The sequence below is a fragment of the Hypomesus transpacificus genome, chromosome 26 (genome assembly GCF_021917145.1).
Source record: "Hypomesus transpacificus isolate Combined female chromosome 26, fHypTra1, whole genome shotgun sequence".
NCBI classification, from domain to species: domain Eukaryota; kingdom Metazoa; phylum Chordata; class Actinopteri; order Osmeriformes; family Osmeridae; genus Hypomesus; species Hypomesus transpacificus.
Window position 1 is genome coordinate 4,799,963 of NC_061085.1, and position 144,179 is coordinate 4,944,141.

The following is a 144,179-nucleotide window of genomic DNA, read 5'->3' on the forward strand; positions in this document are numbered from 1 at the left end:
TTACTTTGATTTCCATTATGTCAGAGTGGTTGTGTAAAAAACTACCTGAGTTTAAAAGTGACATAAAAATAAACGGTACTGTAGATAAATAGAACATATTTGGGCATTTTTGAGACCCCCCTAAAATTGTATTTTGAGTTTTTAAGGGGGTCCCCGCTGTCAATTAGAGACCCCCTGTATTTGGCACACTGCTGTTTGTGCAGGATGGGTGAACGACACCAAGATATGTTATCTGGAGACCAAAAATATGTATGTGATCACAGGTCATGTAATTAAAACAGCGATTATCAACCGTGTTATTTTAGTGGTGGTTAAGGACCACAGCTCCCCAGGACCGCATCTCCCTAGGACCGCAGTTCCAGTGTGCATCATTGTCCAATAATGTTGTCTTCCACCAACAGAGGACGCTCTCAAGATCCAAATGTTTCTGATTCCCTTGCGTTGTGTTCTCGGATTTGTTTCCTCGACTGTAGCATCTGCAAGCAATCCCTCTCTACTAAACCAAACCTCCAGCAATCAAGTTTATGTTTGGTCGGATTCATAAAGGCATATCACAACCGATATTTCAGTCTTTGAAGAAAGCTTACTTATTGAGGATATCCCGTACTAGTACTTCGAAAATGTCTGTCCCCTTCCAGTACCCTCAAGTCTACCGTGACGAGGCAGTTGTAAGTAGTTGCTAGTTATCTAGCTAACTATATAGCTAAAGTTAGCCATCCCCCGCCTGCCTAATGGCATTTTTGCAGGGATGCTCATCATCTTGTCGCTAGCGAATTAGCTAGCTAGACAGCTAGCTCTCAGTTAGCTATCTGATTTGAATGGGCCAGTTAACATGTTCCAGTGATATCTAGCTATAAATTTGAGATCAGAGACATTGGAGTTGACATTTCGAAAAACATCCAATGATCGGGTATTGTTGATCAACAGTCCTGTCTAGTGTAGCTTGCTACTACAGTAATTAACGTTAGAAATCCAAACCTAGCGCACTGGCACAGTCAATGAATGGGTTAGCCAGGTTAGCATCTACTAGCTAACTTTAGCTTTAGCTAACAAGCCCAATTTCTCATTGTTGCTTTTGTTTTCATTCTAGCTAGCTCTTGCTCACTCACTACCATCGGCTAAGCTAGCCCCCTGATGTCACTGGTACTGCACCCATCATTTCTGCCACCCAATCTTAAATATCATCCGGCACATTTCTCGCAGGTGGATGACTACCACGGTAACAAGATCCCTGACCCATACAGCTGGTTGGAGGACCCCGACAGTGAAAAGACTCAGGTAGGTAGAGTCGACTAACGCTACTGTAGTTGGCTAGTTAGCTGCCGATTAGCCTTATTATTTACCAGTCTCAGCTGCCTGTGACAACACTTACTATTTAAATCTTTTTTTTAATAGCATTTAGCTGGGGTGTAACTATATATTGTGGAACAATTGTATATCGCAATACAAAATGTTTACAATATGTATCATAGTTATGGCAATATTTTTACAATATGACGTCGGTCTGATCCTATTGGTTGAGCTACCAGCACGCGACCTACTGCATTCACAGAATTTGCTTGAACTGGGGTAACTAAATTGTATGTACAACAAAGATTTTTTTTGAAAATGTTTAATGTTTTGGAAATAAATCTGTTAATTGAATTTCAGTCTAATAAAAAATGTATTGTATTGTGTACATCCAGTATTGTGATAGCCTACGTACAGTGGCGGTTCTAGACACATTTTACTGGGGGGGCCAGTGTTTAATCAGGGGGGCACATTAAAAACAAACAAATGATAGACATTAAATACTTAAATTTTGCTTTACATTAAAATCATACAAACGGCTCTGGCTCTCCCTCTTCCAGCTCTTCAGCTCTCTCAATACCTTGATATGCTTCTCTAACTTTTGTATTTACTGGGGCAAAAAATGCTGCAATGTCCCTTTCTCATTTCATGATGACTACTGGAAGAAGAAAAACTTTTTTTTTTGTGACTTTTTGACTTTTCTTTTCTGATTTTTTTTTTTTACAGTCAGCTCAGGGGGGCCACAGGGGGGGCCAGGGACATTTTTACAGGGGCCCTGGCCCCTGTAGTCCCCCGTGTAGAACCGCCCCTGCCTACGTATCGAATTGTAAGCTGAGTGCATCGTTACACCCCTAGTATTTAGCTTGTAATGCGTTAATCTTTTTGGTCATATGCCCCCCAAAAATTAGCTACACGGGTAGTAACTCTCTAGAAGTTGTAGAATTGCACTCCTTTCGATTTGTATACAAGCGTCTGGTTAATGAATAAAATATGAAAATGCTATATCTCAAATTCTGCAATTGTCGCCAACTAGTGGCCAAACGCGATCAGTGCTATGATATAGATCCATCTTTGTTCCAGGCGTTTGTCAATGCCCAGAACAAGTTGACTTTGCCTTTTCTGGAACGCTGTGAGGTGCGAGACCTGTTCAAGGAGCGCATGACTGAGCTGTACGACTACCCCAAATACAGCTGCCCATTCAAAAGAGGGAGCCGGTGAGTAGGGAAATGGGAATGTTAGTTGAAGTTGATTGGCTGGTCCATAGAGTTTCACACAAACTAAAATACCACAGCTTTTGAGAGTTGCATGCTGATTTTAGAACCATGCACTACAACTTCCACACTTGGTTATTCTTTTCTTACTTATTTGGAACTTTTGTAGTGATTTAAACACCAGAATTTTCCTCGGCGTGTCCTTCAGGTATTTCCACTTCTACAACACGGGCCTTCAGAACCAGAGTGTCATGTATGTTCAGGAGAGTCTGGATGCAGAGCCCACCATTTTCCTGGACCCGAATACCTTCTCTGAGGATGGAACTGTGGCACTACGAGGTGAGGCGCTCTCCCCCGGGTGCGTGCAGTCTACTTTTGATAAAGACCGAGTTTAAAGGAGGCCTGTTTGTCTATAAATATACTGCTGCTATTCTTAGAATAATAGTGTCACGAGCAGTGCGGATTAACGGATACATAAACCAAAAAAGTTGCCTTTTTAAGGGTAAAAAGGGGAATCTCTGAAATTTTCCAACAGGATGGAACCAATCTTTAGTCTTTCACCCACAGCTGCCGCGGTTATCATCCCCGTCCTCTCCTGTTCAAGTCCGTGTGTTGACACTCACCTTCCGTTTCTCCAGGCTACGCCTTCTCAGAGGACGGCGAGTACCTTGCCTACGGCACCAGTGCTAGCGGCTCGGACTGGGTGGAGATCCGCTTCCTGCGGGTGGAGGGTGCCGTGACCCTGGAGGACCGGCTGGAGCGGGTCAAGTTCAGCTGCATGTCCTGGACCCACGACGGCAAGGGCCTGTTCTACAACTCCTACCCCGTGCAGGAGGGCAAGAGCGACGGTATGAGCTCCGACTATTGGAAAGGATTTCTGTCCTCGTACTTGGATGCTTTCCTCTTTTATAGAGAATCCCGGGTTTTCTGTGCAAAAAAACATTAGATAACAACTTCCTCCCATGGACATTAGGGCGTATAAATGAGCTCCTGTCTGTGTCTCTCCTCATAGGTACGGAGACATCCACCAACCTGCACCAGAAGCTCTACTTTCATGTGCTTGGGACCCCCCAGTCCAAGGACTGCCTGTGTGCCGAGTTTCCTGAGCACCCCAAGTGGATGAGCGGGGCCGAGGTATTCTTCTCTTTAAATAGCCAAACTGTTGGATTATTCAAAAGAAAGGGGGGGGTATTTAATGTAGTTATTTAATATAATTATTAGTTTATTTGTTAGTTATTTAATATTTACGTTTTTGTGTGTGGTGTTAGGTTTCAGATGACGGGCGCTATGTACTCCTGTCTATCAGGGAGGGCTGTGACCCTGTCAACCGGCTGTGGTACTGTGACCTCCACACCACTCCTCAGGGCATTACAGGTACGCACAACACACACATTCACACACAAGGATATCCAACGAAGACATGTTTTGCATTTTCATTGTCTCCCTACTTTGCAACTCCCCCTCCCTCCTCCACCCCTTCCCAGGGATGTTGCCGTGGGTGAAGCTGATTGACAACTTCGAGGCCGAGTACGAGTACGTGACCAACGAGGGCACGCTGTTCACATTCAAGACCAACCTGGAAGCGCCGCGTTACCGCCTCATCAACATCGACTTTGCCTTGCCGGACGCTAGCAACTGGAGAGAGCTCATTGGCCAACACGACAAAGACGTCATCGGTGAGAGTGCCCTAATGGGCCTGTAAGGCATGCCGCGGTTTATTATGACGGATGCTGGTTGTATCAACTACAAATTCAATACGGCTAACCGTGTGCCCCCTTTTGCTGTCCCCCCCTCCCGTTCACCCGTCAGTGTTTGCCACCTGCACGTACAACAGCTTCCTGTTCGTATGCTTCCTGCACGATGTGAAGAACGTGCTGAAGATGTACCTGCTCAGCTCGGGAGAGGAGCTGAGGACCTTCGCCCTGGACGTGGGCTCCGTGGTGGGCTTCACCGGCCGCAAGAGGGACTCAGAGATCTTCTACTACTTCACCTCCTTCCTCTCGCCAGGTCAGCCTCCCGCGGCCTCAGGGGGAATTCTGAAAACTTTGTTTCTTCCGCAATTCCCCACCCCCACCCCCACCCCTGCTGTTTATCCGTGATTTAGATGTTCAGTTTTAGACTCTTTCGTCTGAATATCTCTCCATTTACTCCCTTGCTATTTGGCTTTTTGTTTTTCTTGGCGCTTGTCCTCACATTCGCACACTTCTCTGCTTCCCAGCGTTTTGCTTTGGCACTCCCTCAGACACACAGGGGTGCTCTCTCTCTATAGTCTCACTTTACTCTATCTGGAGGCATATCCAGAAATTTGACATGGGGGGTGAACCAACTGGGTTATAGTACAGCCGTGGCCAAAAGCATTGGGAGCGACATACATTTTGTGTTTGCAAAGCTTGCTGGGCCTGGGCATAAAATGACTGCTAACATTATTTTTGTTAGTCATATCATCAGCACAGAGGAAAGTGTGAACTCGTTCTAGCGAGGTGAAATCACTCTTTCATTCTGATTGGATTTTAAGAGCAGATTGACTGCTGTAAAAGAGGGGACTATTTGCATATATTGAACATTTTCGCCCCCAAAAAGCTTTAAAAATATATGAAATGTGCCTTATTGTATTTTATAGAAACATGTGAAAACATTTTCCTCAAATACTGAAACAGCAAACTTTGCAAAACACAACATTTGTCATTGCCAAAACTTACGGCCACGTCTGTAGGTATTTTAGGGTGGCCAATTTTGGGGCCTAATCACCACCCCCCCGCCTTTCCCTTTGCTGCCTATAAACTTCAGGTAAGAACTGATCACATACAGCCAACCTTATTGACTTTCTTGCCTGTCCCCATCCCTCCTCCAGCCATCATCTATCACTGTGACCTGACCCAGGAGCCCCTGCAGCCCCACGTGTTCAGAGAGGTCACCGTGAAGGGCTTTGAGCCCTCCGACTACCAGACCACACAGGTGACATACACCTGCAGATGTTCTAAAAGTCTTACTCTGCTGAACCGTTGGTTAAGTTGAAGCTGGTAAAGTTATACTTTTTAAGGAATGCATTATGGGACTGTATTATTTAGGCCTTCTTAATAACAGTGACAAGTTCCGGAAGTGTTAGTTATTCATTTATTTATTCATTTCAAGGTTTCCCGCAGCACTTTTCAACACACGCCTGCCGCTTTAACTAGATGTTTTTTGTAGTTTTTTTTTTTCCGATATCTGCCGTTGTCATGTTTTCTCCCTTCCATTCCAAACCGTGACCAACGCCAGTCTCGCTTCTCTGCAGAACGCATTAGTCTATCGCACAAACCCGCAGCACCCCCCCCCCCCTCCTTCCCCCCACCCCCGGTCTGACGGCAAACCCCACCCTACCACCTTAACTAACAAATTTTCTGCGGGAAACCCTGCATTTATGTCCCCATAAGGCAATTGGTTCTGCAGCAAGACCAGCATACAGACATAATTATTTATGGCATGCATCAAAAATCACCATTAAAAAATACCATACGAAACAAAACAACACAACAACTGCCTGTACTTTGGTCATGTGTGTGTTCCTCCAGGTGTTCTACCCCAGCAAAGACGGCACCCAGATTCCCATGTTCATAGTCCACAAGAAGGGCATCACGCTGGACGGCTCTCACCCAGCCTTCCTCTACGGCTATGGCGGCTTCAACATCTCCATCACGCCTAGCTACAGGTGTGGCACTTTTAAGCAAGGAACTTATCCCCTGTTCCACTCACTCACTCACTCACTCATGCATCTGCTACTACTAACACGACCCACTCCAGTGTTGCCCCTTGGGGGGGTAGACCAAAATGTTGCCTCCCCGTTACGTGACATGCCCTGCAAATCAGTGTGAGCATCAGTGAGTGAACCATATTCTATGCGTTTATTAGGTCATTTGTGATGAGCAACGTCCGTATGCTGCCAGTCAAAATGAAATTAGCTAGCGTAACACAGGTAGCACAGTATATGCAAGGAAGTAAATGCTATTCCCAGCACCACTTCCTAGCTGCAACGAGCAAGAAGCGAATTGCCTATATGTGTGAACAGCCTTGTCTCGCGCATTCTTTTTTTGGAATATAGGGTCGCCCCTCCAAAACAATGGTAGGGGTAACAATCCTCATCTTGTCTGCATAATGTATACAATGATACGGCTTTTGAGTGGACGTAGGTTTAGCCAGTAACAGTGCATCAGGGTCATGAGGTTTGTGTTTGTTTCCCCAGTGTGTCTCGGCTCATCTTTGTGAGACACATGGGCGGAGTTCTGGCCGTGGCCAATATCAGAGGTGGAGGGGAGTATGGAGAGACTTGGCACAAAGGTGACGCATGCAAAATATTCACAATATTATCGAAACGTGAAGTTCTTCCTTTTGTGTCATAAATACTCATAATCCTCTGTTGTTGGGGTCTGTCTGTTTGTTTTACTCCCTGTCTCCTTTTCCTTTCTCTCTCTTCCTCCCTACATTGGTTATTTCACTCGTTTCTCTCTCCCTCACCCTTTTCTTCTCTTTCCCTGTCTCTTTCATCCGTCTCCGTATTTTCTTTCTCTCTTTCCCTCCTTGTCAATTTTCTCTCCCTCCTCCCCTGTCTCTTCTCTCTCCACCCTCTCCCCCCCTCTCTCTCTCCCCCATCTCTTCTTTCCCCCCGTCTGTCCCTCCACCCTCTCTTCTCTCCTAATTTTCTCTCCCTCCCTCCGTTTCTTCTGTCTTCTCTCTCTTTAGCGGGCATGCTGGCCAACAAGCAGAACTGCTTCACAGACTTCCAGTGTGCAGCAGAGTACCTCATCAAGGAGGGCTACTCCTCTCCGTCCAAGCTCACCATCAACGGGGGTTCCAACGGGGGCCTGCTCGTAGGTACGGTGCACACTGATGACCACAGCTCATCCCTGTTGTGTAGATACAGAGCAATCTACCGAAGAATCCGGACACCAGACAGCTATCGAAAGACTGCCATAAAAATAAAACGTCTACATTTGTGTTGATTACCTTTCAAACCTCGATGTTCACATGTACCGTGTCTGTGTGCCTGCGTAGCGGCCTGTGTGAACCAGCGGCCAGAGCTGTTTGGCTGTGCCGTGGCCCAGGTGGGAGTCATGGACATGCTCAAGTTCCACAAGTTCACCATTGGACACGCCTGGACCACCGACTTTGGCTGCTCCGAGATCAAAGAGCAGTTTGAGTGGCTCATAAAGTAGGTTTCTCACTTACCTGGCAACATCACCATAATTATACTATACAGACCATCATTTAGGTAATATATGGATATGTAGGTGTAGATATAAGTGGACAAAATGCATTTTATCGTCCATATTATACATCTTATTTGATGTTTTGTAGTACATACAAATGCACCACTAATCGTGATTTTTATTGACTTTTGTGGGGAGGGGGGGTGAATGGGAACCCTTTCAACCCAGATGCTATGTGGACAGATCTGCCTTTTTTATTCACTTGTATACATGCATACATCACTTTACAACAAATACTCGTAGTCTAGATGGGTAGGTTTGTATTTTAAGAAGAACAGTGTTTGTAATGCCCCTTCCCACCCCTCAGATACTCCCCCCTCCACAACATCCGCATCCCAGAGGGGGAGGGCGTCCAGTACCCCTCGGTGCTCCTGCTCACGGGCGACCACGACGACCGCGTGGTCCCGCTCCATTCGCTCAAGTACATTGCCACCCTGCAGCACGTGGTGGGCCGCTGGGCCAAGCAGACCAACCCCCTGTTCATCCACGTGGACACCAAGTCGGGCCACGGCGCCGGCAAGCCCACCAGCAAGGTCATCCAGGAGGTGGCCGACACCTACGCCTTCATAGCTCGCTGCCTTAAAATCTCCTGGGTCAAGTGAGGTACCCGTAACCCCCACCTCCCCACTCCCCCCCCCACCACCCTCTGTTTAAGGGGCATTATTTTCCGTTATGTCGCTGAGTTTTACTACTTGCTTTGTGGAGGTTCTAACCCAAGTCATTTAACGTGTTTAGCGCGTTTAGTAAACGAACTGTCACCGCTGACGTGACACTGCAGGACTTGGAAGTCAGTATCAGAGAGGTCTCTCCTTCGATGGGTGCTCCCCCCCCCCCCCCAGCCCCCCCTCCATCTCCCATCCACCACAGGCAGACTATTTATTTATCATTGGACAGGGTTGTACACCTGTAATGATTTCAGCATGTAGAATTTTTTTTAAGACTCACAGTATTAGTATCAATGATACTGTATGGTTTAAGCGACTTTGTTTTCAAGAGGACTGTCACAAGAGTGCCAGTCTCCTTTTGCTGTGTGTGTGTGTGCTTGTGAGTGAGTGAGTGTGTGTGCACACATGGGCGTGTATAAATGTTCACATATTGTCAGATTAACATTGATTTCTACCTCCTGGAAATGTGGGAAATAAACAACAATTCCACCATTTCAATAAACAATTTTTGAACAGAGCTCACTTGTCTTGGACTGTTTTGTTTGCGTGCACATTAATAACACATGGATAGATTTTTATTTATTTAGTGCAGTTACATTCTAACATTCAATATATACAAAAGCCCTCTTTTAACTCTTAAAGGGGCAATTGACTGTTTTTTGGGGGTATTTCACACTGTTCCTTAAGGTCTCCGAATAGGGTATGTAACATTGGTTGGGTTGAAAATGGCCCGGGTGCTGTTCTATGCCCTCTTACAGATCGTTTGAAATGTTCCCGGGAAAAAACACTAGCTTTTCTCCTTTTATGGTATGCTCATTAATATTTAGATAAGCTGCGCGCTGATTGGTTGGTTATCAACGAGTGAAGCTGGGAGCAAAAACGCAACACGGCCAACAGCAGCACTCGCTGAAACACTGAAGTTGGAGACTTGAAATAAAAACGCGCAAATAAATCTATTGTGTCTACACAACACTGTTTTCAACAGATTGACTATATAACATTTCAAATGATAACATTACTTGTTTCCACTTCTGTTGTTGAAGCAAACTGGATTGACTTAGGTGGGTAGAACATTAGGCTACAGCTTAGCAACCAAACGTTGTTGCAATCGTGATTCTACTCGGCTTCAGTTAGCTAGCTAGGCTAGCTCTAGATATCTTGCTGTAAAATAACATGACAAAGATCTGGACAAACATGCATCGTGAATTGTAGATTTTCATTACACAGGTTATTTATTTGAATGAAACACAGTCAGGAACATGAATCAACGTTAGCCCCATTGCCAATAAACTAGGCTAAATTATCACACATTCTATGCTCTTGCGTTAACTAGCAAGCTAAACTTGTTTACATGCCTACAGTCTAGGTGTTACTAGTAACAGTTACTAGCAATGCTAATGTATCCTGTATCTAAAACCTGCCTTTCTCCAGTTCTTTCAAATAGATTATCTAGACAGGCGTTAGCAATAAGCCAGACTGCAGTTCGTTTTCTGGCTATTTTTCGGAAGCTTCCCTTCTAATGCCGACTACAGCTAGTCTAGCTAGAGTCATTTGATGTGTGTAGAAACGTATTTAGCATTCTACCTGGTATGCTATATACAGGAAACGTTAGCATTGCTAATAACTGTTAGCACAACATCTTACTGTCCTTATAGCTTGCGGTTGCAATGAGCATACGGTTGGAACAGCACCTCTTTCCAGGTTCAGCTTCCTAGCATATCCTGCTTGAAATTGTCCAAGGTTGTCAAAACTGTCTTGGGTGAAATGTTCAGAGCAAATGAATAATTGAGTGTCGAACTTCGCCTGGATCTTCTCATAGACAACAGCAGCCATGCCTGTTGAATGTTTGGCTCCTTGGGAAGACTGTAAGTGTTAGCCTTCCCTGTACAGCCTGGAACACAGCATTTACGACCGTGGTCCATAATCAATATCCTTGTTATAATTCAAAACGTTCTTCTTTGTAATTCCTTATAAGTAGCCTACACAGAGCAGCGCGCAGCTAAACTAGTATCGGAGATAGACGCTACCTCTGGCTGGTCTGGATGTAAATTCTGGGGCGTGACAAAGATACAGACCAGAGCCAATAAGAGGGCGATCACCGGTCCTACGTAGGACCGGTGGCTTTGTTGAAAAGCTAGCGTTTTACAGCCAATTTTTTTCTTTTTGAGATTTGAATAGGAAAGAGGTGTCAATAGACTTTGATATTCACGGTATGTTCAGTTTACCCTCCGAACTGTCGTTTTTCAACAATGACAAGGTAAAATCGGTTTTGCAGTCAATTGCCCCTTTAATGCTAACCATCAGTCCCTGAAGAATAACAGAGACAGCACTAAAAGTTGGTCAGTATATTCATTATATGATACGTTAAACTATAGGAAAACAGACTTCGGGTAGCTTATTATGATGCAATAACAAAGTTATTCAAGGAACCCAAATTGCATATTGCGAGTTAAATGTTTGTGGCTGCAGTAGTTAATACTTTTTGTGCTGTTTTAAGAAATGTTATACTAGTCAGTACTCCAAGCAGTGGACACATTGGTACTGTTGCATTTTTGTAACACACTGGACAGTATATATAATGATTTTCTTTTTGTATGCTTTTGTATGCAATTTCAGCCATGACTTAGTGAAAAGCATTACCTACGAAATACAATTAATTATTTTGAATGCATCTTTGACGGAGACAAATGTAGGGCAGGTGCGTGATGCCAACATTTTTTTGTCAATTATGGCCTTACAGAAATAAGCATAGTTAGAATTTTGCTTTGGACAGCATTGCATGGCTTGCATGGTGTGTCTGTGGCTCGATAATCTTGCAAACCGGGCACTGTAAGGAATTGAAAACTGGTAGGTGTATGGCTCACGACCCAAGGACATGCAGTGTTGCGTGTGAAGTTGTCTGTATGACCACTTTGTGAAAAGCACTAAACAATGGTCCCACAAATCTCATGAGAACGGGCACTATACTAGAATGCGCCGCCAGGGCATAGGCACTCACAGACCTATTTGACCAAGCTGTTAAAACTAGGTGTACCGTTACTTTATATGGAAAGTGCATAGTGGCCATTGAGGCTCGCAAAATCGAGATAGGGGAAAGCACTATGTTGAACTTCGGGTTTGTCCGTAGTAGAGTGGCTTGCCCTGCTCCTGGCCTCATAAGGTCAATGTCGCCTTTGATATAACAAAAAGAATGGGGCTTTCCCCATTTGGGATTTGTTTAAAACGTATTGGTTTTCAGAAAGAAAAAAGCATAATTTGTGGCCAGGTCTGACAACAGAATACAAAAATATTGACTAAGACAGTATTTTAAATAATTTGACTGGAGTTAATACAACTAGTGCACAGTGTGTATTTGTGTGTTTCACTGACATCTTAATCACAGACTCTTGGACACTGTGCACTAGTAGTGCATAGTGCCTGTGATAACATTGGTGCCACACACACAGATTTGTGGAATTATAGATGCCTGTGATGCAGTTGGTGATAGTTCTTCTCAGTGGTTTTGTTACCCATATTTTTCAGATCACAATCGGAATTCTGTCATCTCTGAAGTACTTGTTCAACCTCCACATCTATTTTTGTCATAGTTCCAATGCTGTGTTAGCCTATATTCAGGCAAATGATTATGTTGCCTTAATTCTTCTGCTGTTCTCAACGTTATACAATATGTCATGTTGTTGTTATCTCTGTTGTCTTACCACCACAAACATCATGTTAGCAGATGGGACATGAGCCAAACCAAAAATGTAAAGACAGGGTAGGCAATGTTGTTGCGAAGCACTTTTTGTCATATCTGCCGAAAGTAACTACACGTCTTGATAGCAACCCATATTTCCAGAGGTTTGACGGTAATATGAAATAATTCCGACATCTGTGTACATTGCAATACTGTATTAAACACGACCAATCATTAAGGGGTATCTTGACTATTGATTGGACTGCTACCTGTCTGTCTCCCAACAGACCAATTATCACCCTACGTCACACAACTGTCAAGCAGGCTCAACTGCGCATGTGGGTTGCAAAAGACTTCTCCCCGTTCTATTACTCTTGGAGTGTCGTTCAGGTCAGCATATATCTCTGGCCACTGGATTGCAGGGCTTGATATTAACTTTTTGAGGCTCTTGGCCTTTGGACAAATACATTTACGTTTACTTGTCTATGCACAAAAGTCACTTGACCCCGATACCCTTAAATAGCCTGTCCAAGTGATTGGGCAAAACTAGCCTGGCTAACGGAGGTCGCTTTCTCAGCCAAATGAAGAATGAAACAGACAGGTTAAAGAAATCCGAGATTCTGTCTATCTTCACCAGACTCGTATCTACATTAGGCAGTCCTCCCTGACGTTTCTGGTGTAGAATGGAGTGAAATACAACATTGTGCACACTGCCAGTGAGCAAGTCTGACTGAGGCTAACGTCAAAACAGTGTAACTGGGATGTAGTCTCACTCAGATTGCCAGTTTAAACAAATCAGAAAAATAATCGGACCAGCTGACTAAAAGCAGAATTACCATATCTCTTGAAAGCTGCCCTGCTCGACTTTTTAAATGTAGAATTGACTGTAAAAGTGTAAAATTGTGAACTTTGTGACATGACGTGAAGACATGGTTGCCGCTCGACTATGTGGTCCGTACCGGGCGACATTCTCACTCAAATTTCAAGACTTTCGTGACCCAAATCAAAATTCTGATGCGACAGATCATTGGGTAATCGCTTTCTCTCCTATAGGCATGTCCTCCTCGACGCTTTTGGTCTTTTTAAATCTAACTATTTGTGTTATCTGTGTGGTCCTTTTGCCATTTAAAATGATATCCTTTCCCGGTTTTCTGCAGCCACATTGCGCGCGCATCCCGATTGTTTACAAACAAATAATTGGTCTATAGACATAAGGTGTGTTCGACTTCATGCAGCGCCGGCTTCAGCCGTCTGTCGGCGCCGCCGGTGCTGCATGAAGTCGAATGCACTTAATAGGTGCGTTCGACATGGACTGCAGCTGCCTGAAACGACCGGCGAGAGTAGCCGCTTGCAGGCGGGGAGGAGTTGAAAACGGCTCTGTGAAGTCGGACATTCCAGCTTCTCGTGGTTTGCTGCGTTGATGTCAGTCATGGCCGATCAAGCGCTGTTTGCTTACTTTACTTTATTTACAATTTAACTTAGTCTTTCCGGAAGTGAGAAGGCTGACTAAAACCCTTTCTTCAACACATTTTTAATTCAATTAAACTTTTTTGACCGTTGGCGAAACTGAAGGTGTCCGAATATTACAAAACACGCGTCAAAGTTGTCGTGTGTGAGTCTGGCCAATCATGAAATAGCTGTGTCGTCACTTGAACCCATGCAGTTGCTCTTGAGAAAATGCGCTCGGCTACACAGCCGGTAGTTCTCGAATCGATCTCACGGGACTTTGATGGCGACGTCACAGTGACGTGTCCTCGGCGCCGTCTCAAGTCGGACAAAAAGTCTACCCAGAATTCACTGTTTCAAGTCAGCCGCCTGCAGCCGGCTAGCCTGGCTGCCAGCCCAACTTCTCCCCGACCAAAAAAAATTTGGTCGGGAAGTTGGGTCTGGAGGGTCTCGTATTGGGGACCAACTACAGAAAACCAGAATCTGGGCGAACCAATTAAATTGCCAGGGCGGGCTTTATACGATGATGGACAGATGATCAAGAGTAACGTAATCACCCACGTCACAAAAGAGCGCTTAAGTTGAATTCGTTTTGAACAAACATGGCTACCGCTGGAGATCTGGGATGTTATGATTCTGCCATCGAGTCTGTTTTAGAAAACATTGACAGCGCATTAATTTTGAAAGAGGAACAGAGAGACGCAATCAAGGCATTTGTCGATGGAAAATATGTTTTTGCCGTCCTTCCTACGGGATTCGGTAAAGGTTTAATTTATCAGCTGGCCCCGATGGAGTTTTAATACTAAACGTTAAAAATATTAAACTAAACTTGTTCGTATATGCATTTCCCTTTATTGTTTCGCTCAAAAAGGTTGACCGTGTGAACAAGTACTCTCCCTACCCTTAAATTAATTTTACAACACCGGCAAAAATCGTTTGTATTCAAGCATACTTCAAGTCTGCTTGTAGTTTAGTTCTGTTGACAACAACTATGCGGTGCATAACATACGTCACACACTCTGTTGCTCTGATTGGTTGTAGATCTATCCAATTGAGCGAAGAGGCATTTGTTTTCCAGGCTCGTTTGAAACACGCCCTGTAGTCAAAGCCCAACGGAGAGTTATCAGACTCATATTCTGACTAGAATTATGAGTATGACAACGTCAGGCTAGCAGCCGGCTGCGGCGCCGCATGAAGTCGGGTCATGTCGAACGCACCTAATGTCTATGGGTGCCTGCCTTGAAGCTGAGAATGCCATTGGCTACTTCAAGTCAGCCGGGCTGCAGGCGGTTGCAAGCAACGCCGGGTTAGACTTAATGGTAGCCCATAATAGAACTGTAGGCTTGATCGTGTGTATTATAGGCTACTCTTGTTGGTTTGTCTAAGAAATGCCAAACTCCAAGAGCTAGGCCACTGATTAATGCTGATTTTCCTGCATAATCACATGCTGGCTTAAAGAACAAGCGAAGCAGGTTCATGCAGGGGGACGCGAGACCTAGCGCGACTAGCAAATCGTCATCACGCGTCAGGCACACCCTCCTAATAGGGCGGGGTATATAGCAGGGATCCCAGCTCCAGCATTGCTAGTGCGACTTAAACTTTCTCGGCCTCCTGCGGCCTTCACCTCCCCGGCCTCCACCCTTTTGGCTGGTTTTATTTTTCTTCTTTCTCAGGGGGAAATGCTGTTGCTGCTCTCTGCCCGGATGTCGAGACAGTGTCTCAGGAGACGGTGTCTTCGTTGGGTGCGGCAGGGAGCCGCGGCGAGCGCAACCATACGCCAAATCAAATATTACAATGATGTATTGTATGATGTGGAATAAAGTATAGGTCAACAAAACTACTCAGTCCTCCTGCCTGAACCATCAGCATTTGGACTCCTTCATACACTTTCCTATTATCTGATCCTATCTGCGGTATGACAACCCATTTTCTGATTGTGATTTTATGAATGTAGATGCTGACATTGTGATTGAGTTAGGCCGAGGTAGCCTAGGCCTACTTACAGACTCAGTCAACCTTTTTCCTTGCCATTCTGTAATTTCTTTCTCCAGATAGTTTTAAAACTCAGTCTTGATGTGATGTTCACTGTGATGTGTTGTTAAATATGCAGGGTAAACCTTTTGAGAAACTTACGGTTTACTTTTTCAGTCGGGATGACAAATATGCTATAGCCCTATAATCTAAGCCTATAAAACATATAGGCCAATGTACAATTAATATAATATATTAATTGTACAATTAGGCAGAATAGGGTGGACAATTAACATATCAGAAAGGATGACCCAGGTGTAGAAAATGTAAATCCTATTTAAGTAGGCCAAATTAATTTCTGTAAAACCATCTTCCACATTAGACAAACGTTGCGAATTTTAGCCTACAAAATACAACAGCTAAGCTAAATGAAGCCAGTAGCGAAATTGACCTGACACATTTAATCGCGACTGGAGAAACTAAATATCAAGATCTCAAACAAATAAGCACGCAACATGGTTTTAATGTAGGCTAATAGATGTCAAAATTTACTTCACAATAAAGATGTACTCTACATTCAGCAAAGCCTACCATGCAATCCCCCGAGCAGCACTGGGTCACTCAGACCACGCCATGGTCCACCTGATTCCTGCATACAGGCAGAAGCTTAAACGCTGTAAGCCTGCTGTGAGGACATCAAAACAGTGGACTAGTGAGGAAATGGAGGATCTGCGGGCGTGCTGGACTGCACTGACTGGGATATGTTCATGACTGCCTCCAATAGTCTGGATGAGCTCACGGAGGCTGTGACCTCATATCTGAGCTGCGTTGAGGACTGCTGTATACCAAGGTGAGCTACAACAACGACAAACCCTGGTTTACTGCTAAACTCAGAAGGTTGAGGTCAGAGAAAAAGGCCGCTTTTAGAGGTGGGGACAGGGACAGATTCAAGGAGTCAAAGAACAGGTTTAGCAAGACGGTGAGAGAGGCTAAACCACTGTACTCGGAGAGACTAGAACATCAATTCTCTGCAAACTACTCTGCTTCTGTCTGGAGAGGGCTCAGGCAGATCAACAACTTCAAGCTCAAAGCCCCCCACTCCACTAACGACTCCCGCCTGGCCAACGACCTGAATGAGTTCTACTGTAGATTTGAAAGACAATTGGACAGTCCTCAATTACCCCTTTCCACCCATGAGGCTTCCCCCTCCCTCCCTTTACAGTGACAACTCTATCCATTCAGGTGAGAGAAGTGAACAAACTGTTCAAGAGTCAGAACCCCCGCAAAGCATCTGGGCCAGACTCTGTCTCTCCAGCCACCCTAAAGAACTGCGCTGACCAGCTGTCTCCGGTGTTTACCTACATCTTTAACACCTCCCTGGAGACATGCCATGTACCAGCCTGTCTCAAGTCCTCCACCATCATCCCTGTGCCAAAAAAGCCCAGGCCAACAGGACTTAATGACTAAAGACCCGTCACCCTGACCTCTGTGGCAGGGCCGGCCCAAGCCTTTATGGGGCCTTAAGCATAATTTATTTGGGGGTCCCTCATTTATTCAATTAAACTTCAATTTGTTACACATTGTTAATTTGTGGTGCGCCGTTTATTCAAGGGCAGCGTTTATTTGAGGGCAATGTTTAATCGAAGAAATACGGTATTATAGGCTAGCTGCGCTAGCATTACTGCATCACCGATTTAGCAACGAGCAAATGTGAATGTTAGTTAGACTAGCTCGCTCTATCTCATCTGCTTTTTATTAACGCTGATTTGCAAGGAGTGAACAGCTAGATAGCGAAAACACCTAGACTACCTACCGTAACCTGTTAACTAGTTTAGTTTGCCAACGCAAGAGCACCTGCTTCTTTAGTTCTTTCAATAGATCTAGACAGGTGTTAGCAATAAACTAGACTGCTATTCATTTTCTGGCTATTTTTTCGTAAGCTTCCCTTCCCGACTATGCCAACTAACAGCTAGTCTCTAGCTAGCTTGAATAATTTGCTAATAAGTTATGTTGATATAATATTTGAAACGTATTTAGCCAACGTATTTAGCCTAGTGCAACACAACAGAATGTTCATTGAAATTACATGCTGCTACTCGGTATTTCAGGACCGGCTACCCCTACCGTATTTCTGGGGCGGAGTTCAATACTCAATGTTCATTTTTGGTGCGGCGTTTAAATGAGAGCAGCGTTTAATTGAAGAAACACGGTACATTAAACTGTAATTTCAAGTGCTCTTGGGGGCCCTTTGGTGCCCACGGGGGCCCTAAGCAGCCGCTTAGTTCGCTTATGCCTTGGGCCGGCCCTGCTCTGTGGTAATGAAGTCTTTCGAGCGCCTGGTGCTGGCACACCTTAAATCCATCACTGACCCTCTACTGGACCCCCTGCAGTTTGCCTACAGAACCAACAGGTCTGTGGACGATGCAGTTAACATCGCCCCTCCACTTCACCCTACAGCACCTGGACTCCCCAGCATCCTATGCCAGGATCCTGTTTGTGGACTTCAGCTCTGTCTTCAATACCATCATCCCCGCCCTACTTCAGGACAACCTCTCCCAGCTGAATGTGCCTGATTCCACCTGCAGGTGGATCACAGACTTCCTGTCTGACAGGAAGCAGTGTGTTAAGCTGGGAACACAAGTCTCTGACTCCCGGTCTATCAGCACCGGATCTCCTCAGGGCTGCGTCCTTTCTCCCCTGCTCTTCTCCCTGTACACCAACGGCTGCACCTCGAGTCATCCATCCGGCGTCCGTCAACTCCTGAAGTTTGCGGACAACACCACCCTCATTGGGCTCATCTCTGGTGGAGACGAGTCTGATAATAGGTGGGAAGTGGACAACCTGGTGACCTGGTGCAGCCAGAACAACCTTGAGCTCAATGCTCTCAAGACAGTGGAGATGGTTGTGGACTTCAGGAAGAATACAGCCCTGCTCACCCCCATCACCCTGTGTGACTCCCCAGTCAACACTGTGAAGTCCTTCCGCTTCCTAGGCACTATCCTTTCCCAGGACCTCAAGTGGAAACTGAACATCAGCTCCCTCACCAAGAAAGCAAAACAGAGGATGTACTTCCTACGGCAGCTGAAGAAATTCAACCTGCCAAAGACATTAATGGTGCACTTCTACACAGCCATCATTGAGTCCATCCTCACGTCCTCCATTACCATCTGGTACGCTGCTGCCACTGCCAAGGACAAGAGCAGGCTGCAGCGTATCATCCGCACTGCGGAGAAGGTGATTAGCTGCAATCTGCCTTCCCTCAATACCTGCATACCTCGAGGACCCTGAGGCGAGCGAGGAAGATTGTGGCCGACTCCTCCCACCCTGGACACTCCCTGTTTCAGTCAATCTCCTCCGGCAGAAGGCTGCGGTCCATCAGGACCAATACCACATGCCACAATAACAGTTTCTCCCCTTCCGCTGTTGGCCTCCTCAACAAGGCCAGAGTTCACACTGACTTTAATGACTTCATGTCTAGAACACACTTTGCTTTTTGCACTACATTACAAAACTGTATCTGTACCATTTGTATCTTCTGTAATATTTGTATTTTTATATAGTAAATTATGGCAACTTATATTTAATTTTATTGTATATTTTATTTTAATTGTAATTCCACTTAGGATTGCTAGTTTATGTTCCTTTAGTATAGTTAGACCACATATTTAAATGTAAGATTAATATATGTTTATTGTCAAAGCAAATTCCTTGTCTGTGCAAACTTACATTGCGAATAAATCCCTTTCTGAGTCTGATTTCTGATTCTGAAAAGTAAAAGTTACCATACAGCCGATCTAATATTGATATGTAGCCTAAACATGACATAGGCCTAGATAGCCGAGGCCTACACATTTCGAAACGGATTATGATTAAACAAACCCGGTACACGATAGGCTTAATGTAAAGAGCTAACAGTATTTTAAGCATTCCGAATAGGCTTTTTTGTTATTCTTATAGCCTTTTTTTTACCACGAGATGGCAACTTTGAGTTATTTTTCTTGTTCTCGTGTGGGCTATGGTTTAAGGGTTAAATGTGGTAAATGTCGGAGACATTATAATGTAATAAAACACCGTGCTAATTTAAATAATAGATTATAAAGAACACTCACATGTTCAGAATCTTTCTTAGCCTATCCATGAGGACCAGCGCTGCGCATGACACAATCGGGCGATGTCACAAGCTCAAAGAGAAAATGCGGCTGCAGGCTATACCCTTTGAAATTATAATATGGCAGATAGATTCACATCAATTCGTTCATGGAAAATGCAATACGAACGATACTCAGTCTGAACCATGTTTGACCGGGTAATCACCATCAAAAGGTAAGAAGGTGCGCCGATTGCCTCCGCAGTGGGGTCAAGGCAATATTGCGAAATAAACGTGACGCGCCCACTAAGGTGATGTGTTCAAAACGAGACTATTTGCCTTTCTAAACCATTAAGGCAGATGGTCAGACTCAATCAGTCGATTTTCTAGAAATCGTCATTAATCAAGAAGCTTATAGGCAAACTTTCTCATCTCATGCTCATGCAACTCTTGGCTTAACGGCACTGACAACTGGTATTCACTGACTGGTTGAGGTTATTGAAGGAATGTTGAAGGTAGGCTAGTGGTACCAGTCGCCTTAAACATACGGCGACAGACTCATAGAGCAGGCCTACATTATTTTGCATTGAACATGCATGTTGCTCAATTCACATCCCGATGCGCCAGCAAGTGGCGCTATATTCTTTCCATCTGATGTCATGAAGGGTCAGTAGTGTGGGCTTGTGGGAAGTGATGTGTAAAAAATTGGTCCAAGGTCAGTTTTGTGGTCTAGTTTATGAAACGCAGTAAATGAGAATTCGATAGCCGATTCCAAATCAGTGGTAATCAAAGGTTGTAATGAATCGGCCTGGTTCAGTGGCCATGAGTCAGAAAGTTTAGTTCAATAACAAGTAGGCCAACTCAATTATATTGTAGGCTACTTGATCAAAACCTCAACAGTGTAGTGTGTGAGGGTTGGATTTGTTAAGTTAAAAACCTATGTAGTAATATTTAAGCCTATCATTAACGCCTATATAAACGTTAAGATGAGACTCTGAGATGGGTGGGGGAGGTGTGCAATGGAGGTAAAAGGAGAGATAGGGAGTTGAACTGTGAGCTGAATCGAGAAGCTGGAGATCATGGAGATAACTGGGAAGAGATTACTATAAATACATTTACATGGGCTATATATGTGTTAAACAGTGGATTCTTATTCATGTAGACAGTTCAGAGGTTTCAAGTTGTGCTATAAGATAGTATTTAATTTGATCAGCCAGTTCATTCGTTGAGCTTCACGTGTGATTTGCTTATGCCACTAATATATGCATATATCATTAAAAAAGGATTTTGTTTCTCTGCCTCAACAGATAAGTGCACATTTTAAAGCTTAGGCTACGACTGACTTGGATAGTTAGTTTTGTGAATTTGGATAGTTAGTTTTGTGAAATATTAAATTATGTGAAAGGTAGGAACTAGTTTAGGGCAACAATTCAATTTTCACTTCATTGAGTTTATGAGGTGAAAAGACACTATAAGATAGGCCTATTGTTTTAAAACTAGATCACTGCTGTTACCACTCAGCAATCCGTCTGTCATATGTAACAGATTCAAACCAATTTGCCCGACTTGTTCCGCACGCAAGTCCGCTTAAGTTACAGTGTCACTATTAAATATTCATCGGTGGAAAATCTCCTCTAACCTACCCAATGAGAAGGCGTATACCGATAATAGACTGACAATGCAAAATAAACGAAACTAAACTTAAATGACGGTACTGTAACTGGTTGAGCGATAACATTCACTCTTAGATAGGCTACTTTCACGGGTTAATTACGTGTCTATAAATAGCATAAAGGGGGTGTCTCGAATTGTATCATCTGTTACATTACCTTGTCAACAGGTCTGAAAGCAGAGTAAGAAGATGACGATGGCTCTTCCTTTAATAGGTAAGTGAATACCGTTGTGATTGTTGACAATACAACTACTGCTAATACAAATTATGACAACACTTCAGACAGATCGCATCTAAGACAACAGTGAGAGTTTATTGTTCTTCTTTTTGGGGATATTAATTCACACAGTCATATGATATTAGATCCATATTTTGATGAATTGCTCAATGCTTAGACATACAAAATCAAGTTAAAGCTTTTGGAATCAAAGCATGTTAGTCCAGCAAAAGTAAGTTGTAAACATTTACACAAACCATGTACGCCTAAATATTTAAGATATTTCTTATTGTCAACATAAAAGAATATGATGGCAAAAATGAAAAGGAAACGTTTTACTACAGACCATAAAAAAACGTGGCTACTGACCAGATAGAAGTACAGCATTATCCTGTAAATTGTCCAGAATTCTTGAAGGAAAAGAAACCCTTTTGTGCGTCAAATGTGTGTCCAAGCAGTGGTAGTTGCATCGTTTGCTTTGTGAATCACCGCGTCTTGTCGGGACAAGGGCGCTTGCCTCCCTCTGACGTCACTGATGTTTCACTCTGAGTATTTGGCTCCGTTTTCTCATTTTGGACGTCTGTAGTCGAAGAAACAAAACAATTAATTTTGGTTATTTAATGATAACAACTAAAAACAGGCAACAATCGATAGAAGGCCCCCAATAGTAGGCTATTTCTTTTTACATATATAGCTATATATAGCTTACTGGAATGATTTTGCAATCACATTTCTTTTAGATCGCATATCATAAATGTAATGAGAATAGTCAAAACAGGAACACATGATTGTTCAAATCGTACAAAAATTGATCAGAACTTATAAGACTTTCTGTGTGCTCTAATCATTTTACACATGCTATAATGACAAAATGTAGTGCTAAACTAAACATTTCCTTTAAAATAAGTAGGCATAGAAATTATACGTTTTAGCTACTAACCCTACATTAGAACGAAAAAAAGATTTCCCATCTGAACTGAAAGTTTACTACTTTGCATAATCAAACACAGCACACGATTGTTTTAATGTGCTTGTTACATGCTTTTCACAACACTTTTTTCGTTCATTCGAAATGTTTCCAAACGAATGCTGCAACTTTAGAAATTGACAAAGTGACTTTCTGACAGAAAACCGGTTTAACATAAACACGTGATTAATTTGTGCTTTCAAATAACACTAAATGGATTATGATACTATTACAAATTGTATTAAGAGAATTGGTTGCCTTTCCTTTCATTTTTGATGATTGAATGCACTATTTTACTATTTTCCACAGATAGAGGTTGGAAAATCCTTACAAACATAATATCTTCAACTTATAGGATAACATTTGACTTTGTCAACAATGTTTAGACTTTCTCAGCAAAGAAAATAAAAAGTGAGGAATTTGCTGGCATGAATGCATGCACAAAAGAAGAAATGAACCCCCACACTTTACGGAAAGAGAAAAAGAGAGACGAACCCTATGAACCCTTTGAACTCAATTGACAGCAATACAGGGTAAAGGCACATTTCCTCTGGGAGCCTAGAGATGGGGGTTGGGTAAGGTTGCCTAGGGTGAAGCAATCAAATTTCTGTGTTCTACTGCTTTGCAGCCTTTCCCTAGCCTAATTTACACGCCATCAAAAAGCCACCGTGACTCGTTTCCTGGCTTTATCATATAATAAAATATCATACATGCAATAGTGTGTCTGTTATGAGCCTAGTCAGTCATTAATTAAGCATGCCATTATAGAACGCTACTTGGTCCATTTGCATCCCACAGCCTACACGTCTAATTGGTTTGTTTTCTCGATCAGAAAAAGTTTTCTTAAGATATAGTGAGGCGATAACATCTGACACCAGTGGCCAACCCTGTGACCCAAACCGTAATGCTTTGGTCATTGCTGCGAGGCTGCTGCGCAGCATCTTCAAAAACAGAATTTGCTTGGGGGTTGGGCTGGGCTGGGCCGTGCTGGGCTGGGGGTAGGGGTAAGCTCATGAATTCCGGAGGGTGGACTCTTTGAGGTAGGGGGTGGGGGGGATTGTTGATTCATTCCTCAAACGTGTTTTTCCTCTTCTTCACACCCCCTCGGTACCCAGGGACGTGCCTCAAATTATGTTAAACCTAGACGATTTACTGCCATGTTATTGGTCTGTCAATGAGGATTTTGAGATCTAGATTGTTCAGTTTGTAGTCATCTGATCAGTGAAAAACGCTGGAAAGTTTTGCAATCCCCTTTGCTAATCTGTTCTAAAACACTGTAGGCATTCGATTTTTTTTCTTTCAAATCCTGTATTGAACAGGTGAGAGGTTTAAGTGGTATGTTGTGTTCCATAATTTACAGTATGTTAATTCCTTTACCTTGCCCATGATACTGTAGCTGGGAATTTCTTTTAAGTAAACAGCATCATGCAGTTTTAAGTCGATCCAGGGTTTTTGAAAGTCAAGGCTTCAAAATGTGTAAGATTTACTGAAGAGATGACCAAAGACATATAATAATCCTTTATAGAACAGTAAATTACATATTTCTTAATTAATATAATAATACATGGAGCAAATAGCCTAAAAAATAGCCGACTGTGTATAATCCTAAATGTTTACGAATATCTAACTGCAGGGTATTTGATATGTTTTAAGTTTAGGACATTCAAGTTATTGTCCAACAACCCTGTGACTGATTTAGTGTTATTTCTAGCAAATACATATGTTGAGATTTTATTACAATGTTCCAGCATACAATAACAAACTGAAACATGACTGACAATTTGAAATAACTGCTGCTCACAAGAACCTTGTTTGAATTGCACATCATTCGCGAGATAAAGATCATTATAAGCAATGCGCTGGTAGACTACTGGGACCTACTTGTCGGTTCCGAGTCCGTTTCCCTCGTTCCACTCCCCTCCCTGGATTCGTAGTGAAATTAGTAGCAAGAAAGCATGTAATTGACAAAGTCACGTGTTCAAAACGGGCACGGGCAGAGGCACCGCCAGCGAACGAGCGAATGAGAGAAGAAGAGGGAAAGAGAGAGAGATACAGCGATAGAAGTGGTTTGAGAGGAAGGGATTGAGGGAGACAGAGACATGACAAAATCTCAAAAGAGAGAAAGCACGCTGTACCATGCGAGCTAAATTTGTGACCGCTGGAATAGAGGATGTCGGATTAATGGTGACTATCACAACCCGTTTGCGCAGAGGAAGCTTTTCTATTGGAACTTTGGAACAGAGGGTCCGCGGGGAAACATGGCCGAAGGTTATTCTGCAATTATTTCAATTTTTTGGTCTCACTTTTTCATTTGATGCTATTGAAGGGGACTGCACTTCGCTAATGCTGTAGCCTTTACCTTATGTGTTATGCACCGCCTCCGATTATTGCCTTGTGAATAGATGTCTTGGGGTATTGTTAGAGTTGTTTATCTATGATAGAGTGCGTTTTGAGCTCAACAAGGCAACCATGTGTACACCTGCACTAAATACTGCACACTACGTTATATGTGCCCCCCCAAAATGTTCCAAGTTACACACGTTGTGAATGCATGTGTTGGGGCAAGCATTTCGCCTCGCAGCCATGAGTGAAGGCAACAACTAACTTTACAGCGATTTGCGATGTATAGACTAAGAATCATTCAACCATGCGCCACTTAACGCTTGAGTGATCGCGAAAATCGTTTCGAATGAGAGTTATAACGACAATGAATATTTCCTATGGGCCAGTGGCGGGGCTTCCCCCGTTTTCACCAAAAGAGGCTCCATTAAAGATGTGTACAAACCATAAGAGTGCTCGGGTTAATACTTAATCCCTCCTACGTCTATTAGATCATACTGTAACGTAACTACTTTCATTTGTCTTTTAGGAGGGGCGGGTAAAGGTGGCGGAGAAGACCCCGCCAAGTCAACCGAGCACGATGAGCGAACTCGGGTCCAGGTTCTGTCAGGGACAGGCCACTGTAAATGGTTTAATGTTCGGATGGGGTTCGGATTTATATCAATGACCAGCAGTGAGGGAAGCTCCGTTGAACCACCCCTGGATGTGTTCGTTCATCAAGTAAGTTCATACAAAGTATTAAAACATCTGCAATGAAGTTCTTATCTCGCCTGAACCGTGGATTTAAAAAATAAGGTTTTCTTAAGAGTTTGGTTATGTATTTTAGGAAGAATTATGGTTATTTTGATTCTGGTCATATTTAGAGTCTGCCCTTTCATAAGGCGAATGTCACTTGAAACAACTAGACTATAAGTCAGTCAATTTCCTCACAGAATGTTGTGGCAAGAATAATTATACAAATCAAAGATTATACTGCTATGGTTTACCGCAAATCCTTTACTTAATAAATTACGTCCTACTAAACATAGGGCTGAAAAATAAGTTGGGCTTCCTTAAAGCGACACGAACCCTCTCCCCTCCCTTACTTCCCCTTGAACTATGGAGGGAGACATTCGAGGGCTATGACAGAGTTTGTAGTTTTCTTTTGCCTCATGGACAAGAGAACATGTTGAAATCCTACCAACATGTCGGAAACTTTGTGCAAACACATCACTAATGTGTGGAATTATGAACGATATCTAAAAGTTTTAGCCTTGAGACCAGAGATGACAAATCATTGCTTGTTTCAGGTTAATGTTTACAATAAGCACAGAACACTAGTATGATCACGTTTCAAGCCCCCGATTAAAGTAAATAGGCTAAGGATAGCTTGTGTATTATAATATATTTATATAGATCTTAGACATATTGTCTTTCTATAACGACCATTTATGTAAAACACCATTGTTTTGTTCATTTCACCTCTCAGTAAAGGTGTAATTTTAATCTAAATCTACATCAACAAAACAACGTTTTTCCCTCGCGCTTTGAACCCTCTCTCTCTCTATCTCTCTCTCCCCCCCCCCCCCCCCCCCCCCCCCCCCCCCCTCTCTCTCTCTCTCTCTCTCTCTCTCTCTCTCTCTCTCTCTCTCTCTCTCTCTCTGCCGTTAAATCGTCTTTTAACGGTCCCATAAAGTTGCTTTAAAGACTCGAGAAGGAACGAAAGGGGATGAGGAGAGTCATTTTCACCATTTCATTTTCGCACCCGTTCAGTGTGGTGCTTTTATTGTGGACCCACGGGAAGTTATTTTAAACTAGAGGACATTATGGTTCAAATGTAGCACCCGACAGAAAGGCTTTGGAAAACATCTGTCGTGCATGAGTGAAACATCGTGCCCGATGCTGCTGTGCTAGACCAGCTACTGTTGAACATGATGTGCAGATGTCCAAATGTTATGCATTGCCTCTTCATGCCTTATCCAATAATGTTCCAACTGTGTTGCTATGACTGAACATTTATACTTTATAATCTTGTGTTTTTTAGTTTTCCATCACGTATTGACAAACTGTCACTGACATCAAATATTGTTGATTGCATAGACCCACAACACAACTAAACATATTATGCACTGATTTGGGGGGATTGAGTAATAACTTAATTGTGTGCATCAGATGTGAATGTGTGTGATCTACATACAGTCCTGATCACAAAGGGGAATACTATGAAATACATAAAAACAAACACCTTGATAACTCTGCAAAACTCTGCAAAAACTAGCTTTGGTTGATTGAGTAAAGCTACTGAAATACTGGGAGTCCTATTGTTTTATTCTTAAATCTAGTGTACAAAGATGTCTTGTTGGTTAACTGTTAATCTGAGTATTAATCTAAATGTCATAAATCTGATACAAGATAAATTGTAATAGGCCATGGATAGGCATTGATCATGACAAATCAGTTCAAGAATGGTATTTGGATTGAATAGATGTTGAATGTAACGTTACCTGGCTAAAGTTGTAGTCCATATTCTATGAGTTGATAGCACTCCTTGTTCGTGGAGGAGCTGGATGCCATACTTGTTTTCCACTGCCAAGACACTTGCCTTGCTGACCTAAGAATGCTCTAGACACATGCATATATTGACGTATTTATCGATGTAAGGATGTGTCCCATGATTAATGGTACTCATTTGAAAACGCTAAAAGGGCCTGTTCTGAGTGGTTTAGTTGAAGATAGTGAGAGTAAAAAGGAAACAGTGTGAGATAGTGTGTGTTTAGGTGTATGTGCAGGGGGGGTGAAAGTCAAAGAAAGGAGAAACATTTGGGGAAGTAGGTTGAGAAGGAGACAGGGTGGCTGAGAGGAACTGGACATATGAAGACTTGAGGACAGGAGTAGTGCTCCTAGGTTGTGAGGCAGTGGGAGGGGGAGAGGAGGAGTTGGAGTTGGTGAGGGGAAATGGGTAAGGAGATAGAGAACCAAGAGAGATGGTCAACACGGGAGAGGTAGAAGAGGAACAAATGGAAGGAGAAGGCATGGAAGAAGTAGCACAGGGAGAGAGAGAGGGGGAGGAGAAAGAAAGGAGTGAGGTAATGAGTACTTGTTCCGATCTTGACCACATTGAGCTCTTCCTGGGGGGCCCATGCATCCGTGGGAGCTGCGATCTTTTCCTATCTGGAGCGGTGTGTGAGAAACAAGAGAAAAACACAGAGAGAGAGATGGAAGGTTGAAGAGAGAGAGTGTGAATTTACCTATCATCTATTACTGGGAACTTCCTATAGTGTTATGAAAATTATCATTAGACCACTGCGCTTTGAGCACATGCAGCTTGAAGCCATGGCTGTTCGGTAAAGCACAGCATAGATGAAGCTAACATGTATTTGGATTTTGCTTTAGCCAATCAACACTGGTCTAGATAGCCATGACCTCTAAGTCCTATTGTACATGGTTAGTATCCCTGTGTGTGTGTCTGGTGAGTGTGCGTGGGGTTGAGATCTGGGGATTGCTCTCTCCTGAGACAGTCTTTTAAAATAGGAATTTTTCTATTTTTTCTCTCTCAAAAAGAGACATAAAAGGCCAGAGGGGTGGGTTTTCTCTGTCAGTTGATTATCAAGTCAAAACACTGCACCGTGTGCTGTGCTGTAGCTACTCATTTAGTCTTAAAGAGTGTATTTGCTTGTGTGTGAAGGAGATTGAGTGTGTGTGTGTTTGTGCTTCTTTTCTTTTTTATAAAGTGTCTACCAGGTCTTTAGTATGACATTTTTGGTTGTGTGTGCGTGTGAGAGCATGTGGACATACGTAAGTGTGTGTGTGTGCGTGTGTTTTTTTGCATAGCGAGGTTAAAGTGGGCCCCTAGTGAGATTAACCTCTGGTCCGTGTCACTGTTTGGCATGCAGGCCCCACCCCTCTCTGCCTCTAGATAGCCAGTATCAGGCTTTGTCTCTCCTGCAACACCACCCCCTCTCCCTCTCCACTACCAGCCCCTTCCACCCCACCCCTTTTTACTTCAACGCTTCAAAAAAAGCAAAAAAAAACGTGACTTCCTTCCGAAGAGTCAGCCATATACGGCAGAACATGATTAGTAATTGGGTAGGTGGTGGACATGCAGAGTGGTGCTAAAAACCGAGTGCAGCCATTAACATGGACCACAGACATGCTGTAAAACAGCATATTCCTGTTTGGTGGGTGATCGGAGGTGGTGGTTTCTCCACACAAAATCTCTGGTTTGGTTTGCCTTTGTGTGTAATTATTTGATTATTAGTGTCATTTTTTTATCAAATATTGCAAAAAAAGACGATAAGAAATGAGAGGAAATCCAAAGTTTTACTTTCGTTGTTGATACGACACAACGTTTTTTTTTTGTCTCAAGGAATAATTTATGATTTATTAATCACTCAATTAATAATTATACAGTAGTAGTCTTGGAACGACAGTCCGCCTAGTTATGAATTGAGAAGAACATTCGTTTTTTGACATGTTTTCTTAAGATTGTTGATACTGTATCAACATATCAGATTTTACCATTTATCGAACCAGACAAAACTACATCTTTATGAAATTGTTTTGAAACAAATGAAACAATAAAAGCCAAACCTAGTGAGTTGATTTTAATCTCAATCGATATGGAGGAAATGAGACAGATTTGTTGTTGTTTAAAGAAAGAATGACTCAATAATTACAGAATAATATTAAACGTGAAGGAAACCCCACTATATAAACTGTTTTGAAAAATCAATAAACGTATTTTCTTAATTTGTTTTTGAATTTACGTTTTAAGTTCAAGAACAGTTTAAATTATTTAACTTGAGAGATTAAAGACATGGAATAAAGATAACTTGACACAACTGAGTCAGTCATGTATTATATTCAAATGATGACTACCCATAATTCAACAGGATCCATCCATCCATACTATCCATCTAGGAGAAGTTTTGATCTTTTCAAACCCACACTGAGTGTTTTTGAGACATCTATGAACCACAAAACAAAAACAAGGTAACCATGCCAAAACCCAGGCTTGCATTTAGCACCTTAAGTGACCTACACGTCCATTTTTTGGAGCCTGTTCAGTTTATTCATCAGAGTCCATCACTACACCTTGCTTACATTTTCGCCTCCTCACTAGACTCAAAGGAACGACACACATCATGTATCGGTTCGTGGTCATAATCAGGGGTGTTGCATGTTGTTAATTTGGTGCAGGGGAAACGTGAACGTTCTAAAGTGTTTGATGGGGGCTGGGCGGGGGTCATGGGTCAGGACCACTAATGAAAAGGTGTAGAGGAGAGCTGGGGTGTCAGCGCAGGCTATGAGGGCTTTGTTGGAGGTTAGCAATTTTTTTTCTTATTCTACTTTCTTTTCTTCCATGTTCTCTTCTTCTTTGGTTTATATGCATCCTGTTGGTGGGTCACGTCCATCTGGGGCAATCCGGGCCAGCTTTGTCCACTTAGTATTTCCTGTGTGTAAAAAGCTACTTAATGGCACTGCACCACATGGTGGACGACGCCATCCCCTCCTCTTGCTCTCCCCCTCCTCACACACACACACACTGTATTTCCACTAGGCGGCTCTGGTCAGGCTGGCCTGAGTTTTTTCTGGCATCCCATAATGACCTACCACACAGCCTGCTGTCGCCATGAAGAGATTGGAGGAGAGTTCATCCCCCTCCCTCTCTTCTTCCCATCCCCTCATGTTACACTTCCTATATTGATTGCTCTGGTTGGCGATGACGATGGCTAGTGTGATGAAAAGGAGAGCTATTTTGATCCCGGATGTAAGATCTGTATTGATCACTCTCTCCTTCCGACACTCCCTCACACACACTCTCACACACTGACGCACACATACACACAAACACACACAGCCACACACACTGTTACACATGCAAATACACTGATACATAAATATTTACAAGTGTACTGACTGATACCCTCCTGATCTATAGGTGTGCTTGCTTGAGTTGGTAGTAATTATTGGGCCGTGGATGTGTGTTGTGGGATGGGTGGGGGGTTGGGGGGCTCTTAAGGGTCCCCTTAAGGCGGATGGGGTGGGGTTGGTGGGGGTATTGCTACCCCTGACCCACAGATTTCTGCCGCTGACCTGCGGGGCTCTTGATCAAGTGGGGGTTTTGTTCTCGGGGGCTCCTCAGCTCAGGCGCTGATCAGGAGTTGCTCCTCCATTGGAGCTGAACAGAATGCGCTGGAGGCATTTCCACAGGCCTACCCCCACCCCCACCGGCCACAGTCCCCTCCCCCCTTCTCTCTCTCTTCTCTTCTCATCCAACCCAAGCCCCTAACCGTACACCCACCACCTCTGCGCCCAGCCACTCCTCCATTTTGTTCTCCCTCTTCCTTTGCGCTTTCCCTACATCTCTGTTGCATCTCTCTCTCTCTCCCCTTGCTCTCTGTCTCTTGGCCATGCCCTGCCCTGACCTCTGTGTGTAAACTGAAACCAGACAGGACACCCGCCAGGTCACTCAAGAGGAGGGGACTCCCATTACAGGTTTTGATCGTTGAGATTCACACACGCACATGCATATGTATGTGTTGGCGTGAATGCAAGCTCTCTCTCTGTCTCAGATAAGCAGACACGTTCACATTTACACAAATGCACACACAAAGGAATTTTTGTTTCTCAGACCAGTATATATACAGTATTAAGGTGTCCTATAAACAAATGATAATTCCTCATTGTTCTCAATGTATTTTCACAAAACAAGTATAAATCTTGCATTCATAAGCTACCCAATTATGATTACACTAGAAACAGACTGTCTTTTTAAAATATTCATAATGTGATTTTTTTGTAAACTCATGTTTACATATTTCTGGTGAACTAGAGGAGTTGTGTGGTTTCCTCACTATTGCAGTGTTTTGAGGGTTAGAGGGGGTTGGGGTGCCGAGCAAGCCAGTGAACTTTGACCTGGTAAGACAAGCTGCATTCATTGGTCGGTGACAGGAGAGGAAGAGGCTCATTGATTACTGCAGACCACTCGTCAATGGTTATTCACCAGCACTTAAAGGAGAGGATACATCTGCGCATTTCTCTTCGTATAATACAAAAGATTCTATGAATTCAAGTCCTTTTAAGTTTTAACTAGAAGTAGCTGCAGAGGTATCCTACCTCTATCAAACTATGTGAAACAGAGAATAGAAAATTAACTGTGGTCCTCCGAATTCGATTTATTGAATGATACCATTGGCTGGCTTGTCTCATATATTTTCGTTTAGTCATACAGACACACTGTTCTTTTCATATTTTTTCTCTTATTTCACTCCCCACTCTCCTTCTGTCATCCCCTGTTGTGAGTGAGTGCCCCTTTGAATGGAAGTGTGGAATCATTGCTCTCCTTCACTCCCCATCACTAATCCTTTCCTTTTCCTCTCTCCCACATCTTCTACCAAAACATCCAAAATGGCTTCCCTTTGCAAGCAACAGTAGTGAGCTCAAGTGACCTTACCACACAACCTATCTGCTAACCAGACAGAGAAGCAAAGAGAAAGTGGCACAAATGAATGTGTAAATGGATGTAGTGGATGACTATAGGTGTGCACTCAACCTCTACACTCAGCATTAAAATAGTTGTGTTCAGCTTGTTAGCACAGTTTTACTAGTCCTTATGGGAAGTACGTAATTTAAAAAAAAAATGTAATACTTTGTCACAAAGTCCAGTTAGGGGATTGTACCAGCTAATGATTACAATTGTTGATTTTGTTAATGTAGTGATTATAACTATCTCAACTAAACTGTTAAATTGATTAGCTTCAGACCTCAGATGAGAAGTAAAAAAATTGGTCTTAAAAAATGTAACAAGATAAAAATCTTAATTGGATTGACAAAAATATATGTATTCAAATGTTTAAGTATTGTATTTTTGTATTTATTTTTATAGTCACTTGAATTAGTATGTGCAATGGAGTTGGAATATAATAATGACAATTATTTGTATGTATTGTATTTAATTTACAGCCATTAACTTAATATTTTACTTTTTAACTTTTGAAAACCAGAAGTTACCTAATCTGAATGGATGCAATAACTCCCTTAGCCATGAATTTGTTTAATAAATATTTTAGCTGCAGACAGATTTAATAAATTCTGGACAATTAATAATTCGATTTTGAGGTGAGATTATACAGTACATTTTAAACTACTCAAAGTTGAATGGATTACAACAATTGACCGATAGTAAAATTGAAAGGCTGTTGAAATGACACAGCAAGTTAAAAGGGATTGCTTTCCTTCAGTGTCAGAGTAAATTTATATTACTCTATTATATATATTTATATAGAATATACACATATAACTATAAGTATTTATCGTGTTTAGTTGTTTAGCTTATGAGCTGTTAACTTGCCAAGTTACCAAGTTAAAAAGTTAAAAAGTTGGATCACATTGGTAAGTTTATTAATAGATAATTACATTTGTATGTATATGTTAACAATCAGAAACATTGTTATGTCAGAGAGAGAAAGTAAAAAACTGGTTTTGTTTATTCCTACCATCCTTTTTTGTACATGTAATTGTACAGGTACAGCACAAGTTTGAAAATATTTTACCGGTCAAGTTAGATTTATGAAGCATATTTTGAACATACCTTTAATAACTTAAACTGCAGTTTAAACTTCAAAACTCATGTAAACCTTTTTATTCGTTTGTATTTTAGAATGTAACTTTAATTGAATATACTTTCTATTATATATATATATAAATGTATATTTATTTATTTTTCAATAACTCTCTTCCACCTTTAGTTTTGTTGCTCTTTTTGTGTTTTATTTTGTCCCTCTTTCTCATGTATGAATCATTTCACAGTACATTCTCACTTCTTATTCCCTTAACATCTCATGAGACATTTTGTTTCTCTTGTGAAGCAATACAGAGAGAGTTATTTATATGGCTGAGAACAGTATAGGTTTGCACCAAGTTATATGTTCCTTGCGTGGGTGTGTATTTACTATGAGTTGGCCTCAGGACAATTAATAGAGGTCATCAATGACAGCCATTCTGCACTGTGCAACTCACTATTATAAATCAAAACCAACATGTGTAGGGTAGTGTATGTGTCGTCAAGCAATTAATCATTTAGATTAATGAATGACTTTGAAAGTCAAATATTCATTTTTTGGGGAGGAGGAACTGACAGCATTGTGTGGAGGATAACAGAGTATTCCTTCCTCCGCCTGCAGAAGGAAATGGTGTCTTAGCGATAACCAGATATGGGGAGGAAAGGATGCAACCTCCACTCAGATAAGCACCTTGCAGCTATAACGCCATGAAAGTTCGTTTTCAGATCGTTAATGTTCTTTCCAGTTAGTGTGGCACAATTCTCTGTTCGTTTTTACTGTCGTAAATGAACATAAAAACATATTGAAACCTTTAAAAATTAGGTAATGAAATTCCTTCTGTGGTTGGGATTATTAGAAAAAAAATGTATATTGGTTACTTAAAGGGGTGGACTTTTGTTTTGTCACTGACAGAGCAAGCTGGTCATGGAGGGCTTCCGCAGCCTGAAGGAGGGGGAGCAGGTGGAGTTCACCTTTAAGAAGTCCTCCAAGGGCCTGGAGTCCCTGCGGGTAACAGGTCCGGGTGGGGGACCCTGTGCTGGCAGCGAGAGGAGACCTAAAGGGAAGGCCCCACCCCTGAAACGCAAACCAAAGGGTGACCGGTGAGTATTTGATTTTGGCAAGATCCCAGCAATATCCCTTTGGACTCTCTGCATCAGAATCCAAAGATTAATGTATGTCAAGATAAAGAATGTTATTGTTATGGGAAGATATTTGTTAATGTTCTAGTTTTCAGAATTTTATGAACATAATTAACAATTATGTTGATTATGTATTCATGAACATAATAACATGGTTATTTGAACAATTTTATATAATTTCAACCATTCAACTTGTGTGACAAGTCAAACCTTCATGGTGACAACATCTGAGAGAGTCGGATTTCTAAGGTTGTAAAGGAGTGCATATCTATTTTTTGGAATGTTATAAATGTTTTTCTGTTCCATTGTCAGGGCATTTCTCGGCGTGTTGAGATTATGGATTCAATCTATTCGGTCTAGCCAAGTACATGCCTGTTGCCATGGTTATGCTGCTCCATGATAAGACGTTGAATAGGGTACTTTGGCTGCTATTTAAAGTCAATTTGCCAGCCTCTACATTAGAGGGGACTGCATTAAGAGTTCAAAACCGATTCATGTGCATTTCAATGCACTTAGCCACCCCCAAGCATTCAATCAAAAGAAATGAAATTCACAAAGGGGATGTTTACCAATATCTTCAAAATGTGGCATCTATGACACTGTATGATGCCCATGTGTGAATTAACCTTCTCCTATAAGGTTATGTTCTCTTCCTCGCACAATTCAAATGACTGGTCTTTGCCTGTGTATAACATCACCTGCTGAGGTAGCAAACAGAAACAGATGTACAGTATATGGTGCCTTTTGTAGGTGGGTACTTGAACATGATGGCTACCTTATATTACTATTTCTAAGGCTAGGAATTGCTTATGCAATTCCCTTTGTGAGCTGCAAGGGTAGAGACAGTAGGTGTTTGGCTAACCCTCCCCCTAGCTAAAGGATCCTTTGTCTCAATGTGAGAAAATAAATCTGTTGTTTACCAAATGGAAAACCCTATCTGCATAGAGGGTTCCCTGATTGCTTTACACCTCTGAATTATTCATTTTATTTGGGATAATTCCCCCTATGGTTGCTGTACGTGAGTGTGTGCACAAGGCTATTTGAGATTGGCAGGAACTTGTGGCTTCATTTGTAAACTGGTGGGATGCAGACAAGCGGCCGTGGCCGCTTCGCTACTCTGCCCCCTTCTGGTTCTACCTCCACATGGCGACGTTAATTCTGTGAATGGTAGAATCCAGGGTTGACAGAATGTCTGTAACCAACAGATGTCATCTCCATGGCAAAGGAGCGCTTTAGCTCTCAACTTACATTAAACTAAAACACAGAATTTGATTTGATGGCAGATAAACCTTATAAAACCACACTAATTGTTTGACGTTATTTCGGACAATAGCTAAAATGCTAACTGTGTGACTGTAGTACTTATGGACACCAAGCTGCCTGATTCTATCTTCAAAGAAACACATTTCAATTGTATTAATGATATGCAAGTTAAATACAAGTTCCCACAATTATCAAGTTATCAAGAGCCATATGCAACAGATCTTTGGTATGCATGTGGCCTGTAGACTAATATGTAAGACACTTATAAATGTACTTTTGTGCAAGCTTCTTCTTCAGAATTGACTAACGATCAAAAAGCAAGTCTAAAACCATATACAATAAGAATGTCTGCTTAAAAAATGTGAACATAGAACAATCTGAACTAGATTTCAACATAAATAAATAATTTGGAGAACATTTCAGAAGTGTCTCATTATAGAATTTCTACAAACATAAGATGCTTCTCTTCATTCCATCATGGGACAAAAAAAAAGAAGCTTTTAGCACTAACATTATTATTTTTTTTTTTTATTGACTTCTGTTGTCTGTAGGCCGATATTGCCGCTACGGATAGGATGCCAATCATTAAACGTATCACTATCTAATCTAAAATCAGAGTATTTCCCAATATGCCATCAAGCTCATCAAAAAGGTTCTGAGTTTCACACAAAGTAACGAAACTGAATCAGAACAGTTGAACTGCACTTTCATATTTAAACCTGCCGCAACATTTAGTTATAATGCTTCAGTACCAATTTAAAGCCTTTAGGAACATCTGTAGATATGAATGTTTCTTTATATTTAATCTGAAATCAACACATTTTTTATTACCATATTCTAACAGACGGTAGGTAGGTAGCTGTAGTACTCTTCAAAGCAGGTGGCAAAAATGTGTGCTGCAAAACATTAGAGAATAAGCATTAAAATTGTATTTTTTTTTAATGTTAGCTGAAATGGTTACATAAAGTTACATATCTGCTAATCTGTTATGAAATGACAATGCTATACAGTATGCTTAGATCCTATACGTCCACCAAAAAGGAAGATTTTACATTTATGTCTCAAACTGTATTAACATTTTTAGATATTGAGTAAACTGCCTTCCATACACTTTAAATTAGCATAAGTCAGAATCAGAATCAGAAGGGATTTTATTCACCATGAATGTTTGCACAAACAAGGAATTTACTTTGGCAGGGAGGTGCATATATTAAACATAAAGGAATATTGAAACTTAAATATGTGGACTAACTATACAAAAGGAGCAAAGTCTAGCTAATACTAAGGGGGGACTAGCTAATACTAAGGGGAATAAAAAATAAAATATAAGTAGCCAGAATGTCAAGTAAATTGTTTCTTAACATTTACATTACATTTACATTTATTCATTGAGCAGACTCTTTTATCCAAAGCGACTTCCAAGAGAGAGCTTTACAAAAGTGCATAGGTCACTGATCATAACACCGAGATATCCCCAAACATTGCGGGTAGCCAAACATGAAACATACATTGTGAAAAAAACTATGCCAAAGGGAAGAACCATAAGAGAATGTAGTTAAACAAGTTACAATTAAAGAACATGAACCTCAAAAAAGTGTACCTGTAGAAAAGCAAGCAACAGTAAAAATATTTCAGTGAGTACAATAATTTGTTATCATTTACAGCTAACCAACAAGAGAAACACGTCTCTAAGTTAGAGTCATTGTGATCCTGGAGGAAACTAACATCATGTCCAGCAAATAATTCCTAGGTACCGTTGTATCCGTTGTAACATTCGTCCAAAGTTTCACTCGCAACAGTTGAGAATAGTCAGATGCAGATATTTATATTGTTACTGTTCGGCTAGCAACATTCTTCCACAGGCCTCCCTGTAACCCTGCAGTTCCTTGGTAACACAAAAGGTCTGTCTAAACTCTTTATTGAACCTGATCTATTCGTCTCTCTGGTTCTGCAAAAGACACCCAGTTAATTAGCCATGTACAGATCTGTACACAAAAAGCACACAAAAGGATGAAGCCTGGGTCACTCTCATTTGACAGTGTCTGTTTCGGTAATGAAAGTGGATGTTAATAGTAAATAAGATAAAGACTATTTACTCACATATCATTGCCTCTATTCATCACATATTTCCAAGCAATTAAGGGGGAATCGAAATGGACTTGAACTTGTGCTCTGTGCTTTTTTCTTTCTGGGTGTTTTGTTGATTCCTACATTTTGTGGGTGAGGAGAGCTTCCCAAGGTTGCTCATCTGAGAACATGGAATTCTCTTGCCATGAGAGAGATGTCAATTGTTTAATGGCCTTCAGTGCCTGCTTCTTTATAATCATAAAACATTAACAGCAGCAGCCAAATGTCTTTCTCCTCAAACCTGGCATTTTCTTCAAAAATATAAAGCAATCGATTTTTTTTACAATTAGTTTATTTCTTTATATGAATTTAAATTAATGTGCTTTCCTGACTATAAGTTATATGAAGAGTGGACAGGCTTTACAGTAGTCACGTTACCAATGTAACAATTTGTCCAGCATCTGTGAGATTCATATAATGTTGTAGACATGCATATTGCTTCATAATATAACCAGACCTTCCCCAGATGGAAACCTGTGTTATACTCCCACCTAGTGGTGGAGGAAAGTAAAAGCTGAACTTTAATTGCAGCAGGTTGACCAAATACATATTCTACATATTCACATGAAAATGATCAGTGACTAACCTATAGCTATTGCTCTCCCCTCTCTGCCCTCCCTCTGTCTCTGTCTTTTACGTCTCTCTCTGTCTGCTACAGCTGTTATAACTGTGGAGGTTTGGACCACCACGCTAAGGAATGTGACCTGCCCCCCCAGCCAAAGAAATGCCACTACTGCCAGAGCATCACGCACATGGTGGCCCAGTGTCCACACAAGGCGCTGGTGCCCCCTGCAGGTTCTCAGGACCCCCACGCCTCTACCTCAGGGCCTCCCGGGACCTACCTCTACCTACCGGAGGAGGAGGAGCAGTCGGGCTCCTCCCCGCCAGAGGGCCCCTTGTCCTCCCCAGAGGAGCCCCAGACGCACCGAGATGCCCAAAAGTGGAGGAAACCCTGAACGTTCCAGTGACATGGGGGGAGGGAGGGGGCGGGCAGCCGTGAGGCATCAGCTCCGCCCCTGCCTACCCCGCCACCCTCCTCTGTCACCCCAAGAACCCCCCCGCCTCATCTACCTCACGCTTGTGAAAAAAAGGGGGGGGAGGGTTTGTAATCTTTCGACCAGTGCAGCTATGGCAACGATCGTCGTCCTTGAGGGTACGGGCACGTGTGAATGTGTGTGACTGACTGTGTGTGCTGTCATCGGGTGCAGCTATGGCAACGATCGCTGGGTTACCGGCTCGTGGGTGTTACTGACTATGTAATGCATGCGTTTAAACAGTGCAGCTGTAGGTTGAAATGAGAAAAGACATGGCGTGTCAGTCTTGGTTGGATGACTGTTGGGTTGAATGAGGTTTGATGTTTTTACCAGGACCCAGCAGTTGCTCACCCATAATGCTTTGTCTAAAAGCGTTCTGAATATAGGATTGTATTTCTTTTTTACTATACACCATTGACCTCAATACCAAATAATCATATTACATACTGATTCTAAGAGTCGTTCAGGCATATTGTAGATATTGATGGAAATGTCACAAAGCGGAGATTGACAAAATGTTTCAGTCTATCAGAAAAATTTCACGTGGCTCGTTCTTTGCAGGGGCGTTGGCCAGTCAACCGTGGTGAAGGGTTTGATTAAGTTCCTGCATGTCACTGACCCTGCTGGCAAAGCACAACTCACCTGCACCCAGCATCCTTTTGTCTTACCGAATATGAATTGCACCAACTGACTGTTGGTTTGAAGTGTGTGTGTGTTTGTACGTGGCTAGTTTTTGAGAGAGAGAGAGAGAGAGAGAGAGAGAGAGAGAGAGAGCGAGCGAAAGAGAGAGAGAAGCTGAGACTTTTTGTTCAGTGGTACTAACGTTGGACTAAAGATTGCTGGTGTCAGAGGCAGGCAAGGTTGATAGATGCATGTGTGCATTCTTGCTTTTGTGTGTGTGGATGAGTGTGCACGGAAGACAAAGTGACAGAGAGATTGTTCTTTTTGGATATGTAACAGTGAGGTGGAATTGAGAAACAGATCTAGGCTTTGAAATTAGGGCCCTCTGTTGTCCACTTGATATTACCAGATATATTTTCTATAATCATATATAGATATGCCTTAGATAAAAAAAAAAAAATATATATATATATATATTATCCCGCTAGTGTATTAGATTAGTTCCATAGACACATTCACCAGTATTTAAGTGGACTCCAGTGTTTCCCACAGATTAGAAACCTAATTGTGGCGGGGAGGGGTGGGGGTTGTCAGACGGGGGGGGGGGGGGGGGGGGGGGGGGGGGGTCGTAATAATTCCTTCGTTAATAATTCTTTACAGTTAATTTGTTAGTAATTTGTTACATTAAATATTAATCCAAAATGATTCACACCTTCACAAAATTAACAACAACTAACATATTATTTCTGCATTATGCATGTAGCAACCCTAGTGCTAAACAACTATTTAACTGGTTGGCTCCATGACGCCGGGTAAGCTAGCTCTTGAGACTTCTCACCAAAAGAACGAAGGGGAAACTTCGAGTACTGTAATTAGCTCTGGATAAGAGCGTCTGCTAAATGACTAAATGTAAATGTGAGTAAGGTACCTCGCGAAAAGTAGCCTCAACTTTTCTCGACTTTTAGCTACGGCACTAATGCTGAAGGCTCGCTGATATAGCTGTCGGTCTTACTAGAACGGCATATGTATGCGTTGTTGTTGCTAACGTGTGCTGACGTTGTGACTGTGCATATGTGAGAAAGACGCATGAGTGACAGAGAGACGGAGGGAGAGCAGGGGAAAGGAAATGCAGCTGAACGAATACGCTGCGTGTTTTAACCTAAATAGCGATAAAAACAAATATTTTACGAAACGCAATGTGTGGCGGCCGGTGTTGATTCTGTGGCGCACCGCCACAAATTAGTCTATGTGTGGGAAACACTGGACTCTGTCTAGATTTTGGTTGTTGGCTAATTAGTTGAGGATAGTGTCACAGTTTCAGTCACAAAACAAGTCATTAATATATGTATAAGAATATAGGATACTATTGAAAAGCTATTAACTTTAAATCATGAGTATATATGGTAACAAGTCATTCCTGACATAGTTGGAAGAAAGCCCTGTCTTCTGCATAAGATTCAATGTTGTTCGCTTCACCTCTCTTTGACCATGACATCACTTGTTTGGCTGTATGACATCACTTGTTTGGCTTTATGACATTTTTCATCTAGTTGTATGACATCACTCATTTAGCTTTATGACATCAATCATTAACCATTATTACTCATTTATCTGTATAGTCACTCATCAACCAGTACGACATCACTCATTTAGCTGCATGACATCACTTGTAGGACATCTTCCGTTTGTTTCTCTTTTAGTATGAAGTAAATCTGTATATTTAACTTTTTTTTTACCTCAATCTCGCTGTAAGTCAATTTGAATTTCCTCACATCTGCTTCCATTGTTTGAACACCAGTCCCTCATATTTGTTGAGTTGTGTTGGCCTAAGTCTGACTTCTAACACCTTTCACTGTATCTACCCGACATCCTGATCTGTACCTGACATCACTTTCCCTGTCATGCGGACCCCAGTCTCTTCTCTTCTTTGTCCCAGCATCATCTGTTTAGGGACAACATCCTTCTATAACTGTGGCATCCTTTCCAAGGCCACCAAACACTGCTGCTTGTGTTTTTAAACAATCCACAGATTGACTGAGAAAGCAAGAGATAATGGAAGGAGGGAAAGGAAGAGAGGAGTGCTGCTTTTTTCTAATGACTTTAATCCTGGGCGGGCACAGATGTCAGTGGCACTTACTAATGACGTGACAACTCTTATCTGACCATATTGAATGTGAAAAGAGCTTATCTGAAGTGATTCTTCACAAAGTTCAAGTCGGGTCACTTTGGAAGCGTTTCTTAAATGTGCTGACAAATCAATGATGATATCGAACTAGCTTGTGTGTGTTATTTTTTTTTTAAAGCTCTAAAATAAGTTGGTTGACAACCAGCTTTCATTGGTATATATTTCTATACCAAAGAATTTGGTATAGAGCTTTATATTTGAAGGCATTTTAAAGTAGGAATAAAGTAGGAAGTATGGCGTTTCCTGGTCTCTTCGGGTGTGTTGCTGAAAGTGGAACACTGAGGTTAACCCTTTTACAGCTTTTATAAATGTGAGTGCATGAAATACAACCTGACAATGTACCATAACAGAATAAAAAAAGATAAAAGAGAATGACCAAACACGATGAGCACACCCCTCAACTCAGCCCTCTTCTGGAAATGACATTTTTGTACAATGTATTTTTACATTTCTTTTTACCCACAATTCCTCTCAGGATGATGAACTGTTCTCAGGGAATTAACCAAAAAAAAAAGTTTATTTCATTCTTTTGGGAATCATCTAGTGAGTGCTCAAGCAACTCTAAACAGTGATGTTAAGGACTTGTGTTCTCTAACCTATTCATGTACTGACTGTAGTATCTACCTCCTGCGTTCTACATAGTTGTGCATTTCATTTTTTTTTGTATATAAATAACATTGTTTGATGGACTGTAATGTACTGAGGCCCAAGTGTTCCCACAGACTCCATGGTCTCACTTACCAGATTTTGAGTTCGTATTTTTTCTTCTTACGACCATACTCTTTTTTGTTTACAGCAAATGCCTACCTCATTTTCTCTGCACTCCTACCCCCCCACCCCACCCATGTAGTTATTTTGTCACATGCCTATGTTCACACTGCAGTCACGTGGTATTTTCCATCAATAACATCACACAAATGGCAAATCAGTTGTGATTCCAATCACATATCTTCCAATCACAGCCTCATCCCAGGCTTTACCACGGTTTTGAAGTGAGAGGGTTTTACACACATATCCAGGGTGTTTTCTGTCAGAAAGGGATATGAGAACGTTTGTGTGTGTGTGTCTGCCTGTCTGCATGCACACACATATACACATTCAGGTTTCAGCTTCTGATGACATTGACTTTACCTCCGTATTTTCTGGCTAGCTAGACACTTGTATTGTACCATTTCTCATCACTCATTTCAACAATATGATGGTTTGATTGGACTGTTAAAAATGATTAAGTATTGTTACCATTTACTTCTTATTTTTTAACCACTTGATACGACAGGCATGAGGTTGACCGGAACAAGATTGTACTGTGTACGCACAAGTAGTGCCTATCTAAATGTTGTCTGTGTAATTAATTACCAAATCTTTTTTTTTTTTCTTTGATGGGCTTCTTGATAATGGTCTCCCAAGAGTCTGCCATTATGACAACCTCAGATAATCAGAAGTTGTGGTGTTGTCTCTAAACAGTTTCCCGCCTTTTTGTGAACTACATCTGTAGTTTCGAGTGGCATTAATACTTAACACAAACTGAGTAGATTTTGTACTAATAGTGAGATTGCATAGGGATCCTTTGAAAATGTTCATGAAGATGAATATTATTATCATTCCTTTTTTTTATTGAAACTAACTCATGAGATTATAAGATTGGTTTAGGCGAGATGGCTGCAGTTTGACAGTACAAACTGAACTCCGAGTTCTTTTTGCCCAATTGTGGCCCAATTTTTGTTTACGATGGGAATGAACAAAGTACCAGCTCACACAGTTAAGGATATTATCATTATTATTAGCTTTACATGTTCTTAAAAATCAACATAACTACTGATATATTAATTGTCTGTGTTCCTGTTCCACTCAGTATTCAGTGGTCCAGTATGGTTCTGTGTAGAACTAAAGACGGACGATCTTTGTGAATATTTGAAACCATTTTCTCCCTTAAGGTGGCTATGTGATGAGACTGTTTGGGAGAGAGGGGACAGGGAGACTCTAAATGCTGGATTCAGGGTCAGGGTTGAGAAGATGTTCCAATTGTTGTTAATTAGCTGTCATCAAATTATGTTTTTGTGCTCATATGGACCTACATGTCAAACAGTTAACCATTCAAAACTGTAGCTGGACCATGTGGCCCTGGAGGCATCCCTTCCTTATCCTCACTAACCTAACCATCAAGGAGTAAAAACTTAATTCTCATGATGTGACCATGAAAGAACAGCAAAGTATCACCATATCCTTCCATGTTAAATACAGGATAGTTTAATAAATGAAAAATGTAGTGATACTTAATATGGAACCTACAAAGTTAGCCTTACTGTACACCCTTGTGGATGGTTTAGGAACTGTCTTTAAATGACAATTTGCATACCTCATAGTTATGTTGGCTGCTCAGACCTTTGTATGGAGAGAACAATGTATTTTTGGACATTTTAATTCTTTCTTTTTTATACTCTTTAAAAAAATGTTTATCATATTTTATTCACAAAAACTGTGTGTACACAATAATAAAAACTCCTTCCTTTTTGCAAAGTTCCCTTCTGAGGGTATTCTTAACAACCAAGGCTTGAAAGTCAAACTAAAGCTTCTAGAACATAACACCCATTTTCATACAACTGCAGTTTGGGATTTGATTTAAAGAAAGATGTTTAACTTGATTTGATTGTTTAACAATTCATTTTTTTTTTATCAGACATGTATTTTTGTTCACACTTATGTTTTTTTTTTGTCCCTCTGCACCAAGGCTGGAGTTGTGCTCTTACTAGTAGGCAGTCAACCTGTCCATCTCCCTCTGGAGTAGGTGAAGAACCTAGCACTGATTGCTTTTTATTGGGGAAAAAACAGACAAACAAAACATTATTGTATGTGCATTTCACTAATTATTATATCCTTGATTTAAGTGTACTGCCTTTTGATTACTGTGGCTCTTGGGTTTTAATGTCTTAAATGTTTTACTTGATTGAAATTAAACCTATTATATTGGCATTAAACAGTGTTGTCAAATGTTAATTATATTGCTTCCCCATTGGACACCCATATTGTGAAAATATTTGTGGTTGAATTAATCTTTGTTCTCTTCTTTGTCTTCTTTATCTTGTTTCTCACACACACAAAAAAAACATCTCACCACATCTACACTTCCTTCTGTCCTTGTAATCTCCACTAGGGGACAACAGAGCACCGTTGCCCTGATTTGTGCGTTCTTGGGTCTGAGGGACACAGCCAGGCCATATTAATCAGCCAGACACATCAGTGACTCACCATAGACACTGGTGTTCATTCATCCTGCTCTCTCTAGTTCCCCAGCATGTGGTCTGTGGCACTCTCGCTGCACGGTACAAAAAGCCTTGCTTTTTATAGCCTCTCATTCTGTCTCTTGGGCATCAAGCAGATAGGGTACATAAAAGCAGTCTTACATGTTTATAGTTCTTTTTTTCCACATGTTCCATGGATGACCCAAGGTCAGACATTTTGCAGTGGGGAATAAGAGGTGAGTTGATATAGGGGATGAGAAAAAATGAACAATGCAATAAAAACAATATTGAACAGTGGGTAATCTTTTCTGATTTGATGTGCTGGCCCTTCTGTGAAAGGAGAGTAGTTGAGAGGACAGGGGGATATGGTGATGAATGGAGCAGACTACCCCATTTACTCTCTCTCTTTTTTCTTATCTTGGTTTCTTGCTCACTTTCCCTCTTAAGCACTATCCTTCATTCCTAATCAGAGGGTTGACCTTTGTAGTCCAGCCTGGGGGCTGTATGTTTTAACCTTTCCACTGAGGTACCAGAGACACTTCTCTGGGAATACAAGATAAATTGGAATTAGTGGCTTCTCCACAACAGGCCGCCATAAGCATGCTGTTACATCTGGCTCAAGGATGTAATCAACAAAGGGAGACGCAGGTACAACTAGACCGGTTAACAATATTTAATTGACAACCATGTGGACTACAAAGTCACAACTTTCTCAAGCGGGTGGTCAGCTCAGGTCGTGATCTACACTCATTCCTGGAGCAGGTACTTAAAACCTCCAGACACACCGGGCCCAGGTGTGTCCAATTAGCCCTGACGAGCTGATAACACCACGCCCACCCCAAGTCCCCAATATCCCCAGCAGCTGGTCCTTAGTGCAGCCCTCCAACAACTCCTCGGAAGGAGCCCGTACATCGGCCATAACAAACGTGTTCCCGATGCGACTACGCCGCCTTACTCGTTCACCCAACAGTTGAGCACACAAACCAGATTCTTCCTTCTGTAAATACTAGTGTATTAACATGTGCGTGTTGTTTGGTTTGTAAAAATGTGCATACTTTATTCCCCATAGGTTCAGAGGAAGTAACAAACAAACAAACAAACAAACAGTACCACAGCCTCTCCAGTCATACTTTTCCTTAACATATTGACAAATTGAAAGAAAGAACATATATAGTGTCCAGTTGAATGGACACTGTAAGTGTTGCGTACACAAAATATGAAATCTGGTGACTTCCTGTCTGTCACTTCCTCCATAGAACTGAACAGATCCACATCGATTTCCAGTTGCCTGTGATAATCTATGTGTGGGTTGGATGTGTGGGAGAAGGGGAAAGAGAAAAGACAGAGAGATTGATGTGAATTATTCATGGTTGACTCCAGGCAATTCTAGGCTGGCATTGATCCAAATTTCTTGGTGTTTTGATTACCTTGCCTTAGGTGTGAACTAATGGGTCTTTGTGTGATTTTGGGGAAATTTGTAGTAATTTTTAGCTAGCTAACAGCAGTCAAACCCCTTCACACAGCAGACTGGTACCAGGTATAGCCAGGCAAGGCTTGTTGAGATATTGTGTGTTTGGGTTGACAGACTTGACTTGATACCCCTCTGAACATGATAATCCTGACTGATTTTCACAGGTGAAATCTTCCAGAACCATAATTTTCATCACAAATATATAGAAATCTTGAGAGATTCCCATCAAATTGCATCAGAATGAAAGGTTGGTGATTACCATGATCATTGTTTGAGTTCAAGGAGATGGCAATGGTGTAGTCTTACCATGAAGTGGTGGGCATGCTGTTGATGTGCCAATTGCTCTTAAAGTTGTACCTATATTGCACATTTTTGGTGGTCAAGAATGGACAAATCAAAATGGCTGTTCTTCAGAAATGTATTTCTCACCTAATCAGTCTAGGAAGAAAGAAGACAGATCTAACAAGGGCTGTCAGCTGCAAGATGGAGTTGTCTCGGTGGCTGGTGTGCCAGCTGAGTTTTTCCTAAAACAAACTGAAAACACTGTCAATGCAGACACTCTTGGGAGAACAGCAGTGCCAGGAGAAACGTGAATCATTTAGCAAGCTATGCTCTCTCGCGTTCAAGCTGCCACCTACAACAGTATACATCTGCCACTGGGAAAAACAGAGAGAGAAGGAAAGCTCAGAGAAACCCAAAATGAAATGCTTCATGACACAAAAATCACTTTTTCCAATTGAAAATTCATACGTTATGGGAGTTTCATAGCTCCCTGGAGCATGTGTGCACACATTTTCTCCACATGTGTGCAGCGTAGGCCTATGATAGATTGATAGGGGCTTAAACACATTATACTCTGCCTTTCTATTACAATACTGAGTGGGTGCAAAACACACATATGTGCTCGCACACACACACAACCACCCACCAATGCACACACTGGCCCTGTAAATCTATTCAGTTTTCTTTGTGTGCGCAGCACAGCTTCTCCAATGTTCCCCATCTTGCTATCTCTGAGTATACACCGGGCACAGCAGAGAAAACTACAGAAGTGTACCAAATCATCACATTTCAAATCCACAACTCCTTCCTTGCCTCAGCAGCTTCCCTTCTTGAACTTCCCCAGGATTTCAAATGACAAACGTTGACTCCCAATCTCCTGCCACACACGCACCACTTCAGATTTGCACACTTTGCTGGTATCTGTAAATCCCATAATTGCAAGATTTGAAAACAGACTCATCTTCTGCCATGCATGTAGTTGTGAATGGCCTGACTGATTGGCTTCTGGTGAATGCTGTTCTACTGCTTGAAAAAATAAAGAATAAAGAAAAGCACCTTCCCAATCTAGACTAATGCTATGACAGTTTGGCTGTTTTCCATGCTTTTGTCGTCCATGCACATTCTGTTGCACGCTTACCTCGCCACATCATTAAATAAATCTGTATTACTACTGTATGACTATAATTTGACTACAGAATGCATGGAGCAATGTAGCGTCATCTTTTCATTGCGACCTGCAGGCACAACACACCTGAGGCATGTTCACAAACAACGATTTACCGTTCTGATTTCTCCAGCTTGAGTCTAATAAACTGGGACCTTGTGCAAGAATATTTCCCGCCAGCTGCCCACTGAGCGGCGTCATAATGTGATGGAAATAAGTGTGACGGACTAAGTGGTCCCCCCTGAAAGCACTGACGCAGATGGCAACCTTCCCTGTCACTCTGGGAGGGCAGCCTAGGTGGCTGTTGTGTCTAAACCCCCAGAAATGGTTTTAATCATCACTTTGATAAAACCCTGTCACAAGGCTCCTAGACTGTCTGTCTGTACTTGCTACCCATCTGGAGAAAGAATAACCACTCTCACACACAACTCTACCGTTAGAGTTGAAGGACTTTGTCCTTGTGCACATGGACCGAGTGACCTGCTAGGCCAGTGATTCTCAGCATGTTGTGTAATTGGACCTATTGACCATCAAGCAACCTCACCCTCTTGTCCAACAAGCAATTAGGAGTAGATAAATATAAAGGTTAGGTTAGCAGAACAAAAACTTTGCTTTTGGCTGGGTTTACACATGGATGGATTATGGAACAGCTTTTTACTGTCCATTATTCATAACCTGACACCCTGTACACACAAATGCAATACAACTCAGTGTGTTTAGTAATTCATTAACCAAGCATTTTTCAACAACAAAAGCTTGTCAGGGCAATGGTTAATTAACTGCCTGCCAGTGAATATATAGGTTTTTGTCAAACCTTTGCTAAATTAATATCAAAGAGTTGAAGACAATTAAGTAACCATAATGTTTTTTAATGATATACTTTTTATGTAAAATCTTGCATCAATGCATCAAATAAATCTTATCTTCGTTTTGACAACAGTTTTCGATGTTTCCAAATGAATCTCCATCAATTAATCAATCATCAACACTGAGTCTAGCCTGTTCTAAAATGACAAGCAGTACTGGTAGAACAACATAAATCAAACTAACTGTCCTTCTCCATTTCTTATAATTATAATTCTCATAATTGTCTACATTCATTCACCTAGAGCACAAGTAGTCAGTAGGCTGTAAGGAAACATTTACTTTAATAAATGTTTACTATTCCCTTGTTTGGGAAGGGCTCCTGAAAGAGAGATATATATATTCTAAGACATCCCTTAGAAGTAGAGATGGTAGAGGGGGGGGGGGGGGGCGGTCTATACATCTACCAGCTATGCTTGCCATTTCACTGAACAGAACAGGGCCCCACATTACAGGCAGTGTGGCCCCAGAACAGAGACCAGGGAGACGGGACCAGCTAGAAGTCAGGGGCCCAGGATGGAACTTAAACCATGGGTTTGGGGGGGGACGGGGACGAAGATAGCTGGTCAAGTTGAAACTTGCTACATATATTCATATAAGGGGGCTATCATGATAGATAGAAATAGTACTACAAAACGTGTCCTTGTAAAAAACAAACAATTTGTTTTGTAAAAATCCTGCCTTTCGACAGTTGATGTAGACTTCAAATAGTGGACCTTGGGGAATGGTTGGGATGACAGCATTTTTTACACCATGTATCGTGGCATTTCAAAGTAAAAGTGAAAGGCATGATACAGAAGTTCTTTACAATGGCAGAACTTTGGCACAATAAAGGCAACACAGAAGAAAACAAGAAGTATTCAACATCAATGATTCCAAACTAAATACACATACCTTAAGTGTCGGACAAATATCAATTTCTTTATACACCAGCTTCTTATGCAACAGTTTGGCACTTTGTAACATTCTTTTTCATGATATGTGGTACTTCAGTCTTGACCACAATTATCCAGAAACATTCTAGAGATACCAACAGGGACACACATATGGAGATCTGACAGAAGTATAACCGACATCAACGAAAATCCCAACATCAACTTATTTCTTGGGTTGTAACTGGCCAAGATACAGTGTCCTGCTCCACATAGGTGTGTGCATGTGTCTGTGTATTTGTGAGTGCAAGTGTGCGTGTGTGTGTGTGTGTGTATATGTGTGAACAAAAGCCAGTCCAAACAGGCCTGGATGGAAAATGGTGAGAACTTGTGAGAACCTAACCAAATGTTTCACAGATCTCAGAATGTCACCTTCTGTCACCTTCAAAGGTCCCTCCCAGAAAGTCCATCACAGTGAAGAGACGTAGTGGTGGCCTGAAGTCACACTCACACTATATTTCCACAGGAAACATCTGTCTACTAACCTGGAGGGGTGGTGGTGGTGGTGGTGGTGGTGGGTGGGGGGAGGAGTGGGGGGCGGGGGTTTGGGTGGTGTTTAAACAGTACTTGACCGATTACCTTTTATTGGTGGTCATATTTCAACGTTGTTTGACTCCTCCCCCAGAAACCCCCCCTCCGGCAACTGACTGGAATTGGTATTGAGTGGCATGATCAGAGCTCACGCCATGGTCTCCTTCCCGGGGAGTCTCCTGTCGTTAAACGTGTGCATGTTGATCACCTCCTCCGTCTTGACGATGGCAGGTGGCAGGGGCTTCTGCTTGAGTCTCCGCTGACACTTGAGGGACACGCGTAGCTCGTCCACCATGGCACTGCAGAAGGACCTCTGGGAGATGTGGGGGAGTGACGGGAAGAGGGGGAGGTAGGAAGTGGGTAGACAGAAGAGTACGGGAAGGAATAGTGAGAGGAGATAGGGATATGTGCATAAGAAATCAGTGGGGGTTGGGTGGGCGTAATGTAAAAGGAAAACGAGAAGAGAGAAAAGAAAGGGATGGATATACGAAGACAGAACCGTGGTACGAAAGAGGGAGGGGAGAGACGGAGATGAAAGAGAGTATAGTAGGGAGATAAAGTGGGAGGGACAGCGTGTGGTGAGTAAGAAGGGAAAAGGGAGCAGGGGGGGTTAAAATAGGAGAGGGAAGATGAAACAGGAAACAGATAGGTAACATTACGCTGTCGGGAAACTAATTTGCACATTCCTAAAAGATGGCCTTGTAGTATAGTTCATCAGTCATGGCTAAATGGAGTGCAGCACTGGTCTCCTGGATAGCTCTACAATGAGCACATCTTTGTTTTGGTGGTTAAACAAACTGTGTTGACCACATGTAAAAACCCATGTTCTCTTCCTTTACCTTCTCAAGCTGGGCGTTCTGTTTGGACTTGTACAGGACCTCCCCCACAGCCACAAACACAGACAGCACTAGCCCTGCTGCCAGAACGATGAAGATGCCTCCGATGTTCTGCACCCCCAACGCGCTGGCCTCCTTGCTTTCCTCCTCTGGACAACCATTCCCCCTCCACCACTTCTCCTTCATCATGTGCAGCTTCCCCTCTTCCTGAAGCTGCAGGATGGCGATGGTGATCTTGTCTCGGTACGGAGAGCCTATGGGGGATTGGAGGAGATAGGAGATAGGAAGAACTGAAAATTGGGAAATGTACATAAATGGAATTGTTTGGTGGCTATCTATAGCATTGGCTGGTGGGCATGTGAATCAACTAACTTGCATGCAGATGATCATAACCTGCCATGTTATTGTCTGCAGTGCTGATAAGACTCCCTTGTAAATCCTAATTTATTCTAAACTAATCCCCATCTTGAAAGACAGACTCCAAAATTACCATCCCTTTTTCTCCCCTGCCAAGCTTACAACACAAGTCATTGGCGACAGTCTTGCTTTGTGTTGGGAAAAGCAAAGCTCCAATAGAGTTAGATGAATTACCAGTGTGTGTGTGTGCGTGTCATAAATGGTGTGCGTAAACAGAGGCTTCCGGTGGGGTGTGTGAATAATGTGTATGTGTGTGTGCGTGTGATGCGATGAGTAACTCCACAAATCCGTAGACAGTGGGAGGACGCAGGAATTAGCGACAGCGCATTAGGACACAGCGGGTGTTTTCATGATCAAAGGCAGAGTAATGGCTGCAGAGTGCCTGAATAGGATGCTGCCTTCTCCCAGCATCCCAGAGCCGTTCCATACAAGTCCGGGCCGCTACGTGTAGCCTACCCCTGACCCAGAAATAAGATTATCTCCTGTGGGAACCTTGCTTCTTCATGTTGGCGTGTTTCTGTAATTTTCCAAAGGGGTTTGTAGAGGGGTAAAGTGGGCATGGAAGTGTTGAATATGTCCTTCCGGGGGGGGACCTGTACTTTGTTCACTAGTGATGTGTCGTTCGTGAATGATTTGTTCAATTTGAACAAATCATTTGTTTGACTCGAGAGTAATGAGTAGTCTCAGAGAGTGATTTGTTCATTTTCTCGTGGCAGAAAAAAAAGGAAAAGGTACAAATAACAAAACCTGTAATTATAACTTGTGAACAAATCTCATTCACGTCTTATTATACTAAACCTAGCAGTCAAGCAAAAGTGAATGAGGTAAACAAATCCTTTCTGTTTCTTCTAGCTAACATTACTGAGCAGGTCACGTGAAAAATGATCCAAAGACTAGTACAATGTAAAAAAAACTGTGTAGAAAAAACTGAATAAAAAATAACGGTAAAAAAAAATGTTTTCTTTAACATCAATTAACCGTAAAATGATTGTAATTTTCCAGTACCAAATGTACGAGATATATCTGTAATATCACATTACAGGTTGTCCTTTCCCGGGAAATATGACATTATTTATATAACTTCTCTGTAAAAAGGCATTTTCAATAAATAAAATAATGAATAAAGTCTAATTAAGTTAAATTGATTTAACATGTTCATTCAACGCAACTTCTGTGCACAACACACAGCATTCAGACGCGGTAATCAGTCTCCAAATACTACAGCCAGCGCCGGTTCGCCGAACAAATTGATATAGTTATATTTTATCCCACACTATAATAAGGACAGATTAAATTGGGATCTAACTGGACAACATTCACATTCAGTGTGAACACTTAATGTTTTCAAACTACAGACCATCACATTACACATCAAAACAGAACAAACACAACAACAAAATTCCAAACAATGCTTATCTAACTAAGTTAGATAAGGCACTATCCTCTCCCAGGACCTCAAGTGGGAACTGAACATTAGCTCCCTCACCAAGAAAGCACAACAGAGGATGTACTTCCTGCGGCAGCTGAAGAAATTCAACCTGCCAAAGACAATGATGGTGCACTTCTACACAGCCATCATTGAGTCCATCCTCACCTCCTCCATCACCACCTGGTACGCTGCTGCCACTGCCAAGGACAAGAGCAGGCTGCAGCGTATCATCCGCACTGCAGAGAAGGTGATTGGCTGCAATCTGCCTTCCCTCGAGGACCTGCACACCTCGAGGACCCTGAGACGGGCGAAGAAGATTGTGGCTGACTCCTCCCACCCTGGACATTCCCTGTTCCAGTCACTCCCCTCTGGCAGAAGGCTGCGGTCCATCAGGACCAAAACCTCACGCCATACAAACAGTTTCTTCCCTTCCGCTGTTGGCCTCCTCAACAAGGCCAAAGCTCACACTGACTGACTGTCTTTAAAAACTATTTACATTTTGCACTACACTCAATTCCTGTAATATTTGTATTTTATATTGTATTTAATATTGTAAATTGGCAACTTATATTTTACTTATTGTATATTTTATTTTAATTGTATTCCACTTAGTATTGCTAGTTTATGTATCCTTAGTATAGTTAGACCACATATTTAAATGTAAGATTCCTATATGTTTACTGTATGCACCTAGCCTGACGTTGTCATACTTTCCGTTGGGCTTTGACTACAGGGCGTGTTTCAAACGAGCCTGGAAAACAAATGCCTCTTCGCTCAATTGGATAGATCTACAACCAATCAGAGCAACAGAGTATGTGACGTATGTTAAGCACCGCATAGTTGTTGTCAACAGAACTAAACTACAAGCAGACTTGAATGCTTGAATGCAAGTATGCTTGAAGAATGAATACAAACGATTTTTGCCGGTGTTGTAAAATTAATTTAAGGGTAGGGAGAGTACTTGTTCACACGGTCAACCTTTTTGAGCGAAACAATAAAGGGAAATGCATATACGAACAAGTTCTCCGTTTAGTATTACAACTCCATCGGGACCAGCTGATAAATTAAACTATTACCGAATCCCGTAGGAAAGACGGCCAAAACATATTTTCCATCGACAAATGCCTTGATTGCGTCTCTCTGTTCCTCTTTCAAAATTAATGCGCTGTCGATGTTTTCTAAAACAGACTCGATGGCAGAATCATAACATCCCAGATCTCCAGCGGTAGCCATGTTTGTTCAAAACGAATTCAACTTAAGCGCTCTTTTGTGACGTGGGTGATTACGTTACTCTTGATCATCTGTCCATCATCGTATAAAGCCCGCCCTGGCAATTTAATTGGTTCGCCCAGATTCTGGTTTTCTGTAGTTGGTCCCCAATACGAGACCCTCCAGACCCAACTTCCCGACCAAATTTTTTTTGGGCGGGGAGAAGTTGGGCTGGCAGCCAGGCTAGTATGCACCTTCCTGCCAAAGCAAATTCCTTGTCTGTGCAAACTTTCATGGCAAATAAATCCCATTCTGATTCTGGTTTAAACCTTCAACCTTTTCAGCTTGCCGCGGGGCATTCTGGGTAACAGGAGCGTTGCCGCTACACAACTATCTAATCAACTTTTCTTCGTCCTTTTCCTTCGGGGGGGGGGGGGGGGGGGGGGGGGCAAGTACAGTAGTGGTATAAGCAAGTACAGTAGTGGTTTGCCAAAATTACACAGAAATGAGTAGGTTTATGGTATGGCTATGAAACCTTGCGATTTCCTTTATTGTTGGTCAGCTGTTGGCGCAGGCGGATAGAAAGTGTCCCTCATTTGGGGTTGAGGAAGTTGGCAACCCTACTTTGGTTACATTAACCTACCGTTATCTTTCTAACATAATCTTTCACTCATCCATTATTTATCCTTTGTCGTCTTTTCATCTCTGTGTCTGTGTGCTCTCTCAAGGATGATAGAGACGGCCTCGAGAGCGAAATTATTGAGAGGCTCGCTGATTTCTGAATGTTGCAACAGTGTTTGATTTTCATCACACAGCACCTGATCAAATACATGCACGATGCCCTGTGAGTGTGAGCGACTGAGCTCAGTGTGTACGCGTGAGAATGAGTATAGAAAGACTGAATGTGAATGTGCGTTCGCGCAAAACAAGGTTCACGGTTCCCATCGAGTTTTATATTCCCCTGATCCTCTTTCAGCTCATGTTTCAAATAATTAATAATTACGACCTAACAAATGGGTCCTCAGAGAGATGGATACGGTGAGAGAGAGAGGTGAAAACAGCGCCATAGACACACTGCGAATATGCAACAGAAGTTCGACACAAGAACATCCCTTACAAAAAGAAGTATATTAAAGTATACTATAAGTATACTAAAATATGGATAGTACACTTTTAGTTCACTTTTGACATACTTTTAAGTAGTATGCTTATAAAATAGTTCACTTTTGATATACTTTTAAGTATGCTTTGAAAATAGTTCACTTTTGTAAGAAGTATACTTAGAAAATAGTTCACTTTGTATGTAATTTTAAGTATGCTTTAAAAATAGTTCACTTTTGATATACTTTTAAGAAGTATACTTAGAAACAGAAAAAGGTATACATTTCTTCTGGAGTAGGATGTACGTTTTCTATTATTATACAGCAAAAACAGTCAAAATAATTTTTAAGTATATTACAGGTTACATTTTTTAGATCCATCTTATCCTAATTATTAATGTCTATGAAAATTTATTATGCATTGCACATTGAATCTTTTTTGGTATTGAAGCTGTAACCTTAATTACTGCCAAAACATTCTGAAGCCCTATAATCTTATACTAATAATTATCAATTGGAGTATTAATGGAAAAAAAGGAAAAGCTACTTGAGACAGAAGGGTTGCATTATGCATTTGAAGGTTATACTGTCAAACTGACTGAAGAACGAAATAACTACGTGAATTAATGAAGATAGTGTGGCTCATTGGCTAGTCAATTACCATGATGCAAGGCGGTAAATAGTGTTAAAATTTGCTGATAAGTTTGCCGTTTGCTCGAAATACAAATGTAACTTCATGAATTTCGTTTTTTAAATGTGTCTGCTTAGAATGTAGTGTTTTGTTGCGTGGTAATTGTCATTGTTGTGCTGGTTTACCATTGTAACCATGAGTTAAATGACTGTTACATTTCATAAGAACAGCTGGATTCTTCCTATCATATGTAGTACATAGCGTCTTTCAGCTAAGAAGCTGTAGTGAAATGATGCGATGCCCCGTTTTCACCACGTGATTTAAGATCTGAGGAGTTTCAGGGGCCTCTAACATTTTAATACATTAGTAAGTAATAGTCAAATTAAATTTTGAAGTTTACTTCTTGAAGTACTTACATTAAATGAAAGTGCACTTGTAAGTATTGCAAAGTATACTTTGAAGCTCTTTAGGAAGTATACTTCATGAACTGAAAGTGCACTACACAGGTTACTTTAGAGTATTCCAAGGTATACTTTTAAGTACTTTAGGAAGTATACTTGATGAACTGAAAGTGCATTACACAGGTTACTTTACAGTATTCCAAAGTATACTTTGAAGTACTTGAGGAAGTATACTTGATGAACTGAAAGTGCACTACACAGGCTACTTTGAAGTATTCAAAAGTAAACCTTGAAATACACTATAAGTGTACTTTAAAGTGTATTAATGACCTAAAGCGTGTACTTTAAAGTGTACTAAATGACCTAAAAAGTGGGCCAATTCAGTTTACTTAGTACAAAAAAAGTATATAAATAAGTACACTGCTAGTATACTTTAAGTAACATGATAATAGTATACTTTTTATATTAAGTATACTTACAAAATAAACTTGAAGTATACTTATTTTTTGTAAGGGATCCATCAACCCCCGTGTTGTCTGAACTCAAATAAATATTAATGTAATCGCAGTTCATGTCGATAGCATACACCACTGATGAAATTGTGCTTTGGGAATTGGTTTGAATGGTGACTATAGCATTGAAAGGTTAGGACTTCTTAAAGCTTGCTCTTAAATGTTACCAGTCTGTAGAGAAACGCTGTGATACCTGTGGAAAAAAGCAAGCAACAAAAATATATTACACAGCAAGCACAATAGATTTACGTCAGTTACAACTGACCAACAAGAGCAACAAGTCTCTGAATAAGAGTCATTGTGATCCTGGACGAAACATCAGGTCCAGCCAATCATTCCTAAGTACTGTACTTAAGAATATAACATTTGTATTTCGAACAAACGGCACATATTTTAACACTATTTATCGCCTTGATGAGTTTGCACTAAAATAAGGATCAATGGAGCCATTTTGCGCTCGTGAAGTATTTTCACCGCCATATTGTGTCTTCATAGACATAATAAAGAGTAGACGCCGCATCGACCGCTATTGGCGCTGACGAGCCGTGGGGCCGCCATCTTGGAAGGGGCAACCACTCCATTCAGTGTAATATGTTTGGCTGGGGCAATAAGCTGACGCTTGGGATAAAAGCGTCTGCTAAATGCATAAATGTAATGTAAATTTAATTAATCATACCAAACTGAATACCGAACTGATTTTCACGTGGTTTGCTTTGCTGCAAAGGTCATACATGTAGCTATGATACAGGACATGGTTATTATTTTCACAAAATACAACCAATAGTATGGTAAAGATCAGGGCCGGCCCAACGCATAAGCGAACTAAGCGGCTGCTTAGGGCCCCCGTGGCCACCAGAGGGCCCCTAAGAGCACATGAAATTACAGTTTAATGTACTGTGTTTCTTCAATTAAACTCTGCTCTCGTTTAAACGCCACACCAAAAAGGAACATTGTGTAATAAACTCCACCCCAGAAATACGGTAGGGTTAGCCGGTCCTAAAATACTTAGTAGCAGCATGTCATTTTAATGAACATTCTTTTGTGTTGCACTAGGGGTCCACTGTTAGCTAAATACGTTTCAAATATAATATCAACATACCTTACTTAGCAAATTACTCTAGTTAGCTATAAACTAGCTGTTAGTCGGCATAGTCGGAAAGGGAAGCTTACGAAAAAATAGCCAGAAAACGAATAGCAGTCTAGCCTATTGCTATCGCCTGTCTAGATAATCTATTGAAAGAACTGGGGAAGCAGGTGCTCTTGCGTTAGCAAGCTAAACTAGTTAACAGGCTACGGTAGGTAGTCTAGGTGTTTTCTCTATCTAGCTGTTCACTCCTTGCAAATCAGCGTTAATAAAAAGCAGATGAGATAGAGCTAGCTAGTCTAACTAACATTGACATTTGCTCGTTGCTAAATCAGTGATTTAGAAGGCCGTACTGTTCAAACTATGTAAGAACATTTAATGTAGCGAACTAACAAGTTTGCATGCTAGTGCAGCTAGCCTATAATACCGTATTTCTTCGATTAAACGTTGCCCTCAAATAAACGCCCTCGAATATACGGCGCACCACAAATGAACAATGTGTAATAAATTGAAGTTTAATCGAATAAATGAGTGGCCCCCAAATACATTCTCCGTAAGGCCCCATAAAGGATTGGGCCGGCCCTGGGGTCTCATTTATAAAACTGTGTGTAGGATTCTTACTAAAAGTGTACGTACGCCCCAAAATCTTAAAATGGCGTATGCACATAAAAATTCTGATTTATAAAACCGTGCGTACGCACACCTGTACGCAAGATTACCCACAAGTGTGCGTACGTGAATCAGCATTGTACCCCGCCCTGAACACGCCCATTTTTAAACATAAATAGTCAATGCAAAGCACCTCATGAATGCTAATATAGTATCTCATCATGACCCTGGCATGCAATTGTTCTTTACGGTGAATCATAGCGCATGGTAACTTCTCAGACACTGTTAGCCCATTGGTGGAGGCCGAAAACTCGAAGATTTGGTGGCCTCCACTAGATCACCAATTTAAAAAACTGTACGAGTGGCGTCAACTGTGCCAGATACCGCGTGTCGAGATACAATTTGAAAACGTAAGAGTTTTGTTATGAACATTAATCTATTAAAGTCTGGACTGATAACGAGGACGTGGAGTGTCCGCGGGAGCTTAACGACTGTATTTCCAGTTTTTGACATATGATGATATATGCACAGTATTAAAGAAATATATTTAGTTATACACTGTACTCTGCAGTTATTTAAAGGTAGGATATGTGATGTTGTCTGCATTCCATGCAGTTGGGCATTTCCCCCTCCTGCAGTCCGGTAGTGGACAATATGATGGTGAGACAGCGCTGAATTTTGATTTATAAGTTGAGTTGATAGTAAGGTGCTTATGGAACAATTATCACTCAGTACAAGCTAAAATAAGCTCTGGATAAGAGCGTCTGCTAAATGACAAAATTTAAAATAATACTGCTGGATCAAATCTTCATGATAATGATGAAATTGAGTGAAAAAAACTTGTGTGAGGAAAACAAAATATATAAATATTACGAGTAATCGTTGTTCCCAAATTTACTTTCTGCAGTCTGACTACAGATCGGTAATCTGCGTTGCCAATTCCAACTGTTTCCAAAATGTGCGTAGGCCTACAGAAGGGTCAGAGTTTGCGTGGAGGACCGCACATTCTCCCGTCAAGTTTGTTTTTTATAAATCACAACCTTTGCGTGGAAAGTGGCGTACGCACATTTTCAGCCCCGTTTTGTGCGTACGCAAGTTTTATAAATGAGACCCCTGGTAATGTTAAATCTTGCTTGTGAAAAGTAATCCGTTTGCGATTGACCACCGTTTTGAGCAGGAATATGCTGCACAGTGCTGGCATCTTGTTTATTCTGATGCTAAGCAACTAGGAACTTGCCCTTTCCAAGATGGGGGCTGCATTTCTCGCGCCCAGCAGCCAAATGTATTGTAATATCTACAAAGTAACACCAAATGTTTAGTATGCCAGCATTAAAAGCAGGAGGTTTTCTCAGGAGACTGAGAGCATTAGGCACGTGTGCACACGCACAGTGCTTGTGTGTAAGTCGGGGTGTCCCATGTCCATGTGTGTACGTGCTGATCTGGAGTCAGTTTGGTAGGATTTGGGTATAAATAAATAATTTCATTTAAAATATGGTTTTTTATTTAAAGATATTCGTATAATTTGCATGCAAAATAGGTCTACCCGAACCAGCGGACAAAAAATTCAACCCGCGGCAACGCTTCAAATGTATCCCAATTCCGCGGGAAAACCGTGGACCTGGCAAGACTGGTCGCCGGTGTGTTCCGCGTGTCTTTGTAACGTTAGTGATGTAAGTGACTGTGGCTAGCAAGTTAGCCACCGTTAGCTTCACTTTTTGCCACAAAAACGTGATTTAAGCCTAAACCGTCAAATGGAACGTTTCTCGCAAATACAAGCATACAAACATTTTGACACCGATGTTGTCTATGTAGTTCCAATAATCACGTTTTTTTAGGAGTGGGAAAATAACAATAAAGAAATATAGCTGCAAGCAGCAATGCGGGTTCCTCCGCAAAATATTATAAACAAATACACTGCACAAGATCGAGACTTTTGACAACAAGAGAGCAAAACGACTTCATGTTGGCCCACCATTGATTCCAGATTCTAAGTCAATGCACAACTAACTGAAATCATGTGGTCAACAGGGCAAGACAGCGTTTATAATCAGCTTCTTGCAAGAAGAGCCTGTAACTGTTCATCAGCCGACTCTCTAGTCCCATTAAACTATAAAACATACACAATCAGGGTGACCAACAAGATTATATTAACTAACCAACAAAAACATTACAAACATCTAAATGAACAAACACAACAAGTGAAATCCCTCGCAAGGCTGTTGTAACCAAACTATTTTCCACAAGTCTTTGCATTTTTGGACATGCCGCACTGCATGCTGGGTACCCAAGGGTGCTGACGCTGATTATCTGGCTGTGCTCCGACTGCGTGATATGAGTATTAGTTTTTTGTCAGCTTTGGGACAAAGGTTAAGAAAAGTTTGACATTTCAAGGTTAAATTGCATGAAATTGTGCATGGTATTTCAGAATGATGTCTGCCTGTTTAACTAAACAAGTAATCAAAATTATGACAGGCCAAAAGACTGTGCCTGGATTTGAACCTGTGGCATTATGCTTTGCAGTACAACGCTTCAACCCATTGAGCTACCCGCAAGGCTGAGAAATTCAGATCAGTTTCTGTCCCCCCCAAAAAAAGATGTATATCCTGTAGCATGGCTTGTTCGATTCGGCCAAAGCTTAAACAGCTGTAATTCAATGATTTTTTGACATATCAAGGTGAAATTGCGCATGGTACTTCAGAACGATGTCATCCTGTTTAACTAAACATGTATTCAAATTTAAGACAGATTCAGTGTTGCTGGATTTGAACCTATGACTTTGTCCTTTGCAGGTCACCGTTCCAGCTCGTTGAGCTATTCTCAGTGTTGAGTATTGGCATGTTCAGTTACTGAACAAAAAAAAGTTGTTTGTCCAATGGCAAGCATTGTCAGATTTGGTCCAAGTTCAAACAGCTGTAATTCAGTCATATTTTGACATATCAAGGTGAAATTGTTTATGGTAGTTCATGGGCGTGTCACCTTAAAGCCTATTAGGTTTGAAAACCCATCATTCAAAATGAACTTTGATTTAGTGACACAAACATATTGAGGCAATGTGGAAATTTACATAAATACACTCCTTTCAGCTATTTAGTATTTTATTCAATTGCTATAAGTAACGTTTTTAAATACGTCAATGATACATATCTGTACAAAATCTCAAGTTAATTAGACCTTTGGTTCAAGAGAAGAGGAATTTTGAAGGTTTTCCCAAATTATCACTGTACAGGAAAATCGATCAGGCGGACCTTATGGCTCCTTGAGGCTTTTTTGTTTGCCATGAGAAATAAGGCATGCACACCAAGTTTCAGAAGAATTTGAGCAATGGGGTGGAAATGCTATCACTTAGAAAATCGGACATTTGGGCGTCGCCTGTGGCGCCCCCTATGATCTGATGTGGGCCAGTCTGTGTTTGGGCCGTAGTTGTGGCATGTTGTATCAATATGCCAAATTTCAAAACTTTTTACCAATGTGTTCATGAGATAAATTACTAGAATAATAATAATAATAATAATACCAACAAACACAATAGGGTTCTCCTGACGGAGGAACCCTAATAAATATATATGAGAGAGAACAAAGGTTGTGCCCTTGCCACAGACAAGGCACACCCAATTACCACGCAACAAAACACTACATTCTAAGCAGACACATTTATTAATTATTATTTATTTATTATTAAGTATACTTCTTAAAAGTATATCAATAAAAGTGTTTGAGAACTATTTGCAAAGTATACTTTAAAGTATATCAAAAGTGAACTAAAAGCACTGTATATCATCCAGCAGCTAAATTGAATGATATGTACATATACAAGCCGCACTGGACTATAAACCGCAGGTGTTTTACAGGGGCGATTGATTGCAAAAAACGATTTTACCTTGTCCTAGTTGAATAACGACAGTTCGGTCGGAAAAATGAACATACAGTGAATATCAAAGTCCATTGACACCTCTTTCCTATGCAAATCTCAAAAAGAAAACATTTGGCTGTAAAACGCTAGCTTACCGGTGTGTCGTAGGACGGGGGACCGCCCTTTTTGGCTCTGGGGTGTATCTTTGTCACGCCCCAAAATTTACATCCAGACCAGCCTGAGGTAGCGTCTATCTCCGATACTAGTTTAGCTGCGCGCTGCTCTGTGTAGGCTACTTATAAGGAATTACAAAGAAGAACGTTTTGAATTATAACAAGGATATTGAAAATGGACCACGGTCGTAAATGCTGTGTTCCAGGCTGTACAGGGAAGGCTAACACTCACAGTCTTTCCAAGGAGCCAAACATTCGACAGGCATGGCTGCTGTTGTCTATGAGAAGATCCCGGCGAAGTTCGGCACTCAATCATTCATTTGCTCTGAACATTTCACCCAAGACAGTTTTGACAACCTTGGACAATTTCAAGCAGGATTTGCTAGGAAGCTGAACCTGGAAAGAGGTGCTGTTCCGACCGTATGCTCATTGCAACCGCAAGCTATAAGGACAGTATGATGTTGCGCTAACAGTTATTAGAAATGCTAAAGTTTCCTGTATATAGCATACCAGGTAGAATGCTAAATACGTTTCTACACACATCAAATGACTCAGCTAGACTAGCTGTAGTCGGTATTAGAAGGGACGCTTCCGAAAAAATTGCCAGAAAACGAACACCAGCCTGGCTTATTGCTAACGCCTGTCTAGATAATCTATTTGAAAGAACTGGAGAAAGGCAGGTGCTAGATACAGGATATGTTAGCATTGCTAGTAACTGTTACTAGTAACACCTAGACTGTAGGCATGTAATGTCACTTCGAGAGACCGCAGATAGAGTGCGGCTTGTCTGGGTTGTTATGTGTGTGGAAACTGCAAGTGGCAGCTCGGGTCTATGACAGATTCGAGAGACCGCAGATAGAGTGCGGCTTGTCTGGTTTGTTATATGTTTGGAAACTGCACGAGGCAGCTCGGATCCAAGACGGATTCGAGAGACCGCAGATAGAGTGCGGCTTGTCTGGGTTGTTATATGTGTGGAAACTGCACGAGGCAGCTCGGATCCAAGACGGATTCGAGAGACCGCAGATAGAGTGCGGCTAGTCTGGTTTGTTATATGTTTGAGATCTATTACTTTTATCACTTGTATTATTGTTTTTGTTGATTTTATGTAAAGCACCTTGAGCTGCAATTCCTGTATGAAATGTGCTATATAAATAAAGTCTTACTGTGTCCAATCCTGACCGGTTTTTAGCTAACATTCTGAGAAAATGGCACTTCAAATATTGATAAAAATGATTGTATTCGTTTTCAGCTGATTTACTGATTTCACGTTAAGCTTTAATGTCTTACCTTTCGAGCTAAATATTGTACAAAAAAATAGAGTTAGCTTATCTTTTATTAGAGCCGGTAAAAAGACGCTGGCGCCGGTAAAGTAGCCGTGCGCTACTTTACCGGGCAAAAAAAAAAAAAAGGGCTATACTTTGTATAGCCCTTTTTACACACAAGAATGTCACAGAGGGCTTCACATACGCCCATAGAACTTCCCCCTCAGGGGACTGTCGGGAAAGAGATTGCTGCTTGAGGAAGCGCCTATTTATTAACCATTAGCCGTTAGCTGTAAAAATCCATGGATTAGCCGCACCGTCATATAGGGGAGTCAGGTGGCTGGGCGGTTAGGGAATCGGGCTAGTAATCTGAAGGTTGCCAGTTTGATTCCCGGCCATGCCAAATGACGTTGTGTCCTTGGGCAAGGCACTTCACCTTACTTACCTCGGGGGCAATGTCCCTGTACTTACTGTAAGTCGCTCTGGATAAGAGCGTCTGCTAAATGACTAAATATAAATATATATATATAAATATAAAGCCACAGGGTCAAAAAATGGGACAAAAGGCGCGGCTTATAGTCCGAAAATTACAGTACTTCTTTTTTGTAAGGGTAGTCAGCCAACTGTAGTGGCTAACTAACAAGGTTGTTCAGCTAATTGTTATTTTATTAGAAATTAGGAAATGTACAAGAAAAATCACATTCTGTCTGTTTAACTAGAAGAACTGGTCTGGTTCAACACTGGCCCACTGGCCAATGAGAGGTGGTTGGGGAAATGTACCTCAGCATCCTCATTGCTGTAATGGTTATTGCTTTGTTTTGTGCTTGATGCTTGTATGATGATTGAAACTTACATGTGGTAAAGAAGAGAAGAGGGAAGTGCTCTTATGGGCACAGTCACACTTTTCATTACAGTGGTTGAGAGCATGACCATAACTCAGTTCACCCCAGGGACTCACAAGGGGACCATACAGCAGAGCAGAACATGGTTTTGCGTTAGTGTAGCAAGCTGGTGCTATCAGCACATGCACACACTGTATGCTTTATCACACTTCCAAGCCCCTTAGATCATCAAACCAGTTCCTTTTAGCCAGCTTCTACAGACTCGTATGAAAACAAACTGTGATCGTACCTTTTCAGTTGTGGCCCCTACTCTGTGGAATAAACTGCCTATTTTGATCAGGTCATCCCCCATCACAAGACATGTGAGTTTCGTCTTAAAACACATTTTTATTCTTTGGCTTTCGAGTTAGTTTAGGGTCACTCATGCTTATTGTAATTGTGTTGTTTGTTGTTCCTACTTATTGTTGTTTTGTACGGTGGCCCTGAAGTGCAAAACACACCCCCTAATATGAGTACATCCCCCAAATAAAAACACTCCCCCCCAATACGAGTCAACTCCCCCCAAATTGGATGACTTGTTCACCTCCCCCTAATACAAAAACATGCTCCCCCAAATGGATAACGACATTACATTAACTCAAAAACACATTACATTTTTTAAATGTTTTTAAATGTGCTCTACAAATAAACTGACTTGACCTGACACACACACACACACTGAGTTTGCCTGCTCATAGCCCCCCACACCCCAACCCACCCCTTACTCATCAGCAATGGGCAGGTCAATATGGGAAAGAGGAGAATTATTCCACCTGTGTTTTGATGACTTTTAACAGAGGTGATTGGTGAGTCTAAGGTCCTTGCGGTTGTAGATCTGTAGGGGGGGTGGGGTGATAATCAGCGTAGCTTCATCGTGACCGCACCAACCGCAGTGATGTTGCATTGGGTTCCCTTTTTTTTTACATTGACAGCTTGCCCTGAGTTTTCATTAAGGGGTGAGGTCAATGGCCCATTGTCGGGATTAAGAAGGGCTTTACGTGTCTCAAAATGTTACGACAAGAAGAAGAGCAAGAGTGTGTAGTATCGTAGTTTTAAAAAGGAACGTTTTTACAGAGCCTGGTTTTGATCCTTGAGCCCAATGCCTTTTTATAGCCTATGGTATAAATCTGAAAGTAATACTTTTATGTACACATTTGCCCTCTTGATAATCCTAGCTGCCTGACCATGAATCCATCAGCGACAGTTAATTAACCCTTCCATTCACACATGCAATTAACCATTAATTTAACCCTTTCAAACACACACCCACTAAATTAAACACAAAAACACAATTGTTTACATATACACACACCCTCAGTTACATAAACACTCACCCATGGGCGTTCCCACTCCGTAGGCCTTGGAGTCGATGAGACCACCTATCTGTGTAAGGTTGCAGTTGCGCTGCGTGACAAACTCGATGGTGGTGGACTCCATGAGGAAGGCGTAGTCAGACGTGAGGACGCGCTGGATCCCCTCCTCCACATTCTTCACCATCACAGAGTGTCGTCTGCTGTTCATGAACTCCCACATCTTGTCGTAGGTGGAGATCTTGGTCTTCTACAGATGAGGAAGGAGAGGAGGTTTACAAGCAGTAAGACTTGAAGTGTTTTCTTTCTTAAAATATAAAAGTGACCTAAACTAATTAGTATTAAATAAATAATAATCATAATGTGATTAATATGAAAACTACTACTAATAATAATAATAATGTCCTAACAATGTTATGATGCTGGAAAAACATAAAAGTTATCATAATTTCATAGGTCATTGAGCCTAGCGTAATGATAAAATGTAGAAGCTTTCATCTTGAAGGATAAAAGGAGACCACTATTCTTGCAACAGAGCATGTGGGTCTGCTTTCTGAAATGCAGCATTTATTTTCTTGTAATCTGTTATAAAAAAAAGATATTGGATTGAAAACTTTGGCCTCTTAGAAAAGCACAGAAGGTCAGGAAGGATAGGACATAAAAAGCATGAAAAAGAACATATTTGACAGACTCCACACTGTGAACACCCAGGTACCCTGCAGAGTTTGGGAGATCTCTTCAACCTCTGAAAGCACCACGCAAGCTCGCACTGAAAAAAACGTATCCATAGTTCATGGGCCTCTCCAGTCGTGGGTGGCCCAGGGAGTTACCTTGAAGAAGGTCATGGTAGACCCTTCTTCAACCACTCCGTAGAGGATCTTGGTCTGCTTTGCCAGGTCATCAGCTGAGTCGATGGGCGACTCCATCCGCTCCACGGTAAGGAAGGCTGCCAGGTTGGCGGTGTAGGAGGAGATGATGATGAGGGTAAAGAACCACCAGATGCCCCCCACGATACGGGTGGACAGGGCCTTGGGCATGAGCTCCGAGCCTGGGCAGCATGAGTGAGAAGATAAAGCACAGCACACGGACACCCAGACAACATGGATGCCGGCCTCCTCGACATTTATCAAACTCACAAGTCACCACTTTTCACATGCGTGCATGCAGAGATTTATATTAAAGGTTCAAGGATTTTCATGGAAATAGATAGGTTTGGGTCGGAGATTCATGTATCCAAAGTAACCTCATATCCTGACTCCATATACCACTGTTCTCTGGGGGGTGAAAGGCCACGGGCAAGAGAAGAGGACTCTGGGTAGTGTAGTTCTTTGCTGCTGTAGGCTTGTTTCAGATACAACAGCTGGGCCCAAGCCATTTTAAATGTAATTAACTGCTGTAACTGCCTATTTGGAAGCCTGAGAGCTTTGTACATGTCAAATGTAATGAGCAGACCATGATAAGACAAACACCACAAGAACTGTTGTATCTGGAAATGCAATGAGGAATATTATATATTTGCTCAGAATAATATGACATGGTATTTCAACATGAGCTACCATATGTTCCCCCTATTCAAAAATAAAAATAAAATGCTTGCTAGATGATCGGACATAAAGTTTCTATCAGTTACGGTACATGAGAACTTGACTAGTCAAACTGAACTGTTACGGAGGCACTGGGAAATTTCACAGCCATTATGTGTTTAAATAATCACTCTGTTCCTCAGGCTTTGGCCTCAAGACTGGAGAAACCAATTTAAATGTAAATGGCTGTTAGCCTCCAAAACTTACCGCTGCCTTTTGGATGGCAGCTTGAACTTGGCTTGTTTGGATTCTAAAACAAAAATGGCCCCACTGTCATCCCCCCCTGAATCTAGGTTAACAGTCAAACTACAGTGCTTTCCTTGCTAAACAAAATAAATATACATATAGGTACATATGTTATTTAAATAAATACTATATGTATATATATGTCTATATATATGTTCTAACTGAAATGAACCCCAACTGTACAACTAACCTTCTGCTATACACTCCCAGAGACCTCAGAATACACCAGGCGGGGCCTGGGCATGACCGTGCCACACCCCTCTTAGAGACGGTGGGACATGGGGAGCCACAGCACCAGCAGGCGGAAGTGTCTACCTTGCTGCATGAGAGCCCCAACACCAAACCAGAAACTATTAAGGAGTGTGAAATTGTTTTCCACCACGTCTGAGTCCGGGTTGCATGGATGCGGGTTGTACCATTCGTAGGGGCTAAACCTGAGACGAGAGAGAAAAAACAAACAAACAAAAAACACAGGCGCAGGTCAATTAATGGGACAGATAAAAATATGTATATCTTTCACACAAGACAATGTGTCTGGCTGTGTGTAGGGAGGTGATAAAAGCATCCAGAATCATTTGTGGAGAGGTTACGGAGGGAAACAAAAGCAATATAACGCTGTTTGATTCCCCTCCCTCCCAACGCCCCCCCCCCCCCCCCCCCACGACCACCCCTAGGCTTGTACTCTCCATGGTGAGCAAAACAAATCATTCACCTTGTCCAGATCAACAAATTGACATATTCAAATGCTTCCAGTTTATTGTGAGGGGGGCCGATCGATGGAGTGAAATAACGCTGTCCTCTGTGATAACATCTCCGGCTGTGATAATACTTTAAAGTCCGCTGTGATTCATCGACTGCTGCTCCTTTTGGTTGCCATAACGGAGGGATCCCTACTGCCTCCTAGTCACCCCTCCACCTAAACCCAACCCAACTATTCCAACCTACACACCTCCAAACCTTCCATTTATTCTCTTCCTTCCCCACAGCCTGTCCTTTTTCCTCCAACCCCTTACCTTTCCTTGTCCCCGTAATGCCCTTGCTATATACCTCTCTGTCTCTTCAAGCCAACCTGGGGATTTTTTCTCATTTATTATCCTAAGCGAGGGTGGCACAGCCTTATTGTGTTAGCATTTAGCATCAGGAGCTGATTGAGTTTGTGCTGAAGTGGATGAGGGTAGCAGTGACACCGTACCAAGGTGAGGGGAACTGGGAAATGTTGTCTGGTGTCAACAGGCTGCACTCACACATTCAATGTAAATAGATCAGCATGAGATGTCGTCAAACAGAGGAAAATCCATCGTCAACTACCTACAAACATAGATCTCATTCAAAATGGTATTTGAAATATTTGTCAATGGTGGGTGTGGGGGTTGGGTGTTTGGATGGTAAAAGTAGTGTTCCACTATATGCTAGAAAGGAACAAGGAAACACAAATTAGTATTGCACTGATACCATATTATGGTCATGCTCATAAAACTGACTGTTATAACACAGCTGTGGCGAGACCCATAGGGTTCCAAGAAGAAGACTCAAAATGTCACAAATCGATTCCTTAAAAGGTTACTATCTTTCCCCATATGTGTCTTGCACAAATACTGCATTTCATCTGTGTGTGGTTGGGGGTTGTTTTTCCCATCATCATAACCACCATTCTTAATTAAGGTTCACCTTTACTAGCAGTAAAGGAGTGTGAATCGGTGGATTTCAAGCACACAATTTCGTATTGTGTTGCCTTTACTGCTGCTCTTCCTGGTACAAGAGTATATATGTAAGTGAACCTGTGTAAGAAAGGGAGGGAAAGAGAAAGGCAGAAAGAGATAAGAGGAAGAGAAGAAAACCCCTTTTTTCTCACTAATGTGACATACATACACAAATGCAGGGAGCAGCAAAGACAGAGGGCAGAAAGGATGGAAGAAGAAAGAGAAACAAAGAAAAAAAGACAAAGCGAGAGAGAGAAAGAAATCCACCGTGTGACCTATTGGCTATGTCCATCTGGGTCATGCTTCGTACACTGATCACCAGGAAGACTATGTGCAGCACGCCAGGGTAAGGTCACCCCCTCACGCATAACACAAGGGACATGTCAGACAGCACACAGAATAATAACAAGATTCCTCCTCCTTTCCTCACTCTGTCCTCTTCTTTCCCTCCCGTTTTCTGCCACAATGGCAAACAGACTCCCTCCGCTGTTCACTAGATTCAATTACTGTGGCGGCCTTTATAGATTTGTTTCTTTTCTTCTCCCAGAGCATCTAAGGAGACATGGGGCTAAAGGGAAAGTCATAGGGACGAAGAGATGGCCTCATCTACGATGTACATGTCCTCATGGTGCCAACACACATTTGACAAACATATAGCTATAAACATTTATATATATATATATATATATATATATATATATATATATCCCCATCACCTTGGATCCTTTCCTTATATAATACCATCTAAAGAGGTTAAATCTGCATGTAGTCGATGTGGAGGTTGGAAATCCTGAGGTGAACAGACATGTTTACTCTGGTTGATGAAAAACTTTTGAGTGGATATGTTCCAAGAACAAGCAAACACAAAACAAAAGATCAATTCACAGAGTGCAAAAAATGAGATGTTCAGCAGATGAAAAAACGGAAAAGGGTGCTTTTGCGGAGTGTTGTAAACGGGGGTGGTGTGGGTGTATGGGGTTGGGAGAAGTGGAGGGGGCTCTGTATTTCTGGCAGTGCTTACAATACTGCCTCATGTGGATCACATTTTTTATAGATCAGAACCAAAACGTACACTGAAATGTACTATGCCAAATGCTGAAGCTAGACAATCCAATGAATCCAATGAAGCTAATTAAGGAATGAGGAAGAGATGAATGTGGTGAAGAAAATCTGTGGAAACCTGTGAATTGTTTTTTGCCATCAAACTAAAACTGCTTTTCAAGTAGAAAGGTTCAATTGAATTTTTTTAGAGGACTGTCCCACAAGGCTTCTAAGAGTGTGTACAGCAACATATTGTAAATGCTGTGGCTTACTAAAACATACAAGGCTAATTCAATGTGTCTTGAAATGAACAACAAATGGGCATATTCTGATCTAACTTAGGTTACAGTTGCTACTTCTCTTGCAGGTGATCGTATTGCCGGTAACATCGGCGAAAGGTGCATTAACAACAAAACCCTCAGGCTTAAACCAAAGGCGGTTGCCGTAAGAGAGCTCAGAGGTTAACTTAACACCTTTCTGCATTGAACATGGGTACAAGCTATCATGAGCGGCAGTGCTTTACTTACCAAGCCTAAGTATACCCTATGTAACAGCTGCAGAGGGAGTACACTAAAACAAGTCTCTGCAAATGTGCTAGCCAACAAAGGTAATTGGTCAACATGGGAAACAATTTCCAGAAAATGTGTTATATAAGGCACCTCTAAAAGTAAACCCAGCAACATACAATGTCCAAGGTTCACTCAGAGATGGGAAAAGGCCATGCAGACAGTTTCTTCTGGTCCTTCTTGCCCGAGGCTAACTAAGGCTGTCAACACTATAATACTCCAGTGAGGGCAGTCTTAAAGTAGCTTTCGGGGCATGTTTCTTACACTGTCTTAATCTGACTACATTCACACTCTGTCAGAGCTTTCCAGAAGGCAAACTAGCTTGTTTCTCAGTTTCACACACTGGCGCTCTGGGGACAAATTCCGCTGGCTGTTTGTGTAAGCAGGGAGAGAGGGAGGAAGATGTGGGGGAGAGAGGGGGGAAAGGAGGAAAGGAGAAGGGGAGGGACATTGCGAGGGCAGGGCAGGGCGAAGGAGGGAAGGAAGTGCGTGTTACCTGGCAATGACAAACAGCACACAACTGACACCCAAGCAAGCCAGCAGAATATACATCCAGATATCGGGCGAGAGAGGGTTGAGGAAGGAGAACACCCCAGGGTTGGTTCCGTTGGGTTTGCGGTAGAGAATACTTATCCCCAGCGTCATAAAGGGCTTGGAGAAGTCAATGACCTTCTCGCGCACATAGGTGATGGCCAGGGGAGCAACTGCCAGGTCGGCTTTCTGCACAGAAAAAGAGAAAAGCAGGGAAAAGTCCACCAATCAGTGGCCAGGGGAAAACATTACAACAAATCAAATTAAGATCTGGCATCTGTCAACAGCTTGAGCTGGCCAATGACAGATGGTGAAGGATCGCATGATGAGCGAGGCGCCAAGCGCGTTAATTCTGCTGAGAATGAGAGGTAAGAATATTTTTGTGTTTTTGAGGAAATTATTCTCCCAATCAGTTTTAGCTCTGTCACTTGCAAAGTTGTTTGATCAAAGATTGACTCTGCCCACTAATCGATTGTTCCAACATGGTGGGGGTTTAAATGAGCAGTGAGTGTGTGTGTGTGCCTGGTGTGTCTGCTGGTTGTGTATGTATGTATGTATGTGTGTGTGTGTGTGTGTGTGTGTGTGTGTGCGTGCAATCGTCTAGTGCGTGCATGGAGTTAACTCACGTGGTCAATGAGCTCGCGCACCATACCGCTCCACTGGCCGGTGCTCTCCTCCAGGGCGCCATACTTGCCATCCTCCACCAGTCGCACCTCGTAGCGGAAACCCAGGATGTTGGACAGCTCCCGCAGCAGGTCAATGCAGTAGCCCTCGAATCGGTCGTTCCCGTAGAGAGGCTTGTCCGACTTCTTGAACATCACGTACGGCTCCTCCTGAAGAGTGGAAGGACACGGGGGAGGAAGAGAGGGAAGGAGAGGGGGAAAGGGGGGGAGGGAGGGATGCAGAGGGAGGGAAGGAGGGAGATAGGAGAGGGAGATGGAGAAAGGGAGAGGGCAGTTAGAGAGGGGAGAAAGAGAGGGAGACAGAGGGGTGAAGGAGAGGGAGACAGAGAGGGGGGAAGGAGACAGAAACAGGGGGAGGGAGAGAGAGAGGGGAGGGGGAAGGAGAGGAGGAGGAGGGAAAGATGAGGGAAGGGAGGGATGGAGAGGATGGGAGGGAGGGAGAGAGGGGGGGAGAAGGAAAGAGAAAGGGAGAGAAAGGAAAATAAAGGGAGGGAGGTAGAGAGAGACATTGATCGATTCAGAGGGTGAGCAAGTAGGTGTGGAATTAAAGGAGAGAGAAAGAGAGAGAGGTGAGTAAAAGGAGTGAGAGAATAACAGGAGATAGTTGTCAAGAGAAAGGAAAAAGCTGGAAGGCTCAGTAAAATAAACATTTTGTTGTCTTGGCTAGTGTCCAAATTGCTCTACTGTTCCTTTAAAAGTGTGTGTGTGTATGTGTGTGTAGTACCAGTATGGTGGAGACGCGCAGGGATTTGTTAGCCAGAGAGTCGGTGATGTTGCTTGTCTTGCTCTTGTGTTTCTCTGTCATGTTCAGACCACTGGGGGGGTCCCAGGTTCCAATCTGTTGGAGAAAAAACGAGGTATGGTCCTTATACAGTAGTGCTTCACGCAGCTGTGGTGGCAAAAACACATGCCTAGACTACAACCACACACACACACACACACCTTGTCCTAGGACATCTTCCTTAATACTCAAGTTCAGCACATACAATTTTTTTTTTACTTTTGTGGTCAAAATAATATCAATTCCCTAATTTTCTATTCTGATATTTGAATTAAACCTCAAAGCGTTGACCCTAACTTCAAACAAAAAACCTTAAACCTCAACCATAAACCTTTACAGATGTAGGGCTGTTTTGGTAGATCTGAATAATCTTAACACCTTTGTCCCTTATCACTCCGACATTCGTCTGGAACAGTAGTTAATTTGCACCTACAGGATTATGAACTCAAGCCTCTCCGGCTTTACACCTAAATCCGACCCCTCAACTAAATTATAAACAAATTCTCATACGTAAAATAATGTTACACATTGTTATTAAACATATAACACTCAAATACACACCTTTTCCAGTCCATCCTCCTTTAGGCTAATCACATCGAGGTCAAAGTCTGTCCTTAATCCATTGGTCTTGTTGAAGAGAATGCGTCCAGTTAGACCATCCCAATGAGCCTGTGGTACAGACCCCACACACACACACACCCCTCCATTACTCAACAACACAACAAGAACACAAACAAACACACAAAGTTGGAACACTCAAAGGATGTATCATTCGATTAGTCATATACCATCTTATATCCTTTCAAGCGTACATCAAAACTCAAAACTTTTTTATACTCCAATTAACCATGTATTCTCTCTATCTCTCTCTCTCTCTTTCTCTCTGCACTGTCTCAATTTAAACACTGCACAGAACAATGGAGACAAGGCTTTGACAGATAAGAGTTCATTACACTAGAAGTTTATTGCGTTTCAAGTCTCACTTCAAAGCAAAAAGGTGGATGAGTCGGGAGGAGCGAGGGATGACAGGGAGACAGAAAGGAAGCGCGAATTGAGGACTAGATGGGGATAGTCAGTACAATGTCTCATTCCGCAAATTACCTCCAATGATACATCCATCTACACAATGAAAGCAGCAGCAGCTACAAAGCGAAATCAATGCCCCCCTAACAAGCGGAGCGAGAAGGAGGGGGGGGGGAGACACAGAGCCTTTGATATACCGGTTGTTGGATGGATAGCTAGATAGAAATATAGTTTGCCCCATGCGAGACCCATGTGTAGAAATGCGCAAACGTGTGCTTGCTGCACATCAAACAACCCGGACACACAAAAACACACACGTAAACCACAGGGAAAGACAAAAGACAGTAAATTAGCAAAACAAATAAATAAAACAAATTGCAGGGCCGAGACAGCTGTGGGTGGACACTAGTTGTGGTCTGCTGAGTCATGACCCCTGGAGGTCGATCAGGATCACGCTGGTGGTTCGGAGGAGAAGGAGGGGCCGGGAGAGGTCCGGGGAATGTCACGGCGTTGGCGTACCTCCTTGATGAGGCTGATGAAGCGCCCCCCGAAGCGCCAGGGTTTGTGGCGGTTGCACTGCAGCGAGCTCACAGTGATCTGCTGCGCCTGCTGCACTGCCACGGCAACCACGTGCACGGCGTCGTACATCAGCGCTGCGTCCGTCTGTTGTGGGGGGGAGAGAGTTTGATTTATTTCTTGTTCTGCAATTTTTTATGGAAGGGACCTGACTTTAATTAGGTTTCTGTTATCCGTTTGTCAATGAAAAGTAGGGTCGTATTCTGTGGCTTAATTTTTTAATCAAAGGTAAAAAGCACTACAATTAATCACTTAAAATTTTTACATGTAAGACACTTAATTGTACTTAATTAAATTGTTATGACATCAAGAAGGAGTTGGAAGACTGTTTGAATGTTAGCACAGACCAGCCCTGTCATAACATTGCCATTAGCTATGAAGTACGATTATGACATTGTGTTGGAAAAACACCATGACATCTTAAATTGGTATAACATCAAAGACTGAGCCAACTCGTAAGCATTCACGATTCTTCAATGGCAGAGCTGAACTGTCTGATCCTCCCTCCAATCCTCCAAACATGGTGGAGATTATCAGAGAGGGAAAAAATAAAGAAGAACCAGCCAATGACACCGCAGGCGCTGTCTGTGCCAGTGAGAGAGCCTCCTTGAGCGTAGCCTGGGCTAGCCTGGGATCTGGCCAGCCAGCCTGTCACCATGGAGACTAATGGCCCCTGATGGTGTCCCTGCTCCCTGGAGTGAGAGGGCAGAGCGGGCACCAGTGCAGATGGCACATAGGCAGCCCTGCCAGTCACAACCAGAATCACACGTTAAATACATGCCATGACACTACACCTGCTACATAATCTGTAAGACAATGTTCAGTTCAAAGTTGTTTTGGTGTTCTGTCCCAACGAGATTACCATCATGTGTGGTGTTGTTGTTGTTTGACTGTCATATGAGTGCATGGAGTGTGGAAATTACTGACTGACAGACACAACCATACACACAGATGGATGCAGACACACACTCACACACAAGCACACACACATATACACTTCAAGGTTCTTCTGCCCTTTTTGATACCATCCATGAAGAAAATAGGAGATCCAACACTCTGACATCTCCCTGTACAGTGGAGAAAAGAAGGAAGAGAGAGGAAGAGAAAGAGGGGGACGGGAGACAGAGGGAGAGATGGAAAGACACACACAGTCGTCGTTTCTGCCACTCCTGTATCACTTTAAAGTGATTTAAAGTGTGTGACGGTTATGCAATGTTTTGTGTTTGTGTGTGTGTATTAGGGTTTGAGAGAAAAAGAATGAACGACTACAGAAAAAGAGAGGCAGAGAGATCCAAAATGAGGCAGATAGAGACGACGTGAGTCCCGAGATGCAGGATTTCGGGGGCCACAAAATAAAAGAAACACACACAGACAGACGCCTCCCAAAGCTCCCGTTTCATGTCAGACTTTGAATTGCATCAGAATAGCGGCGCGCCCACAAACCGCTGCCTCCACATAAAGTTGGTGCGCAGCGACAGAGACACAGGAAGAGGTGAGGGGGGAGGGGGGAGGGTGAGGGGTGTGGGGTGTGGGAGGGAGGGGGGGGGGGGGTAGTGCTCACAAAAAATGATGGCTCACAGCTCTGGCAGATTGCATTCAATTTAAAAACAATCCAGGACCAATCGTGATGTTTATTACCGAGAAGGGAGTCGGGCCTGGAGGACGTTTTAAGTGCCCTGAGTGAAACAGATCCCAGGCCACAGCGGAGGGTGGGGAGGGCAGACATTATGGAGGGGGGAGCAGTAGCTTTCAAAGGGCTACACCTAAGACTTTATATAAATATGAGAATGCACACACACTTGGCAACCGGCAAGGGTGTCTAGATACTAGACTCGCACACACAAACACACATACGCAAACACGCATGAAATGCATACTCATAAAAACAAGTCAGTCTCCACCCCCTGTTCCCTCAACTCAAACCCTGATGTTGCCTGAATTAAACCCATGTCCATATTTAGCTCAGCACTTTTCACACTGCCCAGGACAGTTACCCCTAAGCTCACAGTGCCAGAAACGGGCAGCGAAAAAAACTGGAAGTTCTTATGTCTTTACTGTGATGCTCTGTCACGGTCACCCCACCCCGGGGCTGTATACTGCTGGTTTTGACTGATGGCCCTGTTCATGGCAATATCTCTCAGGCTCGCCCACAGGATAGCACTTACACTTACAGGGCCAATAGGGATGCAATTAGATAGATGGCTGAGGCTAGATGTTGGAGATAGTGAAGAAAAGTCTGGGCATTTTAGACGACTGTGTTAGGATGGGTTTATGTGTCTCTGCTGCAATGCCCATATTTAGGAACTTCCTCTGGAATGTTTAAAATGTATGTGTTCTGAGGGCATTCCTGCTTAATTTGGACAGAAATGTTTAAGAGTAACAGGAAATGTAAAGGAGAGAGGGGGGGGCGGGGACATGGCCCAGGCTGGATTTGAACCCAAGCCCAAGGCTTGTGTGATTGGGGAAAGGGATGGCGGGTTGTGGCAGTGAAAGTCTGGCTTGCATTTGGTTGGCTTCTGTCTCTCCGTCTCTGTTTCCATCTTTTCCTTTTCTCTCTTGAACGAGTGATAAGAGTACCGGTAAATACCCTGGCAAATTTATTTGTCTGTTCTCCTTTTGTCTTTTAAACTTCTTCTGTTATTTTTTCTTCTTATTCCATTCAATCTTTCCATTTAAGTAAGTTCCGGATAACGGAAACCTAATTAAAGTATCACATAAAAGTATGTGATATCACATCGCAAAAATAACGTTTAGTGTTCCCATTGTCTGTGAGTGTTTTTCCTTCCTTCTTTCTCTCTTTCACTCACACACAGCAAAGTTGTGACTGACGTTTGTCTTAGCTGTGCCATTTCCTCATTTAGAATGGGTGAACAACAAATCCACTGAGATGCCAAGACTGTATGTGTTAATATGTTCTCATGAGTGTCTTTGGGCATAAATGTGTGTGTGTGTGTGCACTATATGGGTATTTGTGTGTATCCTGCCCCCTTTACCATATCAGTATGCTAAACAGCTCTGCACCTCTGCATAATTCCATAATTCCTGTGATAAGACAGCACACCTCCTCCCCCCTAACCGGCCCTCAAATACACACACATGCACACACACACTTCCCCCCAAGGACAGGAAAGGGGATGGCTTACATAGCCCATGTGTGTGTGTGTGCGTGCGTGCTAGAGAATGAAAATGTGCATGGGTATGCATCTTATGAGATCACTGCTGACCTGAAATTCACCCTCGCACACCAGTCCACGTATCCGAGGAGGAACAAACACACAACACACACACACACACACACACACACGAGACAGAGAGAAGTCAATGGAACAGCCTTATTAAATAGTTGTGAGTTAACGTCTCTCTACCTCTTGTGTACAGCTCTGAGGGGAATATTTTGGTGAAGTAGGTGTAAGACTTCTTTCCTAAGTCTTCTCTCGGGGTGTTCATCTAATACCAACTTTATTATTTTTGCATACATCAAGGTGCTTCTTTATGTACTGGAGCCTGTGTAGGGTTATCTTTGGAAATAGGATGTTCAAACAATGATGGATGTGAATTATGGGGCATGTAAGCTGTTTCAGGCCTTTTACCCAATAACAGAGGAAAGGAGAGGAAGAGAGAAAGTGAAAGAGATATCCTTCCATTGGCCATGTCAGATCGTTTTGGCGGGAAACAGCCTTGGGGTGACAGGAAGTCGTTTTCATGCCAGTGATCTCTCACACCGCCCCCCCCGCCCATGCATTTCTTTTCCATGTTTCTCTTTACAGTGTTGAGGTTTTATGGCTGCGTCAGACACCACTTATAAGGCAGTAAAAGTCGATGATGTTCAAGAATTCTTCATTTGGAAAATGGGAAAGAAGGCCCAAGGGAGGGGTAGAGAAAGTGGCATTACAATTTTGTGAATTTATGGATAAACTAAAAGGGGAGGGGTGGATGAGAAAAAATTGAAAGATACTTTATCAGAGGTGAGGCAAGACAGAGCATTAGGGGAAGGATAAAAGTTAGGGCTCAAGGGTGAGAAAGAGGCAAAGAGGAAAAAAAGAGACACAGAGACAGAGAAATGAGTGACAGAGGTAGAGAGTGCGGGCAGAGACATGGAGGTAGAGAGTGATAGAGGTAGCAAGAGAAAGAGATATAGAGAAGGAAAGAGAGATGAGAGAGGTAGAGAGGAGGGAAATCCAGACCAAAAAAAAGGGTTCGCGAGTTCCTGTGCCAAGCTATCCAGAATATTCCGGGGATATTGTGTTGTTGGCAGCACTGCCCACTTCCGAGCTTTTCCCAATTAGTGCCATGCTGCCTGGCCTGTGTCTGATTAAGAGGGCATTTAACAGAACGGCCTCCCTTCCATATTAATTAGCATCCAACCAGGAATAGCCAGGGTCAGGTTAGCAGGTGCCCACTCCACTCGTCCACTCCCCCACCTCCTCTGAGGGCCGTTCTGTACTCACTTCTAAAACAAATGAGAGACAGAAAGGGAGTGCAAGAAAAGGGGGACTATAGGAGACGGAAAGTGAGCACATTAAAACTGTGAGCAAAATGTACAGTTCTAATTAGACCTGGGGTACCTGCCCTTCAGTGGGCAGCCTGTGTGTGTGTGTGTGTGTGTACGTGTGCGGGTGTGTGTTTATTGTGAGAGAGTGACTGCGTACTTGCTTGCCCATGTTTGTGTCTGTGTATGTGTCTGTTTCCAACCCCAAAGGTGTTGCAGCATATCAGCTGATCTCAAGGCAGCCCTAGGCCAGACAAACGCTCATGATCGAGCATGACAATGACTGCTTTTGGGTGGTAAGATGAGGAGCGAGGGATGGAGTGAGGGGTGTAGAAAAGAGAAGTGGGGGGAGGGGGGGTTATATTTGAATGATGTCGCTGTAGGCTATTTGACTGCAAAATCCATTACAGACCTAATACCCCTAGCATGTTGACATGATGACACAATGGCAACGTCTGAGTGTGTGTGATTTGTATGAGGAAGCACACAAGTGTGTCTCCACGCACCTCGGAAAAGTGAGAAAGATTATGCCGAGCCATTCTGTTTTATACCCTCTCCTACCCCTCCTGCACCCCCACCCCACCTTCCCCCCCCCTTCCCCCCACACACACACGCTAAGATACCATCACAAAGCTTCAACTGTCTTTGTCTATCTCTCTCTCTCTACTCTTCACTCAGCGTCTGCACGCTGAGGTTCCGGCCTTGCGTTCATTGCTAATAACGCGGACGCGGTGCCAAGCCCAGCTGGCGTTAGGCGTCACGGGGTGCCGGGTGTCTGCTCTCTGCCGTGGCTGCTTTTAAAAGGCTCTCCCCCTGCCAACTGGGATCAGAGAAAGAGAGATCAGAGTGACATAATAGTCGAAAAGAAGCTGTGTGAATCCTATCCTGTTAGCGGGCGCTCCACAGCCTGGATCCGGTGTTCGAGGCATTTTGTAACACCACAAGCGCTTGGTGTGGCAGGGTAGAGGAGATGAAGGGGAGAGGCGAGGCGCGGAGGGTAAGAGGAGAAGAGAGGAGGGGGAGAGGAGAAGAGAGGAGGGGAAGGGAGACGAGGAAAGTGGAGAGGAGAGTAGGGGAGAGGAGATCAAAGGAAGGTACAAAAATGGGAGTGGGAGAGAGAAGTGAATTAAAGAAGAGGGACAACATGGGGAAAAGATGAGAGGATGGGGGGAGGAAAGGAAACCAAAGCAGAGGCGAGGAGAGAGGCAGAGTGAATGGTTGATTCAATGGATGATGGTAGAAATGACTAAGACCGGGAATGGAAGATGAAGGAGAGATGAGAAAAGAGGAGAGTCACAGAGGGGGGCATAAGAGGGGGGGCAGTGTAATAGAGCGCCAGTTGCCACGACAACCAGAGGGGAGAAAGCGTTGGTTCGCTTCTGTTGCCGTGGCCAGGAAACAGGGAGACAGGGATAGGGCACAGTCATGGCAACACAGCTACAGCCAGTGTCTCTCTCCTTGTCCGCCCGCAGATGTCCAGGGTTAGGGGAAGCTGCCCCAGAACCCCCCCCCCCTCCCACCCACCCACCTACTACCACAGCACAGCTGATACAGTAGCGAACAGGGACTCTCTTTCTTCCTGTCCCTCCTTTCCTGCCTTGCTCTCTTCCTCCAGCTCCCAGCCATGCTTGTCAACGCAAGGATGAGCCCGTTTTCCTCTTGCGTCCTCTCTTTCTCTCTCTCCCTCGATCTCTCTCCCTCCCACCATCTGTGTACACGAAAGGCGGCCACAGCCAGTGTTCCCTGTACAGTGGTCTGTAGAGACTAGGCACAGTACTCTCTCCTCCGTAAGATACCAACAGGGGTTGTCTTTACCGTGCTGTGCTGTGTACAATACAAGTGATAGCGTTTTTACCGTTGTTGTAGAAAGACTATATCTGTTGTCAGACACAGACAGGGAGGGTCATTGTACTGATTGGTCTGCTAGGTGTTTCGGGACTATTAGTCTGGTGAGGTGAATGTATGTGTTGTGCAATGTCGTGACAGCAGTGAGGGATGTTAATGGTGGCCGGTGGGGGTGGGAGAGTACGGCGATGGAATACGTCACCAACAAATTGATGAGTACTCACACATGCCTATACACCCACTGCTGTAAGTTCTGTCTCTACTCTTTTTTGCAATGACACATGTCCCGCTTAATTCAATCCTACCATTGAGAGCCAGAGATATGCTTTGTTTTATGTGCCAGGTTATGGAAGGCAAATTAATTATGGAAGATGAACATAAACCAACACAAGGCCAACAGTGGTGGATGAGCTCCAAGCATTTTTCTCAAGTGACCACAGGCGGTATCCCTTGTCCTCCTTGTTCTTTCATTCCGTAATTCTCACTATCAATCCTTCACGATGTGGGGATTGTGTTGCCTCGGCAACCATTTGCCGCTCAACTGTTGGTGCGGTCGCATAGCGAAGAGGAGCAGCCGCTGGCTCAGACTTTTGGTGAGGAGGCTGAGGGGTGGGGGAGGTCAAAGAAGAGGTACTCGGAGGGTCACATCTCACTATAGTGAAAGTACAGCCTTTAACAGACTAGAAAATAGGAATAATGTGAAAGACAGCTTTTTATGAACCATACTCGAAATCACAGCAAAGTCATGAATACAAACTGTACAGACACATTTTCCAAGTTCTTTGAATATATCCACAAAAACAGGAGCTCATTGCATTATGTGATAGTCCTCAGCCTCATAATTCCACAATACATTCATTACATTGAATCCTTTCTGGACGGAATGTTCTGGAAGATGGTATAACTCACTGTGGGGACTTATAAATAGACTCACTAATGAAGCAGTTCATCAAGCATGTACCCAGCTATTGGACGTTATTATTTATTATTTAGCAGAAGCTCTAGTGCCATGATATCTGCCAATATGCATTATGGCATCTGACAAAATGATTCATAGCATTCCAATTTATCAAACTCACATCCCTAGTCTTGCATTCAATTCATTTCCTATGTCAAATTGTTTTTAATAAAAGGCGCTTAACCTCTTGGTGAGTTTCATTAATCTCTGTATTACTGTAATAACACATCACACAGCCACAGGGGAAAGAAAGTAAACACATGGGATTGCTTTCGGGGATATTAGATGTGTTTTTCATACTGTAGGAGTTAAGAAATATCTCACTGGCAAGACATCAGAGAAAATTCTTACCCTTTGTTCATAATCTCTTCTTGTTTGGAATCTGTGAAATATTGACTGACAAGCGTGTCAAAATGTGTACCCCGGGTTTTGGGAAAGGCATATGATCATTCAAAGGCTTTGCCATTTCGTCTTTGATGTCATTGAAAACTTTTATTACACCTGTCTCCAGATGTTCAGCAATTTTTTTTTATCCATAGACAAAAGAGAGAGAGGGGTAGACAGAGAGAAAGAAAGATATGTACATTCTACAGTGAATAGATAGACAGACAGACAGACAGAGAGAGAGAGAGAGAGATAGAGAGAGAGATAGAGAGAGAGAGAGAGAGAGAGAGAGAGAGAGAGAGAGAGAGAGAGAGAGAGAGAGAGAGAAAGAAAGACAAAGTGAGAGAGAGCGAGAGAAACAGAGACACCATCCGCATGAAATAAAACAATTGTCCGCTTTCAACAAATGGGACCGCAAAGGACCTTGAATGACCAAACCCACTTTTCACTTTCAAACCACCTCGTTGCTCACTGTTTTGGATGCCGCCCTAAAAAACCGGGGCCATAATTTCCGTCCAATTTGCTCTTGCGCTCTGTGTGTGCATACTGACAGATTGTCATATTTTGGCAGCGTTCCCAGCGCAGTGGTGCCAGGAAAGGAGTGCAGATAAACGGCGATTACCATCCACACCGTCTCATTACCCAGCTTTTAGACCCAGGAGCTACAGCCCCAAGGCCCCACACATGGGAGGGGGAAGGGGGGATTGGGGGACTGGGGATTTTGCCCATCCTAAAAGCCTATCCCCTGGGCTAAGACCCTGGACACCCTCTCTCGGGTGGACCCAGCATATACTGTACGTAAAAAAAATATACATATCAATTCTAAACTTTGTCTTGCATGGTTATTGAACCAACAAGGCAACTCTAAGACCACACCATTACCTTTTACACACAAAAGATATAAAGAAGCTTGTACCACAAAAATTGGAACACGTGACAAACATGGCCATGCAATCTATCGCTATCCCTATCGATAGGCTTCACAGAGATTAAATATCCCCCATAAACATGTTTGTGCATGCACAGCAGAAAGGAACCTTGAAGGATATGGTGTGGTTGTGCGTGTATGTGTGTGTGGGGGTTGGGGTATGTGTGTGTGTGTTGGGTGCAAGTCCAGCCATGCTCACAGTCATGAAGCCGTCCAGGAGGCCTGAGTCGGGTTTGGGTGGGGCCTGGAGCCGCTCCATGGACCACTTCTCGATGATGGACGACACCTGAGAGTTCTCTGTGTTCAGGACCCGGAAGCCGGTCATGTTGACGCCACTGTACCTGTACGGCTCCATATCCAGGGCAAAAAGATCCTGGAAATAAGGCAGCTGTATTTATTAACCATCAATGCATTTATAATTCATATATATATATTTTTTACATTATTTTCTTGTATTGCTCTTCTTTATAGTCCCTTTTGATTTATTTCAGGAATTTGAACCTATATGCTGTTTTCGAACATACATGCTGTTGGTTATCCCATGCAGAGAAAGAGAGAGAGCGGGAGGGGACACAGGGAGTTATTTTCAGGAGATACTTAATCTGCTGCCGCTGAGGCAGTGGCCTTGATTAAGCGAAGGCTTTCAAGGTTACACAGGCAAGACTTGGTGGACCGTCATCTATCATGAGGAAATAAAAGACTGTCTCCCCGTCGACAGGCCAGCCATGTGTCTGGCTTCTGACCAGCCCAGGATGATGTCTGTGGGTTGGGTACAATGTACTGTGGACAGGGACCACAGATAGGGGGAAGTGTGTGCGTGTGCGTACTTGTATGTGTGTGAATGTAAGCATGTGTGTGTATGTGTGTGTATAAGAGAATATGTGAGTGGTAGGGTGCGTGTCTGTGTGTATGTGAGTGCGTGAGTTTTGGGTTTGGCTGTTTGTGTTCACAGCCATGCTCTCTGGGTCTGTACCAAAGTGTTGCAGTATTGGCATTGGCCAAGGGCTGTGGTCTCTTCCCTGCCAAAACCGTCAATGTTGGCAGGCAGGGGTCCAGACTAACAAGCAACAGCAGGCCACTGAAACAAGGCCACAATCACCATCTCCGGCTCCTCTCCTCACTATATACCCAGGGTCAGATCTTTGCCCTAACATTTACTGTTATGCTCCCAAATAGGTGCACAATCCCAGTTCTTAGGACTATAATTTATTATGTTGGTAACAGCCTCCCAGTTTTTGATCCTTTATCTGAGCTTGCTCACTCACACTCTCTCTGTCTCTCCTTCTCTCTCTCTTCTATCTGCCCAGGGAACACAGACTTTTGCTCCAGCTAGAATGAAAGGGACTATTCATAGTTGAGGGGACACATAACTCAAAGTCTGAATGGTAATATGACACTGCTTTTGTGTCCTGGGATCCAACACTGAGGTACTTGGCAAAAAGGACAAGGAATGTAGATTACATGTTACTGGGGAGTCTTTTGAATATGGTTACTCTTACTTCACACACTTGAAATGTCAAATTTTGGGATGGTAAATTCTTAATAGTACATTGTTAATGGTAAACTCATGTTATAGTTACCAGAGTGGTAAAAATGTAGTGGTAGTATTCCGTCATCATTCCCATGGCGAGAGCCTGCAGGGAACACACAATCCCAACTGCTCAATAAAGGGTGATCTGAAATAATTCAGGATGGCAAGCTGTGGTTGATGAGCAGTTAGTCTCATCCACACCCAATACTCCACAGCAGTGCATTCTGTGTATTACTGATGGCCTTTCCCTACCCACTGTCTTTAATGAGTGTTGGAGCCAAAACAGTATCTCAAGGATTTCTGGCAAACAGGATTTGAATGGGCACAAATTATGCCATCTCTCTGATTCCCCCATAGATAATTGAGCTGACGTTCCCTAGTGTGTGTCTAAACAGCTTCAAGGTCAGGTGACTGATAATGTTGTACATCATTAGCCTCACTAACCCACCAAAATCATAAAGACCATGATCTTTTTTAATGGATCTTGGATGGATATAAAGTGTTGATATGAATAATGTAATATAGTTTAATTACAAAAGTGCATATCCATGTGAGCAGTCAGACACTCTTTAATTAAAACTTTATTGTGGAGGAAGCATCCATTATGGCAGGGCAGTAATATAAATCTATTATTCTACCAGGGATAAAATATGTATGTTGTCATTAAAGTCAAATAATAAATCTAATATTCTAATCACTTGCTTGTTCATTTTAAAAGATGATGTATTGGCTTTTTGAACGGTCTTGAACTCTAAGAAAGAAAGAAAAATACCTGCTCTAAAATCTGAATTGAGAACAGAAAATACAGTAGTGCTTCCTATAAAGGAGGTAAATTTGTGTAAATGAAGCTAAAAAGTCTGTAAAGTCTAGACCTGACCTGCTTTAGTATCCAGGCAGCCATTTCATGGCCACAGTCAAAGATTACATGAAACTCTTTTGCTTTCTTCATCTCTTTCAGAAGAGGCTTGGCGTCCTTAGTCTCTGCTGGCAATTGACGGATCTTCAAACGAATGTTGTACCGCGATGGTGCCTTGATCAGCTCCTGCAGTCGAATGAGACCTGCAGATGGGACGCACACGCATACGCATACACACACACACACAGCGCATGAATAGTGGACTGGCTTTTAAAAAGGCCCCAGCAAAAAAAAAAAAAGAATCTTTAACCATGTGGATGCGCATGGCACAATTTTAAAGGGTCAAAAAGAAATCGGTGCAATATTTTTGGTTGATTAAATAAGGCTCATATACGGAGCTTCTAATCCATAGTTGATTAATCCTCCCATGGATGGGCGGTTCAACTTGTCCATCCACCAGATTCCTCGCAACTCAAGTTTCCTGAGGTCAGTGGATATGAGTCAGGGTCGGTCTAGTGCCCCTCATCCTACCCAAAGTTTCCTGTGGTGACAGAGCCATAATCTGCCTGACCACCTGACTACCACATGCTGCTTCTTGAGGGAGGCCTGGGGACTGGTAGCCCCCCCCCCACCACCGCCCATATTCAGCCACAGTTATCCTTCATCTTTGCCCCTTATTGAAGAGATGACAGATTGAAGGGGAAATGATTCCTTGTCACAAGCATGGAAATGGTATAAGAGGCAGAAGGAGAGTTCTAGTCAGCCCTTTATTCTTCCTTTTTCTTCTTTTTTTCAAAGGCTCAAAGTGCTGTGTGAGCAGTTTAGCTGTCTTCATCTGAGTGGGTCGCTTTCCCCTAGAAACTAGGAGGAGGAGTGCTGCTGTGAAACAGGAATAGATTGTTATGGGTGTGGGTATTGCAGAGGTAACGGGAATGGGTTGGCGTCGGGTTGGGGTAGAGGTAGGATGTGTGTGTGTGCGCATGAGGGAGAGGAGTGCTGTATTAATTGTGAAGCCTCCGGATCCTTACCTCAGGTAATCCCAGAAGATCCCCACTCTGGGGCTCTCCTGTTTTTTTCCTGTTCTGTTCCGACAACGACAGAGGGCCGTTAAGCATCAAATCTGTCAGGGGAGCTCAGCGTTTTGGGAAACACTGCTGATGCCGATGGTTGCGAGCTCCTGCTAATGCCTTGAGACTTTTCTCCTGGATCCTTGGACAGGGCATGTGTGCTGAGTTTGCTGTGGATGCGTGGTTTTGTGTACGTGTGTGTGTTTTTGCCTGTGTGTGTAAATATTTCATCCCCTTCAATAGTCTTTCCAGCCAGCCGTCAGATAGGCTCCAATCAGAAGCGAGCTCATTGAAGTGTAAACCCGTGTGATTATGTGGGCTGGGGTACGTGTGTGTGTCTGTTTGTCCGTGTATAGGGGTGGGGTTGGGGAGGGTAAATTCATCGCCCCACACTGCACCATGGGGTCCAAACATGTTAGGTTAGGAACCTCCAATAAAGATTGTTCCTTGTGAATTGCTCCAACAACCTCCGCTACTACATCACGTCAAACTTTGTCGGCGAGTACACCAACGTGTTGTTGGAATGAGGAGGAACTGAACAGTGAAAATAACGAAGATGACTCAGACAGAGGCGACTGTTCACGGTGACCTCAAACCAAAGCTAATATACTGTCACCGCACTCCAGCAGCCCACACTCCACAGGGCAAAATGTGTGCTTTTTAAACACAGAAGGTACTAACAGTACAGCCAGACGGACACCTTAACTCCTACATCTTATAAGGTGAAGTGACAGAGACCAAATACTGATATCTAATTTACTTTCTCTCTGAGGAAGTCATCTAAGTATCGAAGTATAGTGGTTAGCACACAGATGAGGAAAAAAAGCTCACAGCCAATCTGAGTAGTCCAAATGGACAGCTTGGGCATAGCATTCAAAGCCCAGTTCTACTACCAAACGAACCCGCTTCAGAGGATTAATCGAATTCCGTGACATAGTGGTCAAGCTTCTCCTTACATAAATGCTATATTTTTCCTTCAAGTAATGAGCACCCGACGCTTCACCTTCACAATATTCACAAAAATATAATAGCACTCAGGCTGAATTATGAGCGTGCTTGTAAAACTCACGATCCCAAGTCTTCCTTTACAACAAGCAGACTGTGTTGGCGGGGATGACCCTCAAAGGATCAGCGTCTGTTGGTTATTCATGGCTGGTGTCAGCCCACACATTCCTTCTGCTTGGCATTAAGTTGAGGAGACTCAGGGTCATGCTGGGTAATGTAGTTTTCCCCCCCCAATGCTCACTATCATTGAGCGCTTAGGGTTTGGATGTGGACTACATACCTGGAAGGCGAGAACAGAGTGCTATTGATTTTCGAACTAAGTCGACAGGTTACAAAACACTCTATGCTGAATTGTGAGGGGAGGAGGCTGTATGTTTTCTCAAACGTTGCATATTGGCATTGCACACACTGAGGAGGACCTGGAATTCTTGTTTTAGAATAAGTCTTTCCCCACCTCCAAAGTACACTGATATTGCACTGGTCACATACAACACCATCATAAACAACTGTACAACTGGGACAACTGTACCTGTACCTGTGCTGTCGTCGTAGACAACAGTGACAGTCCTCCACTTGAAGAAATGGACCAGGTCCAGTATGGCCTGGCTCAGGGAGGAGAAGTCTGGGTAGAGGCTGACGTAGTACGCGTCCCTGTTATCTGACACCTGGTGCTTCCATTTGGTCTGAATGTGGGGCACGCCCAGCGCGTTGCAGATGGACTGGACTGCGTTGGCCGAAGAGCTGTGGGAGGGGCCAAAGATGGCTGCCACCCCCAGAGATAGTTGGTCACAGGCTGGGGGGGTGGGGAGTAAAAGTGGGGAGGGGGCAGAAAAGATGTACTCAGGAACAATGAGGACATGTGAGGAAGCTTACAGAAATACAGTCTCTGTGTCCCAAATTGATACTTTTTACTTTTAGTACATACTGCAGTTGCCCTTACAAAATACTTACTGTTGCATGCAATATGCACACAAATGGAACTACAACTTTGTCATAACATTGTGCCTTGAACTTTGACCATATTTCTCATACATCAGTCACAGTTCGTAGTGTAATATTTGAATACAGCTGGGGAAAAAAAATTTTTTTAACCTTTGTTTACCGCAAAGATTATTTTCTGCAATAATCCAAAATCATTATATTTTTGTCAAGGGAACCAGGGTAATGCTAACTTCCACATTGGCCTACAAAAATACACAATCGCTGCAACACTATTCACTGTAGTGCTTACAACACCGCAACAAAAATATATTTGAATCATGTTATTTTACATTCAGACACACACATGGGTCTTAAGATGTCTACTATTGACTGTCTGTGATTAAGGTCAGCCTCTTCTCACCTTTTCTGGAGGCCTCAAAGCTGTCGAAGATGTTTATTCTCTGGATGTCATAGGTGAGGGTAGTATTGGGCAGTAGTGTGCGGTTCCTGTTTATGGTGTTCAAGGCAAACTTAAAAGCTAGTTCTTCTGCTCCTGATGGGCCACTTTCGATGGATTCAAAAATTCCTCCTAAAGGGAAGACACAGCAGAAAACAAGTTTAAGCCTCAGTTCCTCATTTTATGACTGCAATGGACTCCTCCGCAACAGCGATGTTTTTAGAGCGAGATATTCAACACGACAGCTGCAATTACACAGTTGAAAAGTGGACACTTATTTGAAACATTTAGTGAATTCTCTTGCTCCTTTAGGGGCTATTACGATGGAACCTTTTGTCATAAAATGAGATGAAAATAGCTGTACAGACTTGGCATTTTGGCTGAGAAGCCCGATTTGCATTCTGTTTGTGGTGAGTGTAATTTAGAGCAATTAAACTGGATGGGAGGTTAGTGTAGGGGTTGTTGAACCCTCCTCCCAGCTCTGACTGCCAGGTTCACCTACCCACTTTGTTCCATTGATTTGTATTTGTGAAAAACAGGATTCTGTTTTTCATGAAACAGGATTATTTCAGCCTGTTCAGAAATCTATAAACTGATGAAAATGGAAAAAACAACAGACAAATACAAACAATGTCCATTCTATTCATATTGGCCTTAATTCTTTATATACACAACTGTGACGTCTAAGACTGACTTTGAATTTCAGATTTTATAAAAAAATATATACATCTGCCATTCACAAAAGAGGAATGAATGAATCTTTTAGAATTAACTTCAGATGCCTCCAGAGTTCAGGAGTCAAGTGATCCTCTCAAGGAGCATGCAGAGTTTGACATAATCCAAGCTGAAGGGGTTTCAACCAGCATTAAAGACTGCTCATTGATTCAATTACATCAGGGCAGAGATGGAGAGAGAAAGGGAGGGATGAAGAGAGAGAGAGACAACAAGTGACAGAAAGAGAGAAAGAATGAAAGAGGAAAGGGAAAAGCAAGAAAACAGTAACAGAGAAAAAGAGGGTGGAGGGAGAAAGAGAAAGTGTTGGAAAAAAGAAAATAGCGTTTTCCCTTTAATTAATGAGTAAGGAGCGGATAGGAATGGAGAAGGAGATAGTATGAAGAACGGTGAGAGAATAGAGATAATTGCTTAAAGCAGACTGTCTGGGGCTAGAAGGAGAAAAGGCAAGAAAGACAATTGAGGAGATAAAAAGATAGAAAGGCTCCATCTGCTCCACTTTATTAGCTTTATTCTACATCTCTCCATGACAAGCAGCAATAGTATGTTTCTTAAAAGGGCATCTTTAAAGTCACTGTCTTTAATTTATCAAAAGTTTATTTGCTCTTTGTAACAAATACAGCTCGGCTTACATGTAATTATTTGGTCCTGCTCCTATTGACAATCCCAGCGGGATATCTAAATATATAAGGAATCATATAAACCTACGTAAGACATACTGTTAATCCTAACCTAGCCTATGAGCTATCAAAAGGTCAGTATTGAATAAAATAATTTGATGTGACCTTTCTATACATTTATAAATTACACAGCTAAAGATTGCATTATATTTATTGTTTCATCATGCTAATATAAATAAATACAAATATGATTAGAGTAGAAGGTGTGAAGAATCAGCCTTGGTCTGATTAAGGCCGTGGTGGCAGTGTATGAAATAGAGACCTAGGTTCAATATATTGAACCCGGATAAAGATTTTCCTGCAGTGTGACTCTCTCATAAATGGAATATGTGAACGTTACAGAGCACTTAACTTAAAACTGTCTATTGTGTCTTATTTAAATAGACACTAGTAATTTAGTGGGAAGAGACATTTTGATAATAAAACTTTTTTCCAAGGCCATCTCATCAATTTAGATTAGAAGGTCTACTATTCAGAAGGCCTATCATTCAGAGAGAGAAACTCCCTGTTGTCAGATAAGAATGCAAAGACCGCATTATGTTACAACCTCTAACAATCATTGGTCCGCCATTGCAGTTTATATTCCTTCAGGACTTCAGAAATATTCCTGTCAGGACACAATTGTCTAAGGTCAAATACATCCAACACATGACATAGTGTTAGTAATTCTCAGAGGCTTAAGATACTTTCAGGTTTCTTGCCTTAACCTTAACATAGCTCCAAAAGCTGTTCCTTTTTTGCGTGGGAACTTAGTGAAAGAGAATAGTTTTAACAACCATCACACACATCATTGTTCATTAAGTCACCTCTGATGTTAATTTAAATTGATCATTTCTTACAATAACCTATTTGTCCTTTGTAACGCAGCTTTTTTCTATGTCTCATATACATACATATGAAAAACATTTCTAATAAATGATTTACACTTATGCATTAATTAATTAATATATTGCTTATGCATGAGAAATTCACTTATAGTTTATTGAATTAAAATTGTAGTCCTACACAACCCATCATACACTTGACAATCCAATGAGTACCCAAGCCAAAAAAAGATCATACTTGTATAACATGTATTAAAGTTGTCAATGAGCATGTGAATGAACACAATCTGTCCATTTTAAGTACACAACTACCAATTGTGTAGAAACAGATAAATATAGTGAAAATGTGATAGGCTCTCATCTAATACATTTAAATTCGATTTAAGTAGTAAGTAGGGATTTAGATAAGGATTGTTTCTGGTAATATTTTATAACAAATAATGGCCATTACTGTAGGGTTCACATACTTTCAAGAAGCACAGTGTGTGAGTGTGTGTGTGTGCTTGTGGGACTCTTTAAAGACACAGAAGAGCTGTTTTCTTTCAATCCTTTCTACTCATAAGTACTCAAGTACTGAGCATCAAACATTAATGTTCTAAATATTGCTCTCTGGCAGGTGTGGAGAATTGTCGATTTTACTGTCTACAGACATTTGATGGTCTTGACACCTACTTAGAGGGAATGGATAATTTACGGCGAGGCTGAGTCCTGTTGGTTCACCATTATTAGGGAAAGAATTGTCTTTTAAAGAAAGCCTAAAACCCAATACCGCTCTTCCTCCCACCACCCCCCACTCAACAGTCCATCCCTCCATCTCTACGTTGAATTGTGGTCCAGCTGATGGCAGGTGTGTGAGTTACAGCAGGAATAATCAGTGTGTGTGTGAATTATAGAGCTCCCATCATCAGGCTGGGTGTGAATTATAGTCCGACTGAAAGAACTAAGTGAGTTATGGTCTAGATATTCATTATGGGGGAGGCCTGCTGATCTGTATGTGTGCAAGAGTGTGTGCATGAAATGAAATTAGATGGAATGAAAGCACAGCTTGACAGTATGGCTTGTCCTTCCCTTTTATTTTACCTCAATAGTAACAGTGCAAGTAAGACAGGCATAATAGTTATTTGGTCGTGGATTCTATTTCTTGAGGAAATGAAATTAATCAGACAGAAAACTGCAAATATCTGCAGTTTCAAGAAATCTCTTTCCAAATATAAATGTGTAGTATGTTCCATTGTATGCAGAATAAAATGAGAAACATTTCATACAAGAATTGCAGCTCAGGGTGCTTTATATAAAATCAATAAAAACAATAATACAAGTGATAAAAGTAATAATTAAAATAGCAAACAGCAAATGTTTACTCCTCTACAGGTCTGCAAACGCCTTTGTAAACCGAGATTTGTTAAAACGTTTGTTAACCGAGACCGAGACCGTAGGCCCAGGTAAGTTAACTCCTTATATGACAGCCAGCGTTGTAGCAACATTGCCAGTAAGTTGCTGCAGCATTGTGTGTCAGCTGGAGAGTTAACTTACCCGGTTATGTCGCATAACCAGCTTTCTGAAATAACCCCCCAGAACAACTCTCTGGTTGGTTTTTAACGTTTATTGACCTCTGCAAAACATTCGGGAGGTCAATAAACAGATTTATTGACTTTTGAGAACGTCTTCTGGACCAATAGGAACAGAGTATTGGTCCAATTATTACACTAGTATATAAGAAACTTATGCGCAAGGGAGTCAGGTGGCTGAGCGGTTAGGGATTCCGGCTAGTAATCAGAAGGTTGCTGGTTCGATTCCGGCTGTTAAATGACGTTGTGTCCTTGGGCAAGGCACTTCATCCTACTTGCAATATTTATAGATCTCACTAAGGCCTTCGATATGGTTGATCATTATATGCTTCTTGACAAACTACATGCGATAGGCCTCTCTAAACAATCTCTTTTTTGGTTTAACTCTTATCTCCATTCTAGACGTCAGCGAGTCTCTTTTCAGGGTTATTTATCAGAATCCTTAATAATGGAAAAAGATGTCCCTCAAGGCTCTTCCTTAGGGCCTCTTTTATTTTCTATATGTATCAATGATCTTCCTCAAATATGCTCAGACTGTCTTATTCATCTATATGCAGATGACACGGTGATCTATGCATCTAACGCGTCGATTTCTAGGATTCAATCCACACTGCAATCTAACTTTAATGCCATCCAACTTTGGTTCCATTCCAACCGCCTACTACTCAATAAGAAAAAATCATATAGTATGCTGTTTCCCACCAGATCAGCTACATTGAATCAAGACAACAATCTCTTACTCAAATTCTCAGATGATACTCCGCTAGTTAAAGTTGATGAACTCAAATATTTGGGCCTTGTACTTGACTCACAACTCTCCTTTAGGCGTCACATTCATTTAGTAGTCAATAAAATAAATTGTAATTTACGAATATTGTATCGTTCTATTAACTGTTTCACTCAACTGATTAGGTTCAGAATTGTGACACAGCTAATATTTCCTATATTAGACTATGTAGATGTTGTCTATCAAAACACATCAGAATCTAATCTAAAAGCACTAAATGTTGTTTTCAATAGTATGTGCAGATTTGTGTTGAGATGTCCGTTCACTACTCACCATTGCATTATGTATAACACACTGAATTTATTATCACCAAAAGCCAGAAGACAGTTTCACTGGTACCAGATTATATTCAAATGTATCTACTCTGACTATCCTCCTTACCTGAAGGAATATTTAATTCCATATAGACCTATCTACAGATTGAGACACACCGAATACCCCTTCTTTACTGTACCAAACATCTCAAAAGAGAGTGGCAGGCGTACCTTTAAATTTAAAGCCCCTTCAGACTGGAATAGCCTACCAGGGTCTCTAAGATCTATCACTTCTTTGCACTCCTTCAAAATATCCCTTTATAATCACTTACAAGCAAATTATCGCTGTAAATGTTTTGCTCATGTTTGACTGGACTTTTCTTTCTTTTTTATTTATTTTTTATTTATGAATAAATACTGTACGTGTGTACGGGTGAAGGTTTGTGTATATGTGTGCATATATATGTATGTATATGTGTATGTATGTATATGTGTATATATACCTCTCAATAATACAATATGTATTCAATAAGGAGTCGGTGGGGTGGGTGAGGTCTGGGAGTGGGGGAACTTGAGCGAGTTTGAATGTGCATGTATTTGTCTTTGTCTTGTGTCTTGAGGACCCCCTCGAAAACGAGATGCTGCATCTCAAGGGGTTATCCTCCAAACAATAAATTTCAAATTTCAAAATTTCAAAGGCCTCGGGGGGAATATCCCTGTACTTACTGTAAGTCGCTCTGGATAAGAGCGTCTGCTAAATGACTAAATGTAAATGTAAGAAACAATAATATAACTAATAAAAGTAGTAAAACCCTTATGAGATAAAATTAGTTAAATGCTTTGGTAAAAAGGTAGGTTTTAAGCTGTCTTTTAAAAATGTGTAGCGTGTTTGTTTCCCTAATATTTATGGGTAATTTGTTCCATAGTTTGGGGGCGTAATTGACAAAGGCCGCATCACCAATCTTCTTATGACTGCTTCTGGTGACCTCTAATAGGCCTGCATTTGATGATCGCAGTGTTGTAGCTGGTGTGTAGTTTATACACTTTGTATGTGAGGAAAAGGACTTTAAAGTTAATTCTGAAGGTAACAGCAGTCCAGCCAGCTGGATATAAAAGCATTAATTAACTTCTCTGTATCATTTTGGTTTATGAATGGTTGTACCTTTGCTATATTCCTCAGGTGAAAGAAAGCTGTTTTGGTCACTTTATTAATGTGAGAGTTGAAATTCAAATCTGAGTCCAGGATTACACAGAGACTTGTCACCTCTGGTTTAAGCCAGGGGGTTAAACCTCCTAGATTCTTAGTAAACATCTCTCTTTTGGATTTGGGGCCACACAGTAGGACTTCAGTTTTGTCTTCATTTAATTTAAGAAAGTTATCGTTCATCCATTTGTTTATTGCCGACAGGCAGTTGGTAATGGAATTGATGGCTGTTGCATCGTTGGGTTCAGTGGATATATAGTTGTGTGTAATCCGCATAGCGATGGAAATCTATGTTATGTTCTCTGATTATGTCGCCGAGTGGTAACATAAAGAGAAAAAATAAAGAGAAAAAAGTAATAGACTTAAGCAGCTTCCTTGAGCAATCCCGTAGCCGTTCTCATGTTTCTTAGACCTATGGTCTCCTAAACTAACATAGAACTTTGTTCCTGCGATATATGATTTCATCCAGTTCAATACACTATCCGTGAACCCAATAAGCTTTTCCAGTCTATTGATTAGGATGTCGTGATCGATGGTATCAAATGCTGCACTGAAATCTAACAGGATAAGGATAGAGACTTTATTTGCATCAGAGTTTAGTCTGAGGTCATTAATTATTTAGGTGAGAGCAGTTTCTGTGTCACTGTGATATTTCCTAAAACCTGACATCCTGACTTCCAGGATTTTATTTTCTTCAAGAAAATAATTTAATTGGACTAATACTTTCTTTTCCAGTACTTAATTAATAAATGGAAGGTTTGATATTGGTCTGTAATTTGCAAGTAGACTGTTATCCAAATTGGGTTTCTTTAATAGGGGCTTTACAACAGCTGTTTTGAAGGCATCTGGGAAGACACCAGTTCTAAGGGATGTTTATAATCTCTTGCACCGGACCTGAGACACTATCAAACACTTGCTTAAAGAATGTTGTGGGTATAGGATCAATATCTGAGGTTGTGGAGCAGATTCTCTGAAGATTTTGGAAAGGTCTCTTAGTGTGATACATGTAAATGTGCTCATGGTTGTGTTGCAGAATCTACTGATGTCAGTTTTAACCCCACTATTAAAGGGGCAATTGACTGGGTTTTTTGGGTATTTCACACTGTTCCTTAAGGTCTCCGAATAGGGTATGTACATTGGTTGGGTTGAAAATGGCCCGTGTGCTGTTCTATGCCCTCTGACAGATCCTCTGAAATGTTCCCGGGAAAAAACACTAGCTTTTCTCCTTTTATGGTATGCTCATTAATATTTAGATCAGCTGCGCGCTGATTGGTTGGTTATCAACGAGTGAAGCTGGGAGCAAAAACGCAACACGGCCAACAGCAGCACTCGCTGAAACACCGAAGTTGGAGACTTGAAATAAAAACGCGCAAATAAATCTATTGTGTCTACACAACACTGTTTTCAACAGATTGACTATATATAATTTGAAATTATAACATTACTTGTTTCCACTTCTGTTGTTGAAGCAAACTGGATTGATTTAGGTGGGTAGAACCTTAGGCTACAGCTTAGCAACCAAACCATATCGTGATTCTACTCGGCTTCAGTTAGTTAGCTAGGCTAGCTCTAGATATCTTGCTGTAAAATAACATGACAAAGATCTGAACAAACATGCATCGTGAATTGTACATTTTCATTACACAGGTTATTTATTTGAATGAAACACAGTCAGGAACATGAATCAACGTTAGCCCCATTGCCAATAAACTAGGCTAAATTATCACACATTCTACCTATGCTCTTGCGTTAACTACTGTAGCAAGCTAAACTTGTTTACATGCCTACAGTCTAGGTGTTACTAATAACAGTTAATAGCAATGCTAACGTATCCTGTATCTAGAACCTGCCTTTCTTCAGTTCTTTCAAATAGATTATCTAGACAGGCGTTAGCAATAAGCCAGACTGCAGTTCGTTTTCTGGCTATTTTTCGGAAGCTTCCCTTCTAATGCCGACTACAGCTAGTCTAGCTAGACTAGAGTCATTTGATGTGTGTAGAAACGTATTTAGCATTCGACCTGGTATGCTATATACAGGAAACGTTAGCATTGCTAATAACTGTTAGCACAACATCATACTGTCCTTAGCTTGCGGTTGCAATGAGCATACGGTTGGAACAGCACCTCTTTCCAGGTTCAGCTTCCTAGCATATCCTGCTTGAAATTGTCCAAGGTTGTCAAAACTGTCTTCGGTGAAATGTTCAGAGCAAATGAATGATTGAGTGTCGAACTTCGCCGGGATCTTCTCATAGACATCAGCAGCCATGCCTGTTGAATGTTTGGCTCCTTGGGAAGACTGTGAGTGTTAGCCTTCCCTGTACAGCCTGGAACACAGCATTTACGACCGTGGTCCATTTTCAATATCCTTGTTATAATTCAAAACGTTCTTCTTTGTAATTCCTTATAAGTAGCCTACACAGAGCAGCGCGCAGCTAAACTAGTATCGGAGATAGACGCTACCTCGGGCTGGTCTGGATGTAAATTCTGGGGCGTGACAAAGATACAGACCAGAGCCAATAAGAGGGCGATCACCGGTCCTACGTAGGACCGGTGGCTTTGTTGAAAAGCTAGCGTTTTACAGCCAAATTTTTTCTTTTTGAGATTTGAATAGGAAAGAGGTGTCAATAGACTTTGATATTCACGGTATGTTCAGTTTACCCTCCGAACTGTCGTTTTTCAACAATGACAAGGTAAAATCGGTTTTGCAGTCAATTGCCCCTTTAATAATACTAGCTCTGATCAAAGTTACTTTGTTCTTGAATAACAAAGCAAGCTGTTCACATTTAACTGCTGAGGGTGGGGGGGGGGGGGGCAGGGACAGTGTTTAGCATCTGGTCAATGGTGGAGAAAATAACTCTGGAATTTCTGTAATTTTCTGTAATAATGTTGGAGAAAATATTCTCCCCTTGCTAGACGGATGGTTTTGTCATAGGTGGTTCGTGTATCTTTGTAGATATTGTAGTGGATAGTGATCTTTGTTTTCCTCCATTTTCTCTCTGATGCACGGCAATTTCTTTTCGTTTGACTAACATTTTTATTTCTCAGCCATGGGGAGGTTCTGCTTGTGGACTTCTTTTTGGTTTTCAGTGGTGCGATAGAGTCTAACACAGATAAAAGTGCATCATTGAGGTTCTCTACCATTTCATTCAGACAGCATTCATGATTAGTTGGCTCATATAGAGCAATTGTTCAGAAAATGTCATCATAGGTCTATCATCTAGATGTCTTCTTTGGACTAAGAATTATTTTGTGGTTTTTGTTAGGATAATTTCCACATTAAAAAGTATACAATGATGGTCTGAAAGGGGTAGATCAATTATTGAAATATTATTGATGTTTAGTCCAGTTGTTATTACTAAATCTAGTGTGTTCCCATGCCGGTGTGTTGGGTCTGTTATAGTTTGAGTTAGATCGAGACTGTCGAGGAGATTTAAGAGCTCAATAGTTCTTGGGTCTGCTTTTTTATTTACTTGGATATTTAAGTCTCCGTTTAAAACTACTTTGTCATATCTAGTGACACATAGTGATAATAGTTCAGAGAATTCTTGTATGAATATTGGCGAGTGCTTGGGTGGCCGATATATAATAACAAAAGTATTGATTCGGTTTTGAGCTCTATAGCAAGATATTCTTATGATGTGAATTCACCTAGCTCAGTGATTTTGAACTGTTTAGATGAGAAAATAGCTGCGACTCCTCCACCTTTTTTTGATTTCTTGGAACTTGGTGAAAGCTCTAATCGGGCGGACACGCTTCTATCAAAGTTGCTGTTGCCGTGTCATTGTTTAGCCAGGTTTCTGTTAGATAGATGCAGTTCTATTGTTGATGTTAGTATGTTGAGGAAGGATTTTATAAACATGGTCTAGGCAGTGAGAAAGAAATTGAATGATTATAGATTGAGTGTTAGTGAGATTAGCTGCAGCCTCTCCATGATGTACTTGTGTGCAAGTTAAATAGTTATGATTTGTTCGGCACTTACATTCAAAATTCCCAACCGCATTTATTAATTGCTGGGTTTCCCATATTTGTTAAGAAGCTCTTAACGCTAAGAGCTTCTTGGGAGCGTTCTAAGAACACTCTAGAACGCTCTTAGAACGCTCCTAAGAAGCTCTTGGCGTTAAGAATCTTCTTAACGAATCTAGGAAACCCGGCCAATGTCTGTTCAAGTTATGTGTTAAGTCAGCATGGTTAAGTTGTTGGTGCAAATCGCATCTTTCGAAAAGAGCCTAAAAGATGTATTCACAGTTTACCAGGTGAAACAAAGCTAAATTAATCCTGTGCACAATGCAATGCCCGAGATTAGCCTACTCACTGACCAGCTGGCAGGGGTCTTCAGTGACATCTTCAACCTCTCCCTTAACCTGCCTGTACTCCCCACCTGCTTCAAGAGGACCATCATTATCCCTGTGCCCAAGAACACCAAGGTCACATGTTTGAAAGACGATCGCCCGATAGCACTGAACTCTGTCATCATGAAGTGCTTCGTGTGGCTAGTCAAATCATTCATCTGCTCCTCGCTGCCCCCCACCCTGGACCCTATGCAGTTTGCATACCGGTCCAACAGGTCTACAGACGATGCCATCGCTCTGACTGTGCACACCGCTCTCTCCCACCTGGACAAGGGGAATACGTATGTGAGGATGCTGTTCATTGACTACAGCTCAGCATTCAACACCATGATCCCCTCCAGACTGGTCTCCAAGCTTGTGGACCTGGGACTAAGAGCCTCCCTCTGCAAGTGGATCTTCCACTTCCTGACGGGGAGGCAACAGGTGGTGAGAATCGGTAACCGCACCTCATCCGTACTGATCACCAACACAGGCACCCCCCAGGGCTGTGTGCTCAGCCCTCTCCTGTTCTCCTTGTTCACTCACGACTGTGCGGCAACGCACAGCTCCAACCTCATTGTTAAGTTTGCTGACGACACAACCATCGTGGGCCTCATCTCTGACAGTGATGAGTCAGCCTACAGAGAGGAGGTTAGTATTAGGGTTAGTATAGTCGATTATTTATTGCTATCTGTATCTTTAGGAAGTTTCACTTATTTAAGCTCAGCATAGATGTAAACTATGTTCTGTGTACTTATATGTTATGTTATGCCAGGTGCTTGCGTTGTCTTGTCTTAAGAATTTCAGTGCCCAGTCTGACCTTGTGTTTTTCTGTGTACCTGACAAATAAAAGACTTGAACTTGAACTATTTAGTCCATGGATGTAGGCAAAAGTGAATGTAGGCCTATGACAATAACGAGTATGACAAAAACTGCGAACACACAGAAGGTATGCTTGAAAGTTGACACAACTTCTTGTGAAACATTATATTTAAGGACACTTGACTCAAATCCAATTCACTACTTGATTAGGAGGGGGGATGGGATTGTACTTTGTCCAGACAAACACAGCCTACATAAAAAACATTACAGCTCGTAGCCTACCCTCGCTCTATAATTGCCTAGGGAAAAACCGTGATGCAAATTAAATCACATCTTCTTCAACACTTAAACTTTGCAATATGCAAACAAAATGAAAACAGTAAAACAAAAAAAACTAAAAAGTGGTTTTTAGTGAACAATAGGAATGCCGGAATTATTCACATCTGTTCGGGAGTTTTTTTAATCAAACATCTAACTCTTAAGGCCGGTATCTGTGTGTGTGTGTCTGTCTGTCTGAGGCTTGTTTATCTTGAGAACCTGGCACTGTAGGAGTTGAAATTTGGCAAGACTGTTGCTCCTGATGATCCAAGGATGTGAAGTGTTACTTGTGATGCTGTTTGGATGAGAGGTTTGACAAATACACAAATAAATATATAGCATGAATACTGCCATATTTAGCTGCACTAAGGAATGGAGACATGGATCTTGTGAGAAATTAAAATTAATTCCTTGAGTTTTATTAAGCGATGGAGCCAATGTATTTCGCTAGAAATAAATATAAATATATGTTGCCAAAAATATGTTGCCAATGGGCACTGATTGCACTTGTGTGCACTGCCAACGGGCCTCGCACAAGTAGACTAATTCGAAATGAGCCTCTATAGACTTAAAGAGGTGAAGTCATTTCATAATCATGCCTGGATAATCTTAATGACAGGGGTTCTAACGACTGTTAGAATTACTTTGAACAGTCTAATAACTACAATGACTTCCTTCGTTGCCATACCATAGCCAGAGCTGGAGACATAACAGTTTAGGAGTTTTCCACCCCATTAGTAGGAGAAGGATTCTGTAGTAACTGGGTGGCAGAGCAGCTGTGTGATTGTTTGTGAGGTTTGTGAGGTCACTATAAAAGACTAACGTAAGACGGATTTAGATAGCCTGTTACTCTTTGCATTATGGGTAAAATAAAACACTTTGCGAAAAAAGAAAAGATGGCGGACAAAACAGCGACACTTAACGGCGAAAGACCGATTTAAACCTGCTGAAAACCTTTATCTGTTGAAGGAATACAATATTTAAAAAGTTGTCTTATTAACAAATAGTGTATGCGTTTTTAAGCTTTTTAATTTAACCCTTTTTAATTTTAATAAATTAAAATTTATTACAAACATTTTTTTGTAATAAATTATGCTAAAATGATGAATTAGCCTACTAACAGATCATTGGCATAGCAACTAAACCCTTACAACAAGTCTTAGCCAGAGGGAGAGGTGGCTAACTTTCCTACCCCAGATTAAGTTAGTCTTACTATTAATGCAACTAAATTAACCTGAAAAGGTAAGACTGTCTAACAGTAGTCTTAAACTAAGTTTATGCAACTGGCCCCTACGGTACACAGTCAGAATTCTGTGCAGACCCTTTCCTTTCCAACTTTACATTTCTTCCCCTCCTCTCTCGTATCTCTTCCTTTTCGTCCTTCCCTTCCTTTCCTGTTGGGCCCCTCCTATCCTATCCCTTCTCTTTTTCTCTGTTGCCCCCCTCTACTTTGCTACTGTATCTTTTCCTTTCCTTCCTTCTTTCCTGCCTTCTCTCCCCATTGTTATCTTCTCATTCCTTCCCTTTCCTTATGGATAGGAATGACACTCCGGTGCTCTGAGCCGTTAAGAGTGAAGGACTGCCGGAGGTGATGGAAACGCTCCGTAAATATCCCAGAGCCTCTCAACGGGAGCACTCTCGACTGGCTCGGCCGCCGAATGGGCCGTGACGCGTGACAGCTGGTATCACGATGGGGCCCGTGGTCATTAATCTGCGGCTCCCCTAGTGGCTGGTTGACCTTCCTGCGCTGAGCAAGGACCTGTCCTCACCCTTCCAGGATGTCATCAGGGAGCTGCTTGATACATGGGGGAGACACACAACAGCCATTTTACTGGCCAGATCAAATGATAGACCAGTGTTCCTCACTTTGTTCCTCACATTATAATAGATCCTATCTGAAAAACTACAGCAGCAGTCACAAGTTCATAGCCAGGCCATCTTCAAGTACAACCTTCTTGCTCCAAGCCAACGACTCCATCACACCGACCGGCACTCCGCGCTGACATCACCATCATTCAGTTGTCAGGTTTGGTTAACTTGCGCTAATTCGCCCGGCTTGCACTAAAGTGTACGTGTTAATTTGGGAGGACTCGTAGCTGTGCTAAACTCCTGTCTGACATTTGTGTGCTAATTTGTCATACAGTGAAAATCTTAGAGGCTAATTATGCCAAACTGTGAGTTTTTCTTCACAGGCCTGTTCAGGTTTTTTATGTTTTTTTATTTTCTTGGAAAACTCCAAGGATTTGTAGCTCTCAGTGCCTCCTACCTCCTCATGCTCTAATTCTGTCTATTTTATTGCAGTGTCTAGGAAGCTACAGCCACCAAGGAAAAAAGGACACAAGGACACAAACATCCAAACGCACACACACATAAGCTTACACGCACAAAAGCACACACATATGCATACAAGCTCCGGCAACCGTGTGCGCATAGAAATGCGCACATGAGCACTCACACACAACCAAGCACACACTCTCAACAACAACAATCATTCATCATGAGAGAGAGTGCTGGGTTGCATGTGATAAATGACAATGGAGCTGTCTTGAATGACAAAGCTCCTTCGCATGAGCATAAATCACCATAATGCATTTTGCTTATAAGATATGCTATATTTGTGTTGGGTCAGGTTGCTTGGGCACATTGAATGAACCTACACAGCTGTTGAGCAGAATGCCCCCCCCCCCCCCCCCCCACACACACACGCTTCATTTTCATCACCTTTCTCCCATTGCTCTCCTCTCTCTCTCTTTAGCTCATCATGCCTTCCGCTCTCTTCATCTCCTTTTTTGTCATTATCGTCTTAACCCTTCAGTTCGCCCGCATTTCATTAACTCTCACAGCTTCCTCTCTATCCCCTTTCCTCTTCCTCCTCTCTCACTCGGTCTTGTCCTCCCTCGCTCCTTACTGCGAGGGTACGTCTGGGTGGCATCAGCAGGTGACAGATGGCGACCTCGCTACGCTGCTTACTATAAAACGAGTTTTAATCAAGCCTAAGCACGTGTGAGAGATGCTAATTATCCGCTGCAGACTTGGTGAGGCGTAACTTCAACATGGAAGAGTTGTTAGGTATGTGTGTGTCTGTGTGTGTGTGTGAATGACAGAGGAGGGTGCGTGTGTATTTTTTGTGTTCTCTGTCTGTGTTTGTGTGTCTATGATGTACCCAGGTGAGACATTGTGGGCACAATATGTCCACATTAGCACTCCTTAGTAGCTAATGTAGATAAAAGTATGAGTCACAGTGTTCAATCTTCAAAATTCAAGATTTGGAGCCTTTCCAGATGTCCTACGCCAACTCTGGATTGGACAGTCCCAGTCATTTGGTGTCAGATTTGTGTCAAAAATTGCAAGCGTGTATATTATTTCACATGCGCAGATATTAAGTTTCCACTTGCAAGAAATAAGTACTCGAGCACAAATTCAACAACCGGGAGTTGTACTGGTAGCTGAGCAGAATTTCACTGCGCGAGCAGAGTTAACCTATGAGAGCGTGTCAGGCGCTCGCAAAAATTTTAACCGGCATGCATCGCTTCAAGTTACCCGCGTATTGGCGCCGCTGGCACTGCATGAAGCCGAACACGTGTTTTCTGCGTGTGCGAAATAATCTATGCGCTCCCGATTTATGACACAAATCTGACACCATACAGTCACACTGGAAGAGGAGACCAATCCACACCAAATGCCAGCTGTTCTGTTTATTCATTTATTAGTTGATGATTCAATTGACAAGCTAATATAATACATGGCAAAATATTTCACATACTGTTAATGTCACGGTGTGTGGAGGGGTATGACCCAAACGCAGGAGAGTCGGCAGGAGATGCAAACAAAAAGTAGGGATGGGACGTATGGCACTGACGCATCGATGCTTGTGTCGCAAAACCAATACGCACAGTTTCGAAAAAGTGTTTTGGAGCTTGTATCAAATTACGAAACCACGTGACAGATGACGTTCAATGCTTCAAACGTCACGAACTGGTTCGAAGTTTTGCCGCTCTTCTGAACCAGAGCCATGGAAGGAACGAAGCCACCGCTTCTTGTTAAAGACAAATCTCACATTGTCAGAGAAGCAGCACCAGGCATCGCTAGAGTTTCTTCCATCAGTCATTATTATTTAGCCAAATCCATATAGTAATAATTATAAATCCGTGCATTTGTGTTGTGTTATTTTATTGAAATGAAACGTAACATGATAGGACTAGGTAGGTCTATACAGTGCCCAGAAAACAAATGTTGATGATTCGTCAACATTGTCAACAGTAATAATAATTTGTAAAAATAAAGTTCCCCCAGTTCACAATAGACCTACATATCACAAATGTTAAGAAAAAATCGGTGTTATCTAGTTTAATTGATATAAAGACCATGTCGTATAAAGTCCGTCCACCCGCAACAAAAAGTAATGATTTCTTCGGTGGTGTAGTTGGTTAAAGCATTGAACGCCAACATTGTTCATGCGAATCTGGAATCCTGAGTTCGCGCCTCAATGCAGGGACCCTCGTACGACGTTCTTTAACTTTTACTGTGAGAAAATGACATAATTCTAAAGGCCTACGGATGTATCACAACATTTTAATGTGTGAGAACTAATATCAGATCAAAATGAACACATGTAGCCTTAATTAAATATTGAATAACGTAGGGTAGTCTACTGTCGGAGACAACCACTACGCCTCATTCAGCCAGTTTTAGCGGCTGCTAGATGACGCTGTTCATTTTCAATGCGCCGATAGTTCGGCTCTTTGGGCCGGCACAATCCGGAAGAAACCACCAAAGCTTCACAAGGCATCGTTCGCCCATCCCTAACAAAAAGGGGTTTATTCTCAAAATGCTCAAAACTGGAAACACACAGAGTACACCCAGGGACAAAGGGTAATGCCAAATGAAGACTGGACACAAAACAGGAACCTAAATACACAAAAACAAACAAGACACAGGTGGACACAATGAAACTAACGAGAACTGAACGAGACACAGGTGACGACAATGAGACAGGGAACACTAGGACAGGGCAAAACCAAAAACAACAGGGGGGCACGGATGTGGCCGTGACAGTTAAATCAATATGGTTTTAAATGTTGTTAGTAATTCCTTTACTCACTTCTATGCTACATGTGAATGTTCAGTGAAACAAGATATTCATTCCAATTCAACCAAACTGATTTTACATTTAAACATTTAACGAGGAAAGAATACAATTATTTCAGTTCAAATAAGGTCTCAGTGAACAGCATGGGAATATATTTAGCTCCATCGCATTTGTTCTCCTTTCATCAAGCTCTTTTTCTTTTTTTCTCCTTCCTGTTCTCTGTCTGTGTCTGCCTCCTTCTCTCTGTCTTCCTCCTTTGGCTCTTGTTCTTTTTCTCTCTGTTTCTTTTAATGGCCTATTATCATATTCACCTGTAATATTACAGAAAGCCTGTGTAAAATAATACCCTGCGCCCATGTATTATGGCTGTTATCAGGGGTCAAAGGTTGAGTGTTCAAGAGGGGGCATTTCATGTTCATAGCTAAACTGCTGTATCAGGGGGCCAGGCAGAGCAAGGAGGAAAAGGGTATTGTAGTTTTCCTTTTGACTCGTGATAATGATCAGATATGGAAATGAGATCAGGGCCACAATATTCCGAGTTGATATTCTGGTTTCACTGTGAACATTTTAGTTTGAATAGGACATGTATGCTGAGGTCAAGGAGGTAATTTTTTGGGGCATCTGAAAGCCTACACGAGTGGCAAATTGCGACGGTGGGCGGGAAGGGTCAAAAAGGAGGACAAAAGGGCGAAAAGGAGGACACGCAACAGCGGTCCGGACACAGGGCTGGAAAACCGGACTGTCCGGACGAAATCCGGACATCTGGTCACCCTACTGGTAACTGAGGAGACCAGTTGCTGGAGTTGTGGGGGAAGAATGTTGTCAGTTTTGTGTCTGATATAGGATTCTCGCCGCTAAACGGTCCTGGGTCTTCTTTGTTATATTTTTCATTTAATGATCCACCAAATATTTTTTACTGGTGAAAGGTCCGAACTGCAGGCAGGCCAGTTTTAGCCTGGCTGCCAGCCCAACCTAGCCCCTCCCACAAAAAAAAGTTGGGTCTGGGGTAGCTTGGTTGGGGAAAAAGTATGTCCGAACAGGAGCTGTTCGGACCAATCAAATTGTCAGGGCGGGCTTTATACAATGATGGACAGATGATCAACAGTAACGTAATCAACCACGTCACCAAAGAGCGCTTGGGTTTTCATCAAACAACATATTACGTTGCTCTGATTGGTTGTAGGTCCATCTAATTTTGCGAAGAGGCATTGTTTTCTGGGTTCGGTTGAAACACGCCCCATACTCACTGCCCAACTGAGCGGTTTCAGACTCATATTCTGACTAGAATTATGAGTATGACAACGTCAGGCTAGTCCAGTTCAGCACCCGGAATCTTCTAGTACGAAACCATGCAGTTGTAACAGATGCAGAATGTGGTTTAACATTGTCTTCCTCAAATATGCAAGGCCTTCCCGGAAAAAGATGTTGCCTGGATGCAAGCAAATGTTGCTCCAAAACCTGTATATACCTTTCAGCATTGATGTTGCCTTTCCAGATGTGAAAGCTGACTTCTATAGGCACTAATGCACCCCCATACCATCAGAAATGCAGGCTTTTGAACTGAGCGCTGATAACAAGCCGGTTGGTCCCTCTCCTCTTTAGTCTGGAGGACTCAGCATCCAAAAGGTTTCCAAAAATAATTTCACATTTCAATTTGTCTGACCACAAAACAGTTTTCCCACTTTGCCTCAGTCCATTTTAAATGAGCTTTAGCCCGAAGAAAATGGCAATGTTTACACGTACAGACAGACCAACACAACACACTTGTGGACACGAACATGTACAGATAAAACATGGAGAGACGCGGAAAGTGGATTTATAAAGCTTTCTCAATTTCCCACAGCATTTAAAGGAATTACAAAGGACCTACCTCACTTCAACACTGTTTCCTCACTGTGCAAAACGTGACTGAAACAACAGAAGAGGACAAAGGGGCCAAACCTTATACATTTTAGTCAGATAGGATCTGGTTCCATGGCATGGATGAATTGCAAAAAATAAATGTAAACAAATGTACAGTAGATTAGTTTTCTTAGGGTTAGGGTTAATGCATCAGATGGTGTCTGACATGTGCATCAGATGGTGTCTGACATGGGCCTGCTAGCGAGCTATCTTACTGCTGAAGCTATGAATGCCCCTAACCAACAAGTGTTGACTTAAGATTAGTTTCAGTTGTTTCATATAACAGATATCTGTTACAACCTAAGAATGAGACAGACATGCAGTATTGTACTGGCCACACAATTATATAGTTTGCTGAATGTGTGGTTCAGTCCCACTTGGACTCATCATTGGTCACATTCATTTCATGTCCGGTGGAGAACGAAATACCTTTGTCGATATGTCTGGTGTGCCTTGAATATCAGTGCCTCTCATAGGGAGTTGAAAAAGAAGGAGGCAGGGGATTGTCACTTCTTGTATGAAAAAACACACGCACACATTATTACTGTACATGCAATCCCATCTCTATATGTGTCACACTCACACACACACACACTCAAAGGGTGAACAATACATCTGTGTTTTAGACAATAATTGGTCAACATTACCTTTAAAATGTGAACTTGCATCAGAAGTTCCACCCCCCCTGCGATGCTTTTCCATCCCTCCTGCCCAGTGGTGGACTAAACTTCATGTTCAACTTTGCACTACTGACAAGGTCTCAAGAGACCTATCTTCAGTCTCTACCTGGACTAATCACTTGACAAAGGGGACATAGCAACATTCTTTGTAGCTTTGTATTCTATATCATGTCATACTTGAGACATGATGTTGTTGTTGCACCGTGTCTGATAAAATATTATACTATTGTTGGAGATGTGGACTACTAGTTCTTGACTACTGCACTAATTAAATGCCTCATATTTGTTGCTGAGCATGTGAAAGATATTTGGGGGAGGCGAGGTTGAATGTAAGTTTGTGCCTATTCATGTTGACCATATGTTCCCTTTTAACCATACAATTTACAATAACTGGCTTTTTTAATATATATTTTTAATATACATGATTATATTACACTATCTCCATCTCTCTCCCCATTCAACAAACATACACGCACAAACCCCGATTTGCGCTCCCGTATGTGTGTGTGTGTGTGGGGGGGGGGGGGCGGGCACCCCGATTTGCGCTCCCGGGGGTATAAATCTGATAAATCTTGCCTAGGGCACCAAATGAACAAGGACCAGTACTGGTTAGTACCACTACATTAGCTCGCTGATCTCAGTTCCTCATACACAGGCTCCATCCGTCTACCTTTCCCCTTCACCTGGCATACCTCCATTTGATAAAGACAGTGGAGAAAGAAGAAAGAATGAAATGAGGGGACTAGACGCTATTCAAAGCCACTTTCAGCTTGTTTTGTATATTACTTGTGGATCCTGAACAATACCTTGTCTGCTGAATCATTGAAGTGATGAACATCGTTTTTACGGAAATCCTGTCTATACACACATACTCCCACAATATACCTTTTATAAGCTTCCTTGGCATGTATTGAGAAATGTTCATGTATTCCTTTCTCAAATGTCAAAAAAACATATATTGCGTTGTGCTCTCTCTCTGTTGTTCAACTCCTCTTTTCTCTCTCAGATGGGGTCAGGTCAGGTGGAGCTGCAGGTGTGTGCCTCATTCCTCAGTGAGCAATGGGAGATTTGGAGCACAGGTAAACATTTTTTTAAAGCAAAAATCTATCCTAAGCAAGCAATAGGAGATATGTAGCACCCCAAAAAAATTGCAAGCACTCTAGCTCACATTGTCTCTCTCTCACTCGCTCAACTTAACACAGCATTACAAAGGCTCCACAAAATCAACCAATTGGAGCACTGGAGAAGGTAAATTCCGATTGGCTGTTTCATCTCCAATTAGAACATTAGTGTGTGTGTGTGTGTGTGTGTGTGTAGGTGTAGACGTGTATTTGCTTGTGTGTGTATGTTTTGTGTGTTAGTATGTGTGCATGTCTTCATTTGTATTTGTACATGTTGTCAGTGTAAACACCACGAAAAAGAGCAATACACACTTTTCTAAAATCAAGATCATGAAAAACCAAGACTTTACACAAAAGACCAGAGAAAATCTCAGTGTTTAATAACAGAGCAATCTTACAGTCAATAATTTCAATGTCCAATTAGAGCTCTTATCATCTTTGATGACAAGCTATGTTCACTGAATTACAGGTTTGTTGCTGTCCCCCAGAACAATCCTTTCACAGTTCTAATTAGTGCCACAAATCTGTTATGAAGTTACAGTTCACACACACATTCCACCCACATACACACCCTCACACACAATTGTGTATACACTCACTACACACTGACTGTACTACTCACACCCTCTATCTCTCTCCCTCTTTCAACACACAAACTCACATACAGTACAGCCTGGTTTTATTTCTAAATAACACTAAAAGCTTTCAATTGGATAGGTTGTTCAAACAACACGCACAAGCAACAGTTAACCGAGCTCTGTGTAGGTAGATTAGACTGGAGTATCTGTACTGCATCGGTAAATGGGATGCATAATGTATGAGAAGATGTGACTGTGTGAGTAAGCTCAGTCTGGTTTGACATAAATCCACAGTATAAAAACAAACTGCAGAAAAGTGCTTCTGTGTACGCTAGATAAACACTGAGAGCTCCCTGAATCACAGGACAGTTTGGAGTAATCACTTATTCACAAGGACATTCTTTATTCATGATCTGTCTCACACAGTCAAACACAGCACAAATGCTCATGCACGCAAAGAGGCCCATTCTCTCTTGACAGGTGTGCACGAGCACACACGCTCACAAGCACACATATGTCTTGAATTAATGTCCATCCACACTTGTTCTCTCCAGGATGTGCTGAAGTTTGCTCTGTTGCTCAATCCTTAGCTTGATAGCTCCTGTTTCATCTAATCCCACTATCCTGCACTCTCTGTCTTTGTATAACTCTTACCATCTCTCCCTCTTGTTCTCTTGCAGTCTACTTCTCTCTGCCGCTCTCTCTATTTGTCTCTCCCTCTTTCTCTCTAACATTATCTCTATGTTTATCTGCCTGAGTATTTCTCTGTCTTTCCCTCTTTTGTCTGTCTCTCTCTCCATCTACTGCCTCTCAATGAGTTGTCCTACTACTCTTTTACACTTGTTATGAACGGATGAATTCCACTAAAAAATAAAAAGTCCCTTTTCTGCTTATCAGCTACTGTCTTTCAGTCGATCCGAGACATAGAATCCCTCACTGACCCCAGCCGTTACGGCTTCTCTCCGGAGATGGCTTCCACATCTCCAATCACACGTAACCCCTGACCCCACACATACCAAGGGACGTTGCTGAGTGACAATGACCAAGAGTGATGCTCCGTGAGGGAGAGGAAGCTTATCCACAAATTGCGTCTGCTACATCAGATGGAGAACTGCTCCTCCTTTTTACTGCTCAGAATATTTCTCAGGCCATGCTGTATTGGTAAGATGATTTAAATATATTGTCACTTACATAGTTGCTTGGTGTATCCGGTACCGGGTTGTGAGTAAAACTACTAAGCCTAATATTCTGGAACTTTTCTAGAATTGGGATTGTGTTGGCCTACAGCATATAGACAATAAGTAACCCCAACAAGTCAAGTGTAAAATTCAGACAACAGCTTAACAAACACACATAGTTAGTATTCTCAGAATCATGATGTTTCTTATTTCACAGCTCATAGATATTCTGTTTCCAAATGGCAAGAAGAATTCCTGAATTAAATGCCATCGAGGAGACCTTCTGCATGACAACGGCGAGACCTTCAAAGACACAGGCCTGTAAATACGCAAAAGAAATCCTGGTTCATCCTTCACACCCGTGTGTAGCTCTGCATGCTAATGCAACAGATCTCCTCTTTGTTCTTGAAAGCCTCACTGGGTATTTTTAAACCATGGAAATAATTTGCAAGCGGGTGGATATAGTTTCACATTTCTAAGCTAGATAGCGCGCGAGTGACACGTGAATATTTTAAGCAGCTTTGAGCTTATTTAAATGTACTCGCTGGGAACGTACTGGCAGTGGGCCGGGACAAGCACTAATATCCATAATGCCTGCAATCCTAAACTAAACTCAGTGGAGCTGATAATGCACACTGGAGCAGCAAAAGCAAATAAAGTCAATTAACTACAAGTCCCTCTGTATTCCTTCTCAGGCCTTTTCCCGCGCCTTTCCACCCGATAATTTCATAGGCCTGCTGTGAACCGAGCAGACGGAGAAAGGAAAACTTGGTAAATAATGCAACAACAATCATATTCGTGTGCGTTGACTCGGCCGAATGTTGTGAAAACAGCTCACTCAACAAATAGGGAGAACAATGTCTGGACTTAATTAACTAAATGAAACTGAAAAAGCGCAATATAGCCAAAGGTTTTCCCATAAACATGTAAATGTACAATAAACAAAGGAAGTAAACAACAACACCAAAACATCAGTTTAGGAACAATATTTCCTCTGTGAAGTTGAGCGAGGTTTTTTTTCTGGTACAAGATACCGTTTTTCCACAGCAACTAAAACCCCATGTGCTTCAGGTAATGACGTTTAATCATTTTGTGCATTGGTGTCTTTGTGTATGGTTAAATTGCTATCAGCCCAGCTTTGCAGAAGCAGATTCGTCATGTCTGTTTATTGAAATGACAACATTGTTTCGAAGCAAGGCCGTACATTGGGGGGGACGAATTACATTTGTTATGATCATTTCCGACAGTGTGAGTGGTTGCCTGTCGTAACGTAGGACATTCATATATTTTTATATCAATATATTGGGGGGGACATTTTGACCAGATTTGAATATTGGGGAAGGGGTGTCCCCTCCCAATATATATTTTCATTACGGCCTTGTCTCAAAGTCATTGACACCGTGGTTTTCAGTCGTTCTAAGGGAGATGATTAGTTTCTGTCTTTACAACTTATCAAGAGTAATATGCCTACACAGGCTAATGTAAGCTAAATGTGGTAGGGCCTACATTTTAGTCATTACAAGATGTGATAAAACCACACTATGACAGCCACCTGAACTTATGTATGCATAGTGACATTCCTTTGCTAATGAATGCAGACCAATTTAACATGATGTAGCCTACGTCATATAGTTAAATCATTTTTCATTAAACACACATTGGAAAGTGTGCTTGATTTGATCACTAGTCTCTAACTAACAACCAGGCTAAATAAACCCGACATCTGTTCCCCTTGGCAGCAAAATGACTTATTTATTAAAACTATTCCCTTCTCCAAATGTTTTCCTCTAGACATAGGCCTAATCAAATACTTTAGACTCAAATACAATACAAATAGGCTATAGCTATCGCTCGGAATGACCTACCACGATGTGCGCATGTCCATCAAGTAGGCTACGGCTTGCACACAGCAAGGTTAAAGTTATGGTTACAGAATAAGGATAAGGTCGAAAATGGCAGAACACCGAGACAACAGCGAGAGGCAGGGTCAGGCTACAGAACGTAGGCCTATTGCACTTGTTTGTTGATTTTGTGTTAGCCGTTTGTGAACCGAATGAGATTCGGTAGTGAAAAGGTCGAGGCCTGACAGGAGAACAGAAGCGGGACAAACGTCCTGTCCAGCATCTGTGAGGAAGGAGGACAAGCACTGAAAGGGGGCGACTCTAGGTGAAGTGACCCTTTCCACAACCCAGCATATACACAGAAAGCTGCTCGGAAAATACTGATCAAGCTAGTTGAAGTGCTGGTAACAAAAACTGTATGTATTGCTTGTATTTTGGGATAAGTTTACAGAGGGTCTTTCTGTATCGGCTACTTGTTTCTCCAATATTTATCTCTGTCTCTCAGAATAACTTTTAAGTTGATGCATAAAACTGGTTGGCCCATACCAGGCCATCTTCGCTAACTGGGACTCGCTGTCCATGGTCCTGAACAGAGCGTCATGTCTCCATTTGTAGCTCGATGCAGAAAGGTAAAATGCTGTTGAAACAACATTAAAGCTCTAGCATTATGTGCAATGACGCTCCTGTCTGACGCCGCAAGACTGGAATCACACACGAGGATGGCGTTTAGCCCAGAGCAAGATATCTCAGGACATATGCATGAATCACCCAGTCACAGGGGGATGTATCGCCGGCCTATCTCTCGCAAGTAAGCGTATCTATCTTGATGCAAGCGTGCGCGCTGCAGAGCCTAGTGCGGAGTCTAGTCAGACAGCGTGCGAGACGGGAAATCAGTGAGCGCGCGAGGACAGAGGGAGGCTGCAGCAGTTTCACAAGCACATCCCGTTGCCATAGTGGCGGCTCGTGCGGACGCAGACTGACTTTTAAACAGGCCCCTCTTGGGGACTAGAGGTTGTCAGAGAGTGCTGTCAACATTACATGACATCCTCTGCAAGAGCAGCTCGCTGTCACTATTAAAAAGTCTTCGGCAGGCTTTTCAAACATAGACTGACAAAAGCATAGCATACTATGCAACGAGGTATATGTACATTTACGACCTGAATACAACAGTGTAGCCTAAAGGTATGGGCCAGGTATGCCATATGGCTTTAAACTGTCAGCAGTTTAAAGGTCACTAAGATATTGTCTCTGGTGGCTATATGATGGATTCTGGCTGGAATAACGTTTGTAGTGATCTTCTCACAGCTGGTGCCCAAGCTCTAAAGATAATTTTCCAGCGAAACATACCAAAAAAAGCAAGTCAAATTACCATCCCTTTTTCAAACACAAAATCTCAAAATAGAACCTCAAAGTTATTGGTGGTAGTTTATAAGAACAGCTAGTCGTATGTGGCGTCCATTGCATTCTGAAAGGTTATATCATTATACTAGGCCTACAGACAGTCAGTCTATTCTTCTGATAGAGGAAAGCCTATAGGCTACAATAACTGAATTACTCATATTACTAAACATGCCAGTGGCATTGTGATCGTGGATTGAATTCATTGTACTTCGCCACCAGCTGTTGTTTTAGTGTTATGGCATGTTCAGCTTCTCAAACCACAACCGGTTTAATTGCCGGCATTTTTATGTAAACACTAAATTGCCTGCTGGTAGCCTAAGTTAAGACAATTGCTTCACTATAACCGCGGTGGTGATGCAAAGATGTGATTACATTATGGTCTGGAAAAAAGTACAAGGATGTATCCATAGCCTACACTGCAAAATACATTTGATTCATTCACTTAAAAAAAAAAAAAAAGGCCGACAAACAAAGATTGGATTTGCAATGTTTTCCTTGAGAATAAGTCAACATGAGTGCCAAACAGCTCAAAACAAGCAGCTCTGAATCTCAAACGGCACCATTTAAATAGGTAGACAAAACGACACGACTGCGGGTATGGATGGATATAATTAGACACAGTCCTTTGCACCTTTATCTAACCTCCAACAACAAGTAGGCTATCTTACCAAATCTTAAAACGTGTGGCATCCCGCGAGAGTATCCAAGAAACAACAGCAGAAGCGGGAGCAGCCTGAGGTTGAACCTGAAAAAGAGACTAGTTACCAGCGGGGAGGTAATCTTCATGTTGTTTGTAAAATGCACAGTGGTGATCCCCCCGTACGCTTTGATTCCCCCGGAATTCTTTGATACGGTCGTTCGGCAGGGTGACGGTAGCCACGCGCAAGATCACGGCATGGTCACTCGCGCTTCCCCTAAATCCATTAGCAGTCCCGGCATGATTTCCTTCTTCACTGCGCCAAGAAACAATCATCCAGTTCAAGGGAAGACGAGGCATCCATAAAGAGAGGTAACAAATCCGGCGGGGGGGCCCATGGCTCGGGTGACTGAGGTGAGACACGGAGGGATATCCACACTTGAGGGTCGGGGAAGAGAGCGCCAGGCAGAGTGAAATCGCGATAGCAGCCTATGAGGCACTTTGGGTTGCCTACGCTCCCATTATACTGCACTGCTGCACAGCCTCTGACGTCGAGCCAAGGTTGGTGTGAGTGCGCGCGTCAGAAAGATAAAGCCTACAGAAGAGAAAGGGAGAAGAGGGTGACAGCGCGTTTGAGTGTGTGTTTGTGTACGTGTAAATGAGAGAGAGACACACAGAGAGAAGAGAAAGAAAGAATGTGTGTGTTTGTGTGAAAGAGAGAGAAAGAAAAAGAGAGCAAGAAAGAGAGAAAAAGAGAGAGAAGGAGCCAATGATCCATATCTGCATCCCAAAGGACCTGCTCTTTTATGATAGAGTTCTTGCCTCCAGCTGTGGTTTTCTATCATCCCACCTGCTAAACAATCTGACGCTTCTGGTGTGAGTTTTAAGATGTTCAGTGGCAGCAGTGCAGGTCAGATAGGCAACTTCTGAAATTGTTTATGCTAAAAGCGATGTAATGATTTAATTTAACAATCGCACACGACTGCATATGTTTTGACTGCATATGATTTGACGGGAGATAAAGTTGTTACTTTTATAGTTATCAATAGTTACTTTACTATTATTACTTCACTCTTGAGCCGTGGATATGTATTCAGCAATAGGATCATTTGTATGTTTTATTGTAGAAATAGAACCAGCCACCATTATGTCATAAAATAGTCCAACACATACAAACCCACACACATTCACACACACCTCACAGTCAGTTGAATCTTACAATCCACCCTGTACACAGTACGGTTTCAGCGACAGTTTTCACTTTTTGCCCAGGTCTTTACACTTCTGCGCCAGTACTACATTCACACATTCCTCTATTCCTAAAGGTAGGCCTTTAGCCAATTTGGAAAGGCAGAGTGGACAGGTTGAATGGTGAAAGTCACCAAACAAGCCATTTCCCATCGCTTTCCTATTCTACAAGAGACATTTCAGTACCACGGACAGAGGTGCAGACCATGCACATAATTGAATAGGGACTGTATAGAACAGCTTTTAGATCATAAAGAACTAATTTGGATTCCAAAGAGCACACTGATCTTGGTTGTAGCAATAACCATTAGTTAGAGCTGCAGGCTACGTAAAAAAATACAATTTGTGAATTGTAGGATTTTCATCGCCATATTGTTTTAGAGCCAATGTAAAACTCAGTGTAAGGATGATATCTCTTAACATGTAGATGGGACAGAGGCACAACGATTAGAAAAGGATTGACTTGGTTTTATTATCAACAACGTCAAATCATGCCACCAATCCACAACAGAGTGGCTAGCACGAGTGAGAAACGTCTCTCAGATGGACATTATATACATGAGCTGGACCATACAAATATAGTAACCACCAAAACATGTCCTTAAACGGTACTCATTCCATGACTTAATGCAGAGGGAAAACCACAAAAAGGTGATGTGGTCATAACTCATTGTTTGTACTATTTTCTGCATGTTGCTCTTTCCAAAGGTGAACAGGGCACATTCTCTTATCTATATGTGTATTGTCAGAGAACCACTGCGTGACCTCTTGACCACAGCAAGAGACAACCTCACATATGTATAGAAAATCTGCATATCACTCAGCTTATCCCATCCAAGTGTTAGTTTAATCGCAGAAACAGCTAAACCAAACAAATACCTACGTATTGTCCGTTGTAAAACGCAAAAGGGCTGTGCAAAAGTGTATGGAAACAGACAGGCGAAATAAAATCGTTGCATTGTCGGTTTCAGAAGAATGAATAATTATGCAAATTGTTGAAGAGAATTGAAAGCTTACCAAAATCCAACATTTTACTGTGTCTCTAAACGTGTTATTGCAGAGGAATGCTAACAAATCAACTCCATCTGTATCTAGACCTATATGACGGAAGATTGTAACTGAATACGATAATAGCATTGAGAGTCTTGGTTTACACAACAGTTTATCGAGTATCGTAATTCAGTGTGAATACAATCTACTTCAAAAGTTAAATGAGCTTCTCCTTGGCATCCAATATTAAGTGTAGACGACAATGGGCCATCGATTTTGCATGTGTATGTTATCAGTGCCGACCACGAGTGAACAAATTCGATGGGGCCTGTGAACGTGCTGTAGGTACAGGCTCCAGATATACTGGCTGGGAGTGGGTGGATATTCGGTGGGATCTAATCTGAGGCGGATGGAGGCAGATATGAAAGAGCTCTTTGATGCCATCCGATCAGAGGACACCATCCAAGGAGAAACAGTGTGTCCTTGTGTGTGGACTGAACTGTGGAGTGAATGGGCGTATTGTGCACCACATACTGAACGCGTGTGTGTGTGTGTTTGTGTGTATGGGTGTCCATGTGAGGGTATAGAATAAACCTCTTAGGGAAGGTGCAGGAACGGAGAGATCCATCAAAAGGATTGTGCACAGCGTATGTCAAGTGTATAGCCAAACCCTCTGAGCCAACAGAGTGACCAAACATAAGCTGTACAACATAGTCTGTGAGATGAGTATCTGCCTCTATAGAAAAAAAGCAGAAAAGTGTTAGATCCTCTGCGCCAGTCCTAATGCGTGGGACTCCACAGACAGAACGGGTCCACGCTGTGCAGAATGGAAGCTTATCAAATACTCAACCATCCCACCATCTGTGACATTAGCATAATTATGGAGAAAAGCAGGGTTTCAGCAAGCCTGTGGAGCCTCACACACAGCATGAAAGGAATGCTTATTGAGCCGAGGGGAGAGGAGCAAAGACTGACAGGGCCGTCCGCACCAAGCCACCTCCATTGAAACAGTGCCCCCTAAGAGCTGGGGTACTACAAGACAGCGCTCACTCCAACTCATGAACCTCTCAAATGAATGTGTGCGTATCCATCCAGGTAATGTAGAACTAAATACAGCATGAAGGGTGGAGGGGGGGTGGTGGTGATGATGGAGGAAGGATTCAGAAAACAGAGGAGTGTCCCAGTAGTTATAGCCCTGAGACCCTTGAATCCTTGGGGGAGTATTCCCTCTGTCCCATTGCAATTTGGGAGTCATAGTTTTAAGAGTTTTTAGAGTATTTATTCAGTTTATTCTCAAATTCAGTTTTCTCTGATCGACTTCCATGAAATGAAGAAGCTTCATTATTTGCTGACAAAATTGGACAGCGATAGCTGGATAGCGATAGCTCTCTTTCCGTTCTCATACAGGGCTAGGCTAAGGTTCTAATGCTAAGGGAAATATAACAGGCAATAACAGTCTTTTTTTGCAGCTCTCTGTCTCTCTTTTCATTTACTCTTTGCCAGCTTCCACCCTCCTTCCTCTCTTCTTCCTCGCCCCCTCTCCGTGGTAAGCCAGTGAGGCTGGTAGAGGAGACACAGCGATGACAGAGAAAAGGAAACCATGGAAACCAAAGCCTGATGCATTTTATATGGTAAGACCCTGAAAGAGAACATGCTCATTCACATTAGCCACACAATACGCTAAAGGAGATCCCTCTCCCCTCTCTCTCTCTCTCTCTCTCTCTCTCTCTCTCTCTCAATCAATCAATGGCTCAATGTTATCATATTCTCATACAACAGATTCATTCAAGTTCATCAATCAATAAGTCTGTTTAAAACTAGCTGATGGGCTAACTGGCTACTAGCACAGTAATGCAAAACTAGACAGGGTACAATTTTGGGGGAAATTGTGAGGTGTACTGACATTTAGCATCTAATCCCAAAAATTGACCAATCCTGTGTAAACAACATTGTCACTGCCTGGCTGTATTTTAGCTGGAATCGCAATTCAAACAGTACCTTCTGCAAACTGAAAAAAAGCCCCCAAAAACTTAAATAAGCTTAAAATGTATTTCTGGATAACTGGCTAATATAATAAGTTTAAGTGATCATTATGTGTCAGTAACAATGTCCCTTTCTGAAGACTAGGGGGTCATGTGCGGCTAACTGCACTGTAAATGGGGAAAACTGCCTTGCGCTTATTCACTCTATTCATTTGGATATTGAATGCCATCGATTGCTTTAACATTTTGACACTGACATTGTCTATGTTGTGGAAAACTGATTTTTTAAGATGCGTAAAGCAGAGCTGAAAAAGAGTTTTAAGTTCATCACACCACAGAAGAATGTGTTGTCAACTAACCATCCAAATTCAAATGAAAAAAACACTGACATGTATGCTTTGAAATCGTGAGAAAATCAGCAGTCTTCTCTGCTTGAGGGGGGCATGTCGCCTGAAGGAGCTGAAGCTCCACCCCCTCTAATTTATTGAATTTAGCAACAACAGCAACAACTAGCTAAATCAATTGCAGATATCAGAACTATCTGCAACTTCTGAGTGTTTTATGTGTTAATTACTTTGTCTTTGCATCGTACCAGCTGAGTAACATAATGCAGGTTATATAAAACGTCTGTGATCTGACGTAGATAGGTGGCTGTGACGTAGATAGGTTGGGTTTTGCCCCGTCTATACAAAACTTGAGCTGAAAACAGGTGAGAAACTGTTCAACGATCTAACTCCACATTTCAGTGCTACAAAGTTTTCGCGCTTTGCACATGCTTTCAGCCACTCATTTGACACATATATAATGTACTGAGAAGCAAATCATGGAATTTGCTTTACAGCATCTTTTAAGGGTGGGAAAATAATAATAACATTTAATAAATAATAAATATGAGAGAGAATATAGGTTGAGCCTTGCCTAAGGCAAGCACACCCAATAACATTTGATAATGTAAAAGAAAAAAAGGGAATGCATCAGTCTGCTTTTCATCACATTATTTCTCCCTCTCAAAATTCAATACATTTTCAAGAACATTTTAAAACACATCCTCTCCCCTCAAACTGTTTTGGATTTGAATCACAGCCTTCACTTGAGCATAAATCAAGATTGGCAGCTATGTTTTGAGCATTTGTACACATGGCTGTCTTGCAGTAGCGTTGTCCCATATGCCTAGCAACTGTAAATGAGATACCCTGGGTTTTCAAGAGAAAACATCAGGCGTTCCACAGAGACGACAATTAGTCAGCTGAGGCAGTAATTAGGACCTCTCTGCACACTGTCACTTTGAGTTAGCGCTTGACGGATGCTATAGCAGATAGCCGGGGCCAGTGGCAGACTCTGCTTTGTGCATCTGCACTGTAACATGCTAATCTGTTTTGAGACCAAGAGTTTGGAAATACATGTTTTGAGCTGTGGATGTGTATTTTTCAATCACAGGATAATTTGTATGTTTTATTGTAGAAATAGAACCAGACACCATTATGTCCTAAAAATAGTCCAACACAAACCCACACACATTCACACACACTCACAAACACACAGTGGAGAGAGCTAGGATGAGTGCTGAGAGCTGGTGGGTTGCAGATGAGTTATTACAGAGCATCCAGCACTGTCTGGTTTGCAGGATAAGGACTTCCATACAGCACACTTCTCAATGTGAATGATGAGAAAACACATCCCCTGTGTGTATGTGTGAGTGTGTGTGAGTGTGTGAGTGTGTGTGTGCATGTGCGCCTTTCCTCTCATTCTGGAGCTCAAATAGAATTCTTGGCAGTGCTAGCAAAAAACAAGTCCAACAATTGAACAGCAGTAAATACCAAAAGCTTGCAGAGAGACAGAGGGAATGAAATTCAGTTACCCTTAGATTGATGGACTTAAAATGGGAGTCTATTTAGACTTCCCTCTCTAAACCATAGCTATCCACATCATTGATTGTGTGTGCCATGCTAAGATATTGTACAAGACAATGTGTATATTTAGAATCAACATTGTCAGAGGTTTAAACTCTGGAATGCATTATCTAACACGTTTAATATATAATTTCAGAAGGTATTTATGTCCTTTCTGTGTCCAGGGCAGACCAACGTCATCAGAATTACTAAACTAAAAAAAGAAACTACTGAAGAGGAGGATGAGGTGTGCAAAATGTAAGCATGCATTTGGGGAAATTCGATTGATGGGTTGCGGTGGTACAATAAGCATAAATTTGTCTCTATTTTACAGCTTGCTAGATTTAGGGGTACCTATTGTAATCATTAGTATTATTATTATTTGTCTTAATGCTGCCCTAAGCTAGCCTGGTCCTAACCAGACCCTCGTACATTTCATTTTTACAGAGGGTCTGAGATCGCTCCATTGACAAGCGTTAACTTCCTTGAAGGCGGGTACCCTGTTGAAGTTTAAAACTATTGGATCTGCCCAGAGCCACTCTGATCTGCCATAACCAATCGCTAGCGTTCACTTTAGCCAACTCCTTCACCACTACTGTAACGGAGCTAGCTGCCGTAGCTGGAAAATCCAACTTTTCCCGAACCCCGTGGGGAGGAGGGCCACAACATCATGGCCACCAACAAAACACAGTAAGGAATGTTCTTGCACCGGCTTTAACTTATGGATATTCGGCAGCGTTGCCCCAACCGCAGAATAGCTTCGGTCGCATCTTTCTCCGCCGCCATTACTGAACTACAACTCAAACTAGTGCACGACCTTAGCGTCATCGTTCTCAGCCACTCCTCCTGTTCGCTGACTGGACCTACAATTTTTTTTCTTCTAAAAACCGACTTCAAAGCCAAACTTCCAGACGTAGTACAGAAGCGAAATCCAAATTGAGCGGAAGCACGTAGGAGGGCAGAGCCAGGATAGCCCTAAGCTACTTGTGTCACTCAAAATGTCCTTGGTAAGAAATGCTAGAACTTATTATAGAGCTTGAAAGTTTGAAAATTGGCATTAGGCTAGGCCCACTGTATAAAATATGTGGACAATAATGACAATATGTTCTAACTAATATGATATTTTCTATTTGTAAATAGGTGCGTTGGAGTTGGCCAAACTAAAACAACAAACCAAGACGGATTGACAAAATATTGAACACCTTGAGGACTGTGTAAATACCTGGAGGAGGCCAACAGGGAGCAGAAAAACACCAAGGACTTCTGATAATCACATGGTTTATTACCCTAAAGTTGCTCATTACTTAACTATTCTTCTATTCTTCATATTTGTATGATAAGAAGCTGATAGGTTATGTCTGGATTGTTTTGGGGTTGTTTTTGTTTTTTATACTAAATGTACCTGCAGAGAATATTTTGGAACCCTCTGTTTAAGTAAGAAGTAAGAAGTTAATGTGTATATGTTTTCATAGTACAAAATGTGCATGCTGGGAATGTTGTGCAAATATAATATAAGATTGTACCACTGTAGTTGAGGTCAAAGGAAATGTTAATGACACAGTTATAAAAGCATTTGACAGTGTTATAGCACCTAATGATATCTTTATGACAAGTGAAAATGTTACCACTGTACTTGAGGTCAAGGAAAATATTCATGACACTGTTATAAACACATTTGACAGTGTTATAGCACCTAATGATATCTTTATGACAAGTAAAAATGTTACCACTGTACTTGAAGTCAAGGAAAATATTATTGACACAATTATAATGGTCTCATGACAGTCATTGTCAAAACCAACCACATATGACAGCAGTATTTTATGCTAACACATAAAGCTAAATACACTGCTCTGAAAATGTATAAAACACGTAATCACCACAATATTACACCGTCATTTAAACTTCAGGTATATCAATCTGTCCAGTTAGGAAGTATAAGCAATTGTGAATCAATACCACCTGTTTTGGTGCAAATGGAAGTGACAACAGGTGCACTTAAGAGACAACAGCAAGACAACCTCACGTAAAGCTAAATATATTACATTTGGTCATTTAGCAGACGCTCTTATCCAAAACGACTTACAGTAAGTACAGGGATATTCCCCTGAGGCAAGTAGGGTGAAGTGCCTTGCCCAAGGACACAAATCATTTTGCACGGCCGGGATTCTAACTGGCAACCTTCAGATTACTAGCCCGATTCCCTAACTGCTCAGCCACCTGACTCCTCAAGTTTGATAATTATGCCTACTATGATATGTTTATGAGAGGTTACTTTGTTTTAGTTCATGTCAAGATGTCATAACAAAGACAGTGACAGGTTATTTTGTCTCAGTTAATGTCAAGTTGTCATGACAAAGACATTGACAGGTTATTTTGTCTCAGTTAATGTCAAGTTGTCATGACAAAGACATAATTACAATGACATAATTAACTGAATGAAACCTAATGACAACATTCATAAACATTCATAATCATACTTTCATGTGTCATGACATGGTTATGACATTACCATGACAGTGTCATGTCACTCTTATTCACCCCTCTTCAAATAAAAGGTTACCGCAGAGGCTATAACAAGACCTTAACTTTCACCCTTCTAGATCCAAACCTCACCTCCCTCGACTGCAAACAAAATAGTCTGGACAGCTATCATACGAGCACGCTGGAGAACAAGTGCTGGCAAGAGTAATTTTACTGTCACAATGAAAACAGCTTGGCATTATTCTGTTCTACTGTAGCAGAACAAGATCGCAGTGTTGTCTCATTTATCTTACCGCGCTCACACCCTAATGGCTTTCCAGGCTCCTACTGTACAGTCAAGGTAAGCAGAAATCTCCCACGGTTGTTGCGTTGTAGTTGAGGTAGATGCAAACATGAATGCAACAACAGTATAAGTCTGATCTTATTCATCATCATCAGAGTAAACTCTATGAACTGACAGAAAGAACAATGACTGAGACATTTACTGATGGTAAGAGATACTGGCTTGTCAGATGATACGTTGCTTATGTTGTTGAGGGGTGGAAGCTGCCAGGAGTTGAGGAGAATGAATGGCTAGGTGGGTGAGGGGGAAAAAGCGAAAAGAAAGGATAAGAGAGAAGAGCATGCCATTTGATCTCATTTATTCCTCTCTGTTCTGGAGGTGCAAAAATGAAATTCATCTCAAACTGGCGGAAAGCTTGTGATGTCTCTCCTCTCCTGCTGTTTCTTTGCATCCATCTATCATCCACTTCTCACCCTTCATATTTCCACTCTTTTCTTCTGTCTCCGTTTCTACCCCTCAATTAATCACTTCTGCATACACATCCACCGTAAGGCTGTTAGAGGGCGACAGGGACACCTCCCCCCCACATACACACACTTTCCCTTGCTTTTTCTCACCTTGTTCAATCTGCTCTACTTCCCAACACTGTTTGTTACTCTCTGGCGCTCTCTGGCGCTCTCTCGCATCACTTTATTTCATACACACACACACAAGCAGCTACTTTCTCCTCTGTGGACTCCGGTGAAGACAATATGAGCAGTGAGATTGAGCCCAGCGGCAACAAGCTTTGTGTCTTTGATGTTGAGGGTGAGGTGAGTTCCTGCTACCTCACTTTCCTGTCTGGAGAAGCAAACCTAGCAAAACACAGTCATAGTTTCCCTATTTCTCTCCCTCTCTCTCTCTTACCCACAGAGTATCATGGATGGAATAATAATAATAAGACTTTATTTATATAGCACATTTCATACAAGAATTGCAGCTCAATGTGCTTTTCATAAAATCAATAAAAACAATAATAAAAGTAAATATAACTGCAAGCAGCGATGCAGGTTCAAAATGGAAAAATATTCCAAAAATGTACATTGTAGAAGATCAAGAGCTCAACAACAAGACAGCAAAACTTTCATGTTTGGCCAACAACAGTAGGCTGAATGGGGATTTGAACTCATGAGCATAAGGTTACAATTCAGTCTCTCTATCCTCTGCTACACACCAACTATTGAGATTTTCATGAATAGAAAGGAAACAGTATTTGCTTTGGTCAGATTTGGGACAAGTGGCTGGATTCAAACCTATGACCTTGCACTTTGAAGGACACCATCTCAGTCCATTGAGCTATTCTCAGTGCTGAAAATGAGTGTGGTCAGTTACTGTATAAAAAGGTAAGCCGTTTCTCTTGTGGCAAGCATTGTTAGATTTTGCCAAAAGTTTCAAACAGCTGTAATTCAATCATGTTTTGACATATCAAGGTGAAATTGCATATGGTACTTTAGAATGATGTCATCCTGTTTAACTACATTATGACTGGCCCAAAGACTGTGGCTAGATTAAAACCTGTGACCTTACACTTTGTGTGTAAGGCCCATTGAGCTATTCTCAGTGTTAGGAGGTAACAAGGTCAGTTACTATACAAAAAGATAAAAAGATAGCCATTTCTCCTGTAGCACGCATGGTTAGATTCAGACAAAGTTTAAACAGCTGTAATTCAATGATCTTCGTCATGCACTTCGTCCCTGAACTTCGTCCCGGTGGGGTAGGGGTGGGTGGGGGATTCGCAGGTAGGCCTAGTGGGCAAGTATTACAGTAAGACGCCCCTGTGTGTCAACCACGCGTAACTAACCGGGTCCTTTGCCCGAAGAAGTTGGTGGTCACAATTGCAATACTGTATGGTAAAAAAGGGGTGCAGACTGAGACAAATTAAGGCAGTAATATCAGGCTGGCTGGCTGTCTGGTTTGGAGCTTTGTGAACTTCCCTTGCACTGCGGGTGATTTTAACTGAACTTCCATTGAGGGATACGACTGCAGATGCATTGATTACAGAGAAGTTCAAAGAATTATAATATACATTTTTGTTCAACGGTAATATCTGTAGGTTTCCCACCTACACTCAGAAGCTAATGCTACTTAGAAACCCTTTTAAAATCAAACACTCTAAAAGTAAGGTTATACAATTTAATTTGATGTCTTTAATTAATTCAAATATGCCTTATGTGTTACGGTGTGTGGTGGGGTAGGACCCAAACGCAGGAGAGTAGCCAGACATTGCCTCAAACAAAGGGTTTATTCTTTTAAGAGGGAAACAGACAGGGTCAGTAGCGGTCCTAGCACATTCGGCGCCCTAGGCAGGATTTATCACCAGCACCCCCTCTTAATGCCGCCAGCACCCCATCTTCATGCCGCCCTGGGCGGCTGCCTATGTCGACTATAGGAGGGACCAGCACTGGATAGGGTACTCACGTTAGCTGTGGTAAGGACAAGACAAAGAATGGACACAAAACAGGAACCTAAAATACACAGAACCAAACAAGACACAGGTGGATATGATAATACAAACAATAACTGAAACCACTCAACAAGACACAGGAGGAGACAATGGCAGACACAGTAGGGCAGGGCAAAACCAAAAACAGGGGGGCACGGCTGCGGCCATGACATTATGCCTGCCCAAAGGTGGGTGACTGTATTATCCCAGACTCCATGTATTGTTTGAACTGTACATGGGTTGTGTGTATGGGCAGTCTCAAGGTTATGTCACAGGTGTTGGCCTCTGGGAACACCCTTGGTGCTGGGGGAGGACCAGGGGGACATGGAGCTGCTGGTGCTGGGGGAGGACCAGGGAGACAGTGAGTCGATGCACATTTGAAAGAACTGTCTCGAATTGTTGACCCACTTGGTGGGTCGAGAGAGTTTCTAGGTAATGATATCCTCCAAAGAGTGCTACGATACCTGGAGTCTGTGGCATGAATAATTAGTGTGATCATATGCATTTGAGCTGTGTAAAAGCAATTCACACTCATTCGCGGAGCCTGCTTATCTAAAATGAGTTTGTCATAGAAAGTGACAAACTTTGGAGGATTATTTACTTTTCATGAACCCCTCATCAGAGCAATACACAGCATTTCAACTCCTGTCGCGGCTCACGCACAGAGGTAGTCCCAGATGCAGACTCAGACACAGGAGGTAGCTTCCAAGAACAATAGGGTTTATTTAAGGCAGAGAGCTGGAGGGGGCTCCAGGCCAAACAAAACAGGTGAACACACACACAGGATGTGACAGTGAGATGAGTGGTTTAATCGTATTATAGCTAATTACCTTCAAGCTATACTGAAAAGTGTTGTTTAGATGTGGTAGAGGTACATAAAAAATGAATGTGCGTGAATCTGTGTGAATGAGCAAATCACTGTGTTTCATTCAGGCCAGTGAATCCATCGTAGCATCCTTATCCATGTCTCAGTCTCTCAGCGATTCACCTATTACACTGTCTTTTGTCTCTCTCTCTCACACACACACACACACACACACACACATTCACGCACCGTCTCTCCAGCATGCCTCATTGTGAAGTGTGTCTGTCGGTGGGACTCGTCATCATTTGTCTTGACAACCAATAAATCAAGCACAGGCCACCGGGATCACGTTGGAAAGCCTCTCGTCTGGGACAGAGTGTAGCCATGGTAACTGTAGATAAGTGTGACCCAGCAAGACACTGGCAGCACAGCATCACCCAGAGATCAACTTTTGTTATTATTTTCTGTCTCCACTGTCTCTTTCTCACACACCTCCCTGTCTTCCTCCTACCTCTCCATGACGCACCTGGCTCATCCCTCCTGAGAAAGCAGAACTGTAAAGTGGGCTTGCGGCCTGCACCATTGACTGTAAAAAGAATGGACGACGCAACTCTGCTTCCTCCCACTGTAAAGACAAATTTGCCCTTGGCAAAAATTAGCACTCCCAAGATCCCCTTTTCCCCCCTGGTGACATCATGTCTGCTCAATGAGCTGTTGGAGGCTGTGGGTGTCGCCAGTGACAGTCAGACTGTGCGGTCTATTTGGAACAAATCTCTTTTTTGGAAGACTGTAGACTTCTGTGAACTGCAGTGTTCAGGCTGCCTCCAGCGTGTCCTGGGTCTTCCCCGGGGTTTCTTCCCTTCTTCCCAGCGGGACATGCCCAGAACACCTCACCATGGAGGCGTCCAGGAGGCATCCTTATCAGATGCCCAAGCCACCTCAACTGGCTCCTCTCGACGCGTAGGAGCAGCGGTTCTACTCTGATGACCGAGCTTCTCACCCTATCTCTTAGGGAGAGCCCGGACACCCTGTAGAGAAAGCTAATTTCGCTTGTATTAACGATCTCGTTCCTTCGGTCACGACCCACAGTTCGTGACCATAGGTGAGGGTAGGAACGTAGATCAACTGGTAAATAAAGAGCTTCACCTTTCGACTCAGCTCCTTCTTCACCACGGCGGACCGATGCAGAGCCAGCATCACTGCGAACGCCGCACCGATCCGCCTGTCAATCTCGCGCTCCATTCTTCCCTCATTCGTGAACAAGACCCCGACATACTTGAACTCCTCCGTTTGGGTCAAGATCTCCTCCCCGACCCGGAGATTGCACTCCACCCTTTTCGGGTCGATAACCATGGCCTCAGATTTGGAGGTGCAGATTCGCATCCCAGCCGCTTCACATTCGGTTGCGAGGTCGCGGCCCGATGAAGCCAACAGGACTACATCATCTGCAAAAAGCAGCGACCCAATCCTGAGGTCACCAAACCGGACCCCCCTAGGCTGCGCCTAGAAATTCTGTCCATATAAGTTATGAAGAGAATCGGTGACAAAAGGGCAGCCCTGGCGGAGTCAAACCCTCACCGGGAACAAGTTCAACTTACTACCAGCAATGCGGACCACACTCTGGCACCGGTCTTACAGGGACCGGACAGCCCCCGATCAGGGAATCTGGTACCCCGTACTCTCGGAGCATCCCCCACATGAGCCCCTGAGGGACACGGTCAAACGCCTTTTCCAAATCCCCAAAACATGTGTAGACTGGTTGGGCGAACTCCCATGCACCCTCCAGGACCCTGCCGAGGGTGTAGAGCTGGTCCACAGTTCCACGGCCAAGACGAAAACCACATTGCTCCTCCCAAATTCGAGGTTCGACAATCCGACGGACCCTACTCTCCAGAACCCCTGAATAGACTTTCCCAGGGAGGCTGAGGAGTGTGATCCCCCTAAAGTTGGAGCACACCCTCCGGTCCCCCTTTTTAAAGAGGGGAACCACCATCCCGGTCTCCCAGTCCAGAGGCACTGTCCCCGATGTCCATGCGATGTTGCAAAGTCGTGTCAACCAAGACGGCCCTACACTATCCAGAGCCTTAAGGAACTCCGGGCACCCCAGGGGCCCTGCCACCGCGGAGCTTTTCAACCACCTCGGCAACCTCAGCCCCAGAGATAGAAGGCCGCCCCCCCCAATGTCCCCGGACTCTGTTTCCACGTCGGAAAGCGTGTTGTTGGAATTAAGGAGGTCTTCAAAGTATTCCTTCCACCGGTCCATGACGTCCCCCTTCGAGGTCAGCAGTGCACCATCCCCACCATATACAGCGTTGACAGTGCACTGCTTCCCCCTCCTGAGTCGCCGGATGGTGGTCCAGAACCTTTTCGAAGACGTTCGGAAGGCATTTTCTATGGCCTCGCCGAACGCCTCACACGCCCGGGTTTTTGCCTCCGCGACCGCCGAAGCCGCATTCCGCTTGGTCTGGCGGTACACATCAGCTGCCTCTGGAGTTCTACCAGCCAATAAAGTCCGATAGGCCTCCTTCTTCAGCTTGACGGCATCCCTCACCTCCGGCGTCCACCACCGGGTCCAAAGGTTGGCGCCGCGACATGCACAGATCACCTTGCGTCCGCAGCTCCGGTCAGCCGCCTCAACAATGGAGGCCCGGAACACGGCCCATTCGGACTCAATGTCCCCGGCGACAAGGACACCCTTATGTTTGAACATGGTGTTGTCAACATGTCAGATCGGGGGGCTGTTCCTCCCAATCACGCCCCTCCAGGTCTCATTGTCATTGCCCATATGAGCATTGAAGTCCCCCAGGAGGACGAGGGCATCTCCGGGAGGAGCGCTTTTCAGCACTCCCCCCAGAGATTCTAAAAAGGGTGGGTACTCTGCGCTGCTGTTTGGTGCGTAAACACAAACAACAGTGAGGACCTGTCCCCCCACCCAAAGGCGGAGGGAGGATACCCTCTCTTCCACCGGGGTGAACCCCAACGTACTGGCGCCGAACCGAGGGGAAACAAGTATTCCCACCCCAGCTTGACGCCTCTCACCAAGGGCAACTCCGGAGTGGAAGAGAGCCCAGCCCCTCTCAAGGGGACTGGTTCCGGAGCCAGTGTGTTGAGGTGAGGCCGACTGTATGTAGCCGGAACCTCTCTACCTCGCGCACCAGCTCAGGCTCCTTTCCCGCCAGCGAGGTGACTTTCCACGTCCCTAGAGCTAGCTCCTGCAGCCGAGGATCGGACCGCCAAGGCCCCCGCTTTCGGCCGCCGCCCCTCTCACACTGTACCCGACCCCCATAACCCCTCCTCCGGATGGTGAGCCCACTGGAAGGCGGTCCCACAATGTCTCTTTGGGCTGTGCCCGGCCGGGCCCCATGGGAAAAGGCCCGGCCACCAGGCGCTTGCCATCGAGCCCCACACCCGGGCCTGGCTCCAGCAGGGGTGGCCCCGGTGACCCGCTTCCGGGCAACTAGGAACCATTGTTTGTTTTCTTCATGGTAGTTTTTTTTGCCACGCTTTGTCTGGTCCTTTGCCTGGAACCTGTTTGCCTTGGGTGACCCTACCAGGGGCATAAAGCCCACGACAACATAACCTCCAGGATCACTAGGACACGCAAACCCCTCCACCGCAGTACGGTGGTGACTCAGGGAGGGGTCACAAGTTGAGATCACGATTAATTATAACAATTATTTGTTGATTTTAACCAAAACACATTTTATTGTCACATAGGCTAATTATAACTGTTTTCACACCCACATTGTACTACATTCCTGCTAATTTACAAATATGTATGGAATGCAGAGTTAGTCAAAATTAAATAAATAAATAGGTAAATAAATAGATAAATACATACATAAATAAATATGGCTATGAAATAAATTCAGAAATTAAAAAAAGATGGCAATAAATATATAAATATAGCATTATATAATTGTATATGTGAATCCATTTACTGACATCAATAAATACATACATTTATTTATTTCAAAATGACGTTTTTGTAAAGACAACATTTATTTATTTCATGGGACTTTTATTTCTTTATGCCACATTTATAACATTTTTTAGACTTTTACACATTTATTTCCACGTATATTTCCACACCACATTTATTTCTGTGCTGTATTTATTTTCAATCTCACATGCAAATGAGAGGGGCGTGGTTATCTTCAGACCAGCACAGCTGCACAAGATCAAAGGTAGATAGGGACACCTAGATTTGGTAGATGATGAAGACAATAGTCTTGTCAGACATCGCATGCTGGCCTTAGATCAAATTAATCAGCATGGCTTGTCAGGGTATATTATTTTGGCACACATTGTAGATTTTGTAAATGTACTTGGGCGGATTAGTGCTCTACAGAACATAGATATTGAAGTCTTATAGTAGTAGTTTGAGACTTATGGAGCACTGTTCGTGTGCAATACTAAGTGGAATAGAATTAAAATAAGATATAGAATAAAATATAAGTTGCCGTAATTTACAATATAAAATACAAATATTACAGAAGATACAAATGGTACAGATAGTTTTGTAATGTAGTGCAAAATGCAAACTGTTTTAAGACATGAATTCATTAAAGTCTGTGGGAATTCTTGGCATTGTTGAAGAGGCCAGTAGCAGATGGGAAGAAACTGTTCTTATGGCGTAAGGTCTTAGTCCTGATGGACTTCTACCCGAGAGGAGTAACTGGAACAGGGAGTGACCAGGGTGGGAGGAATCGGCCACAAACTTCCTTGCTCGCCTCAGGGTCCTCGAGGTGTGCAGGTCCTCGAGGGTAGGCAGATTGCAGGCTTCTCAGCAGTGCGGATGATACGCTGCAGTCTGCTCTTGTCCTTGGCAATGTCAGCAGCGTACCAGACGATGATGGAGGAGTTGTTTTTTTGCAACCCCTCATTTTAAGATGGGAGCTCCCCAAATAAAAATTCTGGCTATGCTACTGGATGACAGTTTTTATGATTTAATTTAATTTTTTTATTATCACACTGACTTGTAACTATCAACTGAACTAACTAAAGACCCAACAACCATTTTTTATCATTTGTGAACAAACCCTTCATGTCTTCTATGTTATTTCAAGTAGGCCTATTCAGGTGAAACATTTACAAAAGAATCCCCGAAGACACAGTCCAGTAGTGAACAAATCATTTATGTTTCCCATACTGTCATGTGAAAACTGAACAAAAGACTTAAACCCGATAACCCATTCTGATGCTGAACTAGCCATTTTTATTTTCTTTACTATTACACTATAATTGATCTTAGATGGTTTATCGCTAGTGGGTTAGTTGAGGTTGGTTAAGGCCAATGGTAACCATTATTAGCCCCAGTTGGCTTGTGGAAAAAGCTCAAGTTTTCTTGATGTTGTTTTGAGTTAAAGCACAAGTGGCGTGTGGGCCTTCTATGGCTGAGGGGAGTCAGGGTTGAAGCCCAAATTGTGAGGATTTCCCGGTTGCGGCCAGAATTAGCCCCATCAGGGGGAGAGTTAGGTCAAGGCCTTGAGGATGCAAATATTTGTTGCATTTCTCAGGAGTTAAGTTTTATGGCAAATCATGCCATGCTGAGGATAAGGCCAATATCCCCAACGTGGTTGTAAATTACAGCCTGAAGGGCCGCGGTAATTGCATCTGCCCGTCCGTATCATCAGCCGATTAGGAGGAAGGACATGATCCCCATGGTATCTTCCTTCAACATATCACAATATCACATTATTTTTTCGAAACGGTAGCTATCTAGCTTTAGTTAGCTTCCGGCCTAAGTTAGATAGCATAATACTCGTAGCAATGCTACTACCATGCTAGTGTTACTTGTTAGCCTTCTCATTTGTACATTTTGACAAACTAAAGCGTTTGTGGCATAGTTTTTGTCCCTCGGAAAATATTCAGTTGGAATATTCAAAATTGCACGTGCGACGTTACGCTGTGAGACCCGCATTCAAACGATCACATATGTTCGACGCTACTCCTTCACGAAAAAGTGTTTCTACTGTTGTTTTGTTATAAAAATGTTCTATAAGCCGATTCGAAATATAAACCAAACCACCACAAGAAACATTTTAAATCGGGGTATTAACCGCGGATTTATTTCTGAAAAATACGGTAATTAGCTGCAAAATAGCAGGCCAGTCATGAAATTCACATTCCACTGAGACGTCTGTGGGAAAACAAAGAGGCATGTTGACGTGTTTGTTTTAGGATCCGGGTTGATCCTAATCTAAGATCTCAGGAAATATAGCTAGGTATAAATGCTGTATTAAATCATCACAAGTATATGACTTGTGAAACTAAAATGCTTTATTTTGCATTCATTGGTTTGGCCTTGCTTGACAATGTGTTTTAGCATTTTCACATGAAATTATTTTTTGGGGGATTATTGCTTGTGTGGACAGGAATTTTAAGTACGAACAAGGAAAACTGTTACTAAATACCTAAAATACTTGTTTACATGTGGACTACAAAGGACAGAAAGAGACAGTGAAAGAAAGACATAGGGCACAGACTAAGAAAGAAGGAGAAATCCAGTTGCTTGTGAGAAAAAGAGCAAAAAGAGAGATACATGGGTCAAAGGAAGAGATAAAGTGCTCAACACAAGAAGGAATCAACTCTCCCTGGAACCTATGTGTCTGGAGAATCCTGCATGGAGACCAAAGGAGGTGGTTGTCAAATACATGCTGCTACTCAGGAAATGGCTACTTTCATCCGATTTGTTTACATGTAGCAACTTTGTTTATTGACGTGCCACTGACAATCGTTTTGCAAGCGAAGTCCTCAGAGTCAATGCAAAAAGGCAGTTGTGACTGCTGGCTGAGTTAAAGTCAGCACCAGATTTATAGTTTTAGCAGTCAGAATAGCAGTTTTTTTGCATTACTGCCTTATCTTGAGGATTCATTTGCTGCCTGAAGCATTGACATGAATCTGTAACATAACAAACACACAATGTTTTAATATCTGATGCTTATACATATTCTGGGACAGAATGCTTGCATTCATTGTGTTTGTATGGCCGTGTGTACTCATATTAACAGTTGCTGCATACTGTTACTGCAAAGTGAACACACACCAGTGGGGAACCTTCAGGGCCTTCTACGCCTTCAGAGAAGGCCTAAACAAATTATAAATAATGATATATTTAATACTAATAATAAAGTATTCAATAAATGATTAAAAATATATATCTCATTTAATTTAATACAATACATTGAATACATTTTCTCTCATCTATGTTCTGTAGTTAAGCTTACTGTCAAGTTCATGTCCTGAAAACATGTTATCCAATCAGAATCGTCTGTCTCAGCCCAGTTAGCTGGCTCATTCATTGGTTAGGACTTCACAAATCCTGGGGAAATGACACTGGGGTTAGCTTGCGCTCTATAGCTATAGCTAATGTCAAGATGAACATGGAAGGTGAAAGTAATATGCTGCTCCATCTCTATAATTTATTTACCAGTTTAGTTAGTGTACTACTTCAGATACAAGAAACGCGTTACTCCTACGCAGAAGGCGAGCGTTGTACTCGGTGTGCCTGAACAGATGTTATTGACGTTATGGGATATTTGTTTACATCCGTGTCATCGTTAGCTAATTAAAGGATTGCACTTGTTTAACCCATTCAATTAATCGTATTGTTGCTTTTTTCCGCGATGATTTTTTTCTCGGCGGTGATGGCCGAGGTGAAAGCCCAGTTGTTGTACTCACGGTTCGCCACTGACACACACCTACAGTGGTCTCACACAGACAAACTCCCCTCCTTAGTTATGGCAGGAACCAAAAAGAGAGATCCCTGCCTCGCTGTGTCTGGCTGCAGTATTGCACTGTCAGACTTGGCTGACAGATATTAAAGGTGACAGTGATGGATGGAATTCCTTTATCATGCAGCATTCTATCTCCGGCTCCAGCTCAGAAAGGGTTGGCACGCCACCGACAGCCCTTTAATGAGTTCTCGAAGCATTTGTTTCCTCTGACAACACTTCCTCTGCGGCTTTTTTGGCTAAAGTGGCCTGATGACTTTCACTGGGGGTTCTCCCTATGACTACACCAGCACTCTCTCACCTATATACAGGAAACCAGGTAGTGGTAGAACCCCAATTTTCTTTGTATTCATCTATTTTATGAGGGCAAAAGTACAAGCACACATGCCCAAAAGCATATGCCTGGACCCACAGTCAAACTGACATCATTATTGATGCAATGTGAATTTGTCGCTAGCTTGGCTAGATGAAAGTGCTACATGAAGCAATAATAATCAAGACTGTAATTATGACACTCTGAGCTCAGAGTACCACTGAGTGGAGAATCAAGTTATCAACACACTAGTAAACTCTCCCTGTCATCCTTTTGCACCCCCTCCTTGCTTTCATTTGCTAATATATACACTACCTGAAGAACTAGTATCCAGTCATAGTATAGTCGCTGTCTCATTATCTTGTTTAATCTTACCCTACCAGTCTCTACAATCTCTGAAGACACACACACATAAACCCAGCCAACTTGGTCGGTGGGGTTAAATGTCAGATGTGTCACATAAACTCAAGGCAGCAACAATATGGCAGACACGTTTTTAATGATATGAGATGAGAACAATTACCTTGACCTATATGCGTACCAAAATACCAGCACTTGTCACATTTGGTAATTGTGTCTGAGCAGTTGAGGAAAACTCTTATTCAATGTAAACACTATTGTCAATGATATGTAGGCAATAAATAAAATAATGCAGCATTCATAAGGACTGTATCGCAAGTTTACACACGGAGGTGTTTTTGTGAAAATAGTACTGCACTATCGAGAGCCACTGCACCTCTATCCATTATTCCAGGAATCTGTGTGTGTCTGTATGTGTGCCCATGATGCAGCCGGTGACTAAGATGTATATGATTCAGTGACATACTGTGGCATGTACTAGTCTTTTAAACGTGACATCCCACACCTGAAATCTAGCCATCATGTGATCTGAGGCCGTACAGTGAAATTGTGTTGTCATCTAGTGGTGATAGTGAAACACTGCAAAGTTATAAACCCTGGCTATCTCACAAATGTGTCAGGGTCTGGTGTTAAAGGCAGGGTAGGCAATGTTGTCAAGAAGCACTTTTGGTCAAATTTGCCTAAATAAACTTCACATCTTGATAGCAACCAGTACATATAAAGGTTTGACTGTAATGTGAAATAAATCCGACATATGTGGACGTGGCAAGACTGTACTAAACACAACCAATCATTAAACTGGGCCCAGATTAATTATTGGACTGGTTACCTGTCTGTCTACCTACCTACCTGCGCACACTCTGCCTCTCCACTCAATGCGCGTTACTGTTGTTTTCAAACAGGCTAGGCAGAGGTATTTTAAACAACTGAGCTGGAGGAACATAATGGCAGACAAACAGCAATCCGGTTTCTGAATTCTCAGATGAAAGAGAAAAGACGAAAGAGAAATCAGACATTAGTTGAAAAGGCTACCACCAAAAATAAGTCATTTTCCACATATTGTAATTCGAGAAAAAAACGATGCTGCTCTCTCAAAAGCTTTCTCCCTCATGGACTAACGAGACTAGTCTCCCCGTCGTTCTGTAGTTAGGCAGCGCGTTCATGTGTTTTGTTGGAATGGCTTTGAAGGGAGGCGGTGGGATATTATGGTTTGATGATTTGGAATGCAAAAATAGCACGACCTTTAATACAAAAAAAGAAAATGCATTCAGCATTTTATTTTTTCGTATTTTTAAGTACATTTAATGTAATTACAAGCCATCAAAGTAATAAAGTTAGTCCTGTAATATGTCTATTATAGCAGAACTATATTTTTCTTGTCTGTTTGTGGTGTCACAAATGATATCTTTGAAGTTATAGATATGTTATTATAAGGCATTGTTTGTATATAAAAATGCGCCAGTCCAGCTAAATGCAAGGACTCCGCTGGAGCTCTGTTTGTTATGTGACTTTTATGAGGTATCAAATGACCTGTTACTGCTCATGTACTGCTCTGTAATGTTACTGCTCTGCTCATGAGAAACTATAGGGAGATGGGTATGGCTGTAGCCTGCAGCCTCCCGTCTCTTGCCCTCCCGTCTCATGCCCTCCCGTCTCATGCCCTCCCGTCTCATGCCCAAGCTGTCCAACGGTAAATTCAGAGGGTTAAAGATACTAAATCGTGCCGATCGTGTTAAAGGTAAGTTTGTGAGTACGTTTGTTGCAGTAAATTGAAAAATTTGAAATTGAATTTTTTCATCCATATAGTTTGCTGATTTCTGGATGTTATTGTTCTGTCCCTGATGTTAGAGTATATTTGATGAAACCTGCATGACCTTCATATAAAACTGCATCAGTGTTTTATGTTGACATTTGTTAGCGAATATTAGCTAACGTTACGTAGAGCAATTTATGGTTGCAGTCTTTGATGGTTTCTTTTAGTGATTTTCCTTAAGGTACACATCAGTGTCTTTAAAAAAAACAACACACCGCAGGTGACAAAATGCATGGTGTGCTGTACCGACCATCATTGTCCCCCAACCGTCGTGGTTGTGCCTAACCTTAACCTCAACCTCCGTGCTCTTACTTGCCTCCGCTTGCTGACCTTAACCTCTCTCCTCTGCTGCGACTCCTGGCCTTAAACTAATCCTAACCTCAACCGTCGTCTAGTAAAAAAAAAAACATACACCAAAGTAGGAAGGATAAATAGCGTACCAGACAAGCTTTTATTTTGAAAAGTAGAAGCATGAGACGGGAGGGCATGAGGCGGGAGGCTGCAGGCTGCAGCTATATAGACCAATTATCACCCTACGTCACACAACTGTCAAGCAGGCTCAACTGCGCATGTGGGTTGCAAAAGACGAACTTCTCCCCGTTCTATTACTCTTGGAGTGTCGTTCAGGTCATCATATATCTCTGGCCACTGGATTGCAGGGCTTGATATTAACTTTTTGAGGCTCTTGGCCTTTGGACAAATATATTTACGTTCACTTGTCAATGCACAAAAGTCACTTGACCCCGATACCCTTAAATAGCCTGTCCAAGTGATCGGGCAAAACTAGCCTGGCTAACGGAGGTCGCTTTCTCAGGCAAATGACGAATGAAACAGACAGGTTAAAGAAATCCGAGATTCTGGCTATCTTCACCAGACTCGTATCTACATTAGGCAGTCCTCCCTGACGTTTCTGGTGTAGAATGGAGTGAAATACAACATTGTGCACACTGCCAGTGAGCGAGTCTGACTGAGGCTAATGTCAAAACAGTGTAACTGGGATGTAGTCTCACTCAGATTGCCAGTTTAAACAAATCAGAAAAATAATCGGACCAGCTGACTAAAAGCAGAATTCCCATATCTCTTGAAAGCTGCCCTGCTCGACTTTTTAAATGTAGAATTGACTGTAAAAGTGTAAAATTATGAACTTTGTGAAATGACGTGAAGACATGGTTGCCGCTCGACTATGCGGTCTGTACCGGGCGACATTCTCACTCAAATTTCAAGACTTTCGTGACCCAAATCAAAATTCTGATGCGACAGATCACTGGGTAATCGCTTTCTCTCCTACAGGCATGTCCTCCTCGACGCTTTTGGTCTTTTTAAATCTAACTATTTGTCTTATTCCGTGTGGTCCTTTTGCCATTTAAATTGCTATCCTTTTCCGGTTTTCTGCAGCCACATTGCGCGCGCATCCCGATTGTTTACAAACAAATAATTGGTCTATACTCTTGACTATAGGACGGGACTATGTTGCAATAGTCCTGTGTATGTTGCAAACACAAGAGGGCGATAGAGGACTGCCGCTGATTTAACTGCAGCTCAACACTTGAAATGCCAGGACAACACAAGTTTTAGGTGCTCTTTTGACGGGTAAGATAATTAAGGACGATCAGGCAAACTAGAAATAACTTTTTTGAGTAAATAGTTGGGAACATCAATCTTTGGAGCTGCCAATCTCTAGAACTGGTGTAAGTAGAGAAAAAATGTCCCAATCTTGGCCACAGACCTCAAGGGCACCTTCTCATCATTAACGTGAGTTGTGAATAAAACTCTGCAATTGCCCTGCTTGGTTAAAATAACCCTCTCCTTGTATCTGGACGTCCCTCACCTACCCCCTCATTCCCCCTCTTCACGTTTATTGTTCATTTCTGATGTGCACCAGCGAATAGAACTTCTCCAGGCTGCATGATTGGTGGAGCCACCTCCTGCCGCGCTGTCTCATCCGGGATTCCGGTCTCTGCCAGGTGGTCATCTTTCGACGACCTCTCAGTCAAACATGTGCATATTTACGGGGTAGGGAGTGAGGAAGTTGGAATTTTACAATTCAGATGAAGCTTGGGTCTAATGACTGAATCAGAAGCGTTGTGATGTCCGTTGATTTGTGCACAATGGCATTAGAGAACATTGAGTGTTTGAAGGAGCGTGGCGGGACCCAGGAGGCAAGTGGAGGGAAGGATGGAGGCAGGGAAGGAGGGAGGCAAGGAGGGATGAAGTGAGGGAGGCTGGGAGGGAGGGAAGGAAGGAAGTCAAAGGGGTGACAGATGATGTCATACACATGCAATCTTCCTGTTCCTACGAGACCCAAGGGTGCACCGGATCAGGTGACAGAACACTGTGTCAATTAACATTGCATAGATTAGTTGAATTGATAAATTCACAGGAAAGGAAGCTTTATTAAAAATCAATAACAAACATTGGATCACTATGGTACTTTAAAATGTTATACCAATGTCGCAAACTACATTCCCCGACCTATTTTCTGTATTTCCTCGAAGCTGAAATCTGTCAATCACAGTGCTGCCACTAGTCCTTTGATAATCAAGATTCCAAAGGACAATTTTATTTTATGGAGATCCCTTACTGTATCTTTCCAGTGACCTAGAAGACAATACCAATGCCTGCTAGGAAAATGTTTACAGTGCACAAACATATCTCATATCCACACACCATGGGAACGTGTTCAGGGGAAGCCCCTCCGGGGTCAACACGCCACCCCAGCATCTTTCCCTCTCTTCCCCAGCCCTGAGGGTCTGTCTATGGGCTCTGGGATGCAGGAGGAGAGGGAAGGAAAGGAGGGTCTAAAGCTCTGGAGAAAGGACAGGAGGGTCAATATTTGTTTAGCGGGTTCTCCGTGGAACCCCGGACCTCTCTGTGTCTCCTTAAGAAAACTTTCTGTCGCTCGGGAGCGGCCCAAGCAAACAGTCCAGCATTGGCGCTGTCTGGCTCGAAGCCGACACTCGTGTTTTTGTTTACACAGACGCTGGAGGACATGGCCGCGACAGACGGAGCACAACCGAGTCATGGGGGAAGGAGAGAGATGGGAGAGAGCAAAAATGGAGAGAGTACAAGAGTGAGAGAATAGGAGAGATGAAAGGTGTAGGCTTTTGGGCTTATGTATTTGTAGGGAGAGTGAGAAGGTGAGATGGGAGAGGGAGGAGAAAAGGTGTGAGTAATACAGAAGATAAATGAAAGGAGAACAATTAAATAAGATAGTGAGTCATGAGGAAGTATAAGAGAGGTTGAAAGAGTTGTTAAAGTGGGAGATTTTTTTTTCTGCCAACCCTAATCCTTATCCAAAACTACCCTGAAAGAATAACAAACGCCTAGATGGTTCCAACTTAACAACAAATTGTTTTAGTTCTAAGTCTAATGACCTGTAAGTGTTTTCAAGTGTGCAATGAAAAGCCGTCCCGACATTGTCTGAAACTGAATGCACAATTTAGCTCTTTGTTGGTGTGTTTCAAAATGTGTATAATGAAAGATAATGAGGACATATGGCATCCCTAAAAATACAGAAGGATTCTCAGTCTCTTTCTGTCTCTGTCTGCCTCCTTACCTCTCTGTGTGTCTGTCCATCTGTGTGCCTATGTGTGTGATTGTGTGTAGGGGGATCAGGGGTTGAAGGAGCGGATCAGAGGATGCTGCCGGGGATCACAGTGAGTTGGGAGGGAGATTATCTCACTCACCAGAGAAGCGCATCAACCTGGCAGCCATGCCATCAGAGGGACAGATGGATAAGAGCCATTGACCCGATGACCTGTATCAGAATCTGGCCAGATCATGCTAATATGCACTCACTTGTGGACATGCATGTGCACATGCACAAATACACACACTCACACACAGGTTAAAGCCACATGCCAACTACACTCACAAACTCTTTGCTCTCATCTTTCCTTTAAAACACACACGCACTCTTGCTCTGTTCCTTGAAACTCCACTTAAACACACGCATCTCTTTTGCTTTTTCTCTCATCTCCACTTTCCCCTGGAGCCACACACACACACACAAACCCTCTCCCTTGTGGCGTGCCCTCGTGGTGGTAGGTCACACTTCTAAAGGCTTAATCTGTTGGTCCCTCCTCCCTGGTTAAGAGAACAAAGGCCTTGTTCCCCGGACACAAACACCGCTCACACTGCCCTGCACACACCCTGACACACTCATCCCATTCCAGCTCAGACAGACCACCCTTCCTGGGAGACCTGCTCTACAAGGGGGAGGGCAGGAGAGACAGTGGCACTTTTTGATACCAGATGATTTTATCCAATGCAGATCTAAAAGTGCATTTAGATAGTACAGCAGAAGATCAAAGATCAGAAGTGGATATTTTTAAGAGTATTCAGTGGGCAGTGGTCAAAATTCAGATATTTTGTCCAAAGAAATGTGTATTTGATACGTTTTACAGTGAAACCATTACCTATTTGCTTTCAAACTAATTTCAACAATAAATCAACAGGTAGTCATCACCATGATCCTAACTCTTTCCTCCCATTAATCTTTTTGACCTTTGTGTGTATTTTTCACACCATGGAGCCCAGTGAGTGAACAGACCAGTAAAAAAACGTTTTTTAATTTATAAAGAGAAGAATGATATAGCAAGAAAATAATTTTACATTAAGTAACCCTAAAACTAAAATTATAATCGCTCTGCGAGGAGAGCATAGAGGCAAGAGGTTCCCACTTACAGTACAGGAAGAAGAAACCTTAATTGGTCATGCAGGGAGCGACACCAACATACACACACATGCTTGAGTGTCCACTAATGAAACTTTTCCTCTGCATTTCCCATCCTGTAGTCCTTCCTCTGAGGGCAGCCAGAAGCAGTGATCAGCCACATCAAGGCCAAGTCCAAGTCCTCACCCATGTCTTGGCAGTATTTTGATTGGGGTTCTCTTGTGGCGGAAACCCTTGTGGGCATGGGGAGAACATACAAACTCCACACAGAGACCTGGAAGATAGCCCACCTGAGCATTGAACAGTGCCCCAAGTGGGAATCAAACTCAGGACTGTCTTGCATCATTCTTACTTATCATGCGACAGTGCAAGGCACTCGTTGGTTCTAAAATCTTAAATTAGTCTCAAATGAAGATATAAACAGAAAATTTAAAGAAAAGGTGTATGTTGATAATCCAAACTAGGTATCAGGAATCAACCCCAGTTGCCAATGAATGCACGTACAGAAGACGGTTATTTCTCCACAAACCTGTAGTCTCTGGGGTCTTTACCCGGCGCTATAGCGTGAATCTAAGCCCCCAGAGTAGCCCGAGCATCACAGCTCTGTCGTGTTCAGTGACTGTCTTTGTTTGAACTGAGCTTTCGGCCCAGTTTACTCACACTCTCTGCCAAGCGCCTCCAGGATCTCCATAATCCGCAAACAATTATCATATTTGCCTCTCCGGACGCCTCACGTCTTGTTTACTTATGACAAATGAACAATTTACACAGCTGGCTGTTTAGTGAGGAGCTGTCAGCGTCTTGCTCGGCTGCCTCCTGTCCGACCGTTACAGCTGATGTTTTTGTTTGCAATAATTAATACAAGTTTAAGTGATCAATACCCAAAATGTTGTTGCCTCTGAAGTATTGATTAACTTCCTTAACATAAAGTGCGAAATTTGCAGCATAGAGTGACTTTTAAAGGACGATAATTATTTATTACACATGGAGACAAAACATTCTCACACAACGTTTCAGGAAAAAACATGAGGGATGGGTGTACCTTTTTTTGTTTTATATTCATGAGTTGACCTTTTCCTGTTCCTGCCATGAAGCAATAATGACTTCCTTGTGTAAACTCTGGTAAGTGAGGCATTGGAGCGTAGGTCATAAAACTGTCAGAGCGTGGAGTCATACTGCACCATGGGTATCCTGCTGTTTTGAAAAGAGGCGTTTTATTCCAAACTCACATGCGGCACATGTTGTGACAAATTTGACTTGTTAGGTCAACAGACATATAGACTTGTATAGTTGTACACAATTTCAAATATTGTTTTCACAAAATCAACATATGCCTTCACTCACTTAAAGTGAGTTTAAAGTAAAGCATGTTAAGAACTCTTCTCCATTATGTTGAAAAGTATATCTAGTCGCGTGTCATGCACTATAAAGAGGAGATAGGCGAGTGAATCTGTGTGGTGTTTGAGATGGAGCAACGGAGAAATGGTGGGAGTGGGGGAGGGAACTGAAGATACAAGATGGCTTTACTCCGCTGATTGGCCGAGCTCATAAATCTGAGAGAAGCTGTTTGGCCTGGGCCCCAGCGCTAACCACCCGATCCATTACACAGCCCTTTAGATATGTAGGACCACGCACGGGCCTCGCACTCAGCCAGCAAGGCTCGGCCAAAAAAAGAGAGTGGTGCTGTGTGTGTGGGGGGGGGATCAAAAGAGAAAAATTATAGAAAGTGATGGGGGCATGGCGACAAGGAATAATTGCCCCCAGATAAGTGTCCTCCTCCCTCTCATCCACCCTGTACAAATGACCACCACCACACCACACCTTCACACTGTTGCTATACATCCTTTAATCCACTCTTTAAGCCACTCAGATTTGTTAGGCATTGAGTGTATGGACCCAGTATGCCTCTAAATAATAGTATGGATATATAATTACAAAGAACATGTTTTTATATACAATACAGTATAGTCATGTGGTCATGTAGTCATCAGTCAACTTTGTCTATTGACTTGGAGCTCTTTTTCACAACCCAGTTGGAGTTCTAGTGTGTTGTCATGTGACACTGTGGCATGCTCACAGTGTCATGTCAACCCCCTGTCATTTTTCTGATGGCTTCTATA

General features: G+C 42.4%; 3 protein-coding genes across 3 annotated transcripts; 2 read left to right on the forward strand and 1 right to left on the reverse strand.

The window, feature by feature from the left end:
• Positions 1-381: 381 nt before the first annotated feature.
• On the forward strand, positions 382-8,926 carry LOC124487539 (prolyl endopeptidase). The gene is made up of 15 exons (XM_047049925.1): positions 382-668; positions 1,204-1,278; positions 2,371-2,504; positions 2,710-2,840; positions 3,140-3,349; positions 3,514-3,635; positions 3,770-3,875; positions 3,986-4,177; positions 4,311-4,508; positions 5,353-5,456; positions 6,053-6,189; positions 6,721-6,815; positions 7,218-7,349; positions 7,530-7,686; positions 8,052-8,926. The coding sequence occupies exons 1-15, from the start codon at positions 525-527 to the stop codon at positions 8,344-8,346; spliced, it is 2,232 nt and encodes a 743-aa protein (XP_046905881.1). The 5' UTR covers positions 382-524; the 3' UTR covers positions 8,347-8,926.
• Positions 8,927-24,461: 15,535 nt separating this feature from the next.
• On the forward strand, positions 24,462-40,078 carry lin28b (lin-28 homolog B (C. elegans)). The gene is made up of 4 exons (XM_047049659.1): positions 24,462-24,713; positions 25,315-25,505; positions 34,241-34,428; positions 38,516-40,078. Exons 1-4 carry the CDS (start codon positions 24,704-24,706, stop codon positions 38,811-38,813), a joined length of 687 nt encoding a protein of 228 aa, XP_046905615.1. The 5' UTR covers positions 24,462-24,703; the 3' UTR covers positions 38,814-40,078.
• Positions 40,079-48,710: 8,632 nt separating this feature from the next.
• On the reverse strand, positions 48,711-115,636 carry grik2 (glutamate receptor, ionotropic, kainate 2). The gene is made up of 16 exons (XM_047049895.1): positions 115,031-115,636; positions 89,021-89,188; positions 88,214-88,471; positions 85,628-85,809; positions 84,800-84,853; positions 83,419-83,592; positions 74,559-74,702; positions 73,578-73,685; positions 72,960-73,073; positions 72,179-72,385; positions 71,518-71,741; positions 68,030-68,148; positions 66,716-66,933; positions 65,910-66,135; positions 51,021-51,271; positions 48,711-50,494 (listed from the first exon to the last, which is right to left on the reverse strand). Exons 1-16 carry the CDS (start codon positions 115,146-115,148, stop codon positions 50,330-50,332), a joined length of 2,730 nt encoding a protein of 909 aa, XP_046905851.1. The 5' UTR covers positions 115,149-115,636; the 3' UTR covers positions 48,711-50,329.
• Positions 115,637-144,179: the final 28,543 nt, after the last annotated feature.

Coding starts and splice junctions, on each gene's coding strand:
- LOC124487539 (XM_047049925.1), top strand. CDS start 525: ATGTTTGGTCGGATTCATAAAGGCATATCACAACCGATATTTCAGTCT. Junction 669..1,203: donor TCTACCGTGACGAGGCAGTT/GTAAGTAGTTGC, acceptor CATTTCTCGCAG/GTGGATGACTACCACGGTAA. Junction 7,687..8,051: donor CAGTTTGAGTGGCTCATAAA/GTAGGTTTCTCA, acceptor CCCACCCCTCAG/ATACTCCCCCCTCCACAACA.
- lin28b (XM_047049659.1), top strand. Junction 25,506..34,240: donor TGGATGTGTTCGTTCATCAA/GTAAGTTCATAC, acceptor TGTCACTGACAG/AGCAAGCTGGTCATGGAGGG. Junction 34,429..38,515: donor CGCAAACCAAAGGGTGACCG/GTGAGTATTTGA, acceptor TGTCTGCTACAG/CTGTTATAACTGTGGAGGTT.
- grik2 (XM_047049895.1), bottom strand. CDS start 115,148: ATGAAGATTACCTCCCCGCTGGTAACTAGTCTCTTTTTCAGGTTCAAC. Junction 89,189..115,030: donor GCCACACGTTTTAAGATTTG/GTAAGATAGCCT, acceptor TCTTCCCTTTAG/GAGGAATTTTTGAATCCATC. Junction 73,686..74,558: donor TCATCAGCCTCATCAAGGAG/GTACGCCAACGC, acceptor TCTGTACCACAG/GCTCATTGGGATGGTCTAAC.